The following is a 141,666-nucleotide window of genomic DNA, read 5'->3' as shown; positions in this document are numbered from 1 at the left end:
CTGGTGGTTTCCAAAGGGACTGGCCAGGTGGCCCCCTGGTGAGGGATAGAAAGGCTGTCCTGGGCGAGGGTGGCACACATTTAAGCTGGAGAGGGACAGCCTTCCTAGCACCCCTGTCTCATATTACTCTTCTGCTCCCACACCTGTGGCTCCCCCTTACAGGATCAACTCCAGACACCGAAGCTCTAAGCTCGGCAGTCAAGGCTCCCTCAAGCCTCTCCACCAATGGCAGCATCCATCCCAGCCAGGCTCCTGTCTTGACTCCAAACATTCCAGGCCTGACTGAAGTCTTTGTCTGGGCAACCATCACTGCACTCACTGTCTCAGCTCCAATGGTCAGCCCAGTTTATTTTAGTGCTAATTGTGACAGAATCTGACAGCTCCTCCAATTCTAATCACTTATATCCAGAAAGCGAAAAGACAACTCACAGAATGGGAGAAATTATGTGCAAATCACAAATCTGATATGGGATCTGTACCCAGAATGTATAAAGAATGCTTCAAGTTAAGTTCACTTCAGTCGCTCAGTCACGTCCGACTCTTGGCGACCCCATGAATCGCAGCACACCAGGACTCCCTGTCCATCACCAACTCCCGGAGTTCACTCAGACTCACATCCATGGAGTCAGTGATGCCATCCAGCCATCTCATCCTCTGTCGTCCCCTTCTCCTCCTGCCCCCAAATCCCTCCCAGCATAAGAGTCTTTTCTAATGAGTCAACTCTTCGCATGACAATCCAACAATAAAAAGACAAGCTAGTTTTTAAGTGGGTAAAGTATTCGAGTGGACAGTTCTCCAGAGAAGACATACAAATGGCCAATAAGCACGTGAAAAGATGCTCAACACCTTTAGTCATTAGGGGAATGTAAGCCAAAACCACAGTGAGATAGCACTTCACATCCACTAGGATGGCTAGAGTCAAAAAGAGGGTAGTGAGTGTTGGTGAGGATGCAGAGAAACTGGAGTGCTCATACATTGCTGATGGGAATGTAAAATGAGGCAGCTGCTTTGGAAAACAGCCTGGCAGCTTCTCAAAATGTGAAATGTAGAGTCACCATGACCTGGCAATTCCACCCCTAGGTATAGGAAAAGTGAAAACATTCACCCACATTATATCTCATCCACAAATGTTCAGAGCAGCATTATTCATAACAGCCCCAAGTGAATGCAACTCAAATGTCCATGCATGGGTGAATGGATCAATGTATATGGTTTATCCATGCACGGGAATACTATTCAGCCTCAAAAAGAATGACAAACAACATGCATGAACCTTAGCAGTATGACGTCGAGTAAGAGAAGCCAATCACAAAAGACCACATAGTGTAAGTTCTCTCTACGTGGAATGTCTAAAGCAGGCAAATGGCTTGAGACAGAAAGTAAATCAGCGGTAGCTTAGGGCTGTGAGTTGAGCAAAATGGGTAGTTGGAGGGAATGGAGTTTCTTTTCGGGGTTGATGAAAATATTCTGGGTTTGGAAGTCTTGGTGGTTGCAGAATCTCTGAATATATTACAAATGCATACACTTTTCAGGGGTCAACTGTATGGTATATGGATTGTACATCAATGACGCAGTTACACGTTAAAAAGCAGATGGACCTTTAGCTGCTTTGTTAAGTTCTCTGCAGATGACATGCCCCACTCCTGCCCCACCGCCTGCAAGCCCCCACGGCCTTGCTCTCAGTCACTCCACAGTGGCGTCTGGTGAGGCCCAGCGTGCGGTAAGTGCTCAGAGAGACGCGGCTGCTGTCTGTGCCGTTCCTCCCCAGGCAGCAGTCATGGCCCTGCCATCTGCCTGCCAGGACCCCTGACACACACCCATCATTCGCACATGTCCTTTCACTCCAGTGACCTGTGCAGCCACCCAGATCCTCTCAAAGGGGATCCGTCCTGACCCCTGGTGGGGCAGTAAGCCCTTCCCAGGTCAGGCCCTTCCCAGGCAGCCAGGCTCAGTGACCCAGTAACACTGGTGCATAAAGTTCAACCCTCTCGGCCCAGCTGGATATAGCACCGAGGGCCACGTCAGCCCAGGAGCTCCTGGGGGGACCAGCCAAGATGCCTTCCTCCCCATGGTGCTGACCCAGGCCCCCCAAACTCCTGCAGGTCAGCTCCCTCGCAGAGCTGGCTTCATGCTACTGGTGTCTGTGAGTGGACATCAGGGATGCTGCTTGACCCCCTACAGTGCACAGGACAGCCCTGTCCAAGAGGATGGGCCAGCCCTAACGTCCACGGCCCTGAGCCTGAGAACCTGAGAAGCCCTGACAGTGCAGGAGGGTTACACTTTTATATATGTGCGTCTGTGTATGCACACTTAACAACAGACTCCTATGACTGTGGAAGACAAATAACCCTGTTTCTTCAACAAATAGACTGTAATGAAACAGAGAGGGAAAGGGAGAGACAGGACAGCGGCAGACAGACAGATGGGGAGGAGGGAGAGAGAGGCAGAGAAAAAAACAGAAAGAAATGGAGAAACCGATATATTCAATTAGGAGTTTGGGGGACTTCCCTGGTGGTCCAGTGGTTAAGAATCCACCAGGCAATGCAGGGAATAAGGGTTTGATCCCTGGCGGGGGAACTAAGACCCATGTGCCATGGAGCATCTAAGCTTGTGTGCTGCAGCTACTAAGCCCGTGCAGCACACTGCACACTGCGACAAAAGAGCCCACACATGCAGCAAAGATCCCGCATGCCACAGCTGAGGCCCGAGAGACTGAATAAGTAAACTAAATGGTACTTAAAAATTAGGGGGGTTTGGGATTAACATACACAAGCTACTATATATAAAACAGATAATCAGCAAGGACCTATGTATAGCATAGGAAACTCTACTCAATATTCTGTAATCACCTATAAGGAAAAATAATCTGAAAAAGAAGGGCTGAATGTACACATACCACTGAATCACTCGGTTGTGTATCTGAAACCAACACGACATCATAAACCAACTATGTGCCAATATAAAACAAGAGGTGTCAAAGACTCTGTATGTAATTCCTTACAGTGTGGACCTTATTTGTGTCCTGATGCAAATCCACCCTGGGGTCAGGCAGCCGGGGGACAATGTTCAGAATGGAACTAAACCATGCACCTCTTCATCCCCCAGATAGAGAGTCTAAGCAGCATTCGCTCTGCTTTCCCTGGGAAAGGCCCACGGCAGATGACAGGCTGGTGCTGAGCTAAATGGACTCATTAATGCGCACGTTATAGTTATGGGGTGACAACGATGAGCCTCGTAAATACCGGTGGGCCTAATTCCTATAATCTGTGTTTCTCCTTCCATTTCGTCCACTTCTCCAAACACTGCCTTTTATGACCAAGGGGCCACATCATCAACCAGCCTCAACTGCTGTTCTGAAAGCCTCCTCTGCAGTGAGGAACTCAACTGCTTTAAATACTTTAGTTATTGTTTTTCAGCTAGGTTGTTCATGCAATAGCTTTAATAGTCAAACATATCATGCATTTCCTCTTTTAATTAAAAAAGATCCTGTTCCTAGGGACTTCCCTGGTGGTTCAGTGGTTAAGAATCCACCTGCCAATCAAGGGACACGGGTCTGGGAAGATCCCACATGCTGTGGGGCAACTAAACCCGCACATCACAAGCAGTGAAGCCTGTGCGCCCTGGAGCCCTGCAGAAGCCGCTGCAGTAAGAAGCCCACTCACTGCAACTACAGTAGCCCTGCTCGCCTCAACTAGAGAAAGCCTGCACAGCAACGAAGACCCAGCGCGGACGTAAATAAATACTTTTTTAAAAAAAGATCCTGTTCCTAGTACACACCAAAAGAGAACATGATGCCAACACCTGGGTCTGGATGATATTCCTTCCAGAGGTGGGAGATGGGGCCAGGTTAGACTGATACCGGCAGGACACCCCAGGCTACCATAAAGCGCCAGTGCAGGAGGCACAAACGAGCCATGGGAACGCCAGGACCCATAACATGGAACTATCTCCCAAAGCCTAATTTGACCTCTCTCAGTCAACTCATCTGTCACACAGCCAGACGAGAGCAGGGCTGGGACCTGAACTTGGATCTCTAACTCCTGAGCCCACCACACCATGCGTGCCACATGCCACCTCCCAGGTGAGGCCTGTTAGACTCGGCTGCTCGATGACTGATTTTCACAGGACAAAGCAGCTGAGTTAGAACTAACTCTTCTGGACCTGTCTCCCCAACACCAACACTACCAGTAGCCACTGGGATTACTCAAAACCACAGAATTGATGATGACACTGAGACTTAAACCCTTCCTTGGCCCTGGGTCCTCAAAACAGAATCTTCTGCCCTCTGTGACCTCAAGACTGGTCACAGCCCAGCCCTGATTGGCTCCTCATCCTCATCTTACTCTGGAGAACCCTGACCTGCTGGAGTCCTCAAACGTGCCTGCTTCCTCTCATCTCCAGCCCTCTGCACAGGCTGCTCCCACTGCCCGGAACAGTACTTTCCTCCTGCCCACCCCCCTTTCCCCTAGCTTTTACTCCTCTTTCCATTTTCAGCTTAAATGTCTCCTCCTCCAGGAAGCCCTCCTGACTGTTCCAAGGCTGGTTCGAATGCCCCTCATGAACAACTCCTGCAGCCCTCAGAGCTGCCTCTATACTTTATGTTTTTTACTCTGTTGTGTAAATGTTTGTTTAACTGTTCCCCTTCTTAACTAGGCCCTTATGGGGGGACCCTTTGACTTTTCCAGGTTTACCCTGTTATTTTCTACCTTCACGTCACTATCACCTCTGCCTAAATGATTACAATGGACTCCTCCTTGCTCTCTGCCTCCCGCTGTATGCTCCTCCACCTTAAAAGTGGTCTTCCTTTCCTCAAACATAAGCTAGACCATGACACTTCCCTGCTGAAGCTCATGGAATGACTCAGAACAAAGCCCAAAGTCCTAGCCAGTCTTCAGGGACCCAGTTATCAGGCCCCATACCCCCAATGTCCTCTTATTCCTCTCTCCTTCTTTCTCCCTTCCTCCCTCTGTTCAAGCCCTACCCGCTTCCATTCAGATCCTAGAACCAAGCTGTTGCTGCCCCAGGGCCTTTGCATGTGTTGCTCCTGATGCCTGAAGCATTCTTCCCTCTCCTCCCAAGAGTGGACCCTCTCTTTCTGCCCAGCCCAGGTTGGAGGAGCCCCAGCTCTGAAGCAGGTCAACCTAGGATCCATGGGCTTCAGTGCCTTTATAGATCCACCTTCCTAACTGTAATCATTTGCATTGGTTTTATTTCTAACATTCCACTAAAATAAAAGAGGCAGGAACATTCTATCTTGCATACTCTTATAATCTAGATACCTGGCACATGCCTTGATGTCCAGATGGATTCTGTCAATATTTGTGAAATAAATGAACAATAAGAGAGACACAAGGAACATTCCCGGCCAAGCCATGGGGATGTTGAGAGCCTCAGCAACACCTCAGGGATTCTCCGAGCTTAGAAGAGACCAGGGACTAGCATCCCCTGGCCCCTGCCCACTAAAGACACTCAACCTCCCCTGATGAGGCTTTTCATTAGAGAAGAGTTGGACACTTTCAAACAAAATAAACATGTCATAATAAATAAATTAAATGGCCAGGTATTGGTACGGGTTTGAGCAGGTGGCTGTTGGAAGGAGCCACAGATAGAGGGACAGATGCACAGACTGAGGGCCAGGAAAGCAAGGGGCTGCCTGATGCCCAGCCAGGCAGGCTGGTGGGTTCATGGCTGCCTCTGAAAGGGCTCCTTAGGACCTTGGTCTAGTTCACAAGCTGCCAAGCTCTGTGCAGTCCTTTCTGCACCTGAGTTCACCTCAGAAGCAAGCATCTGTGATCCATGAGCACCAGGGAAGCTCTGGGCCTGCAGTTGGAGGCTGAAGGGTCATTTCTCTCTTTTAAAGGCTGGAGGGGAAGGGGACGCAGCACATGACACAGAGAGGCAGGCAAGAGCACAACAGCTCCTCCCCGGATCCCATTATCTTTAAGCAGAAAGACTAGGTTTGTCCAAAATGATGTTATTCAGTCTCTTGCTTGCTTCCTGCTATTTCAAAGGTGCTTCTTGAGGATGTGCTCTTGGAGTGGGAAGAGGAAAAAGTCATTTCAAGGGGAGGAGACAAGAAAAAAGGAAGAAAGGAAGGAAAGGTGAAGAAGAAAGGGAGGGAGGGCGGGACAGAGGGAAGAAAGAAAAAGAAAAACAGAAAAGAAAAAAAAAAGAAAGGGGAGAATTAACAACTCAACCCCTAACCAGAGGAGCCCCACTGCCCTGGCACCTGAAGCCACCCACCCCCAGAGGCCTTTTGCTGGACCTGGCAGGCCAGGCTTGCTGGTGGGACCCCACCCTGGGCCCAGGCCATCCCCTCCCTCCTGGACAAGGCTGGTTACACAACCCCTCTGTGGAAGCGGTCCAGGAAGCCAGTCACATGGGGTAGCTTCACAGGAGGGGCTGGGAGGAAGGCGCTTCCCAGACCCAGGCTGTCGCCACTGCTGCCTGCCCTGCCCCCCTCAGCTTGGCCTGGGAGCCAGCTCTTCAGCCCACTGGCTCAGCCAGACTGATCCAAGAGTGTTCCCAGATGTGCGCTGCGGGTAATAAAAAGGCAAACGGTTCCTGTCAGCAGCAGGAAACTCCAGGGGGGCGACCCCCAGCAGCCAGCAGGGCAGATGTCTGCAACGTGTGCTCTGGCGGCAGGGAAGGGAGGCCTGAGGCACCAGGACAGCCACCCAGGACCCACACAGTGGGTGTCAGTGTACCCCTTCTCCTTGGACACACAGCAGAAGGGGTCCCATGCATTCCCCTTGCTGGCCCTGTCCACCTAGCTCCATCTCACCCTGCTTCACCCCACCTTGGACTTAGCCTGAGTGTAGACATCTGGGGTTTGGGTTTTTCCCATAGCCCCACACCCTGCCCCATGAAACTGCAGAACTGCATCCCTGACTTAGGGAAGTGGATTCTCCCGCACCAACCCTGAGGTTCTGGGGGAAGGTGTCAATCACAGTATTTTGCTCTTGTCCCTTGGCAACATGCAAGAGTAAGTGACCCAGTCCAGGCCAGTCACAGCTTCACATTCTCCTAGCCTCTGTGACTGGTGCAAGGGTGGGCATGTGACCTAACCAGAACCAATCAAAGTCCTCCCTGAGACTTTTCTAGGAGGATGAGGTGTAGGGAAACACCACTCTGAGTGTGGACCTTGTGGGGAGTGGAGCTAGAAGGATGTTCAGGTGGTCTGACCATCCACCATCCAGACAAAGAGATGAGATCCAGGCTTACAGGGACAGAAGGGGAGGACTGATCATACTTGATGACCCACTGACCTTGAGCTCTAGAGCAACAGGAAATCGGAGTCACTGGAGGGGTCAGCAGTGCTGCAGCTGGGCAGGGTGGGGAGACCATGCCCAGAGAGGCCACTTTTGCCTTCAGATGCAGGTTGAGACCAATTAAACCAACGGGGCCAGGTCAGACCCCGGCCAAGTGGCTGAGATGACTCTGGGCAAGGGAGGGGTTATATCAGGGCAAGCCTGATTGGCCAGAGTGGGACAGGAAGTAGGGCCAAACCAAAGCCAGGTCCTGGAGGAAATGGCAAATTATTTCCCTCAACCTACAAACTGAACTTTTGAGATAGTCTGAGCCTTCTTCCTTTTTCCTAATATGTATAAGCACCAAGAAGCACACTAATTTCATCTTGATAGGTCAACTACTCCTCACAACCACCCGTGACATAGGAATTATGTTGTGCTTGCTTTCCAGATGAAGAGACTAAGGGTCAGAGTGGTAATGTCCAAGTCATGTCCAAGAACGTGACTGCTCACAAGGGCCAGGGGTCTCTCTCTGGCAGCACAGGGCTTTACTAGTGATCTGAGGGACCATATCCACACCTGAGGAGCCAGACCTCTCTCATAACTGCCCACCCTCCCACCCCAGCCTTGTGGCTTGAGTGTGTTCCCTGCCACTATCTGCCTCCATCTTTCTTCTGACAGCCAGGTTCTGAGGAGACATCTGTCCTCCAGGCGTAGGAGGACACCCACACAAACCCCCACCATGGTCTGTCCTGGAGAAACCTCAGAAGGAAGAAACACGACCCCTTCTGGTCTCCCCCTCCCCCGCAAGAATTGCTGTTTGAGCAAAGTCCATTCAGCTTTCTCGTCTATTCAGGGTGTTCTGCTGGATGTTACTGGAGCCAGGAATGCAGGGGTGGCATGAGGGGGAATGTTCTCTCTGATTCCGACATAGTCCTGGGTATCTTCACCAGTGTGAGAATTTCAGATGCAGCCTGAGTGAACAGGCTGAAGTCCTGGGGTCTGTAGAGCCTCTGCAGGGCAGACCAGCAGAGTGGTTGGACACTCCCCATATGGAAGCAGACATGCCTGAACTCAAACCTCAACCATCTCTCACAAACTTAACTGTATGACCTTGTCAAGTCCCTCAACTCCTGAGAGCATCATGTCCCCACCTGTGAGTTGAGGTAATGACCCATTACACAGGTGAGCACTGCTGTCTCAAGACCCATCCTCAGCGAGCGTGACGCATGAGTCCCCCACACAGAGCCAGAGCTGACACACCCACACCTCTGTCACCTGCTTGGGGCTGAGGACTCCAGCTCCATGCCCCAAGGGAACAGCCTGGAATGGTTGGGGGTGGTGGCAGGGAGAAACTGGAGCAGCATGGCCAGCAGGGTGGGCCGGGAAGAGAAGAGGCAGCCACAGGAAAGGTGTGGCCGGAACCCCTGGAGCCAGCAGCTGGAAGGAAGGAGTCGCCAGGTGGGCCCCACCCTCGGCAGTCAGTGCCGGGTGGGCAGAAGGCCAGGGCCCTTGGCAGGACCAGTCCAGCCTCCGGAGACCCCGGGATGTCCTTCGAGACTGAGGGCCAAGCATTGTCCCTGATTATAAGAGGCTCTGGCTGGCGGTTTTCACACGGCTCACTGTGTCCCAGGGCCTGTGGGAACTGGCTTCTTTCCCTTGGTTCAGTGGGGTTTCAGACTGGCCCCTCCGTCTGCCACCATCCCTGAGCTCAGCACTGTACGGGATGCAGACAAGGAGGGAGGGGAGAGGCTTGGACTTAGCTTTCATTCACACAGTCATTCATTCAGGCTGCCTTAAGTAGCCCACTGCGTGCCAGGCCTTGTGCTAGGAACGGGGAGAGAGTGGTACAAACTGGACTGAATCCCTATACCTCTCTCCCTTCTATTCCTTCCTTTCTGATTCATCAGAGTTCTTTGTCATTAATGGTTAGAAGCTGGGATGAGGCCAAATTGCAAGCCAACTAAGCCACGGGATGAGCCGGAGTACCCAGGCTGTGGAGAGGCAGACTCAAGTTCAAGTCTGCTTGCTCATCAGGGCTGCTGTGTTCGGATATTTAGTATGTGCACTGCATAAGGTGTCGTACCCAAGGGGATGCTATTCACACTGTAAACATCTTGATTATTTAAAAACATTTTTGAATTTTTATTATAGCTTTATTGATATGAAAGATGGGCTATTTGCACATCAATTATGCCTATTTTTTTGTCAGATGGCAACAAATGGACACATGATAACAAAATTGACCCCTTCCCTTTTTTATTCCTAATGATTGTTATGAAAAAACTGAATTCCTATTTTTCTTATGTTAAACAGTTTATAGAGAATGCCTTTATATTTGGCATCCTGTTGTTAAACAGAGAAGAGCAAAACTTAAAATTATCTATTGGGGAAGAGGTGGTTCTTCCTAATGAGCCTGGGCTAGATCATTTGCCTCTCTGAGCTTCAGTTTCCACATTTGTCTTATGGGCCTGATGGCCAGTTCCTTGCAAGGATGTGTGCAGGGAAGCCTATGGAACACAGTGGGTGCCCAGCAAGCTGTATTTGTGGTCATTCCCCCCCCAACATGCAGCCCTCCTGGAAACTCACTCTGAAAAGTGAAGGCACCTTGATGCCTCAGTTTACCCTCCTCCCAGCCCCAAGAAGCAAAGGCAGCTGGCCCCAGGACCAGCGCCGGGGGAGGGTGTTCTGCCTTTACAGACAGTCTCGTTCCCTCCTGGGCTGAAACGCTTGCCCCTGAGTTTCTCCAAATTTGGTCCTCCCCAGACTCTCGACCCTGTTTCCCGCCCCCACCCCCGCCACCGCCCCTCTGTGCTGGCCGCCACTGCTGGGGGCCCTCCCTTGAGCCCCCAGAAGCCGCCCACAGAGGAAATCCTCTTCCTTCTTACAGGCTGGAAACTACAGAATGTTTCTTTTGGAATTTTTTGGCTTTCACATAGCAGAATGTTCTAGCCTCATCAGCCACAGGCTCCCTTTCCCTGCTGGCCGGCAATTCTTCTGCCAAAGACGTGCTTGGATCTTACCTCCCCTTACACCACCCCCTTCGCCTATGTTTGCTGCAAGCCAAACAAAATATGCCAAGGAGCCCAGAAGAACCAACCGGAAATGACCCAAACACGCCTACGACTGATCCTTTCCAAAACTAGAGAGGCCAGGGTAGCAGGAACATGACAGCTGCGGCCCCCGACATGACACAGGGCGGGAGGACAGGGGGAAATCAGAAGGGCCAGATCGGATTCTGCCGTGGCCTTTGAAAAGAAAAATCCAGTTCTTTATTCATTTAGCTTCCAACCCTCCCCTCTTGGCAGCAGAATAATTAAATATTCATGCATTTTCTCCTTCCCCTAAGAAAGTGATAAGTCAGATTTCTGCACACACACAGAAAAAGTGCCCCAAGGCAAGGGGCTGGAGCCAAATTTCAGTTGAAGACAAAGCCTCCACTTCAATTTACGAATGAAAACACCCTTCACCTTTGCTGCTGTGAATTTCTTAGATACACATGGTCAAGACAATCTGAGAATTATGAGGCTCCAGGACCAATTAGGGCTGTTTGTGTTGACGTAAAGTCTGGGGGAGTTTTTTTTCTTCCCTTTGCAAGTATTTATGATACTGACAGATGCAACAGGAAAAAAAAAAAATTCCCGAATGAGAATAAGCTTTGTGGGACAACGAGGATAAGGATTCAAGGTGAAGAGCAGCCCAGGGCTTTGTTTAAGCCACCAGATCTATGCGTGCTGCCACGTGACGTGAAGGTGGGGACACAGCCACTGCCACGGGTGCCAACACCCCCCAGGCGCACTGCAGAGGGGTGGTTGAAGCTGCACAGCAAACCTGCAGGCAAGGTGTTCCTACCATTTCGCAGGTGAGGAAACTGAGGTCCTAAGCAGCCAAGCGTTTTCTGAAGGTGGCAACGCCAGGGGTGGGGTTTGAACACTGGCTCTCCCAGCGGCAGAGATGACCATGCAGTCTGGAATTCAGTCTATTTAGGTCCTACTACTGTGTGCAAAGCGCTCTGGGGTGAGGGGAGATGCAGTTGTGGGTCCTGCTCCAGAGGGGCCAGTGGGAGGCAAAGGCTGGCGATCTTGGGACTCTGTCCCAAAACAAACCTCTTCTGGGTACCAGCAAAGTCGGAAAAAGAGGGTGAAGGGGTGAAGGCTCCCATCAGACTTTGTGACTGACTTGGCCTCCCAGGGAATGTTGTCTCCCCACCGCCTCTCACAAAACTGCCTGGAGAGGAGCGCACAGGCACAACCCAGCACCTACTCTGTGCATGGGCACGTGCGGTGGCATAATAGGGTCTCCTCCTTTCCTGGACAAGCAAGCCATTGAACCCTCTGACCTCAGTGCACAAGGAGAAAAGCCTCGGGGAGGGGGATCTGAAGGACTCCCTGAGATGAGGCAGCACAGGATCCCATGGGTTTATGCACCCAGAGGCTTGGGTTCAGATCCAGCCTCTCTCATTCACTGTGTGACCTCAGGCCTGCAACTATTCCTAGCTAACCCTCTGCATCTCAGTTTCTTCATCTGGAAAATGGGATAGTAACAGTGCCCACTTGTGGGGCCGCTGTGAAGGTTAAAGGTTTCTAGTTTGTTAGTACATACATGTTTGTGCAGTTTTCTGTATCGTGCTTCGTAATGTGAAGACTGCATGTGACAGGGGAAGAGGGAAGAGGCATTGCACACAAACTCCTTTAGCACAGTCTGGGCATACAGTAAATGGTTAGGAAATGTAAGGGCTATTATTGTTATTATTCTATCTTGTAGGTCAGTGGGAGCCATGGAGAGTCTCAGAGTTGTGGTGGGGTGGTCCTCACTTAGCAAAGTTCTGCTTTAGGCATATAAGAAGTAAAGATACAGGAGCCAGGACCGTGGGTCCAGGTGGTCCTTGGTGTGTGTGAGGAAAAGCTGCCCGCTGAGTGGCAGAGCCCTGTGCCAGGGCACTCGGCGTGCAGGACACAGCCAGGTCCTCTCCAGAGTGAACCTGCCCAACAGCCCCCAGCAGCGAGGAAAGAAAGGGCTGGTTAGTGGAGGGGGTCCACCTCTGAGTGTCTTTGCCTCTTGGGCCAGCACCCGCCCCCTCCGCAGTGCAGGCAGTCCACACAGCAGATGGAAAGGCTCCCCAGCTGGCATGTGTGTGGGTGGGTGGAAAGGGGGCGGAGCAGCCACTTCCTGTGCCCCAATCCCAGCTTACTCGCTCCCTGACCACATTTTTCCACCTCACTTTTTTCCTTCTAAGATCTAGATTGTTTTTTGTGAATGGAATGTAACTGGAGAGCTGGAGAGGAAAGTCCCGGGAGGCCCTGCAGATGGAGAAGGACCCCTCACTGTGAAAGGCTCCCTGGTGGCCCGGGCAGCCGGTGAGATGGACGGGGCCAGGTGGGGAAGGTCACGGCGCCAGCAAGGCCGAAACAGGAGAGGCCAGGACTCGCCCCCGCCCCCCTGCTCCCCTACCAGGCCAGAGGCCCCTCCAGCCCTGTTTTCTGGGTTTTGTGCTGATCAGACCCCAGCGGAGGACCACCCACGGAGAATCTGACCTCTGCTAGGATGGGGCACCTGGGGGCTGTGGCCTCTTCTATGAGGGGTCTGGTGACTTCTAGGGGCCCATCTTGCAGTCTCGGTCCAGCCTCCAGCACTGAGTAGCCCTCATTCATTTATTCACTCATTCTTCAAGAAATATGAATTACATGCTTAGCACATGCCAGGCATTGCACTAGGCACTGGTACTGCTCTGAAGAGGACAGCTAGGCCCCTGCCGGCATGCACTAAGGGGGAAATACAACCAGCACAGGACTGTGAACCAGAGAGCTTCAACAATTTGCACAAGAACAGAAACAGCAAGGTTGGACATAGGTCCCGTTGACACCTGGCGCAAGCATCTAACCGCTGTGCTGCCCCAGGCTAAGGCCCCTCTACGCCTGGGGAGGCTTGGGGTGGTGGAGAATCCCCTGCTCCACCCAGCAGTCAGGCAGGGCCTGCTCTACAACAAGGCCAGGCTCCTGCCAGAGTTATACCGCTCCCAGCAGAGCTGTGAAAGGAGCGGAGTTCTCTGCAATCATGAAACTTCCCAAGGCCCTTGCCTTTATACAGTGAGGAGAACAACTCTCACCCAAGGGTGAGTGTGAAGATTGAACAAAGTTTATCATAGAAAATGAGCTCAGTACAGTTTCTGGTATATTGCAAATGTTCAATAAATGCTGCTTACACAGTGAACAACCTCCAATAGTACCTGGCAGTACCCTCGCTATTACCTTTCACTAAAAGGCTATATATACATTTAAATGGAGAGGGTCCAACAAGAGCTGGCTTTGAGGGGCAGAAAGATTTGAATGGTATTTTGACCTCCGAAGAAAAGCAAAGATGTGACTGCCTTAGACACCTCCACAGCTTCTGATATGACTGACTTTTCTGAGCACTCACTGTGCTCAAAATGTTCCGGCAACTTCTATGGACCACCCAGGCCACAGAGATAACCCCTAGCAAGAAGCAGGGGGCCACAACTCTGTGGGCTGCAACATTCTGGAAAGCTAAAAAGGGATGATGACTATCTTACATACTTTCGAGGACTTACAAGGGGGGAGATCCTTGAAAGATTGAAAGCCCTCACTTCCCAGCCCTTCTCTCTGCTTTTTTTTTTTTAATGTTGAGATATAATTCATATACCATAAAATTCACAATTTTAAAGTGTGCAATTCAGCAGTTGTTTTTTTTTTTTTTAACATACTCACGAGGGCATATAATCATCAGCACTGTGTAACTGCAAAACACCTTCCAAAGAAACCGTATATCCTTTAGTGCCACCCCCTCTGATCTCCCTCCCTCCAGCCCTGGCAATTGTTGATCTACTTTCTGTCTCTGTGAATGTCTCTGTTCTTGACATTTCATACAAGAGGACTCATACAATATGTGGGTCTTTTGTGACTTGGCTTCTTTCACTTAGTAGGATGTTTTCAAAGTTTACCTGTGTCATAGCCTGTGCTTCATCCCTTTTCATGGGAGAGTAACATCCCAGTGCCCAGACAGACCACGTTTTGTTTACTCATTCATCTACTGATGGATATTTGAGTTGTTTCCACTGTGGGGCTATTGTGAAAGTGCTGCTGTGAACATTCGCGGACACATTTTTGTGCGGGCTTTTCCATTTGTCTTGGGTAGATACCTAGGAGTGGAATGCCTGGGTCACATGGTCACTCTATGTTTAACCTTTTGAGGAGCTGCCAGGCCATCCCTCCAAGCAGCTGCACCAGCAATGCGTGCGAGTTCTGATTTCTCTGCATCCTCATCAACACTTGTGACTGTCCATCTTTTTGACTGCAGCCATCCAGGGGGCGGTGGGGGGCGGGGGCAGGTGATGTGGGTTCTTTCTGCTCTTAACTCTCTCTCCTGCCAGATATTCTGAACATAGTCTTTACCACCCACAAAAGTGCCAAGTTGCTCAGTTGTGCCCAACTCTTTGCAACCCCATGGACTGTAGCACACCAGGCTCCTCTGTCCATGAGATTTTCCAGGCAAGGATACTGGAGTGGGTTGCCATTTCCTTCTCCAGGGAATCTTCCCAACCCAGGGATCAAACTCAGCTCTCCTGCACTGCAGACAGATCTTTACTGACTGAGCTACAAAGGAAGCCCCCAAAAGTGCCAAGCTCTTGTTTAAATGGAGGCTCCCTCTAGACTGAGATACCAGGAACCTGGGGCACACACCTGTCCTGTCCACCGTGGTCCTCCAGGGTTTAGTCCAGAACAGCTGCTGAATAAGAATCGTCTTGAATGAACGGATGGCTTTATGACCATCCTAAGCACCCACATGGGAACATGGATCCTAATCGCATACTTCTCTGAGTTCTAAAGACCTTTGATCATTCAGAAGTCCAAGGAACCAAACCCAAACTGGTGTTCTATGGAAATTTCCAAGTTCTCATCAGGTTCTCCTCTGACATCGTATGGTCACTGAAGGCCCCACTGGAGTAGACGGCATCCTCAAAGTTACTGCCCTGAGAGGAACTTGGTCTCAGGCCACATTCCCCGCCCCACCTCCAATCTGAAGTTCTGCTCCTGAGAAGCACCCATCCCCCGAGTCTTGGCCTCTGCAGTGTCCATCCCAGCCAAACGTGGCAGATGTGCAATGCTGCCTTGGGAGGGAGGAAGCACAGGAACTCAGCACTTATTGTTCAGAGAAAAATGTTCTACAGAGGCAAGGAGGACACTGAGTTGTCCTTGTGGAATCAGGGCACCCAAAGAGAACTCACCCTCCAGTGCCTTGTACAGACGTGGTACAGCTTCACTGAAGCCTCAAGACAGTAGAGTTGATCTTGGCTGTCTTCCCACTTTGCTGGCTCATGTTCCCCCTCCTCCCGTCCCAAGCCCAGCCAGGTCCCTGCTCCAGGTCTGAGAACAGAAGTGGCCATCACGTCCTGGGAAGTCACCCCCACCACACCCTTTCAAAGGGCTATCTTACTGTTCCTATTTTACAGATGAGGAAAATTTTACAGATGTGGGGCAGGTCAGACCTGGGCCACAGTCTCAGGGCTGGGAGGTGGAGGAGCTGGGATTCAGACCGAGCAGTTTGGCTGAGGTCATCCCCAAAAGGTAGACCTAGGTCATAGGGAGCTCAAAACAGAAACAAAACAGGGATCTGAGCACTTAGCACCTGTAAGTGTGAAGGGGCAGCTGGCACCTCGCCTGAGGCCATCTGTGTGTATATACGCAACATACATCCGCGTGTATATACGCAACGTACATCCGCGTGTATATACGCAACGTACATCCGCGTGTATATACGCAATGTACATCTGTGTGTGTATACGCAATGTACATCCGTGTGTGTATACGCAATGTACATACGTGTGCATGTGTGCTGTAGTATTCTTTCCTTGAACAAAATGCTGTGAAAGGGAGATCTCAGTTTTCTGGGCTTTTGATAAATGTTTCTGGCTGTGCCAAATAAAAAGGTGTCTTATCTGCATTCATTTACCCTAGATTATTATTTTTTAATTGTCCTGATTGGTGAAATCAAGATGCTATATGGATAGAAGGCACAGACTTTGGCATCCAACTCTGATTTCCCTGGGCACAGAACACAAGCCCTTCTATGCCTCAGTTTCCTCATTTGGAGAGCTGGAATAAAGGTGCCCACATCACATGTCCTAGAAAACTGTATCCCTGCAGCCACAAACATCCTTTCCCCTTCTCCCTCACTGACCCTGATGGCTCACCTGCCTCCCAGGTGACACTGCCCTTCCCCTTCAAAGTCTGGGGCCTGTGGACACTGGGACAGGCTGGACAGGAAGAAATTCAAGCTGCACACTATTCACAATCACTAAGACATGAAAACAACATTAAGTGTCCATCAACAGAGGAATGGATAAAGAAGATGTGATACCTATATACAGTAGAGTATTACTCAGCCATAAAAAGAACAAGATAATGCCATTTGCAGTAACGTGGATGGACCTAGAGATGCTCATACTAAGTGAACTAAGTCAGAAAAAGAAAGACGAACACCATACGATATCGTTCACATGTGGGCTCTAAAACGTGGCACAAATGAACTCACCTATGAAACAGAACGACAACAACAACACGAAACAGAAACCGTCTCACAGACACAAGAGAACAGGCTCGTAGCTGCCAGGGCAGAGCAAGGTGAAGGAGAGATGGACTGGGAGTCGGGGTTAGTTCCTGCGAAAGTCGCTCAGGCGTGTCCAACTCTTTGCGACCCCATGGACTATCCAGCCCATGGAATCTCCAGGCCAGAATACTGGAATGGGTAGCCTTTCCCGTCTCCAGGGGATCATCCCAACCCAGGGATCGAACCCAGGTCTCCGCATTGCAGGCGGATTCTTTACCAGCTGAGCCTCACGGGAAGCCCTTGGGGTTAGTAGATGCAAACTATTATATATGCGATGGATAAACAACAAGGTCCTGCTGTAAGCACAGGGAACTCTATTCAGTGTCTTGTGATAAACCATAACAGAAAAGAATATGAAAAAGAATGTATACATATATATATGTATGTATATATGTAACTGAGTGTGCCGTACAGTAGAAATTAACACAACATTGTAAATCAACCATACTTTCACAAATAAAGGGAAAAAAGGATTCAAATTACAGATCAGAAAGCACGAAAGGGTCACCATGCCTTACTGTCCCCATCCTCTGTGAGTGTATGAGATAGACCAGATGGCGGTTTTCAGCTCTTACACATCATAGATTGATAATTCTACCTTTTCCCTAATTTCAGGAACCAGCAGAGGGACTGCCAACTCTTTGTCTTGTCAAGAAAGGACAAATTTTAAAGTACCACTTACAACCACTGGCATTTTGTACCAAACAAGAGACATGTTGGCACCAAAAGCAAAGGAAATCAACAGTCTTGGAAGTTTTTTAAAATGGGATCGTCCCCACTTTGTAAGTATGTTTCTGCATCTCCCATGTCCCTTCCTATTTGCTTTGGACTCCAAATGCTAACCAGGCCTGCTTTGGCATGTGTTCAGCCTTCGGGGACCACTGGCTGGACCCCACAGTGGTGGTGTCCTACACACAGCTGGTGGCTGTTGTGGAGATGTGGCTGAAAAAATTTGGGGACCATTTGGCACTCACTTCCCACTGGCTGGAGCATGCCCTAGTGATTCCATCCTGCTGAGGAAATCAGCCTCAAACTGATGGGCCAAAAGTCCCTGAAAAATATATAAAATAGATAACAAGGACCTACTGTACCGCACAGTGAAATCTACTCAATATTCTACAATAACCTATATGGGGAAAAAAATCTGAAAAAGACTGAACATGTATATATTATAACTGGATTTATAACTGAATAACTGTACACTATGATGTACACCTGAAACTAACAAAACTATATTGTAAATCAACTATATTCTGATAAAATTAAATGCACACACGTACACACACATGAAAACCAAAAGTCCCTGTACAGGGCTCCATCCATCCTGAGGGTGCTCTGAGCTCCCAGGAAGGCTGGGCTGCATGTCAGAAATCCTACTTCACCTGCTGGCTATTGGTTCCCTGACCTGGCTGTGCTCCCCCTGGAATGTCCACTCGGCAAACGCAGGGCTACTGCTCCTTGACGTGGCTCCAGTGCCTAAGAGACGACTGGGCACAGAGTAGCCACTTAATAAACATTTGTTCAGTCGCTGACTGAGTTCAGTACACATACTCTCGTGAAATAGTATACAGCCATTAAAACAAGGTCAGTGACTGGCAAACAGTAACAGAGTCTGAACCTGGATGGCGGGGACACAAACTATACTGTCCTATTTTTTTCCACTGCTGTGTATATTTCAAATCTTTCCTAATAAAAAGCTGGAACAAATACCCCCAAAATTATACCCATGCAGAGTTTATAAGAAACAACATGGACAGGCCTGTGATATGTAGAAATTATGAAATCATACAAATTATTTAGCAAAGAATTATAAGGAAACGTGCCCCAATGCAACTAATGGAAATTTCTGGATGTGGGTTACTGCCTTTTCCTCCGCACTTTCTACCTATGTTTCAGAATTTTGTATAATTAAAGAGGAAAAGCTTTGCAAGAAATATAAATAAGATGCATCTCAGGGTTTTCTTTTCCCACCACTCTTCCCTTTCTCTCTTCTCCTGGGGAGTTGCTAATTGCTCCCAAATTGTCTTCTCTTTGCCTAGGAAGGAACAAGGCTTTCCTGTTCTGGAAATGTTTGTGCTGCCAGGAGTCCAGAAGATGAAAGAAAATGGAGAGAGGCCCCTTTACATGGAGCTGGGGCTGGGCTCCCAGGAACCATGGGTTCCCAGGACAGTGCCGAGCTGTGGGCTGAAGGCATCTCAGAAAGCTATACAGGTCAGAGGGCAGGCTGTTCTGGCATATGGAACTGATGACAAGGCAGAAGAGTTAAGGGGATGCTGGGTCCTACCCTCCAATTATACAGATAGGAACACAAGATCTAGAGAGGGGAAGTGACCTGTCCAAGGTCACACAGCATCCAGCAGCCAAGGCAGGACTTGATCCCACAACTTCTGAGTTTTCCTCCCAGACCCCCTCCCCATCCTCCAGGGCCCTCTCCCAGGAGTGCTCCTGAACTTTTCTGTTTGGTGGACCCACACAACAACTACTCCAACCCCTCCCAACATCCTGCATCACCAGGTTTCAAAATCACTCCTGGCTTTCCAAGGGAAACATAGTTTGGTTTTGGTTCTTTCTTTTCTCCCACTCATATAAGGAAATCTGAGAGCCCTTTCTAATTGTTTGGTCAAGACTGCAGACAGGCAACGAGGCATGCCACAAATAATATCCTGAGCCTGGGGAATCCAAGGCCACCACTGGCCTGGGGAAAGATGGGACACCAGGCCTGTCCCTGGTGCTTGCTCAGCACATGAGTCCCGAGTTCTTGGAACACAGCGGGGTGTTTGCCAAGCTTCCCAGATCCCTGATGTGGGGCCTTGTCAGGGAAGACTGAGGGAGTCTATACCAAGCCCCCGGAGGCTGGGGCTTTAGTGGTTGCAAGTGCAGACTGAGTCTATGCAGACTTGGCACCTGTGGGCCCTCCCAGAAGTGGGGCCCTGCAGTCTAGCCTCTCTTGCAGCTAGGTGTGGTCGTGTGACTAAGTTCTGGTCAGTGGGATATGATCACAAAGTGATGTGCTCAACTTAAGTAAAGACAGGGGCATGGCCTTCTTTGCTCCTCCCTTCTTGCTGATTAGACAGTAGATGTGATGACCAGAGTTCCAGCAGCCATTTTGGAGCCTGAGGTGACTCTAGGAATAGCAAGAACAAGATAGGAGAAATCTAGGCCCTGACATTGTGGAGTACCCCACGTGGGAAATGAATCTCCATCTTCCTTTTTTTTTCTTTTGCCACACTGTATGGCTTGTGGCCCTCAGCACTGAAAGCTTGGAGTCCTAACCACTGGACCACCAGGAAATTCCCAATTTCCATATTCCTAAAGCCACAATTATTTGGCGTTTCCTTTGATTTGTGGACAATACTATTCTTAAGTAATGTACCATTTTTTGGCTGGGAAGTGAGTTGCGGTCATTTGCAGAGGGTCTATGTGTAAGAGGCTCAAGGAAGCTCTGTGATGAAACTGATAATTATTGTGTGTAAGAATAATCGCTGACATTTATCAGTGTGTGTGTGTGTGTGTGTGTAAAACACTCAGCCCAGTGCCTGGCTCACAGGAAGAACCCAATAAACGTTAGTAACTGTACTGTCACTGTAGGTGATGAAACCATGTACCCTGGCGCACAGGACACAAAGCTGTCCGGGGAGGCAGCATCTGAACTGGGCTCTATAGATGGGACTCAGGAAAGCAGAGACTGGTGAGCAGTGATGTCACCAGGCGCTGGGGCCATGACACGATTTGGATTGTATTACAGATATAATTTCACATAATGCCTGCAGAGGGCTTCCCTGGTGGCTCAGCGGTAAATGCAGAAGCCACAGGAGACGTGGGTTTGATCCCTAGGTTGGGAAGCTCCCCTGGAGGAGGACACGGCAACCACTCCAGTATTCTTGCCTGGAGAATCCCACAGGCAGAGGAACCTGGCAGGCTACAGTCCATAGGGTCGAAAAGAATTGGACATGACTGAAGCAACTTAGCACAGCATGGCACGGCAATGCCCACAGAACCAAGTGGAGTAGGTGCGTGCCACCCGCATTACATGGTGAGGTAGCTGAGCCTGGGGAGGACAGGTGGCCCCCACCGAGGTTACCCGGCAGAGCCGAGTTGGGCTCTGCATTCTGGCACTGTCTGTGGTTGTCCCCACTGAGGGTCTGTAGGCTGAGAACCAAGGCTCAGGCAATGGGAAGGACAGGAACAGAGGCTGCCCGGGAGAGTGCTGGGGTCCAGTCCAGAGCTTAGGCCCTGCGCCCAGGAGAGGGAAGTGTGAGAAAGGCCAGTATGTGTGGAAGGCAGGGTCAGTCAGCACCCCCATGAATCCTCTGTACCCCCAGGGTTCACACTGGCTCTGTGTCCTCTGTGATCAGCCCCAGAGGGCGGATGAAAGGCCAGGATTTGAATTAAAAAGGAGTTTCCTGGGACTGCCGTAACCAAATGACCCCAAACAGCACACGTTTATTATCTCATGTTTTGGAGGCCAGGAGTCGGATTGGGAGCAGAATCTGGGGGGTGAGGGGTGAGCAGGATAAGTCCCGCCCTGCCCCCAACGCCTCCCATTGTGTGAACTTGGGACGCTGTTTGGCTCTTGACTGCTCTCTGCCATTCTGAGGCCTGGCACAGTTCAGGAACCTTTCCCATCTCCCCGTCTAGCTGTAGCCCTCCCAGCTGGCCTGATGCCCCCAGTGCCAGCCTGGCCAGGATGGAGCCATTTTCGGGGCAGGGGTCATCCCATTGCTTTCACCAAGCAGGACCCAGTGGGGCCCTCCCTGATCCCAGTCCCCCTGGGGCCTCCAGGCACATCCCCCAAGCTGGGTTCAAAGTCAGGAGAAACGCCAGTCTGGCAGGGCTACAAAGTCACTGCCACTGTGGGGTCTGCAGCAGCCCTGACTGAGCGCTCCTTTCCAAGTTTACATACCCACCTGCTGGCTTCGTGAACCCTGTGAAATGCCAGCTTGGTGTGACACGTTGGCTAAGAAAAAATTATTATTCAATCTTGAGCAGCACTAAAAGTGTCAGGGATTAGATCTGGGAAGGCAGAGCTCCCTGGAGGCAGGTGTAGTCAGACCTCTCATGGGAATGGGGCACTGGCAGCCACCCCCATCCCACCCAGGGCTACTGCGGCCAGACATCAAAGATCCCTCCCCAGCACCATCTCATGTCCTCCCTGAGGTTACCCTGTGAGGCTGGATGACGACTTACCCCACTGCCCAGATGAGGCTCAACAGAGTCCTGGCCTGCCTGGGGCCCAGCTCGGAGGAAAGGGCCTGGACTTGGCCCCTGGTCACAAGCTCCAGGAGACAGGGACCCATCTGCCTGTGTAGAGATGTGTCTCTATCCAGCCACCCAGGGCCAGGGGGCAGAGACACTAAGCAAATGCCCGATGAGGGATGGAAGATGACTGAACCCAGATCCTGGGCTCACCAGGCCCTAAAGAGGCACAGATGGTGAGAGCCGGCGTCATGTGGGGAAACAGCAGAGGGAAAAGACTCAGCTATGAAGACAGTCTCATAAAATGGGGCAGGGCTGTCTCTCAGTCCTCATGTCCAGGTGTGAGACCTGCATCCAACCCCACAGAGCTATGTGCCCCAAAGTAACTGCCCCCCACATCCAAAAGAAACATCAGAATTGGGCCAGCTAAGGACAGAGAGTGACCCTGGACTGGACCCTGGAGCAAGAGAAAATGATCTGTTTGCTTACGTACCAAAATGACATTTCAGGGACAAGTATGAAATCTGAATACAGTCTGCAGATTAGATAATAGAAGGAAAGAACATGTAACAGTGCAAATGGTCTGGTTTCAAGATTTGTCTGTGGCTGTGTGTGAGGCTGGTCCTGCTCTTAGGAAACATATAGCGAGTATTTGGGTAAAGGGGCATCGGGTCTGCAACTTGCTCTCAAGTGGTTCAGAAAATAAAACAGAGAGAGGGAGGGAGGGATGGAGGAAGAGAAGAGAATGATAAGGCAAACTCAGTAAAACGTTAACAACTGGAGAAATCAGGTGAAGGAATTCTTGTACTATTTTTGTACATCAGGAATTATTTCTGTTACAAACAGAAAGTCCATATCCTAAAAGGAAAACACCTGGGGTGCCATTCTCAACTCAACGAGAGCAAACAGACTCAGCAGGAATTGCAACACACCCCGAATCAGCAGGAAAACCAGCCACCAGTGACTTTGGTGGGACAGCTGGGGAAACATGATGATGCAGAGTGTTGGTTGCCAGCACCGCATCCCACTTTCCTGGGTGTGAAGGTCACACGAGCTCTTGCAAGACGACGTATTTGCTCTCTGGAGGTGCACACTGCATTTGGGGGCAAAGGGTCAGGATGTCTAGAACCGGCTCTCATGCGGCTGAGGATACAGCAGAGAGAGTGAGAGCGTCGTGGGCTCTCAGCGAGGGGCACACAGGGTTCGTGCCATTTTTCTCAAGGACACAGATATGTTTGCCCCTGCAGCCAAAGGCAATGAAGGAGTCTGTGCCCCAGCTTCTGCCGCCCAGTCTCTTAGCTTTTCTCTCTCTGGCCACAAGATGTCTCTGTTTGGCCCTTTCTAGAAGGCAGTTTCCGTTCTTTAAAGTTCATAAACGACCCGTTGCCCTTTCTCTCTGACCTGCGGCTCCTTCTCCCATCCTGCCTGAAGGCATGTTCTTCCTCTGCTGCGTTTCCTGAGGTCACAGCCCACTCTGCCCACCACGGGGGAATTCCTCATTAGGGGGTCTCTGCTGCCCTCTGGTGGTGTTGCTGAAAATATTGATCCCCCCCATCTTCCAGGAGCCCCAGAAACCTGAAATGGCTTTGTAGCCGGTCCTGCTCTCCTGGTCCTAAAAGAGCTGGGGGCTCCACAGAAACAGAATCAATCGAATGTATGAGGAGACTTATTTTCAGGAACTGGTTCACATGATGTGGGGGCTGGCAAGTCTGAAAACCACAGGGCAGGTTGGAAACTCAGGCAGAAGCTAATGCTGCCGGTTTGAGGCAGATTTCTCCATCTCCAAGAAAGCTCACTTCGCTCTTAGGGTCATCCAGTGACTGGGTGAAGCCTCCCCTCCGCCCCCTAGTCTCCTAGGGTCAGGTCATTTACCTAAGGGCTGTGATGCCCACCACATACGCCAAGGCCTTCCCAGCAACCCATGCATGTGTGCTGGAGGAAACCACAGGACGCTAGGGCCCAGTCAAGAAGACACAGAAGCCCGGCCATCACAGTCAGCTAACTGCAAAGGCTGCATTTTAAAGTGAAATGTCATGCCTCAAGTATGTTGTCCTGCTGATTCCCAACTCCCACTTTAAAAAACAAACAAACAAAAAAACCCCACCCTTTTGAGTGTGTGAGTCAATCAATGCAGGGCTCAGAGTAGGACGGGCCCAGGGCTGCCCCACAGGTATTGGTGTTATTGTTGTGACAGGAATTACCTCCATGAGTTGTTCATGAAGCTGGAAACAGACGAGCAGAGGGAAGGAAGGAGGGAGAGGGATGGGTAGAGACAGCGTACGTCAGGGAGAGAAAGAGGCCCAGGGATGGAAATGAAGCTCTTCTCTAAACGTGCAGGGAGCGAGGGATGCCAGGCCTGGCTTGTGGCCACACCCCTCCAGGCTCGGCTCACTGTCACAGGGCTGTCTTCCCTGTGTGTGCCTCTGCTTCCTCTTCTTCTAAGACCCCAGTCATGGGACCACAGCCATCTTGCTTTGCTCCAGGAGGGCTCACTCAGCTAACAACAGCTGCAAAGACCCTTCTTCCTAATAAGGTCACTCTCTGAGGTTCTGGGTGGACATGCATTTGGGGGGACATTATTCAGTACCATGCAGCCCCCACAAGAGATGGAGCCAACAGCGTGTCAGCACAAGGAGGATGTGACCCCCCACATACACCCCAGCATGATACAGGCAAGACTCGCACAGTGACCAGCAGAGGCTCAGGGCAGCGCTGGTCAGAGGCACCACCTGGGGAAGTCGGGGAGGTGACTTGCTCCAGAAAGGAATAAGCCGAGGTACGTGAATGCATCGCTCAGGACCCACGGGGAGCTCTCGGCTCCCATGCAGAGAGACAGCTGGAGTGATAAAGGGACCATACAGGGATGCAGGGGAGGGCAGGTACCAGCACAGGACCAGCCACAGTAGCGCTGTCACCACCAGGGCCGGCAGACTCAGGCGACTGCCCTGGGGGCTGCCTGCCCTGTCCCTTTACTGCTGCACCAGGGACTCAGTTCTCCTAACAACAAGGCAAGGAAAGAGGGCCCTGATCCAGTTTCACAGGGGAGAAGACTGCTGCCCAGTGAGGTCAGGTGACTTGCCCCAGGCCACACAGCAGGGCTGGGGGCTGGGATCTGAATCTGTGTTTAGCTGACTCTAAAGTCCTCGCTTTCAAGGTGTGGAGAAAAGGGAACCCTCGTACACTGCTGAGAGGAATGTAAACTGGTGCAGATACCATGGAGAATAGTATAGAGGTTTCTTAAAAACTAAAAACAGAGCTACCATATGACCCTGCAATCCCACTCCTGGGCATATATCTGGAGAAAACTATGATTCAAACATATACATGTACCACAGTGTTCATAGCAGCACTATTAACAATAACCAAGACATGGAAGCAACATTAGTGTTCATCAACAGATGAATGGATAAAGATGATGTGGTATACACACACACACACACACACACACACACACACACACACACTGGAATATTACTCAGCCATAAAAAAGAATGAAATCATGCCACTTGCAGCAACATGAATGGATCTAAAGACCATCATACTAAGTGAAGTAAACCAGACAGAGAAAGACAAATACCATATGACGTCACTTATATGTGAACTCTAAAATATGGCACAAAAGAGCTTATTTACAAAACAGAAACAGAGTCATAGGCATAGAAAACAAACTTATGGTGACTGAAAGGGAAAAGAGGGGAGGGGTAAATTAGGAGTTTGGGATTAACATATAGACATCACTTTATTTCTGAGTGCCAAAGAATTGATGGCTTTTGAACTGTAGTGTTGGAGAAGACTCTTGAGAGTCTCTTGGACAGATCCAACTAGTCCATCCTAAAGGAAATCAGTCCTGAATGTTCATTGGAAGGACTGATGCTGAAGCTGAAACTCCAATACTTTGGCCAACTGATGCAAAGAACTGACTCATTGGAAAAGACCCTGATGCTGGAAAAGAGTGAAGGCGGGAGAAGGGGATGACAGAGGATGAAACGGTTGGATGGCATCACCGACTTGATGGACATGAATTTCAGTAAGCTCCGGGAGTTGGTGATGGACAGGGAAGCCTGGCGTGCTGCAGTCCATGGGGTCGCCAAGAGTCAGACACGACTAAGCAACTGAACTGAAAGCTGAATCACTCTGCAATACACCAGAAACTAACATACCATTGTAAATCTACTATGTTTCAATAAAAATGAAGTCCTTACTTTCATATACATTTTTTAAAAGATCACTCTTCATTATGAAGACCTCCAGGCATATACAAGTGAAGACTTGGGCAGTGGGTCCCCCATGGTAAGAGTTACCAACATTCTGCTTTTCTGCCTTCACCTCTTCCCATCCAATCTCTTATCATTGTTGTGGTTGTTAGCGTCATAATTCTTTAGGTAAGAATGGCAACCCACTCCAGTACTCTTGCCTGGAAAATCCCATGGATGGAGGAGCCTGGTGGGCTGCAGTCCATGGGGTCGCTAAGAGTCAGACACGACTGAGCGACTTCCCTTTCACTTTTCACTTTTTCACGCATTGGAGAAGGAAATGGCAACCCACTCCTGTGTTCTTGCCTGGAGAATCCCAGGGACGGGGGAGCCTGGTGTGCTGTCTATGGGGTCGCACAGAGTCGGACACGACTGAAGTGACTTAGCAGCAGCAGCAGCAGATGTACTGAAATGCACAAATCTAACAATTAGCAAAATGTATTTTACTTAGTACAACTTAATGTGTGCTGCTGTATCTGTTTCCTTTTGTGTTATCTTTGTTTTCTTACTTTCCTAACAGTAAAAGTAAGTTCTTATAAAACTAAAAAGTAAGTTGATAACAAGGGGGAAACAAGCAGCAAAAATGAGAATTAACACATTTAAGACATACTTATACCTCCCCTCCACTCAGCAACAAGTCCTCAGGACCCCCACATTCCCTCTGTGCTTTTTCACACACCTCTCCTGAGTAGCCAGGTCTCTCAGGAGCCTGGGAGGGCTGGGCGGCCTTCTCGTGGGAGGTGTCCCAGCAACAGGACCCATGAACACAGCTAGGCCCAGGGCTGCATCCCAGGCCAGCAGCTCTAAACCCAGTCCCTGCACCTCTGGGGGAGCCCTCACACTTCCAGGTCCATAAGAACCTCTGTATTCACCACAGCAGGGGCCTCTCTGGGACCCTACCTGGACCAGTGCACGGCAGGGTGAGGCCTCCTAACCCTGCCTGGGGAGGCTGGTCCCAGGAGAGGTTGCCCTGGTGACCAGCAGAGGCTCCTCCCAGGGTTACTGTGGGCAGCCACGTTGCCCAGCAACCAAGTGGCAGCGTCCCTTGAGACAGGACCACAGCTGCGCCCAGCCCTGTGCGACTTCTCCCAGGCCTGGGGGACCCCTGGGGCCCTGCCCTTATTCCCCAAGACCAGGACAGCTGCTGCCTCTGATCACAATGAACATCATTCTCTCCAGGTAAGCAGCTCCATGCTGGCCCCAGCTGAGAGGGAGGGGGGCGGCCAGGTTCTCAGGGCCAAATTAACTGAGACAGATGAGGCTGCCTGGACTGCTGAGGGGGTGGTGATAAGGATGCTGTCCTGCCCGCACCACACCCACCTCAAGGTCAAGGGACCATGGGGGCTTCCAGACTCGGGCCTCCATCTACTTCTCCAGCATTTTTGCCCACAGACCTGGGGTAGCTAAATTTACATGGTCCACTCCAACTTCTCTAGCTCATCTCTACCTAGGAAACCCCTTTATGCTTCAAAACCCACCAGGCATCATCCCTTCTGTGGAACTGTTCCCAACCCCACTGCCTGCAGCCTGATTCAATCACTGCTTTCTCAACTGCCTGTCCCTTAGCCAGCTGTTCCCACACCTGGATCCTCTGGGGATTGCAAACTCTGGACCACCTGATGTGTTTATTTACAAATGTAACCCCTGGGCCCCACTCACAGGGAGTCTAGGTCACAAGCCTGGGGGAGGGTGGGCTGGGATTCTGCAGGCTTAACTTGGGCCCTAGGTGATTCTGATTGAGGGGTCGAAGGACTCCACCTGGAGGGACAGAGAATGCAGCTGGCTGTGTGACCTGGAGCAAGGTGCTTCACCTCTCTGGCCTCCATGTACCTTGCTTGCAGGATCATGCACATGATGGGTACTGCACCAATTAGGGTTTCTGGGGAGGACAAAAAGCCCTCCTCCCAGCTTCCAGCCTTAGAGATACCATTAGAGGAATGCTCGGCTGGGAGGTTTGGTCAGAGGCGGCTAGGGCAGCAACCACCTGGGATGAGGGATGAGGACAGGGTGCAGTGGGGTGAGAGGGAGGTGAGTGAGGCTGTGCCACTCAGCTGTCTCAGGAAGACAAAATCCAGCAGGTCCTCACTCACTCCGCACTTCTTCATGGAACACCTTTGATGGGCAGGCTGCTGGCTAGCAGCACATAAAAAATGAGTCAGCAAGCCCTCGCCCCCCACCCCTCTGCACAACAGGAAGTGATAAGTACTGGAAAATGGTGCACCACAAGGACAAACAAGGTCCAGGGCTGGGAGAGGCAGGAGGGACCCAAGGCAGAGCACAGGGTCTTTAGGGCCGTGAAACTTCTCTATGATGCTGCGATAGTTGGAGACAGGGCATCGAGCATTTGTCAAAACCTATGACATATACCATATACCACACCAAGAGGGAACCTTCAGGTAAATGAGGGACTTTAGTTAATATGGATGTATTGCCATGGGTTCGTCTTTTGTAACAAAGGTCCTGCAGAAAGGAAGGCTGTTAATAATAGGGGAAACCACGTGCTAGGGAACGGTTTGTGGGAACACTCTGTACTTTCCACTGTTTTTCTGTAAACCTAAAACTATTTCCCCCCCAAAAAAGTTTATTAATTCCAAAAATAAAAAGCTTTATGATGCAGAGAAGGCAGAGAATTTCAACAGCTCAGGAAAAAGACAGAATCAGGGAATTTCATAGAAGAGAGGTCACTGCCCCTCAGGATGGCTGGAATACAGACCAACTCTACCGGGAAGATAAACCCCCTCTAAAGGATCTCACGGTGCGAAAGGCCAAGTTAGGAGCCAAACCCACGCTTGCATGCCTGCCTGGCCACTGACCAGTCCCATGGCCCCTCTGGCCTCTGGCATCTGCCTTGCTGGCCTGACCCAGAGACTGTGGGTATTATCTTGGGGAGCAGGCACCTGGGCCAGGCCTGCCACTGAGGAGGAGGGCCGTGGGTGGGCGATCCCTGTGTCACCTGTGTGGGTGTGACCTGGCTGGGTGTCACTGCCCAGAACGGCCCCTCAGGCCCCTGCCTCCCCAGGGACAGCCAGGTGCGGGTGATGGAGGACACAGTGACCAATGCTGAGAAGTCCTTCGGCCAGTTCTGCTCACTGCTGGCCGCCTACACCCGCAAGACAGCCCGGCTGCGTGACAAGGCCGACCAGCTGGTCAAACAGCTCATCGACTTCGCCAATACAGAGAACCCAGAGATGCGGGCCACCCTGAGGAACTTCGCTGAGGACTTGGCCAAAGTGCAAGATTATAGGCAAGCTGAGGTGAGCAGGTAGCTCCGGAGGAGCCACTTCCCAGGGTGGGGGGCAGTCTGAGGGTTGGCACAGCCTGGTGGGGTTCACAGTTAGTGGATGCATCTCCTGCAAAGACAGCCCCAGAGGAGCCAGGGTGAAATCTTAGTTTATAGAACTGAGAGCCTGGAGGCTTGTGCAAGACAAGAAAGATGCAGGGAGTCAGGAAAAGAATTAACAATGGAAACTCCATGTGGTGTATATACAACGGAACACTACTCATCCATTAAAAACACCAATAACGCCATCTGCAGTAACACGGATGGACCTTGAGATTATCATACTAAGTGAAATCAGAAAGATAAAGGTAAGTGTCATAAGATACCACTTATATGTGGGATCTAATATATGACACAAATAAACACCTATGATAAAGACTCACAGATACAGAGGACAGACTTGTGGTTGCCAAGGGGGAAGACGTGGGAGAGGCATGGATTGGGAATTTGGGATTAGCAGAGGCAAACTATTACATATAGGATAGATAAACAACAAGGTCCTACTGTAGAGCACAGGGAACTATACTCGATATCTTGGGATAAACCATAACGGAAAAGAATGTGTAACTGAGTCACTCTGCTGTAGAGCAAAAATTAACAATATTGTAAATCAATGTTTAGGGATGGACTAGGAGTTTGGGTGGAGAAGGCAATGGCCCCCACTCCAGTACTCTTGCCTGGAAAATCCCATGGGCGGAGGAGCCTGGAAGGCTGCAGTCCATGGGGTAGCCAAGAGTCGGACACGACTGAGCGACTTCACTTTCGCTTTTCACTTCCATGCATTGGAGAAGGAAATGGCAACCCACTCCAGTGTTCTTGCCTGGAGAATCCCAGGGACGGGGGAGTCTGGTGGGCTGCCGTCTATGGGGTCGCACAGAGTCGAACACGACTGAAGTGACTTAGCAGCAGCAGTAGCAGGAGTTTGGGATTAAAAGTAAAATGAAATAAAATAAAAATAATAATCTCCAGCCAGCCCAAAAAAAATCCCCTCTGCTATGGTAGAGAAGACTAAAACAGCTTTTCTATCGAATAAGCATTAAACCAGAAGACAATGCATGTTGCAGGTGATCAGATAAGTGATGGCAAAAACAGAGAAACCTTACTCCCCACCAAGTGCACTCTCTGGAGATAGGAGATGACTGTCCTCAGGGAGGGGATGCCCTGAGAACAGGGAAGGGGACAGTGCCTCTGTCACAGAGGACTTCCTAATTCCACCCGGTGATTAGGGGGCCAACTGGGCTGGCCAATCACCTTTATCCAGAGCAAACTAAAACCTCTTTCTAACAAACAGGTAGGTACAGCCTGGAGCCAGGTGCCAGGCAAACTTCCTGGAGACACTGTCCTCCTGATGTTTACAGTTCAGAGATGACTGGCCTGGCCTGGTTATAAAACCAGCCAGAGGCTTCTTTAGCTTTTAAAAGGTTTACATCCATCTCAAAGGGACAGAGAAAGGATCTGTAACTGCCAAGTTTTTCCAAAGAAATGCTGTACAGAAAGGGAGGGGAAAATGTTCCTTTCCCTTTTGGCATTTGGGGAAATTATTATTTTTTTTTAGATTTGCATTTAGAAGAGCCACAAGCCTTGATGGAGGAGGAGGAAGGGGTTGGGTAGGGATTCCAGATCCCCTGGCCCATCTGTCAAGCCAGACTCAGATCTTATTAGAAAGGCATATTTGGGGGCAATGCCCTGGATGTGCTGAGTCAGAACCTCTGGAGAGGGGGTGGCTGGTGATCAGGGTTATAAGAAAAGCCCTTGGAGGGACCCCTATGCCTGCTTAGTGTGACATCCACAGGGTAAGCACTTAATCCATGCCAGCTTTAACTGGACTGTTACTATTACTGATAATGTTCACTTAAGTGTCAAGTGTTGGGCTTGCACACAGACACTGACCCAGGGGCGTGAAGTGTCCCCTCACCCACCCTGCCAGTCCCTGGGGCTTCCCAGCGCGGTCCACTCTGGGTTCTCTGCTAGTTTGTGTTCCAGGTGACTCTGTCAGCCTCCCTGGTGACAACTTAAGGCAGTCTGGAGAAATAAAATGCACTGCGTCTCACCCAGTTGCTAAGAAACCCTGGGCGGGTACACTCCTTACACCCATTTTACAGGCCAGGAAACGGGCTCATCAAGAGGAAATGTGTGACTGTGCTCTTGGGAGGCACAGCTCTGAGCCCAGGCTGGTGCTTGAAACCCCAAGGCTGGGGGATGGCCCAATGTACAGTCCTGGGTATGCAGTCAGAGCACTATAAATGCAGGCCAGGGACCGCACAGCCTCTCAGCATCTCTCTGGCTCCACCTGTTCTGACTGTGTGTGTGTTTACGTGCCCCCAGGTAGAGAGGCTGGAAACCAAGGTCGTCAACCCCCTGAAGCTCTATGGGGTGCAAATAAAGCAGACCCGGGTGAGCAAGGGCAAGGCGCTGCGGGGTGGGCCCCCACTCCCTGCGGGGTGGGCCACAGGGAGGGAGACACTGGCTGGGCTGGGGCCTCGGGAAACCACCCTCCTCTTCCTTAGGCTGAGATCAAGAAATTCAAAAGTGTCCGGAACAATGAAATCAAACAACTGGAAAAACTGGAGAAACTGAGGCAGAAATCCCCTTCGGATAGACAGACCATCGTATCCCTCCCGAGGCAGGGGCTGGGGGTGGGGGTTCGGGGCAGTATGTCACTGCACCCTCTGGGTGGGGGCTGCGTGGGCCACCCCAGGGGATGCTGGTTAACCTGGATCCCTAACAAAACCATTCTCAGTCTCAGGTGAGCGTCACAAATCTGTGTGAGGAAGGCAAGCTCACATGCAGGTAATGAATAGACTCACAAAATGGCAAGGTGAGCTCTACCTGGACAGGTGTGTGCAGGGCCCTGGGCTCAGGATGGGAGGATCAGAGGTGTTGGGAAAGCCATTGGTTGGGACTTGGGAGACCTGGGTTCTGTCCCATCAGCAATGCTATTCAGGCAAGTCGAGGAGTCACTCCTCACCACAGCCTGCTTCCTTGGGGTTACCTACTTACTGCTTGTAGAAGGCAGGCACTTGTAGATGAGAAAACGGAGAAAAGTGACTTGCCCAAGGTCACAGAGAGCTAAGGGGCCAACCCCAACTCACCTCTGTGTGTTCCTTCACGTGCCAGGCCTGCCATGGAGTCAGGCCATAGAGATTAAATCAAAGCAACCAATAAAGTAATCAACTAAGATCGTTCCACATATAGGAATTAATTATCAGCAAATGTGGAGTTCCTACGGAGAAGGCAATGGCACCCCACTCCAGTACTCTTGCCTGGAGAATCCCATGGATGGAGGAGCCTGGTAGGCTGCAGTCCATAGGGTCGCGAAGAGTCGGACACGACTGAGCGACTTCACTTTCATGCATTGGAGAAGGAGGTGGCGACCCACTCCAGTGTTCTTGCCTGGAGAATCCCAGGGACAGGGAAGCCTGGTGGGCTGCCGTCTATGGGGTCGCACAGAGTCGGACACGACTGAAGCGACTTAGCAGCAGCAGCAGCAGTGGAGTACCTAACAGGTTATAGTTAGAGTAATAGCTCAGCTGCACCCACTCTTTCATTCTTGGAACAATCCTGCAAAGCAAGCCTTATTACTGACCCATGTTTGCAGGCAAGTACATTGAGACTCTGGGAGGTTAAGCCACTTGACTGAGGTCACACAGCTAAGTGGGTCTGTCCAAGTGGCAGCTGCCCCTTTTGCTGTGGTCCTACTTGGCCATTCCTTCGATGACCAAATTGGCAAGAGGTGCCCATTACACAGGACAGCTGGCCCAAAAGTAGGGCAAAGGAACAGAGAATGATCCAGAATGGAGTCCCCATGACACTTTCTATCTCTGGGGCCAGGCAGAGACCAGCGTGCAGAGGGCCTCAGTGGATGCCAGCCGCACCTCCCACCAGCTGGAGGAGACAGTGGACACCTTCCAGAAGCAGAAGCTAAAGGACATTCAGGTAGGGGTGATCGGTCCCTGGTCAGAAGTCCTCGGGCTGTTTCATGTGTGAAGTTTGGTGTGTTTGCTCATGTATGTCTGTGCATTTGTGTTTGCACCTGTGTGAGTACACATGTGTTCCCTGTGACAGTGTGTGTGTGACCTTGTGCCCGCCCAATTCTCAGGGCCCTGACTCCCAGAACAGTAAATCCTGGCTTCATCCTGCCGTGGGCGGTAAGAGGCCGGCTGCTTGGGCAGCTGTCCTGCACAGCTGTCTGCCCGGAAGCCAGCACTGGCAGCCCTGCCTCTCACACCCGGCTGGCTCCCTGCCTGCCAGGAGAATTGGGCAGTCTGTCTCTTCCAGGCCTCTGCCTTTCCACACAGGGCCCTCAGGGCTCACCCTGACTGCCTCCTTTCCTCCGTAAAGCCCCAGTCACACATAGCATTCCTCCTTCCACCGAGACCCCACCCAGAAAGGTCCAGCACCCCAGCTCTTACCAGAGGCCCCAGGGAGTCAGGATCTTTAAGGGCAAGATGGTCACAGAGGCCCCTGCACCCACTCTTGGCCCCTCCTTTAATCCATTTTCCAAATTGCAGCCATAGGAATCTCACAAAAGGCAGCTCTGATTGGTCACTGGTACGGGTTTAACACCGTTCTGTGCTTCCCTTGTTCCAAGAAGAAAAGCTGAAATCTTCCCAAGGTCCCAAAAACCCCATTCCAGACGTCCAGCCTCATCTTGGACACACCACTCCAAGCCCACCTGCACCAAGGCCTTTCATAACTCAGGGCCTTTGCACAGGCTGTGTCCTCCACCGAGGAGCTCTGGCATTACTCTGCATCGAGCCCACACCTCCTTGTCCTTCAGAGAAACTCACCTGCACCCTAGACCTGGTCCGATCAACTGTTAACACACACCGATCCCCCCCTGGCCTGGGCGGGGGGCAGCACAGTTATCCCTGAGGCTGCGTTCATTGTATCTTTAATTCACTGGTGAACCTAACACATGTTGAATACGCACTATGTGCCAGGCACTATGCTTGAGGCTGGGACACCACAGCCAGCCAAGAGGGGCCCTGTCCTGACAGGGATGACACGTTGGGGGAGACAGATCATGCGGAGCCCTGATGGGGTGGTGGAAATGTCTGGGAGAACTTGCCATTCCATGCCTGCCTCCCATACAGGCAGGAGCCCTGCCTGCCAGGGCCCCTCCTGGGTCCCGGGCACCACCAGCTCCAGGGCAGGGCACTCGGCGAGTACTCGTAAACGTTTGGGAAATGAATGAAAGAACGAACGAATGAAGCGAGTGAAGCACTAATGAGGACTGCTCAAGCATGCGCGTTGCAGGCAGAACCTAAAACCATCAGCACGCCGCTTTTCAATACCTGATGCGGCCGCGGCCGGCGCAAGCGCACACGTTTCTCCACGGTCAGAGGCCAGCACAACGCGCGGGGCGACGCGGGCGTCCTTCACATCTGGGGGATTCCATCTGTAAGACACTTCCCCGAACCAACAAATTTTCCAGAACTGGAAATAATCAATACCATTCTGTCGGTTTTACGTCACACTTCTAATGAAATATTTACAAATGAACTCTGACGCCGAGAGAACAGAAGCCCCGCTTCCAAGCAGGGGGGTTCGCTTACCCGAGCGGGCGTCAGAAATCTCCTGGAGGGCTCCTTAAAACGCTGCCGACGGGCCGTCTCGGGGTCGCAGCCAGTGGGCCCCGGTGGACCGGGAATCTGCATCCCTGACAGGCCCCCAGGTGGGGCCGGCGTCGACGAGGCGCCCACGGGTCGAGGGCCGCGGCCCTGACAGAACCTCTCACAGGTCTCTGTGACTGGGACCACTCCTGTCCCTCCCGTGCTGACGAAGAAACTGAGGTTTGAGAGGGAACGTCATTCCCTCGGGGCCAAGCGCCAGTGAAGGGCAGGAGGAGGCCTCGCCTGACCGCCAGCACTGCCTCCGGCAGGGCACGAGGGAAGGAGGCGGGAAGCAGGGATTTCCAGCCCGCTCTTTGCCTCCCCAGGCCTTTCTTCTCCCAGGTGGCTTTGTGGCCCCCGCTGGCCCTCTGCCTTCTCCCAGGTGGCTTTGCGGCTTTCTCTGGCCCGCCTCCCCCAGGTGCTTCCCCTGTGACCGGAAGAGGAGAGTTCCCAAACTGCAGAGTTCCTGCCTATACCAAGCATGTGCCCTGATGATGCTTCCCTCACAGTGGGAACTTGTACTGAACACAGCACGTAGGAGGGGCCTGACACACAGTAGGTGCCTCCTCTCGGGTCTGCTGCACAGTAGGTGCTTGTGCTGGGTTCATGGCACAGCAGAAACCCCCACTGGCGCCTGAGACACAATAAGAGACTGTGCTGGATATGACATGTAGTAGGAGCTTATCTGGGCCCTGCACAGAGGAGGAGCCCCCACCAGAGCCAGCAACGCAGCAGGAGCTCTGTGAGAGTTTACTGAGCCAAGCTGAACCATCTGATCTAGAGAAGCAAAACTCTTTATCACTAATAACATGTTGACAAAGTGGGGCATCAGGTTGTGGGGCCAGTGGGCCTGGCAGTGTCTTACCAGCAGCACCCCCTCCCCATCCTGTAAGGCCCACTTCCAGTCTGTGGGTGACAGAGGCTGCAAGTTTGTAGCTGTCAATTTGCAAACACCAATCCTTGGAGATAGAGAAACAAGGGCCGAGTGAGGAAGCCCAGCTGGACGAGAGCTGAGAAAACGACACCCGTCAGAAAGTTCACAAGACCTCACACCTTTCTTGAACAACCCCTGTGCAATTTTTGAACCATGGGAATGCATTAACAGTTCAAACAAAAATAATTAGAAATAATGTATTGAAATTCCCCACCTAGGACTTGTCCCCTGGTTGGTCCACATCTGAGGTGAGCCCAGAACAGCCCCTCTGACAGTGTTACTTACGTGATCTGGGTTTCTCTCCCCACAGAAGATTTTTTCTGACTTTGTGACCATTGAGATGGTCTTCCATGCCAAAGCAGTGGAGGTGTATTCCAGTGCCTTCCAGACTCTGGAGAGCTATGACCTGGAGAAAGACCTGGAGGTGGGTCACAGACACCCCATCTCCTATTTATGGGGTGGGGCTGAATTGGGGGTTGTTTTTGTCTTTTTTTTATTGAAGTATAGTTGATTTACAATGTTGTGCCAATCTCTGCTGTACAGCAAAGTGACTCAGATGTACACACACATACGTTCTTTTTTAAAAATACTCTTTTCCCTTTTGGTTTATCCCAGGAGATTGGATACAGTTCCCAGTGCTATCAGTAGGGCCTTGTTGTTTATCTATGCTATATATAATAATCTGCCTCTGCTAACCCCAGACTCCCCATTCATCCCTCCCCCCTCCCACTCTCCCTTGGCAACCAGTCTGATCTCTATGTCTGTGAGTCTGTTTCTGTTTTGTGGATAGGTTCATTTGCGCCATATTTTAGATTCCACAAAGAAGTGATATCATATGGTATTTGTCTTTCTCTTTCTGGTTTACTTCACTTGGTATGATAATCTCTAGTTGCATCCATGTTGCCGCAAATGGCATTATTTAGTTCTTTTGTGGCCGAGTAGTTGGTTTTGTCTTGATAGAATCAGTTTTTGTTGGCAACATTTTGTAATTTCTCGAACTTTGAAGGCTTGTTTTAATGAACTCTTTTAAATATCTGCCCCTGGGCACAGAACCAGAGGTGGAAAATTTCCCCAACACCATCTTTATGGACTATTCGTATCACCATCACCTGGGTGCTTAAAAACAAATGAAACAACAACAGCAAAAAGCATCTCCAGGCTGATGCCTGCTGTGCTTTGCATGCAGACTAAGTGCTTATGGTCCTTATCTGATGTAATTAAGATCTAACATTAGCCTTCTGAGTTATCTACAACGTCCCGTGCCATGCCTCGTGGTCAAAGCAGCGCAGCGATTGTCTTCCACGATTATCTTCTGTGGTTCTAGGGTTGGCGGGTTCAGCTGGGTTGTCATCACTTGGGTCTTTCTGCCACTCTGTAGCTGGGGCTGGAGTGGTTTCAAAGGCTTTCTGGCTCATGTGTGGCTGTCATCTGGGTCCAGGACATGATTCACAAAGTTCAGGGCAAAATGAAGACACTGGCCCTTTGTTCAGTAATCATTAAGACTTCCAAGATAGCTGAGTCCTTCCGAGCTGGGAACCTTGGAATAGTGCATGAGCTGTACCCCTACAAGGCCTACCCTGTGTGGTCTGCAGTGGGGTCTGCGACCAAATAACTTCCCATGGCCCCTCCATAGGCCATAGGCTTCCTCACATCATGGTGGCTGATCCAAGGGTGAGTATCAGAGACAGAGCCAAGTGGATACTGTGTCGCTTTTATGACAGGTCTGCCACATTCTGTTTCTTAGAAGTGTGTCACTAAGGCCATATTCAAGGGGAGGAAAATTGTAGTCCAGCTCCTGATGGGAGAAGTCAAAGAATTTGTGGATGAGCTTTAAAACCATCATAGGAGGGTCAGTGAAGATTGGCCTGGCTCTGATGCCTTCACTCATCTCTATTTTGGTGATGGGGGGAGTGTGATCTCTAATCTTCCTGTGGGACTATGGACTTGTTACATAGCCTCTCTGAGCCTCAGTTTTCCCATCTGTAAAATGTGATGATAATACCCACTAATACCAGTCTGCTGCAGATCATATGGCTCCCAGATGGACCTGGTGCAGGTGGACGTCCTAGCAGTGACCTCTGCACCAGCCTTTTGGTTCTGCCGTCTTTCCTTCCCGCTCCCACCACTTTGTTCCCTGACCAGATCCAACCCTCCTGACAGGATTTTAGAGCCAAGATGCATGGAGTGTATGGGCGTTACGATGCTCGGCCACCACTCATGGATACCACCCTGTCCCCAGCTCTCCCATGGTCTCTTGCCCAGGTGAGTACTGGGTGGGGTGTGAAACCTGTGACAAGGTGAAGTGACTAGAGACCAGAGGCCGGCTGAGAATTCAGGTCTGAGAAGGAGGTGCTGCTTGCGGGGGTGGGAGGGTGGCCCTGAGTCTGACCTGGACCATCCTGAAGCAAACTCAGGGAACCACAGTGCAGGGACAAGGGGTGTCTCATGCTTTCTGAATAATTCTCTCCAAAGGCAGTGGAGGAAGTATGGTCCCAAGCCAGACTGCCTGGGTCCAAATGCACTGCTCCCAAGCTGTGTGACCCTGGGAAAGTTCCTTAACCTCTCTGTGCCTTAGATCCCTCACTTGCAAAGTGGGGCTAATGATAGTAACCCCTCAGAGGGTTGTGGTATTAGGTGAATACATCTACCTGAAGCACTTAGTAAATAATACTTGTCACCATTATTATTATTACTGCTATTGTTGCTGTGATGATGATTTTATTATTGTTGTTACTGTTATTCTTATTAAGAATGCTCAGAGCACCATACGGAGCCAGAGAAAAGAAGCAATGAGTGAGGATGACTCTGCTGAGGAGGACCCCGTGGAGGACCTCAGGGGACAGGCACAGAGGCTCCATCAATAGGACAAGAACTCCCCAGTCGGGAGATGGGGCTCACACTGGACCCTCACAGGCTCTGCCGTGTGCAAGTCACATGTTTTCTGAGTCCTGGTTTCCTCATCTGTACGACAGGGATCATATCCCTTGGCTCACAGGCTGCCCTGGGGACCAAGGTGCCCAGCAGGTGCTCAGTAAACATGGCTGCCTCTCACCCTAACTTGTACTGGGTCTCATTTCCTGTCTTATGACCAGGGCTCCAGCGTGTTTAAGCCTGTGTTAATGTTGAGAGTTTGGTGTTACCGAACCAAACTCAGGTTCACTTGCCTGTGTGCGGTAAAGTCACTTTACTGACACCAGGCGGTGGTGAAGGAAAGTGAAGTACTTACTGCAGGTGCTTGGCAGAGTCCTGGGCAGCTGGTGCTCAAAAGACCTGAACTCCCCATGGCTTTCAGAGGAGAGTTTTTAAAGACAAAGGGAGGGAGGGTGGCTGTGGGCTGTGTAACCTTGGGACCAGGGACATATCACCAAAGTAGAGGGTGGGGTGAGGTCCACAGACTCGGCTGGCTACCTGCCAGAGCCCTCCGGGTATGTACATTTGGGGAGAAGACCCCTCATAGTGCAGGGGGGTCATCTGAGCACTGGATCACTCAGGGCTTAGCATACCTCCTGCTGCCTCCTGGAGACCTCTGCTGGGGAGAGGACATCCTGCAGTCTCTCGGGAGAGACGCTTGGCTCTGCTGATTCGATTCCCCATAGGGGTATCACAAGCGCCTTGTCAGCAAAGTGGGAAAAATAAACCTTCCTTGTGGGTGTGAAGAAAAGGGTGGGAATGTAAGCTGGTGCACCCACTGTGGCAAACAATTTGGAGTGCCTCAAAAAACTAAAAGTAAAGCTACCAAAAGATCCAGCAATCCCACTCCTGGGCATATACCCAGACAAAACTCTACTTCAAAAAGATATATGTGGGGACCCCCTGGTGGTACAGTGGTTAAGAATCCGCCTGCCAATGCAAGGGACATGGGTTCAATCCCTGGAATATTCCAGATGCCACGAAGCAACTAAGCCTGTGCTCCACAACTGCGGAGCTGACGCTCTAGCATCCAAGCTCCACAACAGGAGAAGCCACTGCAGTAAGAAGCCCACACACCTCAGGGAGGAGTAGCCCCCTCTTTACCGCAGGACTCTTTACCACACACTGCAGCTAGAGAAGTGCTGCGCACAGCGACTAAGACCCAGCATGACCAAAAAACGCAGAAGGTACACGCATCCCTACCCCAGCAGGACTGCTCGCAGCAGCCAAGTCAAGGAAACACTCTAAAGGTCCGTCGACAGAGAAATGGATAAAGATGTGGTACACATATCATCGATTGTATTATATATATCATCACATTTTACACAGTGGAATATTATTCAGCCGTAACAAGGAATGAAATGCCATTTGTATGGCAATATGGATGGAACTAGAAGTTATCATACTATGTGAAGTGAAGTCAGACAAAGACAAACATCATATGATATCACATATGTGGGATCTAAAATATGATACAGATGAACTTATTTTATACATATATGTATAACTGACTTACCTTGCTATATGCCTGAAACACATTGCAAATTAACTATATTTCAATTAAAGTTTAATTTAATAAAAAAACTAAAACCCTCCTCATGAGATCACCACAGGATTAACATCCTCACTAGTGACTTTTATTACCCCAAATCCAGCTTCAGGACACCTCCTTGGGGAAGCCCACCTTGATACCCACTCCAAAAATAACCAAAACATTCTGTATTTCCTGCATTACATGATTTATAAAATATCTTATCAGTTGTATATAACATCACACTTTACATGTTATCTCATACTTTTATATTCTGTGTGTGCACGTGCACACACAGACACACACACACACACAAATGCACCTTTTTTAACTTCAGCTGTCTCAACCCCACTTAGAGTTCCTGAAGGAAAATGACTTTGCTTGTTCATCTTGTGGTCCTGGAGCCTGGTGGTACCTGGTACATGGTGTGAGCTCATTAAAGGTAAATTGATGGCATAAGGGGCCTCTCCCCTCCCCTTCTGGCCCCAGTATGCCCGGAAAAGACCAATCATTCCTAATTCCAGAGTTGGGCATTGGACAAGCTTCATGGGCTCTCTCCTATGAGAATAAAATTCCTAGCTTCCCTCCTTTGGGCCCAGGAGGTGGGAGGAGGGGTGAGCAAGGGCAGGAGCATAACTTTCAGGGTCTCTTATAATCAAAGAGAAAGTTGACCACTTCACCAAACATGCCTGTTGAACCGAGCTGTAAGAACCGACACGAAGGTGTCCTGCTGCTGTCAGGCAGGAGCGGTACCCATAGCCCTTCAGCCCCAGAGGCAAACAGTGAGGCAGCTGGGGCTCAAAGGCAAGACCAATGCCAGCTGGAAGCGGGTGGAGGCATCCCGGGGGCCGAGGCTCCTCTATTCACTCACGCACGCCTGGCGGCAACGCAGTGAACACTGCTTCCGCCCATTACCCTTCCCACAAGACACACACACGTCTGTATGATACTCAGCTGCTCGACCTAAATGGGGAGAACGACTATTTGACCCCAGAAAAAAGTGTTTTCTTCTGAAAAGCCACTGCTGTCAGTGACAAGATTGCAAATTCCATTTTTAAAAGGTGCTCATGGGTATGTGAGAACAAAAATTCAACATCAACAGACTGACTTCCTTTTTAGAGATAATTTATTTCAGTTTCCACCTTTTGACAATCTGAGGTGCAATATATGGACTTTTTTTTTTCTTCACAGGAAACAGCTTTGATTTTAGCGCTGTTTTCAGAGCTCAATCTTGAAACTTTCTCCACCTGAAAATACAGTTTGTAGAACGCAACCTCATGGGATATAAAACTGTGAAACCATACATATAACACACTCGAATCACTGACCCTGATTTCTGGGTCACTAAGGGCAATGTGTGGAAGTGGCCAATGGGATGTTTGGGTCCAAGACCAACGGGCGGGAGAGAAACAGGGAAAGCACGCGGGAGACCCTTCTGCAGCCCAGAGGCCATGGTTAGGGCCACGAAGCTCTCTCACCTACACATTTTAAGGCGAAGGGCCTGCCATCTGAGTGTGAGCATCTCCTTCGGTTGGCCTGTCCTTCTCAAGGTGCCCACGGGACTCCCAAGCCTCCAGCACAGGGACAGACCAGGGCCCTCATGTGGGGCCCGTGCATTGGAACAAAGCCCATTGAGCACTTCTGTTTCCACAAGCGTATCATCCTGGACCAAGGAGAGGACAGATGTAGCCCCGCTAAGGCTCCAAGGGGCATCACCAGGAGCCCTCCTCCGAGCTCAGCACACCACTCAGGAAGGTGATGAGAGACAGCACCCTGGTCTGACCCTGCAGGACATGTCAGGATGCAGGTCACCCCTCCTGCACAGAGATCCTGTGAGAAGTGATGGGAACACAGAAAACCCAGACCATTCTAACTAAGAACTCTACAACAGGAGCAGGGCCCCCTTGAATCCTGGGGACACAGCCAAGGGGAGGGTCCTCTCCCCAGCTTTCCACTCGTCTCAAGCTCAGACCGATCAGCCGACTTGGGGACACAGGCCAGAGCCAGGCCACCTAGGGACAAGGCAGACCGTGTCTGAGGCGCTTGCTTGGGGAGGGACAGCGGGGAGACAGCAGCAGAACAGGCCTGGGGAGCCATGAGGAGCATCTTGACGCTCCTGGATAGGTACCGCTGGATGGGAACCATCTGGAAATGCTCCCCATGTCTGCTCTCTGGATAACCCTCACAGCCCTGCTCCTGGCCACATGGCCACAGGGAGGTACTGTGGTGCGGCTCAAGGGAATTAAAGGGCTCTGGATGGGGGAACAAGAACAACCCTGGGGCAGTGGACCCCCAAACCCGCAGCTCTGTCCCTGGCTGAAGAAGTGAGTAGCCAATGGGGTGACCAGCCTGGGATGGCCCAGCTGCTGCCCCCTCCCCCGAGGCTGCTGCAGGGCCCTTCCCCTTCCCCTTCCTTCCCAGTCTCCCCACTCCTCTGGCAAATGACTCCGCCCCCTGGCTTCCCAGCTGTCTCAAGTTGTAGGTAATTTGGCCACACAGCTTATCTGACCACACACACGGGCCTGCCGGATGCTCCCTAACTGAAAAGCCAATCAGTCAGGGTGCAGTGAAACCCAGGAAGGTCAGGCTCAAAGCTGCGGCCCTGACTTCTGGTTGTGGTCACCTGGGTTCAACAAAACCTCTGACAAACTCCTTTGTGGTGTGAACACATCTTTTTCTCACATCAGGAGACTGGGATACAGTGCTCTGGCTGATAAATTAACCCACTTAAAACAGCCTGCAGAAAAACACACCTCAAGGCTGCCACCTTCTCTCCACGGCAATGGACGTCACCATCTAACTGGGGAGGGACAGGTGAGCACGGGCTCCGGGAAGGAGAAAGAGGTCAGGCGGCGTCTCGAACTCCATCCTTGGGTCTCCATCCTTGACCCAGCGTGGGTTCACCTGTGACCTTGACCCTCCGAGGTGTCACTGGAGCACAAATCTCAGAAATTGAACTCTCTTTCTAGTCCTTCTTTTGGTAATTTAAGAGCTCCTTGGCCTGGTTGGTTTTTTTTTTTTTTTGGCAATAGGAAAATCACGGTCTACTTCATTTCACTGTACAAATAACTTACAGTATAAGAACTTGGTTCTCCTGCCTTTGGTTAAACATGCACGCACAGCAGATACAATCTGAATGTTAGCATGTCCCTCTTAAACACCTATCAATATTGCTAGAACTCTTAACAAAGGCTGAAGACACAACAAAGCCACATCTCAACAGCATCCTGTTTGCAAAGCAGGGTACTTTTCACTTGGGAGAATCAGCTATTTGGGCTCATTGCATTCACAGAGCCCTGAAGGGCAGACAGCAGGAGACCCGCCATGTCATTGCTAACGCAGGCCTTTGAAGCTCTGGCTTGGAACACTGAACATGCTGGGATGGGAAACTCTCCTGTGGATGTGACCCGATGCTTCCTGCCCTGAGCCTAAGTTTACAGGAAGTCCCTGAGTGTACAGGAAGGGCCAGGAGAGCACTTTCAGCAGAGCCTCCTGGGCATGTGGCGGGTGAGACTTCTGCACACGCTGGCACCTCTAAGCACCCGCCTGGGGCTATCTGTTCTGGCCGGGCCTCACAGGGAAGATCAAGACAAAGAGAGGAAGTGTCAGCGAGGCAAGCAGCCGGCTTCTGCTAGGGACACTGTGCCTCCTCCGGGTGATACTGGCCAGACACCCTGAGGTGACATGCTCAGACAAAGACAGTCACCAAGAGGAGACAGCAGAGTAGCCTCCCAGTCACCTTGACGTCGGCCACTCCGTGAGGCCTGTGGTCTCTGGTGGTGTCCCTTCATGGGGCTTAGTGTTTCAGGCAGCAGTTTTGGGGTCAGACTTACTCTCAGGAGTGAGATCTATTAATATATGAAGGGGAAGGGAAAAGACCCAAAGCCACCCTTGTTTCTACCTTCAACTGCTATTGCAAGAGACCTATACGGAAAAAAGAAAAAGGTCTCAGGATCATCCTGAAGTGAAAGTGCTTGGAAAAGCCTGGAGAAGTCAAAGCTGCATTTCCTTCCTGGTTTGCGTGGGTCCTCCTGCCCCACCCGGGATAAAGAGCCCTCCACTCCCCAGAACCCCTGGAAAGACCCAGAAGCTACTGTCTTCCTCCAGAAATCAGAGTGAATCACACTTCCACACAAATCTTATATATACAAGGATAAGACTTTTGGGCACCTTAGAATAAAATGTTAATGCATTTCAACTAACCACTAAGAAAAAACTAAGAAAGCCAATGACACACAGTGGAGAGATGGCCCGTCGAGGGCCTCAGACAAGCTGGTCACTGGGCATGGCCCTGACTTCAATGGGGGTGCGGCACAGAGCATCAGGGGATTGTTGAACGTCTTAGGAGGGGCAGCATCACCCCAGGAGGCATTTGAGGAGGGCCTGCACACTCATGAGCTGGATGTTATTTCTCTGAACTGCATTCAGGAAAGACATATCTGATCACTGGGCCGGTTTCCAGCTGGCGTGACCTACCCCCACACAGGACAGGCAAACCAGCCACACGACTGTGCTTTGTTTAGTGATGTGGCCAGAGAGACTGCCAGCATACACACACAGACACGCACACACGGGTGTGCATGCCATCATGAACACAGCAGGGCTCCTGGAGCCCAAGCCCCCACTCCCTGACTCCTGGCAGGACATCTCACACCAGTGCACTCGAGTCCTGCGTGTTTCCCATCGACTCTCTTAAGATCACCAGGACGTGCGTTGCTCAGCTCAACTAACACTCACTCTTCTCTGCAACGTTCCAGGGAGGCATCCCCCATGAGGGGACCTGAGATGTGCTGCCTGGAGGGCGGAGTCTCAGACATGTTTGTCATGTTACAGGAGGTGGAGCGAGAACGCGGGATGGACGGCCAGGGCAGGAAGGACAGAGCCCCGCCGGCCTTGCAAGGCCAGCGCCCTGGAGCCGGGCTGGCCAGGGCAGCCAGCATGCTGGAGGCTTGCTGCCAGACTGCAGTCCCTCGGGCTAGGTGGCTGTGCCTGGACAGACCTGCAGGGAGGACCCCTGGTTCCCAGCACCTGCGACGGTGAGGGGGGTGTCTGCAGAGTCCTCGGGAAAGCAGCCTGAGGGCTCAGGCAGCGGAAGGTGCAGACTTCCCAGGTGGCTGGGGTGGAGGGCCTGACCCTGCGAATCACACAGTCCCCACCAGAAGCCACCTGAGCCACGATGCCTGTAACTGACACAGATTTTTCTGTCTTTTAAAAATAAAGAGCAGCACTGTTTGCTTAGAAAGGGCAGATGTCTTGAAGCTGCTGAAGAAAATTCTCTTTTCTGGGCTTCATCATGGAACAGATGGCCCCAGGGAGTGAGTGGTGGAAGTCTCTCTGCCCCAGAAGCAAGCGGTCAGCTGACCAAGAACATCTCAGACGCTTCACACAGACACCTGAGGGCCACGTAGGTCCAACACAGCCACTTGGAGCATGACGTCCCCGGAAGCCCACACCCCGACTGTGGCTGGGCCTTCTGCAGCCAAGAAAGCCGTCCACTGCCTCGGTCTCTCTCCCGCCCTGAAACAGAGGGTGTCTCTCTCCTCCTGGAGCTTCCTGTCACACGGAAAGGGCACCCAGTACCAGCCCAGACTGACACTGAGAGGCCGTCCCCTCTCTGCTTGGCTGTGGAAGGAACCCAGTCCCGCCCTGCAGGGAGGGGCCCAGATCCTCACTCCCAATTGCCCCGTGTCACTGGCGTGGGACTGACGTATGCCAGCTCACATCTGCCCTTCCCTACCTTCCCACACTCCCCGTCTTCTCAGCAGGAGGCTGTGATGGACACGTGCCCACCTGGGACCCAGCATCCTTCCTTCTGTGCCCCCTCAGTCCCAGGTCGCAGGCCTGCCACTCGAGGGTATGGACAGTCACCTCGGTTTTAGCTGTGTAATCCCAGGGGCACTTTGGCACGCAGGTGGGGAGCAGACACAGGCAGAGGGAGGCGGGGAGGATGGGCAACCAGATTCTTCTAACCGCTACTTCTAGGGCGGCGTAGGTGCTGCCGATGTCATGCAGGGGGGGTAACAGCCAGCTGCAGTCCTCTGGGGGAGTCTTGGGCCACCTCCTGTGGCCTACTCGGCAGCCATCTGCTCGATGTGGTCGCTCAGCAGCTTGTACTGCTCTGCAAGAGAAAACAACATTATTCCTTATGAGGGAGAGGGCGACACAGACAGGCAGGGTCTTCTCACAGGCACGGTGAGTGCAAGCTTCCGCAGGTGTGCCCACGGCCTGGAGGTGGGCTCCTGGGAACCAGGCTGCATCTTCCCACAGAAATGACGCTACAGAGGGTGGGCCAGTAGGCCCAGCAGCCTGGTGTGGGCGGAGGAACGTGTCACAGGAGCCAGGCTTGGGTCCTGGGGGGCCATGTGGTAGGGGCATGGTGCTCTGCCCTGTGCTGGGTGACAGGGCTGGTGACAGCACCGTGAGGCTGTCCAGGGCACCTCCTGAGGCCGCCTGTCCTTGGCCCTCTTTGACTTGGTGCAGGGTGGAGTTTTGGACAATACTGGTCTAGCCAAATACATGTCTAAGTGGAAGGCTTTTCGGGGGACAAGGAAGAGGCATTTGGTACCCATCATGTGGGATGATGCAGAAAGGCCAGCTGTTTATTAGGGAAGTTGGCATCAGCAGTGCATCTCCTTTCATTACAGAAGTCAGAGATTCTAGAAAAACCAACCTCAGGACCTCCGCCCCTCCCCGCCCCCAGACCTCCCAGGGCAGTGTGGTTCAAGAAATCAAGGTAGGTCATACGCTGGTCACTTAGAAGGAGGGCAACTCAGGGCCAGAGTCTGTCCATTTTCTAGGTCAGAGTCTGAGTGCCAAGTTACATCTTTACTTGGACCCTGTCATTAAGCACTGACTGGGCAGAACCCTCCCCCGCCCCCCACCAACTCCTACTTAGCAGAACTGTGTTTCCAAACAGAAGGACAAGTGTCCCACGCACTTAGGCAGGCAGGAACATTTAACGTCCCATTTCTAAGTAAAGTAGGGATAATTCTCTGATTGGGACGGGGATCCCACGTGCAGCCCACTTGGCTCCTGAACCCCCAGCTCCGCCGGCCTGGCCGGCACTCACCCTCGTCCAGGTTGCCGATCACCGCCTGCTTCTTCAGAAAGTCATTGCACAGCTTCTTGTTCAGCCCGAACGCCAGCATGTTGTGCGTAAACGTGCTGGGGGAACATGGCCATGAGCTGGCACCCCTCCCACCTCCCGGGGTGGCGGGGGGCGAGGGGGAGGGAAGGGAGCTGGGGCCCAATAAGCAGCCTGCCAGGAATCATTAGAAAGAAGGAAAAACCGCCTCCTCAGCTAGCCAGCTTCGCTCACCGTGAAACGGTGTGGAGGCCAAATGGAGTGAATAGTGTGCTTCTGAGACATTTAAGAACTCATGGTGGTAACAACCCTGAGTCAGGGGCATGTGACATCATAAGGGTGGCACTCCCCCAGTGGAGCCCCCGCCAGGAGCATCTTACCCGGTGGCCCCTCCTTACTGAGTCTGGGCCTCAGTATCAGCACCCAGCCCCGCCTGCCCTGCTTTCTCGTCCCGGGGTGGTAGCACTCACCCCAGCTGCCCGAAGGTGATGTTCTCGTTGAACCGCAGGCTGTCGTCCCGCTCCTCCTGGGTCATGTGGCACCACCGCTCCCTGCAAGCACAGGAGGGGCAGCGGGGGGCTTCAGGCCCGCGTCCCTGCCGCTCGGCCCTCCCCTGCTCTGACCTACAGGTGCTGGCCTCCCTGACACAGAGGGGACTCCTGGGCCAAAGAGCTGTTGGTGCTGCTTCTAGGAAGCCTACCTGAGTAGGGGGGAGCGATATATACACACTCATCACCTTGTCCTGGCGGAGATGAGACCCAGGGCCCTGAGACAGTGTGCACTTAGCGGTCACCTAGAACATTTGCTAGGAAATGAGAATCCCGTCCCCCACCTTTTTGAAGGTTCAAGGACAAAGGAGGCCACAGCTCATGTTACAGGCGGGGACAACTGCAGAGGCCAGGGCCCCATCGGTATCTGAGAAAAGTGGGAGTCAAGAACCCAGCAAGGAGGCCCTGGGGCTCCCCTCCCACTGTCTCCAGGCCTCCAGCTCTCCGGCGGGGTCCATAGCCTCTGACCACATGCCGCCTGCCAGGCTGGCCCAGCTCTGCCACTCACTCTGCTCCTGGCTTCCTCGTGGCCAAGGCCCGCCCTGCATGGCCGCCCCAGGGCCGGTGACTGCTATCCTGTGACCTCAGTGAAGATGGCGCAAAGCCTCTATGCAAAGATGGGAAACTCTACAAGGAGGGACCATGGTGCAGGAGCATAGGGTCAGGGGTCAGGGCTCAGTCAGGGAGGGTGCTCTTCTGAGCCTAAGGAGCTGTGTCCACGAGAGAGAGCCCAGGCCACCTGACCCCGCAGGGCATCGGCCCCTCCCCTTACAGCAGAGCATCGCTAGTCTCCATGGGAAGTCAGCACCCCCCATCCCCTAGGCATGACAGCCCCATGGCCATCTGGGAAATGAGTAGATGCCTACTTCCCCTTAAGAATTACACTCTGGACAAGGAGTCTGATTAAAACAGGGTTGAGAGAAAAAAAGATAAAAGGGAGAGAAGAGGGAGTATGAGGAGGGTCAGGGTGATGGAAAAGCCAAAGGAAGTGGAACAGAACCAAGAACATCAACTCTTGACTCCTCTCCCTCTTCAGGCCGAGGGAGGCCACTGGTGCTGCTGCAGCTGAGTGGGAACCACAGGACACCAAGGCGCAGCAGAGGCAGGAGGAGGTGTCACTCCAGTCTCCTCAGGCTCGCAGAACAGCCACGAAGACACCTGGAAGGCGCTTCCAGGCACTATACTAATCCCATTCCACGCTCCTTCCCATCCCCTTTCCCCTGGTGGACACCCTTAGGACTGTCCAGGCATTAAATCCCCACACCACCACCTGGCTCGCTGGGTACAGTTGCACAGGTCGTGCACTGTACAACCCCATCCCATGTGGAAGTGGCTCCCTTGCAGTTGTGCAGCACAGTAGTCCTGACAGTAGATGCAGAGGTGACTTTTTTTGCTGTGGTGAGGACTAGAGTTGGGACATTTAATCTGATCTCTGACAAAATAGGCAGAAGGTCAATCAGGGGATGCCTACAATCAAATCAATTCTTTAAAACTGAGTCCGACGTCCAATATTGGTGGAAGTCTAATACCACAAGAGAGCAGGTCATGTGTCTAAAATGCCACAGTGAGAATCTGGGTGTGACGAGCAGGTTACAGAACAGGAGGCCTCCTGAGAACAGAGAGGATGCCGATGGCATTGTCAGCCGACTTTGCCAGAGAGAAATCACGCTGGAGACACAAGGTTGCCCAAGGACCCAGAGCTGAACTCTGGTCCCCCAGTCTCAGGGCGTCCCGGGGGGCAGGTCTAGGAGGTGCATGGCCAGACCACACCTGCCACAGGTGAGGAGGCCTGTGAGGCTGAGACTCACTTGCCCTCACGAGGCTCAGAGGCCACGATGCTCTGACCCTCTCAGACCTCGGCTACGGTGCTGGGAATCCTTGCTCCGGGAAGGCTGGCTAATCACCCTATCCCTTAGAGAGACTGTGGGAACGCGGGGGCTTTTTATGAACGGAGGTAGCTGCTGTGCTTAAGTGCTCCTTTTAAAGCCATAATAAGGCTGTGTTGGAAAAAAAAAAAAAAAGACAAGATTTCACATAGAACAATAAGCACTAAAAATACATCACTGATTAAAGGAAGCATGCTTTGGGAAATTTCCACCAAATTTAAAAAAAGCACTGTTATCAGAAATTATATTTTGAATAGGCAGGCCTTTAACTCTAAAAATATCTTAGGAAGAAATCTAACACATATCAAGTTCAAACAAAGTCAGAGCCCATCGTGGGCTCGCAGGAAGCAGCCAGTCCTCGACATTTGCCTTCAGAGGCCCCTTGACACGCACAGGCCCCACATCACTCAGTGGCCGGGGGCACGGAGCAGCTGTCCTTTCTCTGGGACCCTCAGACTCGTCCAAGTGGGCGAGGGTCTGCCAGAGCCCACACGCCTCTGGACATGACTATAGAGACAGGTCCTCTGGCCGCATTGGCAGCTCCAGCCAGGATCAATAACCAAGTGGGCAACAAGTGACCCCGAGGGTGTGGTTTCAGGGTCTGCTTGGAGAGCCAGAGCGGCCTGTGGAGGCTGGCTCACTCACGGTCAGAGCTGACCTTCTAGACCTCACTGTCCTCTCCTCTCAGGACACACACCAGGCCTTGCAGGGTTCTTGGGGGTTGTGTCTGCCTCCTGTCCATTTCAAGGTCTCTATCGTGGGCGAGCTCCCCACCATCACCAGCCTGTCCCAGCTGCCGGGCCCGCCAGCTGAGAGTCCCAGCTGCACCTGGGTGCCCTCCCCCAGTGGCCCTAGAAGGGGCCCCGCACTGTCCAGGGACAGGCACGTGGACACACACCTCTTCTTCTCCTCCTCTCCAGCATCCCCTCTGGAGCGGCAGCAGAAATAGGTAAACAGAGGAACATGTCAAACTCATGCAAGATATGTGGATGGAAAAAGAGAGCAAGCGCGGAAGGAGGGTTATCACAGCAGAGACGGAGATGGAGATGGGGTTCCGGGCAGGTGGGAGGCGCTGGCCGAGATGTCGGAGAGCAAAGCAACATGAGATCCCCCTCGCCTACAGGCGTTTCCTGCGTCTGCGTCTCCCAGCAGAGCAGAGAATTCTGTCTAGAATCCTAAGGAACGGTCCAGGACCTCTCCCGCCACGTGCTTCCCTGCTTACCAGGATACACAGCCACAGCAGGCCATCCCGCCCCCATGGAGGTTTACTGACTCTCCCCCCAAAAGAAAGATTTCACTCAAGATCCCCTAAGTGCCAGTGGACTGAAGTATTAACCAGCAGGCTCTGCCCTCTCTCCTGCCGGGAGAAAGGTTCTGAGGTCTCCCCAGTGTTCGAGAAGAAAGGGGTTCATCTTATTAATGAGAAGAGATGCAGAGACTTCAAAGTCCTATGACTGGAGGGGCAGATAACGTGACCCAGGCCTGAGAGGCTGCTGCCCCTTCCCTGCCCTATTGCTGCACACAGCAGGCACCAACCTTGGCTCGCTGAGCCCCAATGTACACTCCTCGCTGCTGATGGTTTACAAAGTGGGGACTCCAAAGGGGCCCCGGGGAAGCTGCAGCCCAGAGGAGGCAGCTGAAAGTAGCGACTGCCTTCCCCAGACATGAATCCTGCAGCCAGGGTCCCAGCTCAGGAGCCTGGGTTCTTACAGAGAAAATCAGAGTGGGTCCAAGGGAGCCCCAGGGGCTTCGTTCAGTGGGAGTTTGCATTTCTGAGGAGGGTCAGGCCAAGTCATGCCAGAGCCCCAGGAGGAGAAGCGCTCATGCAAGCTGGGCCCCCCAACCCGGAAGCTGTGCGCTCAGGACCCTTCAGGCAGCTTGCAGGGCACCGGAGCCAGAAGGGTTCAAGGAAGAAACACAAGACGCGAGGACTCAGCCATTCCGTCCCTCTGCTGTCCTCTTCAGAAACGGGACCAAAAAGCCTCTCCCTGGTCCTCTTCCCTGAGGCAAGGCAGGCCTGGACTTGGCTCCTACCTGGTCGTGGGAGACCGCTTTCTCCTCTCACAGTGGACGGCATCGAAAAAAGCTGCATTCCAGAACCTCAGCGTGTGCCTGCAAGACAGACAAGATGGGAACGCAGTGGGTCTCAGGCCTACGTTGTTGTTCAGTTGCTAAGTCATGTCCGAGTCTTTGCGACCATGGACTGCACATGCCAGGCTCCTCTGTCCTCCACTATCCCCTGGAGTTTGCTCAAATTCATGTCCATTGAGTCACTGATGCTTTCTAAGCATCTCATCCTCTGTCGCCCCTTCTCCTTCTGCCTTCAGTCTTTCCCAGCATCAGGGCCTTTTCCAATGAGTCGGCTCTTAGCATCACGTGGCCAAAGTATTGGAGATTCAGTTTCAGCATCAGTCCTTCCAATGAATATTCAGTGTTGATTTTCTTTAGGATGGACTGGTTGGATCTCCTTGCAGTCTGAGGGACTCTCAAGAATCTTCTCCAGCACCACAATTTGAAAGCATCAATTCTTCAGTGCTCAGCCTTCTTTACGGTCCAACTCTCACATCCATACATGACTACTGGAAAAACCATAGCTCTGACTATATGAATCTTTGTCAGAAAATCAACATCTCTGCTTTTTAGCATGCTGTCTAGGTTTGTCATAGCTTTCCTTCCAAGGAACAAGTGACTTTTATTTTCATGGCTGCAGTTACCATCCGCTGTGATTTTGGAGTCCAGGAAAATAAAATCTGTCACTGTTCCCACTTTTTCCCCTTCTATTAGCCATGAAGTGATGGGACTGGATGCCGTGATCTTAGGTTTTTTAACACTGAGTTTTAAGCTAGCTTTTTCACTCTCCTCTTTCACCCTCATCAAAAGGTTCTGTAGTTTCCTCTTTAGTTCCACATGGACCGTAAAGGCGTATGTGCCTTCATCCTCAGTGGAGCTGGTTTCCTGGGCCTCGGCAGTGTGTCCTGGGGTCATCTGCGTGTCTCCCAGGACCTATAATCTGGGAAGGCGGAACCTTCACCTGTAGGACACGGATGAAACCACTTCCCCTTCTCAGTCTCCCCTGAGGCTCCCAACAGGAAGCAGAGGCCTCAAGGAGACTTGCTCTTCTAGAGCAGCGTCTACTAACGGAAATGGGAACCTGGCAGGGACAGGCCATGCGCAGAGAGCAGACACGCTTATAGGGTCGCACAAGACAGAACCATTCTTCCCAAAGATCAGAGTCGGCAAACCTATGGCACATGGGCCAAACTCAGGCCTCTGTGTCTGTGTAAATCAAGTTTTAAGGGCTCACAGCCATGATCACCCACTTACATCCTGTCCATGGCAGCTTTTGCACTATAGAGGCAGAGTGGAGTGGTTGCTGGCAAAGCCTAAAAGATTTATCACCCAGCCCTCCACAGAAAAGTGTGCTGAGCCCTGAAGCAGAAGGTAAGACAGTAGCCCAGCTGAGCCCAAAGGGGCCCGAGTTAAATCATGGACGTGGGCCCCAGGCTGGTGGGCTTCTCCCTGCTGCCACCCGAGCCTGGCCCTGCAGCCCGGGGCCACAGGCTTCCGGACAGCTGCAGCCCAGCTCTGGCCGGCCACATGTCTCCCACACCCTGGCCTGTTGTGCCAAGCTCTCATGCCGCTAGACTGTAATCCTCACGGGAGGGCAGCGTCTGACACCCTTCGGGTTCCAGAAGCTAATCTGCCTCCAACTTGTGAGTAAATAAAATAAAACACGTGGACAGAGAGGCTTTGGAGGGATGAGGGTGTGCTCACAGCACAGGGTGGGGTGTCCCCTGACCATGGGTCTCCCACTCCGTGGCCTTCGAGTGCGTACGTTATTTATATAGGTAAAACAGCTGGCTGCTGCTGCTGCTAAGTCGCTTCAGTAGTGTCTGACTCTGTGTGACCCCACAGACAGCAGCCCACCAGGCTCCTCTGTCCCTGGGATTCTCCAGGCAAAAATACTGGAGTGGGTTGCCATTTCCCTCTCCTAAAACAGCTGGACTAGGACATAATTCACATACCAGAAAACCCACACTCTTAAAGTCTACAGCTCAGGGGCTTGGGCTGTGGTCTATTCATGGACTTGTGCAACTGTGCAACTATTACCACTATCTGTTTCTGGGACATTTCATCATCTCATTCCCTGCTTCCCCCGGATCCTGGCAACCACCAATCCACTCTGTCTCCAGGGCTTTGCCTCCTGGACACTTTATGTAAATACACTGCGTGGTCCTTTGGGTCTGGCTTTGGTCATTTGGCAGAATGTTTTCCAGGTCCACCCACACTGTGGCGGGTGTGGGCGCCCCATTGCTTTACGTAGCTGAGTAACAGCCCACAGTTTGTGCATCTGCATGGACGGACATCAGGTTGTTCCCACCTCTGGGCTCCTATGAACAGCGTGTCATGAACGTATGTGCACAGATTTTGCCTGAGTACCTGTTTTCAATTCTTTTGCTCATCTACCCAGGAGTAGAATTACTGGGTCATGGGGTAGAACTCTGTTTAACCTCTGAGGAACTGCCAGGTCGTCTTCCACAGTGGCTGCTGCCTCGGACAGTCCCACCAGCAGTGTATGAGGTTCTAATTTCCCCGCATCCCCGCCAACACTCGCTATTGTTATTTCTAATGGGGACGCAGGCGCTGGCAGCTGCTGCCCTCCAGGTGGAGGGTGGCCTTACCAGATAGGCTGCTGCTTCAGGTGTGTGTACAGGTAGATCTTCTCTCCTTTCCTCTCCTCCTCCGGGCTGCACACAGTCACTGTGGGACGGGGAGGGAGACTTGAGCAGGGCAAACCGCCCCAGCAGCCCTCCCGGCAGGCCCCATGTGCCCCCAGAGTCACACAAACACGCAGGGGAAATTCCAGGGCCCAAACTGAGGCCCACATCAGTAACGGCATGCTCGGGCCTGGCCCTGAGGACTCAGTCCAGGGAGGGTCCCAGGAACGGCTCCCCCACCCTGGAAACGGTCCTTGACGTCCCTGGGATGAGAAGTTGGTCCCTAGAGAAGTGGTTTTTCCGTGGAAATTCAGTAAGAAATTACAGGCTGGAGCAGGAGCAACTGGAGAATCACACAGGACAGTGTCTCCTGCCATGGGGAGCTCGAGCCCCAGATGTGTGGTCACCTGCCCGGAGGGTTGCTGGTTCGCTGTGGACTGAACTAAGGCCCCGAGCGGCTGCAGTGGTGCCACCCGGGCGTCCACAGCCCTGGGGCCCAGGGAGGCACTCACCGGTCTTCCGCGGCTTCTCCTGGGGTCTGCCCTCTTCCTCCCTTGGGGAGAGAAACCACAGAAGTGACAAAACAACCCCCAACCCCCGGTTTCCCAAAGAACCCTTCAAGATTGCTTAAACAGGATTATGTACATGTGTACACTTGGGTGGTTTTCTGAAAGCATGTGCATGAAATCAATGCTACGTTCACCAATCGTTAGTCTTTTAGAACTGAGATGTGGAAAACTCTGGAGGGCGGGGAAACAGCTGCGCTTCCCAAGAGTGGCTCTCAGGCCCCAACAACAGCCGAGGAGGCTGAGGTGCTTCTACCACCAGGCCAGGGAGCAGCCTCCTGGTCACACTCGTGGTCAGGGAGGGGCGCACACGGGGCACACTCACTCGCTCCTCCTGGCTGGGGGCCCCTTGGGCTTGGTCTCCAGCCCGAAGAAGCCCTTGACATTCTCTGTCTTGGCCGATGTGTTCTTCAGCAGCCGCTCGGCAATGTCCTTCTTTTCTGCCAACCAGCTGTTGGCTGACTTCAGGTAGGAGTCGATGCTCCCAGTCGGCTTCTCCTTGGACTCTGTGGGGAGCGGGTGCGGTTTACCTGGAGGTGGGAGAGTAGAGATGAGAACCGACTGGAACCACAGAGGCTGGGTTCGCCGCCTCTGCCATCGCTGGACATGCTGATGGGAAGCAAGGGGCTCAGGGATGCCCTCGAGAAAGCACAGGGCCTGGGCCCCTGTGCTCTCAGATGGCCCCTAAGCACCTACTGTGTCCAGGTCAGCCAGGTGTCACCAGGGATGAAAGAGGAAACAGGCAGGGACCCAGCCCCGAAGAAGCACTGAGTCCAAAAGGCGGGTGTGCAGCGCACATAGGTAGAGGGTAGCACACAGAGTGTGCTGCGTGGCCGGGCTGGGCCTGAAACAGGAGGGTGTTGGGCACGGGAGATGGTAGAGGAGGGCAGCCAGGAGAAAGGAGGAATGTCCTTCCCCAAGGCCGCGTACCGACCAAGGTCCAGGCAGCCCCATAGGCCCAGGTTGCTCTCTCAGGCCAAAGGGCCCCAAGCTGAGGAGTCAAGCCAGCAGCTATAGCAGCGCAGAGGGTGGGGAGAGGGTGGGCAGTGCATAGCTGTCAAGGGGAGGACGGAGTTGAGACACAAGGAAGGGGATGCTAGAGTGAACCCACGGTGCCAGTGCTGCCCTGACCCAGCTCCAGCCCCTGGAGCTCCCAGAAGCCCTCTCCTTGAGGAGGCCTGAACAAGTGTCTGTGGTTGCAGCTCAAGGAGCTTACCAGGGGAGCCCTCCAGCTGCGATGCACTGGGAGGCCCCAGGGCCACGAGCCAGCACAGGTCAACCTGCCCTCTGCTCAGAGGCAGCTCCAGCCCACAACCCAGCTGCTCCTCTTCACCCTTGTCACAGCTGACCCTGCATTCACGTTCACCCGGAACATGAGACCTGCACATCCTCACACCAGCCATCCGGCATCCACCCTGAAACATCCTGCCCCGTGTGTCCACCTTCTCGTTTCCTCACAGCTGGACCCTCAGCCTCCCGACCCATGCTGTGGGCCCTTCTCCTCCTGTTCCAGGAGCCTCCCTCTTCCTCGTCCCTATCCTAACACCAGCTCCCTTTGTTTTCTGGACACCCCGCAGCTTTGCCTTAAGAAATCCCCACCTGGGGACTTCCCTGGAGTTCCAGTGATAAAGATTCTGTGCTTCCACTGCAGGGGCTGTGGGTTCGATCCCTGGTCAGGGAAGTAAGATCCCACATGCTACGCAGTGCAGCCAAAAAGTAAAAACTAAGTAAAAAAGAAATCTCCACTCGATGGGCGTTGGAAGGTGAGGGTCTGCCCTCCCCGTGAGCCGCGCTGGGGCCTCACCGATGTGGTAGTAGGTGAAGCACATGGTCATGAGGTTCTTGGCGGGCCCGAAGTCGTCCATCTGGTGACACCTGAAATGAGAAGAGCGGTAACTGGCTAACGGGTCCTCCCACCCGCTTCCCTCTGCACCTTCCTGAGAGGACCAGCATACTCACAGGCACGTCTGTTACCTCACCCACCTGATGCTCTGGAGAAGCCACAGAAAGAGCTCCCCGAGTCCAGGGACACGGCCTGGGAGAAGGTCTGATTCTGGGTGGGAAGGCCCTCGCCATCCAGCTACCAGGCCTCTTTCACTGTCAAGGTGGGACAGCCAGGGCCCAGGAAGCTCGACCCCGCCCCAAAGGGCAGCCCCAGAACTGGAGGCTGGGCCTCGCATCTCAGGCCTATATCTGCGTCTGGCCCTACTTCTCGGGAAGGAGCATGGGCTTGGGTGATACGCAGACGTGGGCAGCACCAGGACCACCTGGAGAGCGTGTTAGGATGTGGATTGCTGGGTCCACCCTGGAGTCTCTGGGTCATCAGGTTTCACGCAGGGCCCAAGAACATGCATTTCTAACAAACTGCCTTGGGAGGCTGATGTTCTGAGGCTCCTGGCCCAGAGACAGCACTTTGAGAATGACTAGGAATATGAATACCTACCTACCCTATACCACTTGCTGAAAATCAAAGTAATCAATTACATACCAGAGCCTGCACTAGGCTAGAAGATGTCCTACAAATGTAAAGGACTGTACTTACTATATTGAGAGTATGAGATACACATGGATCCATTCAACTTAGCAAACAAAAAAAGGGGAAAAAACTTCAAAAACAGGACCTGCCTGCCCCTGGCAATCTGTAGTTGCAAAGCTATAAGGATGTCCACTGCTGCTGCTGCTAAGTCGCTTCAGTCGTGTCCAACTCTGTGCGACCCCATAGATGGCAGCCCACCAGGCTCCCCCGTCCCTGGGATTCTCCAGGCAAGAACACTGGAGTGGGCTGCCATTTCCTTCTCCAATGCATGAAAGTGAAAAGCGAAAGTGAAGTCACTCAGTCATGTCTGACTCTTAACGACCCCATGGACTGCAGCCTACCAGGCTCCTCCATCCATGGGATTTTCCAGGCAAAAGTACTGGAGTGGGGTGCCATTGCCTTCTCTGGATGTCTACTGCAGTACCATGAATTAGAGAAGAAAAGGAGGAATCAGCTAAAGCCCGTTAACAGGGCAGGTGCTGAGTAAATCTTGGTATAGTCATGCATTCATATATTACAACACCTCATAGCCATGACAGATGCAGCACTGGAATGCAAACGCACGGGACTGCATTTTTAGAAGAAGTATATCCTTGCTGGTGCGTGCATTATTAAGAGTGGGGTTATCACTAGGAGATGGACCAGAAGTGAGAGAGCCGTTCCGTTTCCTCTTAGGCTTCTGTGTCTTTCCATTCTGTCCCTTCATGCACTTTCTTTCCTGTTTAGTTTTTCACTTCAGATAAGCATTACTTCAAAAAAGAAAATCAACAGACATTATCTAAATAGTGGGATGCTACTACTACTACTAAGTCACTTCAGTCGTGTCCGACTCTGTGCGACCCCATAGATGGCAGCCCACCAGGCTCCCCCGTCCCGGGGATTCTCCAGGCAAGAACACTGGAGTGGGTTGCCATTTCCTTCTCCAATGCATGAAAGTGAAAAGTGAAAGGGAACTCGCTCAGTCATGTCTGACTCTTCGCGACCCCATGGACTGCAGCCTACCAGGCTCCTCTGTCCATGGGATTTTCCAGGCAAGAGTACTGGAGTGGGTTGCTGTTGCCTTTTCTGAAACAATAGGATGAGGGCCACTTTATCATTTAACATAAAAATAATCCAATAAATCTAAAAAGCTACATTTCTATAAATATTTTTTGCAACCATAAAAAAATATATGCTCACAAACAAAGTCATGGAAGGAGTCTGTGTTTAAAATTTAACTCCCCCAACCACCCAGTGTACTTATTTAAGGAATAATTGAAAGAAAAATGGAGAATCAGATAAGCATGTTATCATACAGGGCATACCATATTATGACACTATCTATAAAAAGTATACATTCATGAAAGTTCCTATAGATACAAATGTCTGGAGGTTGAAGTGTCCTCAGGGCAGGAGAGTGTGCTGACCCCTGACCTCCTGGGGCTGCTCTGTGCAGCTCCCGACGCACCCCCAGAGAGTGTGGGCCCTCGACTCCCTCCACAAGGCCTCTCCACCCAGGCCAGCTCCCAGACCTGGATTCCTCCTGAGCACACCCAGAACTTAGCACATTCCGAGCAAGTGTAAGAAAAACAGGGGCTCCTTTCTTTTGGCAATTTTCCTCCAGTCCATGCCCTGTGTTCATGGGGAAGAGAAAAAGGTGGGGAGACACGGGAAAGTGGCTACAGCCTAAGCCACAGACCAGGACCTGCTCCAAGGCCACACTGAGTTGATGGGGGCAAGTGGGTTTAAATGACGGTCAGATCAGAGTCAGGGCTTCCCTCTGTCCCCAGTTTCCCATGCACCCACCCCATGATTAAAGTCACTGCTTAGTTACCCCCAGGCAGACATGGCTCCTCCCGTTCATACTGCGGAGGGCATGTCCAGGGCGTCTGAATCAGGTCAAGAGTCCTAGAGCCCCAGGCCTCAGGAGCAGGAGCCCCACGAGTCATCGGCCAGCCTCCACAGCCACACGTTGGCGGGGGGCTTCCTCCCCAGCCCACATGGTTCAGGACACCCTCTGAGACAAAAGGCCCCAGCAGTGCCTCACTAGGACTCCGGGCAGGTGACATTATCCAGCCATCTCATTAGTGGGTGGTGAGAGTGTACAGCATGTCACTATAGGAAGTCCAGAGAACCCCGATCTGGGCTGGAGGAGGGCAGGGAGGGCTGTGGAATCACAGCCTGTCTCCAGACAGGCAGGGGGGACTGACTCACACCCAGCTGTGGCCCTCTCCCCTCCTGCCGGTGGGGGGGACTGTGCACTCTCCCGCGAGATGCTGGTCACGACTCCTAGCAGAGGCTGGGGAGCGCCAGAGCAACTGAGCTCACGACGCATGTGTGGGGCCGGTACTCATGACTGGGGTCTCTTGGGCGGGGATAGAGGAAAGATGAGCAGTTAGGACGGAGGCTCTGAGCTGCAATATCACTTACTCAAACAGGACCACCGCGAAGGACTGCACCAGGCGGTAGAAGGTGGGCTCCGAGACGCACTTGGAGTTGCAGCGCTGTCCAGGAAGAGGGCAGACAGTCAGGCAGCCGCTGGCAGGGCTGTATTCAGCTCAGAGGGGCTGCAGGTTCACCACAGTGTCTCCAAGTGCCGGGCATCTCTAAATGCAGCCCTACTCGAGCCCTGCACGAGCCCTGCTCCACAAAAACCCGGACTCAGCGAAGGGCTGCCCTGCCCCCAGACTGCCCCACATCATTCCCTGTGTCTCTTTGTGAGATTTTAAAAGCTAGGAACTTCACCCGCTCCCCCACACATATGCAACCCCAAGGTGGCAAGGCTGGCTATTTTTTGGATGGGGGATTTATGGGCAGTTTTTCTACTTTTGCTTACCAGCATTTTCTAATTTTTCTTGTAAGAATAAATTAGTTGTGATAAAAAAATACTTTTTAAAAAATTTTATTATCAGAGCATAATTGCTTTGCAAAGTTATGTTAGTAAAAAGTACTTTAAAAACTAAGAACTTCATCCATTTTACAGGAAAAACAAAAAAAGAACCTGTTGGCTATTTATAAAACTTCTCATCTGAGCTAACACGGCTGTCATTGTCTTAAATACTTTATCTTTATGAAAACTGAATGTTGTGGGTTCTTTAATAAAAACACGCAGGGACACACAGCCTACGTGCTTGTCTTTAAAAAGACGAACATATCTGGAATTTCATGTGGCTGAGAGGCCAGGCTGCATCTTCCACTATTCTAAAAAGGCCTTTTCGAAACATTTCTAGATGAGTTTCACATGTTTTTCCTGTGGGGTTGTTTCTCCTGAGCAGGTGGGCTGCCCCACCCCACAGCCCTGTCACCCCCTTACCTGGGCGCTCACATACCGGGCAAACCATTCCCGGCCTTTCCCATTCTCACTGCTGCAGTACTCGCCAAACTTGGCTTTCTCCTCCTGGTCCAAGTCCTCCCTGCAGAAGAGGGCAGAGGGGAAAGACAGGAAAGCTTTAATCCTCTGGAACTAAAAGGACTACAGTCGGGGAAGAGGAAGGACAGGAAACCCTAAGTGCAGGCGACGCTGGACCCCGGATCCCCATCCTCGCCTCGGCTCCCCGATGGTACTGCACTCCATCAAGTGCAGAGGCACGTCCCAGCCTCTGGGCAACCCCGAGAGGAAATGGGGTTATTGCTGTTTCCAGGATGAGGAGCCTGGCTCAAGGATCAGACACAACTGGGGAACAGCAAGCAGAGCCCCATCTAGACTTCCTGGCTCCAAAGCCCATGAGACTGCCCGTCTCAGTGAGGTTTGGGCACTCACAAGGTCCACAAGCCTCTGACAGCTGGGCTCTCCAACTCACCCGACTTCCCCTCATCTTTAGAGCTGATGAGGTATGGAGCCACCCACTGGAGTTAAGAATTCCTAACCTGCTCAGTTTCAGTATGACATATGGAGCCCATGGTCTGATGCCCCTCCAGCCATCAGAGGGCCTCGTTGCTTATTCCACTCACTTCTGAAGGGCCAGTCTGCTCTCTGATGCTCCCCGGCTCTGTGTGTGAGGGGTGAAGATCGGAGAGGGGGCCTCAGGCCTGCGAGTCACCACCCCCAGGGTGGACAACATGCTCACCTGATCTAAACCACTTCTAATCACCTTAGTTGGTGAGGGGGGCAGTACTCTACCTCCAATCTAATGACTAAAATAGGGTAGCAGAAGGCTGAAGGTCAATTGGCTTTTACAATTTCGTTTATTTAAGGTTTCATAGAAAACATCTTGGCCTCATTGATCCCAAAATACCAACACCAGATGAAATGTGAGAATTTGCCAGGCATGTGCATGCAGCTTTGGAATGACTGCTCTTGACAAGGCATCTGACTCAGTTGTCCAGGTCCCATACTGCCCACAGACAGGCTGCCACAAATCGAACTGGCCTTCCTGGCAAGTCAGTGAGCTTCTGAGCTTTCTCCCCTTTTCATTAACTGGGTGTACTTGGAGAAAGCTGACTAATTTCAGTGTGAGTCAAACAAAATAAGTAGGAAGCCATCTACTGCTCTCCCAGAATGCACTCAAAATCACACATAAAAGCATTTGGGGGATGGACAATTATTAGGATGCTAATAAACTCTTTCCCTCTCCAATCGCAGAGAAAACTGAGCCACATCTGCAAGAGGTGGAAATCACCCTGCCAGTCAACCACTGAGGGGCTAAAGCACACAGGAAACAAATCCTGGCTGTGTGCGGTCAACAGGCAGAAATCCTTCTTACGCTGTAACGAAGCTGGAAAAGGGGCCCTTTGGCCAGAGCTCCTCAGGCCACAACATGTGCCCACCTCAGAGGCCTTGTTAAAATGCAGATTCTGACTCAGTGGGTCGGCTGGGGCCCAGGACTCTGCGTTTCTAACAATCCCATGGTGCTGATGCTGTGGGTCCTGAGGAGGGACCTTCAGCATTTCACGTGCTGCTGTGCAAAGATGTAAGACCAGCATCGCTGAGGCCAGAACTGACCCCGTGTTTCCCTTTCCCCTGCTGAGCTGGTAACAGCTGTGAAACAGATTCCCAGGTCCAGCCTCTACTTCCGTGCAGCTATCAATGCTCCTGGTTCAAACCGTCAGGAGCCACCAGAGCGAGGCAGGGGAAAGGTGCGAGGGCAAGTCCCCATCCTAGCAGCTCTGTCAGGGTTACCAAGAGGATTGGTACCTGAAACCTTCTGGCCTTGCAGCACCCCTAATTCACTGTCAGCTACAACACTTGGAAGGCATGCCCATGGGGGCTCACCTCAGATGCAGAGGAAGCAAAGCCAAGCCCTGAGCGGGGGGATCTTCCCAAGGGGGTCTGCAGGCAGCGGGTGGGGCTGAGCCCAGGAGGTGCCAGCCGCGGGTGAGGGCTGGGGCTTACCCTCCAGAGAAGATCTTCTCCACGTAGCCGCGCATGAACTCGCGGAGCTCCAGCGGCTCCTCGTCCTTGGCCGAGTCTGCGCTCTGGTTGGAGGAGAAGGACTCGTTGGAGGAGGAGCGGCGGTACTGGCCCCAGGACGGATGAGAGGGAGACTCGCCCATGTCGTTCTCGCTGTCCGCGGACTCCGTGGTCTCGCTCTCCGAGGCGCCCTCTCCTGGGGAGCTATCCCCATCCTGCAGCTTCGGGGGCGGCGCCTCCAGCGGCGAGGAGGCAGACGGCTGGGCCCCAAAGTCAATCAGCGAGCCCACAGGGACCTCGGGGGCCTCCATGGCTCAGGCCGGGGGCTGCGAACCAGGACGTCGGGTGGGGAGGCTGGGGTACGGGGCTCCCAGGTGCGTCAGCAGTAGCCCGAGGCTGAGCGGGAGCCCGCCGGACGCATGTGCGCTGCTTGGGAGCTGCTGGCCGCTGGGACCGACTCCTCCAGATGGCCCAGGGGGCCCTAAGGCATCTGTAATGGAAGCAGAGACACATCATCGTTCTCACCATGAGAGCTTCCCAACTTAGATGAAGGAATTAGGGCACTCCTGCCCCATCAGAAGAAGCTCCCAACTTCCAGAATTTGGGCCAGCTCTCTGCTGATGTCCTCTGCTGCTCCCTCACCATTAAACATCCGCCATACGATGGTCAAACAGCGAACAAACACACCAATCAGGCTTTCTCCAGACTAAGCAAGCAGACCTCAAGAGGGGCTGCTCCCGCTGGCCCGCTCCCCACTCCAGCTGACCAGGCCGAGGCCGATAAAACCAGAAATCACCCGCCACGGGCTGTCGCTAGATCAGCAGCCATGGAAGACGGTGTCCTCAGGTGCAGGCTACGCACATGGGCTCCTCACCTCCAAGGCCCGAGGCTCACCCTTCCCGGTCCCCTTCTCAGCTTTTGCCGACTTAAGACCCAGGGCCTCCCTGGCTGTCACACGTGGGGTCATCATGACCCCTCAAACCCTTCCATGGTTTCTAAGGGGCATTTGCCAACCAGACCCACCTCCTCCTCCCTGCCCGCTCCCTGCACCAGGGCCACCCTGGACAACGGCACCCACCTCCTGCTGCCCATCCTTCTGACCCTTAGGCTGAGTGGTCCTCTCCTTTCCCCTCCATCTTCCTCGCCCCACCGGGAATTCTATTCATCCCTCTAGACTTGGCTGAGTACCACCTCTTCACAGACCCTTTGCTCAAACCCTGTGCAATCTATTTACTGATTCCTGTGTGGCCACACTGGAACTTTACTGACACTCATTTAATAAGTCTCCTTGTTTGACAGATAGATATTAGTATTCCTGCTTACCCCACTAAAGTATAATCCCCTGAGGGGTGGACCATGCCTCAGCCACCTTTGTAGCAATACGCGAGCACCTGGCACAGTTCAGTTCAGTTCAGTCCCTCAGTCGTGTCCAACTCTGCAACCCCATGAACCTCAGCACGCCAGGCCTCCCTGTCCACCACCAACTCCTGGAGTCCACCCAAACACATGTCCATTGAGTCTGTGATGCCATCCAACCATCTCATCCTCTGTCGTCCCCTTCTCCTCCTGCCCTCAATCTTTCCCAGCATCAGGGTCTTTTCGAAAGAGTCAGCTCTTCACATCAGGTGGCCAAAGTACTGGAGTTTCAGCTTCAACATCAGTCCTTCCAATGAACACCCAGGACTAATCTCCTTTAGGATGGACTGGTTGGATCTCCTTGCAGTCCATGGGACTCTCACGAGTCTTCTCCAACACCACAGTTCAAAAGTATCAGTTCTTCATTGCTCAGCTTTCTTTATAGTCCAACTCTCACATCCATACATGACCACTGGAAAAATCATAGCCTTGACTAGACGGGCCTTTGTGGACAAAGTAATGTCTCTGCTTTTTACTATGCTGCCCGGGACAGAGTCCTAACTAAGTGTCCACTGTATGTTTGCTGGATGGATGACCAGACCTGACTGTGAACATGCGCCGGGAGTCGGGAAGCTGATGATGCAGGCAGAACTGGGATTAGGATCTCTGCTTCTAACCAGGTCTCCACCAGTCAGTTCAGGGGTCACCTGCCAGTTCTGGGGTGCCTCCCCAGTGACAAGAGAGGAGCCCTCTTGATATGAGTCCACCTTGATCCTGGGCCCCTGTCCCTGTCCTCTGCCTCTACAGATCCCAAATATCTAAGACAACACCTGGCAGAGAGGTGGCTTCCCGTACCGTACAACTAACGTATCTTGTGAGGCAATTCAGTATCAAAACTGCATTTACTGCCTCTTAAGAGCTTAATGTCCATGGATCGATTACGGGCTCCTCCAAATTCCCCAGCCCAGGATATTTTCATATGTCCTGAGTCAGAAGGATGGGATGGCTGCCTCCCTGTCAATACAGAGGCAACAGCCCCCTTCAGGAGAGTCCTACAAAGACTGCCTTGGTCCAAAAAAGAGATACAGCATGAATCCCAGCTCGAAAGAACTTTCTGGGCCAGAAGAACAACACAAAGTGTGCAGAGAGTCTGAGACTATGGAGCAGTGAGCTGGGGTCGGGCCAGCCCCAGGCACTTCGTGCCAGCAGGGTGGGTGAGCTGTGGCCTCTGCTCCCTGGGCCGGGGCCTGGTCAGAGACATCAAGGGCAGGGGAGGGCTCTAAGGTCCTTCGGACAACCATGCTCTCAGCTCTCCAGAGAAGAGAAGATCACGCCTATAACGACTCAACAGATGTTAAAAATGGAAAATCACACTACTAGGGAAAATGTGTGCAGCTACTATGATAAGAAAAATTGAGTTAATTATACTTATGTGAGAAATTCACCCAAATCCAATTTTTAAAAATCTATAACACTACTCAATTAGGCAAGGCATACAAAAGGAAGTTATTAAATTCTTAGACAATTCTTCAACCCATACTAATAACCACACATATAGACAGGCAAATCAAAACAATTAGGTACCAGCTTACACTACAACGTAAGCAAAAATTAGAAAACTATAAATTTTCAAAGCAGATGAGATTATAATAAAACTAATATTTTCAAACAATTCCAGCAACAGGGATAAAATTAATAAGACTTTAGAAAGCAATTTCAATAATTTTTAATTTTCTTTCCTCTGATCCAAGAATTCAAATGCTTGAAATTTATTCTAGGAAAGTAATTCCAAACAGAAAAAACAGTTATGTGGTCTGTAACAGTATTTATAATCCTCATAAATTAGGGGAGAAATCTAAATACAGTGAAGTGGCAAATAAAATCTAACAACTTGGTGCAATGGTAATCAGTGTATGATGCAATTAGAAGAATTCACTTTATACTCACATAAACAAATATTCTACAATCAACAAACGTTTACTAAATCCTATTGCATGCCAACCTCTGTTCTGGGTGCTAGAAATACTGAAGTGAATGAGTTTTAATTGTACTATAATTACAATCACGTCCACGTATGGAAAAGGACTGAAAAAGCAGACAGAAATGTATAATATGACAGTGCTGGCACTGAGAGCTCCCTTTTTTATTTTGCTATCATTAACCATGTAGTTTACAATGAATAAAAATTCAGAGGAAAAGGAAACAAGTATCTTGACACATTTCAGGATTCAGTCTGAAGGCTGCATCTTTTACCAAAGTAGAACCCGACAGCACAGAAGGGCAAGATCAGACCCTACTGTCACGGCTATTTCTGGTCAGGCCCGAGGCGCTTTCAGAGGCTGGTGGGAGCTCTCCTAGTGCCTTTCTAGCTTGGAAATTCGGGGCGTGCATGAGTCATTTTTTCCCAGAAGCCTCCTCGGTGGGCTCAGGAAGGAGGGGACAGGGTGAGGGGCCTGCCCTGCAGGAGAGGAAGCAGAGGTGCAGGAGGGTCCTGGGTGCCATGCAGGCACCACGGGCTGCAGGGTGCAGGCCCCTCTGCCCGGGAATCTCTTCTCTCAACCAAACCTGCTCCCAGGGCTGAGATGCAGATGAAGCAGCCGCTTATGCTGAGGGCCTTGGAAGTACCCCACCCCGTTCCTTCTGGAAGGGAACAGAATTATGGGCCTCCATCCAGGACAAGGTGACGGTCACTCTCAACACACCAGGATCACACACCTCACTCAACTCCTGTGATCTCCAGCTAGAGAATGCAGAGGAAGTGGGCCCAGGGGTACCGACCACACTGTCCCCAGGTAGGGCCAGCCAGGGGTTATCGCTAAGGTTTATGGGCCCAGTGGGATCAGACCTAAAGAACTTTCTCTCTCAAAGTGCTGAAATCCACTTCATGAAATCTTCTATTTTATTTCAAAATACCTCTGGGCTAAAGAAGACATGTCCTCAGGTTGTATTCAATCCCTCTGCTTTGTCCTGCCTACAAGAAGGACCCCAGACCCACTCCAGGGCCACAGGTCTGGGTTTTAAATCAGAGTGGAATCTCTGCAAATAACATTGATACTAAAAATGCCTTCTACAGACTTGCAGCCAAATGGACCTTCCTGCAACTGCATCCTCACAATTCGCCTCTTAGGCCCTAGAGCAGAAGCCTCTACCAACCGAGTGAACCAAACTAGACTAAAATCCTAAGTCAGCCTATGGCTCTAAGAGGAACCTTCTTCAGACTCGAGGTCAGAGAAGTGGATATCTGAGCCGAGATGGAAGACTCATAAGAACCCATAAGACTCTAGGGTCTTCTGAGCAGAAGACAGTGTCTTAGGGGAAGGAAGAGCCCACACAGGGGACCTAGGCAGCCATGACTTTGGAAAGTTCCAGACAAGGGAAGGCTAAGGAGGAAAGAGGTTGGTAGGGTGGAGGGGGCTGCAGATACCAGGACCCTGGGTTGGGTGCTCAGGGTGACTGGCAGGTAGCCATGGCAGCAGTGTAGAACAAGAGCAAGGGGGCCAGGGGAGGTGGGTGCGGTAGGCGCGTTCTTCCAGGAGCTTTCCTGACCTCATGCGCCCCCCCACCCCTGCGTCCCACTGTGGCAGGAACTCGGAAGCCTTCTGTGGCTGCAGACCACATCTTCTGGGGCTTTGCTCAAACCCTGATTTCCCCGCACTCAGGGCATCTGGAGCGAGCACTTCTCCAGCCGGCTGGCCCAGGGCAAGCACACAGGCTCCTGGGGGCAGGGGAGACTCCAGAACCTTCTGTAGCTCTCCCCTGCCATCCGTCTCAGGCAGCTCCCTCTCCTTCAGTGCCCCTGAGCCACCAGAGGTGTGGCATCTCCCACCAGAAGAGGCAGCAAGCCTTGCTGGACCGGCACCGAGGACACGCTGGCTCCTGCTCCCTCCATGCCGCCCGCCCCGCCTCTCACAGCATCAGGGACTCGAGGCTGGGGGGCGGGGAAGCAGTGGGCCCCCTGCACGTGGTTAGGGAGTGACCAGGCACGGAGTCCAAGCTCGGGTCAGTGTCGAGCCCAGGCTCTCTATCACTACGTGGTCCCTACAGGGGCCTCTCCGATGCTCTCCTGTGGGTCAGTCACCCTCCCAAATCTACACCATGGCCTAGAAGGTAGGCCCAGGGACACTCTTGTCAAATGCCCTCCCTGCCCCGGAGCAGAGAACCATGCAGGTCTTCACTGCACTTGCTAGATGGCTTCTCCCCTGCAGTCAGTCAAGCTTGCTTGAGGAGATTATTTCAGGGTTTCCCCTTTATCATAAAGATAAATTAGAGAAAGATCTGGAAACACAAGAGGAGGAAGAAAAAGCTGATCCCACCATGCCAACAAAACCCCACCTGCATCTGCACGGCTGCCCTCCTTGGTCTTGGTCAACAGGAAAACTCCTTTCCTACCACTGCAATGTCGAGAGAAATCCGGATGTGCGTCCTGCACCCAGCAGGGGCAACCCCTCCCGTGACAGCTGCAAACCTGCAGGTGACCCCAGTGAAGATGGTCTTGTCCAGTCCCCCGAGGGGTGTCTTATTTCAAACAGACCTCACGGAAGGTCAACTGACAGTCTGGGTTTGGCTGTAGGGACAAGGGGAGGGCAGACAGGCCCCTCCCTGAGGTTTCTGGTCTCTGGGGCTGTCTTGAGACAAGTGAGCTTGATCCATGATTAGACTACTGTTATCTCTTTCGGTTCAGCCATCAAGAGACTCAGTAATGAATGGTTTCCAGGAAAACTGCACCTCACTGGAATAGCTGGAGGAGAGGAGAGGGAGAAGAAATAGGGGACACCTTTCCCACGTGCTGCTGCATCCATCGCCCAGTAGAGGCTGCTGCAGCCACGATGGATGGTTCCACAGAGGCCCACTCCCCTCCCCGGGCACCCGTCTGTGCCCTGGCAGGGTCCCAGCAGCATGGAGCGTGGCAACCACTTCCACACCTGCCCAGCCTGCCACAAACAATCAGCCTCACAGCGCAGAGGTTCTTCCTGCACTCCATCAGCATCTGTTCCACGAGCGCCCTTCCCCCTCTACAGTCCCAGGTCACAGAGAGCCCCCTGGGCTGGCCTGGGGCTGTGGGGGTGAGGAGGAGCCTCAGCCTGGCTGCAGAAGCCAGCCCCCCAAGCCCCAACCAGACCTCAGCCATTACTGAGGCTTGTGAAAACCTGCTCCATGTTGCTCAGAACCTCTCCCACAGCAAGACGACAGCAGAGACCTTCGTCCACTTCTGCAGGGGCTGACCAGCTCAGCCCCCAGCTCCTGACAGATAAATCCGCTCAGAGATTTCTGGCTGGGTGATAACTGACATTGTCCTGGCATCAGGAAGAAATGTGGGGCCATTTGGGGCTTTGAGGCAACAGTCATTCCAATGAATGAATACATGTCAAATAAAAAGTGTCAGGGCTGTCCTTTTAGATGTCAGCTGTTCAGACAGATTTATGCCCAGTCGATGTGGATCGAAGATGACGTCAGGCCAGGGGGATCAAAGGAAACCATTACTGCAATTGGGCAATTAATGTAGTGGAGCTTCCTGGCAGCCAAAGCAAAAGAGGGAATTATGCTCAGTCATAAGATTCTTTCCATTCTGATAAATTCATTTGTAGATGAACCTTATCGAGATACCGAATTTAAAAATCAACTTAACAAGAAAATCCTTGTATGAAGAGTGCTGATTATTACATTGAAAGTCTCTAATAAGTTTCTGCAAAAGATACATGCCAAAGAGATGCCAAAACACGTTTTTAAAATGACTCTCCAGGACTCCCCCGGTAGTCCAGTGGTTAGAACTCCGTGCTTCCAATGTAGGGGATGGTGCAGGCTAGACCCCTGGACAGAAAAGTAAGATCCTGCATGCTGCACACATGGCCAAAAATAAATGAAATGACCCTCTAAAACCCAAAAGGTGTATGTTACATCCATTGGGAGCAGGTACCTGTCTGGCTGGAGCACGCTACGGGGTGAAGGTGAGCTCTCGGTGGTGGTTCCGGGATGGAGCATCACGAACCTGGAGACATCAGTTAATATGCCTGCGAGGGTCCCTCTCCCTCAAGTCCGATGTCACTTCAGGGTTTCTGGCCAGCCCCAGTCACCAACCATTCATGGCTGAACTCTCTGAAGAGCACTTGCACCAACATTCTGACTTGGTGATCAAAATAGGGCAATGAGAGCTGGAGGGGGGCAGGGCAGGGGCACCCTCAAGGCCCTGCTCCAGGCACCAGCTCAGGGTTTCCCATCGGGATGGGAGCCCACGCTGGTTACGGAGATGGGAGCTGAGCACCTGGTGATGACTCACAACCCACAGTGGGGAGTCTCCGAATCACATCTCTCACTGCTGAGGAAGCGGAGAAGATGGGTGGGGAGTGGGGAGGGGGACAAATATAACCGGGTTTCAAAAGGGAAGGCGGTGGACGCTGGGACAGAGTGAGAGCTGCATCAGGGAACACCCACAGGTCTAAGCAGGGTGGGTCTGTGAGCACAGGACCGTGAAGCAGCGAGGACGAAGTCAGAGCTGATGCCAAACTGAGCTCGCGCCGTGTGTGTGTGTGCGTTTCTTGCAGATTCATACACCAAGGCAATGCTGCGGGAACAGCACGTGGGCTCTAGCAAGGACCAGACAAATGCATTACAGCTTTGAGGACAAAACAGAAAAAGGTGGCCCAAACACTGTGTAAGTAGGTGGATTCACATTTCTTTGCATTTTAAGATCTCTGAGATCAGAGGTGGCTTAGCGCTGCTTCCAGCTAGGCCCATCAAGATACATTTGTCTCTGCTCGGAGATAAAATTGGTACCTCTTTTATTTTTTAAAATAGTTTTATTATTTATTTTTTTTGGCCCCGTACCACGCGGCATGCAGGATCTTAGTTCCCTGACCCCGAATTGAACCTGCACCCCTTGCATTGGCAGCTTGGAGACTTAACCACTGGACTGCGAGGGAAACCCCAGCCTCTGTCTTCGAATAACTCATAAATTATTAGTGAGGGAACCTGACATTCCAACCCAGAGTTTCACAAGTCCACGGTACGCGTGCCACGAGTCAAGGGGTTTGATGCTGATGAGAACAACAAACTCAAAACTGACCTTCGGCTGCACTGTCAGAAGCACCCGATCCAAAACACGAGAGATAGTTTCACTCAACTCTGCCTCTGCTGGTCAGGCAGCTCCTGGAACATTCTGTCCAATCCCACACCCCAGAAGGAGTTGGCAGCTCCTCTTGGGGCAGCAAATCAGAGTAAACATGTCTGGAGACCCAGGCCTCATGCTCCCCAGTCATAGGGCCCAGAGCAGCCCAGCAGGATACATCAGTTTGGAAAAAGTAATAAACTGGCAAAGTATTTTAATGTGATAAATGCTTGTAAGACTTGTGGAAAAGGAGAAAGCTATTGAGAATCTGGAGTGTGCTTAGTCGCTCAGTCGTGTCTGACTCTATGCGACCCCGTGGACCGTAGCCCACCAGGTTCCTCTGTCCATAGGGATTCTCCGGGCAAGAATACTGGAGTGGGTTGCCATGCCCTCCTTCAGCGGAATCTTCCCAACCCAGGGATTGAACCCGGGTCTACCTACATTGCAGGCGGATTCTTTACCATCTGAGCCACTAGGGAAGCCCAAGAATCTGGAGGGCAAGCCCAAAATGATAATAAAAACAAAATCCTAAAAAAAAAAAAAAAAAAATCCTACCTGATAACCGTGTCACGTGAGCAACAGTGAGAAATTCAAGGGGGATTTACTGAGGGGGCGAGTAACTTGGGAGAAGAGACAGCGGATTCAAATCTGGGAGGAGCGGCCGTGTGACCAAGCAATCAGACTGTCCTCTGTGGTTCCAGCAGGAAGAGCACATTCCCAGCAAGGCAGCTGTCTCCACCCCCAGAATGGACCCTCCAGAGTCTCCTTCTTGAAAAGGAAGTCGGAAGCAGAAGGTGTTAGTGGGAGAGGCCATGGGACCGTTAGGGTTTTGTGCCATTTCCAACCCGAGATAACACTTTATGACACTGAATGCAGGTTTTTCTCCATTGCAGCTGTTGTAATGGTTATATCCGAAAACAGTTCCTATTTTATGACCTCCAGGAAGAAGCAAAGGTCTAAAATATTCACAGTTCCCAGGAAAAAGAGATAAGGGGCCATCTGCTGGCTCCCTCACACCTGACCTTGGTGGGTCAATATTAAAACTGCCAGGATGGGCTAGGCACTGTGCTAAGGTGGGGAATAGGGTGGTAGAGGAGACAAGTTTCCTATAGTCTGGTGCAGGCTCCCTCCCTTGGTTCAGCAACACTGCAGAAGGCTCCAGGAATTCAACCAGCCGCAAGTGGATCAGGGAGGGAGAAAAAGGTATACGACGATTACAAACCAATGGCTCCTCCCCAATCTAAGTCTTTGAAATTTCTTAGTTTTTCCAAAGTTGCTCTAAGTCTCAACTCAAAAGTCATCTCTTATCAGTGCTTGGAAATACCTTTTGCACTTTACTGATGTCTAATTCATCCCAGGTAATTCCTCAATGAATTGGCGTTTGCTAACAATTCCCACCACTAACTTACTGGGTTGACTGCACTATAACCAAATGTTAGAACTTACAGGTACACCCTGTCCTTCCATGAGCACCTGCCCTTCTTTTTTGTTTTTTTTTTGGCCGCACCTCAAGGCAGTTGGGATTTTAGTTCCCTGACCAGGGATCAAACCCACACCCCTGCAGTGGAGTCCTAACCACTGGACCACCAGGGATGTCCCAGCTGCACTTCTTTAGTCAAAGGACACAGCTGACAACTCAGTGACAGCTGGGTTCCATCTGGATACAGATGGACTTGGTTTTCCATCCTTCTAGGCAATTTGGCAAAATAACTGCCTCCTACCCGAGCCCCTGGCACAGAGACAGCTGCACTTTTTTGAACCGAAATAGGCTCCATAAAAATATCTGATCCTTGGTCCTTCTAGAGCCCAAGGCAGGCGAGGGATGGAACTCAACAAACGTCCATCCTCTTTAAGCTCAGTGCTTTGCCCCGGCAGCCCAACGCAGGGCCAAGACAAAGAGCCGTGTGCACTGGCCACCTGTGCCTCCTCAGGAGGGTCAGCTCTGGGCAAGTCCTCCTGGACGCGGGCTCACCTGGAGGCCTCCTGGAGCCCTCGGCTTGATGCCGCGAGTGACTGTCACTGGTTGGCCATGACATCGTCATCTCTGGCTGGTGGTCAAGGTGCTCTGCCATCTGGAGCTGGTCAAGGCTGCTCATGCAGCTCTCCAATGGTCACACGCAGAGGGGACGCTGCTCTCATTCAAAAGCAACCCCACACAAGCATGAGGTTGTTGGTTTCTTCAAGACAGAACTTTCCCATAATCAGTCTATTTCCCTCTCTCTCTCTCCCCTCATCCCTCCCTGTCTTCCTCTCTTTCTGACACACGTGGCCTTTGCTAACACTTTCTTCATTTCCTTATACACACCACCCACCTTCCTCTGGCTAAATCTCTTGGCACATCCAACCCCGGCTCTGCAACGTGGAGAAATCTGAAAATTGTGGTTGTGTCACGCTGGTGTTCTCTCTAGGTCATCTGTGGTCTTTTGAAATCCTCCCTGGTGTTGAAATACATTTAACAATATTTTTAAAGCCTATCTAATTTATCCAAAGAAAATAGCCCCCAAAACCTCTATGCAGCAAGCTTCACAACAGCAAAAGGAAAGTGAAAGTAAACTAAACGATCAACAAGAAAGTCGTGTCAATTTTTCTATTAATTCTGGCACTTCACTGAAATATGACAGAAAATAATGACAACATGGCACTGTGAAAATGCTTATGTTAAATGAAAATGAAGCAGAAAATGAAAAACCAAGATGTAATACTCAACTATATAAAAATAATACAGAACAATGTCACAGCTATCCCGTCTGCCTCACACTGTTCTTATAAGGATCAAATGAACTAATAAAGCAAACCAGAAAAGAAAAAAAAGTCAAATGGCTAAAGTACCGTATGAATTCTGAATGGTATTTGTATTAGGCACGTGAAGAGTGTTCAGTACATGAACTGACAGGGCAATGGGGACTTTGAAGATCTGATCAGTATCAGAGACCCTGGAGAAAACGGCCACTTCCAAAGTTCTGCCCTATGATTTTCAAATGCTCTTTGCTTTCATTTGTGTCAACAAGTGTAGACAGAAATTCAGTAACAGTCATTGGTATTAATGGTCCTCTCATTCAGAAAATCTTTTAAGAAAGCAAGAGTTATTCTTGCAATAAAGGCTTTGCTTTACTTGAGTGAGACAGGGAGGAAGGGAGAGGATGGGGGGTAGGGAGAGAGAGAAGAATCTACTTTAAGAGATTAATTCTTTATCAAGCCCAGGTCAGGTTCTGTAGCATGAAGCTATACACATTGGTGACCACCTGGATACAAATACTTCAATACGCTAAAGATTCTCAACTCTCAGAGAGATCTTTCCCAGCTTCTCTGTGTACACATTTCCTAATACCCCAAACGGAGAGGAATACAGCTCAGGTGTCTATAGTCAAACCATCCCTTCAACCCAGCAACCTGATGAGTGTGCAAGGCCAGATGTGTGACGACGGGGCGAGGGGAGCTCAAGGGTTCCTTCCACCCGTCCTCTATGTGATGCTGCACATCAGGTTTTCCAAATCTTTCAACTTTTATCCTTTCATTTTCCTCCTTCCCCACATGAACCACAGTTCTCCTGTACCAGCTTCATCCTGACTTCCTGTCTCTGTTTAACCCAGATTTCTTCACTGAATGCCTCTCAAACAGCCGTCTTCCAGCTTCCTGATGGTTCTGAGTGAGCAGAGTAATTAAGCACACACTCCATCCCATCTCACCCACTGAATGTGGCTATAAAACCTGGGCAGGATGGACAGGGCAGCTATATGAGGGCTCTGAAAAGCAAACAGTAGCAGGCTGAGGAGGGAAGATGACCAGAATTTGAAGTCCCGCCAAAGAGTCTTGCCTCCTCCCAACTCCAGGACCCCAGCCTGAACTGCATACAACCCAGTACCCAGAAAGAGGCCTCAGCAGAGCTCCAGAAGCTGGGTGCTGGTGTGGGGAGCAGGGAGGGGGTTGCCTAATTCTCAGAGGCAGTGGGCCCAAACCCAGGGCTTTTCCTCTCCCGTGCTTCTGTCTTCTTGGTGTTCTCATGTCCCGGTCCCCAGCAACCCCCCAGCTGCAGAGGGGTCCACAGGTGCCTAAAGCTTTGAGGCAGGAAGCTTCCTTTCCAACTAGAGGAGTCGAAGGAGGTGAAAACCCCACTGGACTTTTCTCTCTTGGTCATCCTCTTGCTTAGTTATGGATGTGAGCTAAGTCCCAGGAAGAGCGTAGCAGAGCAGGAGAAATAAGGCCCCTCCTTCCAGGATGAAAAGCCAAAGAAAGAGGCCTCTGGAACTGCAAAGGGCTGGGGAGACAGTGGAGCGGGAGACGCTCAGGAGAACAACCCCATAAAGCGGGGTAGGCACGCTCCCGGGATCAGCCCTGAGCTCAGCATGTGCAGATACAGGCCTGAGCGGCACACTGTGGCCTCAGAGCACCGAGCCTCGGGAGAGAACGCGGAGCCACGCTGGGGACACACGGCAGAGCTGAAGAGCATCATGAAGGCTTGGAAAACACAACTGGTGCGGAGACCCGCAGAGGGCTGGCAGGGGTCCAGAATCTGAGCTCAAATGAGTCTAGTGCTTGCTACAGCAAAGATGGCAGCATTCTCCACAGGATTTAAATAAGACCCAGAGTCTCATAACGCAATATTCATATATTCAGGATCAACCCAGAATTGCTCAGTATACAAAGAACCAGGAAAATCCTCAGCTCACATGGGAAAGGATCAGTTGATACCAGTGCCAAGATGACAAAGTATTAGAATTAATTAAGACTTCAAAGTCATTATTATAAAGCATACTCAAAGGAGTAAGGAGGAACGTTCTTGAAATACAGGTAAAGACAAAAAGTCTCAGCAAAGAAAGAGAAGAAGTGAAGTGGAATCAAATGAAAATTTTAGAAGTATGAAACACTGTAACTGAAGAATCTTAAACCACTAGAAAGGCGCAACAGTAGGCTGAATATGATAAAGGAAAGAGACGGTGACCATGAAGACAGGTCAATAAAAATGATCTAATCTGAACAACAGAGAGGGAAAAAAAAGGTTTTTTTAAAAGTGAGTAGAGCCTTGGGGACTTGTGGAGCAAAACTGAAGGGTCTAACATCTGTGTCATTAGAGTCCCAGAAGAAGAGGAGAAAGAAGACAGTGCAAAAAATATACCTGTTGGCCGTGCCCTCCGCAGTGTGACGTTGCTGGGTGATAGACACACAGACAGTGAATCAGGACAGAGTCCAGAAACAGCCCCACACAAGGAGAGCCAACTGAGCTTTGACAAAGATCCAGAAGCCACTCCATGGAGCGAGGACAGCCATTTCAACAACAAATGGTGTTGGAACAACTGGACATCCATGAGCAAAGAAATAAGTAAACAGATAAACCCTGACCTGAAACCTTCACACCGTATTAAAATTATCTCAAATGGATCACAAACCAAATGTAAAGCTTTAAAAAGTTTTCAACTAAAACAATGTGAAGAGTTCCAAGATATGACATTTGAAAGCACAGTCCACAAAAGGAAAAGTTTATATACTAGACTCCATAAAAATTAAAAATTTTTCTCTGTTAAAAACACTGTTAAAAGAAAAGACAAGCTAGAGACTAGGAGAAAATATTTGCAAAACACATATGCAATGAGGGACTTGTATTCAGAAAACAGAAAGAACTCTCAAAACCTAACAGTAAGAAAACAAGCCAACCTAACAAGGAGCAAAAGAACAGACATTTCACCAGAGGGGATACAGAAGGTAAGTAAGTATATGAAAAGGTATGTGACATCATTAGTCATGAGGGAAAGGCAGATTAAAACCATAGTGAGCCACCAATTGGGGTTTCCCTGGTAGCTCAGCTGGTAAAGAATCCACCTGCAATGCAAGAAACTCCAGTTCAATCCCTGGGTTGGGAAGATCCCCTGGAAAAGGGATAGGCTACCCACTCCAGTATTCTTGCCTGGAGAATCCCATAAGGGATTCCTCCTCCCCAGAGGAGCCTGGAGGGCCACAGTCCATGGGGTGGCAAAGAGTCAGACATGACTGAAGCAACTTAGCACACAGCAACCAATTACATACCTGCTAAAATGGCTAAAGTAAAAAATATTAGTCGTATCAAGTGTTGACAAGAATGCTGAGCAACTGGAACTCTAATATACATTGTTGGTAGGAATGCAAAAACGTTTGCCAGCTGTTTTGGTTTTGCTTTTTAAGTAAACTTTGAAATTTTAGGGTAGTTTTAGATTTACAAAAAAGCTTCCTCAGTGGCTCAGATGTAAAGAATCAGTCTGCAATGCAGGAGATGTGGATTCAACCCCTGGGTTGGGACGATCCCCTGGAGAAGGGAATGGCAACTTACTCCGGTATTCTTGCCGGGAGAATTCCACGGACAGAGGAGCCTGGTGGGCTACAGTCCGTGGGGTCGCACAGAGACAGGCATGACTGAGCAACTAACACTTTCACTTTTCTCACTTTACTGTAGACCCACCATATACCCCACATCGCTTTCCCTATTGTTAGCATCTTGTATTAGTTAGGTATATGTTATTATTCATGAATCAGTATTAATCCATTCTCATTAACTGAAATATGTACTTTATTCATATTTGCTCCATCTCTTCCTAATGCCCTTTTCCTGTTCCAGGATCCCACATGACACTGTCATCCTGTCTCCTCAGGCTACAACAGTTTCTCAGATTCTCCTTGTTTTTGAAAACCACATTTCTGAGGTGTATTTGTGTGTATTTTGTAGAATGTGCCTAGTGGAGATCTGGCTGGTATTTTTCTCGTGGTTAGACTGGGGTTATGGGTGTTGGGGAGGAAGACCCCAGAGAGAAGGCACCATTTCTATCATATCATTTCAAAGGCACATACTATCAACATGACTCCTCCCGGGTGACCTTGATCATCAGGCTGAGGTCACACTTACCAGGCTTCTCCACTGACAGTGCTCTTTTGTTTATCTCCCTTTCCAAACTGTGCTCTTTGGAAGGCTGTTGCTGTGGCCAGGCCCCCTTTAAGGAACGGGGAGTTATGCTCCAAGCCCTTCAGGGTGGAGGATATACAGACATCATTTGGAATTCTTCAGGATGGGAGATTTGGGAAGTTTCTTATAAACATACTTGTCACACACACCCACTCCTAGATACGTACTTAAGAGAAATGAAAACTCAGGGTCATACAAAAATCTGTACACAAACATTTCTAGCAACTGTATTCATAACTGTCCCAAACTGAAAATACCCCAGATGTCCTTCTCCGGGTGCATGACTAAACAAACTGTGGGGTACGTATGAGTCGACCTCTCAGCAATAAAACCCCACCACACGTAACAGCTTGGTGAACCTCAACTGCGTGATGCTGAGTGGAAAACACTGTCCTTGGAATTTCACCTACACCCTGACTCCACTTATAAGACGTGCTCCAAAAGATGGGGGTCAGGGGCTGCCAGGAGTTAGGGATGGGGTGCAACAAACAACAAAAGGAAACGTGGGGGTGACGGAGAAAGTGTTTTGTCTCTTAACTGAATTCGTGGTTACACAAATCTGTACGTATTTTAAAATACACAGGACCGTACTCCAAAAAAGTCAGTTTTACTATTTGTTGTTTAGTCGGTCAGTCATGTCCAACTCTTTGCAGACCCATGCGCTGCAGCACGCCAGGCTTCCCTATCTTCCACTCTCTCCCAGAGTCGGCCCAAACTAAATTTTACTATATGTTAATTTAAAAAAAAGAGGTGGAAGCAGCGAGCCAAGTGCCTAGAACAGGGGCTAATAAGTAAATAGTAGTTCCCTTCTCTTTTAAAAGTGGGGCCCTAGAGACCCCAGACCCCACAGCGCTATGGCTGACGTTCATCCAGCCTAGTGCACGACCTAGATTTCTTGGTTTGACCGGTACCTGTGTCCACATTTCTCCCAGGTGTCCATTTGGAACCACACACCCTTCCTGAAAAACAGGTCTGGACCTGAATCCTTGGAGAACAGGGTCAAACAAATCAGTCCTTTCCATCCCCGTGCCAGCCAAGCTTATGGGACACCACCTGCCTACATGTGGGCCACCCTTCCTCTGCAGGCAGACAGGGTCAGACACGTGAGACAAGAGGTGGAGAACTGGGCGGGGCCTCGATCCCAGAGTCCCTCATTTTTCCGTGATTTCTCATCCTTTGTCTACATGGAGGAAGGGGCTAAGTAGGAAGAAAGCACTCCGGATCAAGTCCGTTTGGTTTTAAAACAAAACAGGTAGGGCAATGCTAGTAGAATGGCTGCACATCACAGGTGTGGGTACGCACAGGAGACACACAGAAGAAAGGGTTAGTGAGAGAAACACAGAGACGACCTTCCCTGGGTTCTCTACAGGAAGCGCAGATAGCCAAAGGCCAAAGTAATGACAGTCAAGTTAAGAGCAACTCGCGGAGGCAGTGCGAGTGCCTTGCCCACTGGCCTCCCCAGGGCTGCGCACGGCTCCCCACCACAGGGCAGCGTCTCCTTTCCGACTCCCTCCCTCAGCCGCCGGCCACTGGAGGATAAGCCTCACCCGAGGCGGGTCCAGTCACGGGCCTGAGACAAGTACAAAAGCCCAAGCTGGACATAAGGATCAGGGTCAGCCACCTGGAGGAGCTCCATTAAGCCTAGTGAGCTGACCACTGGTCTGAGAAGGTCAACAGAGCCTGCAGAGGCTGGAAAACAGGCCCCCTGTGCCCCCAACACATGGGGCAGGGTTCAGTCCCCTCCTCTGCAGTAACAGTGACTTGGGATCACTGAATCTTTGAAATGGGACTCAATTTCAAGAGCCCCCTGCAACTGTCTTAAAATAGTCATGGGCCCTCTGCTTAAGAACCAAATGAAAGGATCCGCTCCGCAGAGAGAACACTCATTTTACTGTAAAAGCCCGAGCAGCTCTGGGAGGACTCCAGCCCCTCTTTACCCACCCTTTCCTGCCGAGGAAACATCGGGGAACACATCTGTCTGTCAGAGATCATGCCCGTGGCTAGGGATGGACCCCCTTCTCAGTGGAAGGAGGTGCTGGGAGAGTTGGGGGTCTCATGCTTCTGCACACAGAAAATGCAGTCAAAGCTCCCCTCTGGGACCAGAGGGAAAGCCTGGGCTGGGTGACACAGGAGACCCTCCCTGGGGACTCAGGGCTCCTGACTTGCACCCCAGGCTCCAGGTCACCTCTTCCCTTCAAGTTCACACTATGGACTCAGCTTCCTCACGACTGACTGAACAAAGGCTGAGCTGCAGAGGCTGAATCAAGTGTCCATGCGGAGAAAAGACATGACTTCTTTCTGAGCTGCTGTGGTTTTCAGGAAACAAGAGATGGGGAAATGCTCATGCCTTTCTAAAAACATGTAGGTCCACAGAAGGCATCTGAGGCAGTTGAAGTCAGTCACACAGGGCAGAACCACCCAAGAAAGATGAGACCAGCTCTGTAGGGCAGCATTTGCTCCTGGAAGCAACGTGGCCGCCAGGGAGCGGGCCATGCTCTCCAGGCTCGGCCACGCCTGGAGCTCTGCCAGCCATCAGCCCATCCCTCCAACCAAGGCCCAGAGTTCAAGAGAACTGGGGCGATGCCTCTGGGTCCCCTGCCAAGATGAGACAGGAGACCTGTCTCCAGGCCGCCACCTCCACAGCTGGTTTTGCTCACTCCTTCCTGGAGTGACTGGCTCATTTCCCTATTCCGTGTGTGTGTGTTGGGGGGGCGGGTGTTAGTCGTTCAATCATGTCCAGCCATGGACTGTCAGTCCACCAGGCTCCTCTGTCTATGGGATCTCCCCAGCAAGAATACTGGAATAGGTAGCCATTCCCTTCTCCAAGGGACCTTCCCAATCCAGGGATCCAACCTGGGTCTCCTTCATTACAAGCGGATTCCTTGTACTGTCTGAACCACCACCCACTGCTGCCCCCTTACTGAGCAAATGTGTCTTCCTAAAACTCCAGTCCAGACTCTCGTGTTAACAGAAGAGATCCCTTGCGCTCTTTAGACTGAGTATTCCTGAAAACATGACATGGAGGAGACTGTCATCCCATCAAGAAGACCAGACCTACGCTGGTTGTTCCAGTGACCAGAGAGACAGAAACAATGATAGAGACAGACAGATGGACACAAAGAGGGAGACAATGGGGTGAGACAACGGTCCAGCGCTGCGGGACCTAATGACAGCATCACCGATTCTATGAAGAAGTCTGAGATGTGAAACCAGAGTCTTTTATCAAACCTTTTCAAGATTCTTATACTACTCATGATAGAAGCTACACACAATTACATTTTTCTAAAAATTTTCTCCCCTTGCAAATTTGAATTTGCATAAAAGGATGGCATTTGCAGACATCGCAAAACAGATACTGCTCCCACCTCTCAGTAAGCACCGGAGACCTCTGGCCACACCTGAGCACTGCCGTGGCTGCTGGTGTGACATGCCCTCCAGAAGGACTATTGCTTTGGCCAGCAACAACGGCACGAAAAAGCCAAGGTGGTTTGGATTGTCCTTTTCCATAATGCTGTGACTATTATTTAGCACTTTTTAATAATTAACTGATAATTACAATCAACACTCAGTGTATGCTCATCACACACCAGGCCCCAGGCTAGCACTCTATGTGGAGAACCTGCTTTAATTCTCCTGTAATACAGGAGCTAGGTTATTACTATTCCCATTTTATGGCTGAAGACACTTCAAGGCTTAGAGAAGCTGCCTAAAGAGCTTTTTAGATAAGTATTTTAAACTAACTGTCTAAGGCCACAGAGCTAAGAAAGTCTAGATAAGGCCCAGCAGAGTCTGGGTCCACGACCTTGCTATGAGGCAAGGAGGTAGCTGCTCACTGAGAGACAGCTAAGCATGCTCCCGGCAGCTGTCAGCGACCGGAGTGGATTACTGTTCCCTCCCGGAGAAGATAAGCTATAGGTCTTCCTGTTTGGAAGTGATGCAGGCAATGTCAGATTTAGCAGTGTGACATTTTTTACAAAGCATTTAAAGAAGTTGTTTAATTCCTACTTTAGTAGAGACTGGCAAACACACAGGGCTTAGAGCTTTTCACCCACAAATGCTAGGTTTTCCTATTAGTTACTTGGGGCCTTAATTGAAAAAAAAAAAAAAAAACTGAACGATTTTAAAATAATAATAAAAGAACAAAAGGAGATGTTGGGCTTCCTTGGTGGCTCAGATGGTAAAGAATCTGCCTGCAATGTACAAGACCCTGGTTTGATCTCTGGGTCAGGAAGATCCCCTGGAGAAGGGCATGGCAACACACTCCAGTATTCTTTCCTGGGAAATCCCATGGACAGAGGAGCCTGGAGGGCAACAGTCCATGGGGTCGAAGAGTTGGACAAGATTAAGCAACTAACACTTGCAAAGGAGCAAGAACAAAACAATTATGCATAAGTGATTCCAGATTTTATTTTACTCGAATAAAACCCCAAAGCGTTAGTGTCAGATGAGACTTTAGATTTCTAGAAGACAGTGGGGGCTGGCACAGACGGGATGGGGAGGGGCTTCTCTCCATCTCCAGTGGTTAAAGCAACATGCTTCCAAAGCAGGGGTCCTGGGTTCAATCCCTGGTTGGTGAACTAAGATCCCACATGCCACTCAGCACGGGCAAAAGATTTTTAAAAAAAAATTTTTTTTAATTAAAAAAAAAGGGATGGGGAGGCTGACAGAAAGCTCAGGGGAAAGGTGCAGACTCACGGAAGCAGCTCTAAGATGGGAAATGGTGACATAGGGAAGGGACAGGGTGTCAGCAAAGCCGCACAGCGGTGCACACGCAGCTGCGTCTGGAGCCCACACTTCTGCCCACAACAGTGCCAACTGAGTGAAACCGAGAACTAGGGAGAGGAGGGAGCACTCCTGCCCCGGGGCTGGTTTGACATCTCTCTGCTCAGTGCCGAGTCCTGCAACTTTCATCGTCGAAGGCCAAGGACACAGCCGCTGCCTCTCATCTCAGATGGAGGCAGTGCCAGCGTGACAGATGAAACGTGTTATCCTGTAGAGTTCAGGTCATGTGTGTGACCATTTATTAAGTCCTTACCAAGTCATGGGAATTGCGATTAAGACACAAAGATGAATAGTATATGGGCCTTCCTTTCCCAGACACCATCTAAGAAGAGACAGACCTAAGTGAATGATTATAGCAAGGGGGGCCAGCGCTGTCATTCCAGGATGCAGGCGTGAATGGGAGACCAGAAGCAGAAGCAGGCGATACTGCCTGGGCAAGACCTGGACTGCACTGTTCAGGTGAGATCTGGTGGGAGCCTGCCAGCCAGGCAAGGGGAGACACTGCAGAGAAAACAGCACGGGGACTTCCGACAGTCTAGTGGTCAGGGGGTGTGGTTCTACCCCTGGTCAGGGAACTGAGATCCTGCATACTGTGAGGTGTGGCCAAAAAGAAAAGAGAAAGAAAAAAGAAAACAGCAAGAAGCAGCAGGCAAGAGACAGTAATAATCCCCAACACACACGCACGTGCACACATACACGCGTGCACACACACACAGAAGTTCAGACTTACTCAGACCTAGTCAGAGGACTGAGGATGAGAAAGATCATCAAGTGTAGCACAACACCACTTAATGTTTGCAAGTATTCTCTAAAAGTGTAAACCTGAAACTTATCATCAATCCCTTTTCTACCCACAGTAGTATGGGAGCTGAACTCTCTGATTTTGGGGGGCGTTCATATTTAACAAGAATTGAAACAGGTGTGACTCTGCAGAGCAGTCCTGCTTATGAGTGTAAGTACATGTCTGTTTGTTTGCTTGAAAATGTAGATGGCAGATGTTGACTTCAAGGTAGGTGGCAAGAAATGGGCTTCCGCTCTGCTTTGCTGCAAAGGTTTCCAAACAGCTTCCACGGGCGTAAAGCACACGGATCCACAGCTCTCAGCACGGTCTTCTCCAGACGTCTGCCCTGCAGAATTCTAATTTGTGCTGCAAATGTGGAGCGGCATTTTTTTTCTTCTCAAAGGCTTTAGCTGGAGGCAGTGCCTGTTTGGTCTGCCCTTGTAGGAAAAGAAATGCTAAGTAGGGGTGGGTTTACATGAAAGGGAGACAAGGGAATGAAAAGATGGGGCCGGCATAGAACCTGTCAAGTTTCTGGAGACTAATAACCTCCTTGACGTTACCAGAGGCAACTCAGAAACGCAGCCAACAGGAAGCCACGCTGATCGACAGCAGGGCTCCAGCAGCACGCATGCTGGATAATTCTCGGCAGTGGGGGCTGTTCTGCGGGCTTGGCAGCATCCCTGGCCTCCACCCACGGATGCCTGAAGCACCATCCAGCTGTGATGAGAAGGTCCCTAGATGTTGTCCCCAGTTGAAATGCCTGATCTAGATTAACTCTGAGCACTAACACCACCACAGAGCCTCAATCCTGTTCACTGCTTCCTTTTGAAAATCTTTTTCTTGGTAGTATCACCGTCACCCTGCAAATAAGCTCAGTAAAGAACTATCGCGATGGGCCTGTGACATACCCAAGTCCTGATATGAGGCAGTTAGGGACTTACGAGAAACAGGAAGCCTTGTGCATGAAGTTCCCCTGATTAAAGGAGGCTCTAAATGGCAGTGACAACTATTCAGTTGCCTCTGGGATGTGAAGAGGAAGAAGTGGTTCGTTTGTTCGATCATGTGTATGTTTGATCACTCAGCAAACATTCTTGAGCATCACAGGGTGCCAGGTGCTATGCCAAGTGGACAAGGCAAACAAGCCCAGGCGTCCAGGAGCATGTGCTCAAATCAGAGAACAGAGGTAAATAGGAGGCAGCATGCTCCCCATCGCAAGAGCAGTGATGAATGAAACAAAATGAAACAAAAGCACAAGCTGGACAGGGCTGCAGCCACTGTCCCTGCGTGGTCACTGAGCCAGGGAACGCGATTCACTCAAACTGAGATGTGCCAACCACGCAGACCCCAGACTAAGTGCTGGACGAGAATGTAATTGTCTTGCTAACAATTTTTATATTGATTAGATATGTCAATGATCATGTCCTGGGCATACTGGATTAAATAAAATCTACTATTAAAGTTAACTGGGACTGTTTCATTGACTTGTTTGTGCAGCTGCTAGAAACTGAAGCCCATATGTGTGGCTCACCCTGCCCTTCTATTCCTTCAGCCTGAGGAATCCCCACTGCCCACCAGCAGCCCGGCCCCAGCAAATGGCAAGTTCACAGGCTCTGTGGTGGGAATGAACTTGGCCTGGTTGAGGCTGGTGGGGTTGCCACCTGCTAGGCAGGGGCTTGGGAGCCAAGTTAAGGAGTTTGGGTTTCACCCCAGGAGCACTGGGAGAGGCCTGGAGGGTTTGCCTCAGGGGAATGCCACAATCTGATTTTAACTGTGCCAAGATGCTGTGCTCTGGTGACTGTGCAGAGATGGGACAGGTGAGGACAGAGGAGGACCACTGGGCGGGAGGGGTCAATCCCTGGGACCCCTCAGGTTTTGGCCCCTTGGGGTGACCTGAGAAATGGAAGTCCGAGATTCTGCTTCCTTCATGGGGCACAAGGGTCTTACTAAATTCCCTATACGTTACATTTGATTATGTGGACAACCTTTACTCCACGACAACAGGAAAATGAAATTTTTTCATCATCCAGAGCAGGCCTCGGGCTCCTGAGAGTGATCCTGTTGCTTCTCGAAGTCCAGCATAACCTGCCTCTCTCCAGAGAGGGAAGTGGACCAGTTTCCCTCTGTGAACTGGTTTCCTATTTCCTGTGCATCGCCACACGAATTAAGCTTTTCACTGTCCGATCTCACTGAATTCTTTGACTTCATTCTTAGCACTTACTAAGGCAATGGCACCCCACTCCAGTACTCTTGCTTGGAAAATCCCATGGATGGAGGAGCCTGGTAGGCTGCAGTCCATGGGGTGGCTAAGAGTCAGACACAACTGAGTGACTTCACTTTCACTTTTCACTTTCATGCATTGGAGAAGGAAATGGCAGCCCACTCCAGTGTTCTTGCCTGGAGAATCCCAGGGATGGGGGAGCCTGGTGGGCTGCCATCTATGGGGTCGCACAGAGTCGGACACGACTGAAGTGACTTAGCATACAGTTCAGTTTAGCTTTCTTCTCTTGTGAGGGTTTCCCCCCGACACACTTTTCCTGGGTTCTATTTTTGCATCTTAGCTTCCCTGTTTCACCCTCAAAGCCCCTCACTCAAGGATGTCAGCTAAACAGTAACCCTCCAAGCTCACTAACTCTGGCATTTTCTGTTGGTGCTGCTCTTTCTAGATTCTCCTTTTCCCCTGCCTGTTGGTCATCACTGCCACCAGTGAGTCATCGGCTCTGAGTCATGCCTGGCTGGGCTGCAAAGGCCTCAGAGCACACCTGTTTGTGCAAGGCTGGCCCTTGGGAACACGGCCCGCACCCAGCACGAGCTTCCATACATGGATTCAGTAACGAGGAGAAAAAACAATTGCCTTGACTCTCTTTTTTTCCCTTCCAGATTTACCATTTCTTTCAGCTTTTGGTGGAGATGATTCCCACACTGCAATGCATCTTGATCATTCACTTTGCATCTTCAGAGGCAGAAGGAAGTTTCCAGAATGAGCCCAGAAGGCCCCAAGGATGAGAGGCTTTTCTTCCATGACGTCCCTCCTCTGTCATGGGACACGAAGTGTCACCCCATGTGCCACGCTGGGACCACACCGCCTTTTGAGAGCTATGAAGGTACCACCAAACTGTGCGTAAAACACGGAGGATGGGCCCCACTCCAGACCAGGAAACGGGAGAGATGAACTGCAAACACAGCCTAGTACTTGGACCAGACCTACATGAACCTGAGAGCCAGCGCTGCTCACAGGCTGTGACGGGAGGCACATAGGCCTCCTCGCCAGGGCTAACCCTAAAGTTCAAGGCACCGGATCCGAACCCACAAATACAAGCTCTGCTCCCACACTCCTCCCTGAAGGCCCCATGCTCTACCATTACAGATTCCTATTTTTCTAAGCATCTCCCTTCTAAATATAAAACTCTTGGCAGAGGTGTTGCCATCAGCTCTTAGCACCTGGGAACAGACCAGCCTAACAGGTCCCCACAGCAAGGGTTCTGAAAAGGCAAGAGGCATGAAAAGTCAGGATGGGAGTGCAGTGTGTGGGATGACATGGGGTGGGGTGGGGGTGGCACTTGGGGACATTAAAGGACTTCCAGTCTCTGCAAAGAGACACAGAAATGGGCAGAGATGGTGCCCCTGGGAAGGAGACGGGAAGCCAGGGGAGGAGAGGTAGAGACAGAAATCACTTTTCCCTGGACATCCTCCCATATCATTTGAGTTTTGTACCACCTGCATGAATTACCCAGCCAACAAAAAATTAAATAGGGAAGAAGTGGGTATTGGGTATCTGGCTGAGATGAAGCCAGCAATAAAAAGACCTCTGAAGGCGAAGGGACAGGTTACACTGGCTGCTCTGCTCACAGGCTGCCCTGCTCTCATGACCCTCAACCCCACTCTCCACCTACCAGGCCCAAATCACAAGTTTTTCTAGCAACTCCTGCATGGCTCTTTTTCTGAACCTTTTTCAGGGTCAAAATCTGAGACACTGAAACTCAGAATTCTCAAAAGCCTTACTTAAAAGCCCCTCAGAATCACTGGGAAAGTCCCACAAAGGAAAAATGTGACTGCTCTGATGTTGTGGCCTCCGGCTCCGACCGGCTATGCGAGGCCTGACATGGGAACATCGTGTCCAGTGGCACCGTTTATCTCGCCATCAGGGAGCCAACCCTTCGTCACAAGGACGGGGACAGAAGTGTGTCCCCAAGGGAGCAGTCATCCCCCCAGGGCCTCTGGAGCTGTCAGGGAAACTCTGCATCCTGCCCCAGGCTGGAGCCACCAGGGAGACCTGGCCACCAGCGGTTATGGGGAGAGGCCACCGGCTCTGCAGTCAGTCGGGAGGTTCGTGCGGTCCTGGATGACCCTGCGCAAGTCACTCTATGAATCAGACCCTCCCTCTCCTCGCCCGGGACCCACCTAGAGCACAAGCTGTAAGTTGTAAGGATCACAAATACTTTAGGCATAAACATCCAAATCCATGTCATTAGCCCAAAAAATAATCCGGCCCCCTCCTACCAGTTTTACCCCTTAAAATGTTACTGGATCTCGAAGTTAGAAGGTGTTATGCTTTGAGCATCCCATGAACTGAACCATGGAAAGAGATGCTGAGGGACCTCCCTGGTGGTCCAGTGGCTAAGACTCTGTGTTCCCAACGCAGGGGACCTGGGTTCTAGATCCCACATGCCACAACTAAATATCCTGCATGCCGAAACTAAGACCTGGTGCAGCCAACTAAATAAACATTTTTTTTTTAATCATAAAGTCATAATGGAATAGGTTGGGCCCCAAATCCAATTTGACTGGTGTCCTTATAAAAAGAGACAGGGAGACACACACAGAGGGAAGATACTGTGAAAACACATATACATACACACAGACACACAGAAAGAAGGTCATGTGACCACAGAGGCAGGGATGGGGGTCATGCAGCTGCAAGACAAGGAACAGAAAGGGTGGCTGGAAACCCCCAGAGGCTGAGAGAAGGGCAGGAACAGACCCCAAGAAGGAACCAGCCCTGCTGACACCTTGATTTTGCACGTCTTGTCTCCTGATCTGTAAGAAAATAATTATCTCTTCCCTAAAATCCCCCAGTTTGTGGTACTTTGGTACAGCAGCCCTAGGAGACTCATAAACTGATCTGGTTTTACTGTCTGTCTAAAGCTTAAAATTCTCTGGCCTGACAGTCAGCTGACCAGCCTACGGATGGCTGTCTCTAGTAAGAGAAGACTAACTTATTATCTACCAATGCAGCAATCCCTCTTATCTTTGACAAGGTCTGTTATAAAAATCATTCATTTAGCAAATATTTACTGAGCACCTACTACGTGTCAGGCACTCTTTGGGGCTCTGTTGATGCGATGTTAAACGGGGAGCCGACACTAAAAGCACGTACACATATGGCCATTTCTGATACCAATGATGAAAGTAAAACAATACGACATGAGCAAAGTGTGTTGGGGACCAGGATGAAATTATTTAAATTGTTAGGGGAGCTTCCACTAAGCTTGTGACACTGGACCAGTGACCTGAATGACAAGGAGTCAGCCACAGGAGAATCTGGCTGGAGGAACAGCCAGTGCAGAGGCCCTGAGACAGAGCAAGTTAGACCCAGTCAAGGCCCAGAAAGAAGGAGGGACTTTTGTTGAGGGAGGGAGTGGCAACTGATGAAGCTGGAGCAACAAGGAAGGTCAGTCAGTCCTTGCATAGTGGGCCCAGGTAAGAAGCTTGCATCTGATCCCAAGACTACTGAGATGTCACTGGGGAGAGACATGATTTGATTCAAAGTTGTTTTTGTTTTAAATCACTTTGGGACTTCCCTCTTGGTACAGTGGCTAAGAATCTGCCTGCCAATTTAGGGGACACAGGTTCAATCCTTGGTCTAGGAAGATTCCATATGTTGCTGAGCAACGGAGCCTGCAAGCCACAACTACTGAGCCCATGCTCCTCAACACGAGAACTTTCACCTTTGTCCTTTGAGATCTACACAGCCACTGATGCACCCCAGACTGCCTTGACTTTTTAAAAATTGTTTTGCACCACTGACCTGCTGAAACACACTCAGATAACCTCCTCTGGTGTCCTTTTTCAGATCTAGATGCTCAGAGCTAGAAAATGGGATTCAAGCTTATTCTTCCCTAATGAGAACAGCTGTGCCCTCTTTAAAGAGGAAAGGGAAAAAAAAAAAAAAAAAAACACATCACCATAACGCAAACAATGCCATGTATAAAAAAAACTGGATAAAACAAACAAAAGTACTGGGTCAACTCCTCAGGTTTCACAACCACTGCATTTTTCTTCTGGGTGGAGGACAAGGAAAACGATTATGGCAAGTGTCCCTAGAATTGCCTTGGTCTGTTGCATCACGTGGCTGAAGACACCTAGACTATTAGGAAACTCTGAGCGCTTGAGCAAAACACACTCCCTGCAATCATACTTCCCACTAGGTTTCTCAAGGACCTATAAACAAATCTGAGTACACGCAGACGCTCAAGCCTGGGGTAGAAGGAAGTGGTGGAGAGCGTCTATGCTCGAGAGCCATGCTGCCTTAGCAAGCAGGGAAAGCGGTGGGGGACAGGGATGCTGGGAATCCCGCGGGCCCTGGGATGTGTGTGTCACCGGCCCGCATCCTGCATCCTGCTCAGCGGAGCGGTGATGGGCCACTGCATCTGGTGTCAGACAGCTAGGCTTAACACTGCTTTGCTCCTACTAGCTAAGTGACCATGGGCAAGCCATTTAGCCTTAGTTTCCTCATCTGTGACATTTATGAAGATCAGTTAAGATTCTGTGTGTGAGAGCCCTTTGCAAATTACTCTGTGGTGTAAAAGTGAGGGGTTATCATTGGCAATAAGGATTTTTACTCCTCCCTTTGCATGTCATATGGGTTGACTTTCCCTGACTTTCTCTCTTCCTAGGCTGCTTTTGATGTTTCTTTTCACTTGATTATTTCCTTTTGAGAGAAGGGAAGAGAGACAAAAGCAGGTAGCATGATGACTCATTTCACCTTAAACCCTTCCGAAAAACTGTCCTAAAAAATGTGCTCTCAGAGCCATTTTGTTGCTGCTCAGTCGTGTCTGACTCTTTGCGACCCCATGGGTACCCTGCCAGGCTCCTCTGTCCATGAGGTTCTCCAGGCAAGAATACTGGAGTGGGTTGCCATTTCCTTCTCCAGGGGATCTTCCTGGACCAAGGATCAAACCTATGTCTTCTGCATTGGCAGGCAGATTCCTTACCAATGAGCCACCTAAGAAGCCCCTCAGAGCCATTTGGGGCCATCCTAAAGCAATTTACCTCCAAAGAACCAAAGCTATTGTCATGCAAAAAGGACCATGTCTAATATCTGTGGATATTCTGCACTGTCTGGAAATCTGTAGCAAATAATTCAAGGTTTGTGATTTACTCAGGTTGCTGAGTAGTTTTTCACTGGCCTTAGTTGCTGTGTTCTCAAATAATACAAACTATCTTCACATTAACCCACACAAGCCATACAAAAGACAAAGACGGAAGAAAATCACAGGAATGTATTCCAGAACCAAATGAGAAGTTAGAGATAATCTGCTCAGTAAAGTGCATATTCCTGACTCCTCAGCCATCTTCATCTCTTTAATGGAAAAAGAACCTCATGAGTCAACTTTCTCATTGTGAGCTGATCTCAATAGCCAGCCGATCGCCCTGTGCTTCAAATGCGTAAGCAGTCCTATTTCTGCACCAAGTGGAAATAAAAGCCAGTGACAGCCCAAGGGAGAGAAGGAACAAGGGAAAACACACACTTCCAAACAGAACCACGGAAAGATGGAAAAAAGCGCTCAAGCGTAATACAACTGAATTTTTTTTCTTTGCTTAATTCGGTGTTAAGCATCTTGGTTGCCCTGGTTTAGGTTGAGGGAGGGGGTGCCTTGAATCAAATGAGCTCCAAACCTCAGCTTTAGGTGACAATGGTCTGGAGAGTCGCCTGCTCCCTGACAGCTGTCAGCTTGCCTCTATCATTTACTCACCCCAGCGAGTCAAGCTGCACGTCAAGCTTCTCACCTGTGCCAGCTCAGAGGTGAGTTCCTGCCCAGTCTGCAGGCTGGCACCCTGGCCTCACACTTAACCAGAGTCACAGAAGCTGCCCAGTCCCTACTGACAAGTCCTCTTCCTCCTCCCAAACTCAATCAACCTACAACCCAGAGAAGCCCAGACCCCAAGCAAGGCGAAACTCCCACCCAGCTCCAGAAAATCCCCCATCCTGTCCTTTCCAAGACCCTGGTCCCTGTGCCAGGCCACCCTGAACCAGCTGCTCTACACGGCCCCATGGCAAAGCTCCTCTTGCTCCCGACCACCGCGGGGACGAGGGGGTCCCGGGGAGGCGGGTCGAGCCCTTCTCCTGTGCCCCCACACCGCCCCCGCTGCCACCTCAGAAGCAGAGGGGCAGCAAACTTAAAGCCCAGCACGCAGCACAACTCACCGAGTCTTCCCCATCCCGGTTCGAGGAAGCCCCTCCCCAGCACGCTCGTCCAGGAGTCGGGGGGGTTCCTCCCCCAAAACTGGGGAGCCGGCTCCATTCCTAGGCCACCTGGCGACACCGTCAGCCGCCAGGGATGGGGACACCTTTTCCAGCCCCTCCACCCCCCAGGGAGCGCCCTGCTCCCCATAAGGTGGGCTCTTGGCCCCCTCCTCCCGTTTCCTCACCTCAGCGCGAGCCGAGGCCGACCCCGCAGAGCCCCGGTCCCCACCCGACCACCCCTCACCCGCCGGTCCGCGGGCGCTCCGGCTGTCGCCCCTCGGAGAGCGAGTCCCCGCGCCGCCCACAGAGCCTGGCACGCCGTTCCCCTCACGGGCGCCAACGGGCCCCCCGCCCCTCTCACCGCGGCGGGGGTTGGCCGGCCGGGCGGGCCCGGGAGCTAGCGCGCGGGCGGGCGCCTTTGGGCTCGGCGGTGTGGCCACTGCACCGGCCCCGGAGCCGTGTCCTTCTGAGGCCTGCCCGCGCGAGCTGTCAGTCAGCAGCCCGGCCCCGCCCCCCCACCCCCCACCCCGGACTGCGCAGCCGCGGTGCGGCCCGGAAGCAGCGTCACGTGCTGGGGTGGGGCCGCTACCCGCGCCTGAAGCTCCGAGGCTCTCGGGCCCCTCCGGCCCCGGCTCGCTCCGGGCTGGGGCCGCCTTTCGGATGCAGGCGTCGTCCCCCGCCCCTGGGAGCACTCTAGGGGACTTCTAACAGAAGGTCGCTGCAACCCCGTTTCCTGGATCTGCTCAAAAAACTAGGGTGTTCTCCCGGGCCGAGCAGAGCTGTGGGGTGGGGGGTGGGTGCAGGCCGTTCTGTGGACAGATGAGTGAATTACTTGGTGATTCTGGAGGTGGGGGAGCCCAGGAAGGGAGTATAACCTGATTCGGGTTGCTACCCCGCCCTGGTGTCCGCACCTTTAAGACAAGGATCCCCTTATGCCATTTCCTGCTCGTCTGTTTCAGTTAGGCTGAAGCCTTGACTTTAAGGAACGTACTTGTGAAACCAGTCAGGCAAGGATGTATGGAACGGAAGGGCACTGTGAGGCCGATTGATTTTTTTTGAAAGGGGGCATCTTAAAAAGCTGATGGATTCCACTTTCTTGAACTCCTACGCGCATCAGCATCTTTTCACCAGATACAGTAAACACAATTTTCGAGCTGTCTGGCTTGGGTTTCTTCCACATCTCTTCAAAAGAACAAACCAAAACCACAAAAGGTAAAAAATATGTGTGCTTCGGACACTTATTTTTTTAAAAAGCTTTTTATTTTATATTGGAATATAGCTGTTTAACAATGTTGTGACAGTTTTGGGTGGACAGCAAAGCGACTCAGTCATACATATACATGTATCTGGGATTTTTCAGTTCAAGAGCAAGCATAGGAATGTAAATGGACACCCCCCCTCCCAAAAATCTTGGGGTTATGGCAAGCTTGGTTCTAACACCTAGGGAAACAGACTGTGAATTCTGACACTGCAAATTCTCTGAAGACAGTTCCAGAGCTACACTGCAGGGCTATAGAGCGCCTTTGGGTGGGTAACTAAGCTGTGTCCAACTCTTTTCAACCCCGTGGACTGCAGCCCTCCAGGCTCCTCTGTCCATGGGATTTCCCTGGCAAGAATACTCGAATGGGTCACCATTTCCTTCTCCAGGGTATCTTTCTGACCCAGGGATCGAACCTGCATCTCCTGCATTGGCAGGCAGATTCTTTACCACTGAGCCACCAGGGAAGCCCTAAAAAGCTCTGCCTTTAAATAAATGCCCTGGCATCTGAACTAGGGCAGAATGTCAACCTCAGAAAACTGGGACAGGGGTTGTTCTCTGAAGTCTTAGGAGTTAGGCAGGAGGAACTGGAGTTCTGCCACTTAGAAGAAAAGACACCTGTGGATTGACGATCAAGTGTCTTTCTTGTGCCCCACACGTGGAGCTGCTGGTCCCTGGCAAAGTGGACTGTTCAGACTTGCTTGGGAAAGTTGAAGGGACCAACGGGAAGGAAAGAGCTGGGAGCTGCGATTCTACAAGAGGCATGGGGCCTTCAGCACCGCAGCTGCTTCTGGTCCATTTCTGATTTGCATGACCAGCTCCGTGTAGTCATCATTTGTGAGAAACCAGATCTCTGGGTATTTTAAGCTTCATGTGAATTCAGAGAAGTGTAAGTTATGTGGGCACTACAGATGCGGGGGGCGGATCCCGAAGGCTACAAGAGCATCACGAAGACTGTATGGAATAGAGGAGGATCATATCTGTGGCTGGAGGAAGTCCTCCTTTGGTTCAGTGAGTGAACCCAGCACCAGGAGTAGACTCTTTCAGCCTTGTCCTCACTGTGGTGATACCAACTATTCAGGAAAATTGGAAAATGAGGGTTCATTCAGGGTCAGACTCCATTTGGGGGAAATATCATTTATCTTCAAGAAGATTCACCTATTTCTCCAAACTTCATAAAAGATCTTCTGAACTTGCCAGAAGGTTGGAGAGAAGCACATGACATGGCCATTTTACTTAAAAAGGGGAAGAAAGTAAATTCTGCAAACCACAGACCAGTGAACTAGACATTGGGCCTGGGAAACATTCAGGACAGATGACTCATGAAAAACATCTGTGACCCCGCAGAAGAGGAAGCACCAGTGGCAAAGATCAAGTCATGCTGGGTTAACCATGAGATTTCAAGATATGAAATCTATACTGGTAATTCGAGGAAATACGATAGAACTAGTATATTTGGACCTGGAATGTGTATTTACCAGAATGTAAATGTGTAAGTGACAAAAGGCCAGGCAAACTGGTTTTTCAAAAAAAGAGGGCATATAGGGACTTCCCTGGTGGTCCAGTGGTTAAGACAGCTTCCACTGCAGGGGGTGCGGGTTTGACTCCAGGTGGGGGAACTGGGGTCCTGCATCCCTCAAGGCACAACCAAAAAAAAGAGTGGTGATCATAGGAATACAGTGGCTTACATGACTGAAAAGTTCTGGGGTTGGCCCAGCAGGATCCAGGGGCCAAGTGATGTCATCAGAACTTGGTCTCGTCTCTCTTGCCTTCTTGCCTGCTTCCCTTTGAGGTGGGCTTCATTCTCAGATCAGGTGCTTTTTTTCAGGTGTTTTTCCTTAGTATCTTTTTTTTTTATCATTGCTTTACAATGCTGTGTTAGTTTCTGCTGCATAACAAAATGAATCAGCCATGTGTATACACCTTTCTTCCTGTAGAGGGTGCTTCAGGAGTAGGAGGCTATGAGCTCCTCTCCCACTTGTATGACCCTCAGCACACTCCTTAAACTCAGTGGGCCTGTTTCTTCATCTGAACAAGGGGCCAACCGTGACATGTTCATTCGTTCATTTGCTGTGTATTGCACTGTTGCAGGAATGGGAGAGAAGGAGGAATTTTTGATAATGTGCCGGGGAGGAAGACATGCTGAAGGGCAGGAGAGGGCCAGCTTGGGATTCCAGGGAACGCAGAGCCCAAGGCACAGGCCTGCTGCCCTCGAGGGCTCTACCTGCAGCTGGAGGTGAGGTGACCCAGTGAAAAGGAATTCAGGAATGTGTCACACCACTTTGGGTTTAGACTTCCTGGGCCTTGTTCAGCACCTTGGGTTGGAGAGCTTCAGCCTTCTGGCTTCCCTGATCTGGCTGATGCATTCAACATCACAATCTCAGTGGAAAAAATAAGAAACCACCCAAACTCCCTTCTGAAGAAATTTCTGATTTTTCCACTGTACAGACCTTGGAAGTCTCTTTCTCTCCCACTGTTAAAATACCAGCATACAAATCATAAATGTACAAGGCTGAATTTTTACCAAGTGAGCACCCATACAACCAGCACCCAGCTCAAGAAATAGAATATTACTAGGCCCCAGCATCCCTACTACCGTGGTAATCACAGCCCTGCCGTGTCTTCCTATACCAAAGGTCAGTTTTGCCCGATTTTGAACTTTTACTCAACATCCTATTTGTGAGATTTACTTGTGTGTAGTGTGCACTTTCATTCTGTAGAGTCTTGTATTTCACTGTATAGGTAGACTACTATCTGTTCATTCTGGCTCCACACTGCAAACAACCTGAATATCCATGAACAATGCTGTACTGTGTATTGTGGGAACATCCTATCACAAGTCTTCCGATCTGTCTTCAGCAGGTACTCCTAACGGTCCTGCGGGGTGGTTTAACAATCACATTCCTGCCCCCGGCAGTGAAGTGGATGGAAGCCCCAGTTTCTCTGCATGCTCACCAGCACTTGGTGTTTTTTTCATGTTAGCCATTCTAGTGGGTGTGTAAATAGTATTTCATTGTGGTTGAAGTTTGCATTTCCCTGATGACTAATGAAAATGAGCATTTTTTCATGTTTGGATTTTCTTCTGTGAAGCACCTGTTCAAGTGTTTTGCCAATTGTTCCATTGGGTTGTCTCATTTATTTTAAATTTTTATGTATTTAAAAATGGATACCTGGTTTACAAACTTAACAAGTTACAAACCTATTCCTTGTACATTTTCCCAGGGATTGTATATACAAACATATATATGCCCCAGATCTTCTTTTTCAAATACAGTTTTACACCGTAGTTAGCTGGTGATGGACAGGGAAGCCTGGCGTGCTGCAGTCCATGGGATCGCAAAGAGTCGGACACGACTGAGCAACTCAACTGAACTGAACTGACACCATAGAGTTAATATACCTCAGATATCACTGCACAGTATTCCATTCGTATGTATAACATACTCTACTTCATATACCGACAGCATATAGGGCGATGCATTTTTATGCTTCTACAAACATTCTACTATAAATACTGAAGTGCAAACATCTTTGTGTGCATGAGGGACTCTATCTGGAGGATAAATTGCTAAGTTGGGTCAAAGGGTAAATACAATTAAATTGTTTTGATTCATACCTCTATCTTGCTCTGCTAAGAGCTGAATAAAGTGACAACTGTACCAATTTGGTCTTCCTGCCAACACACAGAATCGCCAAACTTTAATGTTCATCAACTGACTAGGTGAAAAATGGGAGCTCTTGATACTCTTAAATCTGGATTCATTCCTTTTACTTTGAATGAGGCTGAGCATCTTTTCATGTGGTTGAACGGAGGCTCCACTTTAAAAGAACTATTTCGTGGGATGAGTGGTTAGCTGCACACTAGCTCCTGATGGATACACAGAACTGATCCTGGAGCTGAGATGTCCTCATTCCTGTGAGGACATCCAAGGGTAGGTGTTTGGTTCCGTGGGCCTTATGAAATAAAAGAGAGACCCAAAAAAAGTGTGTTGAACCACTGTCTCAAAATAGGAAGAAACCTTGGAAATCAAGTCTAATCTTGTATTTTTTTAGAGAGTAAAAAAAAAAGCCGAGGCTTAGAGAAGGGAAATGACTTGCAGAAGACCACATACCAAGTCTGTTGAGAAAGATGAAAATCCTTGATAAGAGTTGAATTGTTTTTGTCAACTGCTGTCATCCTGTTAGATATTTTAATGAATGATTTCATCATGCTACTTCCTTTAGCAACAGGGCAATTTTCAAGTTACAGTAAACAAGCCCGTACAGGTGTGGGGGCTGAGGAGAATTACAAGTCTTTTTGTGAAAGACTTTGAAATGGGTCACAAAGTCAGCGTGTGTCTTCAACGGGCAACTAGGTATTGTCCTGCACACCCTTGGATTATCTGGGTCTATGGATCTTTTTCTTTGCTTTAAGCTATTTCTAACTCCATAGGTTTGTTTTTTTTTTTGGCAGCATCAGGTCTTGGCTGCAGCCCTAGGGATCTTTCCTTGTGGTGAAGGGACTCAGTAGCTGTGGCATGTGCAGGCTTAACTGCCTCCCAGCACACGGGATCTTAGTTCCCAGGCCAAGGATCGAACCCATGTCCCCTGCACTGGAAGGCGGATTCTTAACCACTGGACCATGAGGGAAGTTCCATTCTATAGGTTTAAATTTTATTTATTTATTTGGCTGTACTGGGTATTAGTTGGCAACACTTGGGATCTTTAGTTGCAGTGTGTGGGATCTAGTTCCCTGACCAGGGATCAAACCTGGGTATCCTGCACTGGAAGTGTGCACTCCCAGCCACTGGAGCCAACAGGGGTGTCCCAACGCTATAGATTCGAGAATAGACAGCAAGGCCAGTGATTCTGTTACCAAGGCTGTTGCCCCAGAATCTTACCCTTGCCCCTCCTTCAGATGAAATGTGTGTTTTTTTCTTTAATTTACTTAGTTTAAATTTTTGGCTGTACCATGTAGCATGCAGGATCTTAGTCCCCGACTAGGGATCAAATCTGTACCTCCTACAGTGAAAGCTCAGAGCCCTAACCACTGGGACCACCACAGAACTCCAAAACCAATTATTCTTATCTAAGGAAATCCCATGGACAGAGGAGTCTGGTGGGTTACAGTCCATGGGGTTGCAAAGAGTTGGACATGACTGAGCGAATGAGCACCCACAAGCATGCAAGTTTCAGGAGGAAGATGCAAAGAGAAAAAGTAACAAGAACTGATGAGAACAAACTAGGCCAAAGAGTGGGGAAGATGTGGCTTCCAGTGGACCTTGAGTCTCATTATCAGCTCACTGTAATATATTAGCACAGGCTAAATGACACACTCATCAGCGCCAGGACAGCTGACAACTGCCAGGACAGCAACTGAAAAAGCCCATAAAGCACTGCAAAGGAGAGGCGCAACAGTTCTGGGTCCAAACCACACCCCAGTTCTCCAGTAAGTCATGAATATTCTTTCCCCTCCTGCCAATTCCTTCCTTTTAACCTTGACCTTCTAATATATTTGGTGGCTCCACCAGATTTGGGTTGAGAGCTGATTTGCAAACTAGGTTCCCCCTTTCCATTCTTTGGCTATTGAATATAGCTTGTGTGATTCCACTCTCAGCACCAGTTTCAGGAAAAAGACAAGAGGTCTCCATGCAAGTCCAGCTGACCTGCTTGGTAACAATTCCTGCCCACTGATACCTGACATTTAAATGAACCTTGTCTGGCAGAAGATCAACTGACTTCCCTACTATAGAAGCCAGTTTTGATTTGGTTCAATTAAGCAAATTCTTTTTTATTTTAATTTTTGGGCCACACTGGGATGTGGGATCTTAGTTCCCCAACCAGGGACTGAACTCGTGGCCCCTGCATTGGGATGCAGAGTCTTAACCACTGGCAGCATTCCTGACTGCCTACATGTACCTGTCTTTTGGATTCATCTTTGAACCACTTTTATCATTCATCGTACCTACTTTTCCCCTCATAAATTAGTGAGTTAAATCTTTGACATGTGTATGAGACATAAATCTTTGGCATATTTGTATGAGAGTCATGATTTAACTTCCAAAATTTCTCAGATCTGTTTTGTTGTGTTTATTAACTTTTTTTTAAAGATACTTCTGTGGGGAAGGATAAATTAGGTTGGGATTAACATATACACACTGCTATATATAAAACAAATAACCAACAAGGACATACTGTATAGGACAAGGAACTATACTCAATATTTTGTAATAACCTATAAGGGGAAAGAGTCTGAAAAAGAACATATACACATATATGTATAATTCAATCACTGGGCTGTATACCTGAAACTATATTGTAAATCAACCATCAGATCAGATCAGATCAGATCAGTCACTCAGTCGTGTCCGACTCTTTGCAACCCCATGAATCACAGCACGCCAGGCCTCCCTGTCCATCACCAACTCCCGGAGTTCACTCAGACTCACGTCCATCGAGTCAGTGATGCCATCCAGCCATCTCATCCTCTGTCGTCCCCTTCTCCTGCCCCCAATCCCTCCCAGCATCAGTCTTCTCCAATGAGTCAACTCTTCGCATGAGGTGGCCAAAGTACTGGAGTTTCAGCTTTAGCGTCATTCCTTCCAAAGAAATCCCAGGGCTGATCTCCTTCAGAATGGACTGGTTGGATCTCCTTGCAGTCAAGGGACTCTCAAGAGTCTTCTCCAACACCACAGTTCAAAAGCATCAATTCTTCAGCGCTCAGCCTTCTTCACAGTCCAACTCTAACATCCATACATGACCACAGGAAAAACCATAGCCTTGACTAGACGAACCTTTGTTGGCAAAGTAATGTCTCTGCTTTTGAACATGCTATCTAGGTTGGTCATAACTTTCCTTCCAAGGAGTAAGCGTCTTTTAATTTCTTTAATATAAAAGAAGATATCTTTTAACGTTGTTCATAGCAAGTGTATCTTAAGCATAGCAGCCACTTGCAGTCTCGACATTATCCAAAGACAGTCATCCTTTCTTTCAGCCTATACAAAAGGAATTGCCCACAGATTGGAAGCCTACCTCTCTTTTCTTCCTTGTGGAAATAAATAAGCCAGGAGATTAGGAAGGCTTCCCTGATATCTCATCGGTAAAGAATCTGCCTGCAATACAAAAGACACAAAAGACTCTGGTTCAATCCCTGGGTCAGAAAGATCCCTGGAGGAGGAAATGGCAACCCACTCCAGTATCCTTGCCCGAAAAACCCCATTGACAGAGGGTTGACAGTCCAAAGGGTCACAGAGTCGGATACAACTGAGTGAATAAGCACAGGAGACTCAATGAGGATTGACTGAATGTATGAAAGTGAAAGTCGCTTAGTCGTGTCCGACTCTTTGCGACCCCATGGACTATACAGTCCATGGAATTCTCCAGGCCGGAATACTGGAGTGGGTAGCTTTTCCCTTCTCCAGGGGATCTTCCCAACCCAGAGATCGAACCCAGGTCTCCTGCATTGCAGGCGGATTCTTTACCAGCTGAGCCACAAGGAATGTATAGCACCATATTAAATGCACAGGCACAGTAACAAAAATCTTAAACTTTCAAAAGTTGGAATTCAATGACTAATGCACCTTTTACTTCCAAAAGCTTAGCTATATAAGCATATCTGGGAGCAAGAATGGTAAACTGTGAGAAGGTGGCTTGCAGACAGTGAGATTTCTATCCTTCATCCTCAATGAGTTTTTATCAATCTTACAAGTTAGTGGGTACTTAAAGAATTTAACAACAAACACTAACTGAGCGCCTACTCCCCAGCCCTGAGGAAATTGTTCCCAGTATAGGAAATACCCGTCCCCCGCGCCCCCCGCCCACCTCCGCCAACCACCACACACACAAAGCTAACCACGTTTCTACCTTCGACAAACTTAGGACTCAGCGTCTGGAAGGGGTCGCTGGGACGCTGTAGTGTCCACGCCGCCTAGAGGCCGTTAATCGGGAATCACGCATACAGCGGCGCTTCCCCTTCCCCCAACGCGTTTTCCGGCCCAGGCGTCCCCCTGGCGCTTCTCCACTAACCCGTGATCGGATTTCTCATCCCCGCGCGCCGCACGCACAGCTCGCACCTCTCGCTGGCTTCACCCGCGCCGCCGCGGGCCCCTGGACAGGCGGGTCCGAAAGCCTGTGGCAGCCCGTAACCCCCATCCTTTCTCTTCCCCAGACTTCAGCTTGCACGGATCGCTCTATTTTAGAAAGCGGACCTTGAGACTAAGGAGGGCTACCTTTCCCTGGGAACAGCCAGTTTTTAGGACCCGCGGTCCCAGAGTCACAGAAACCCCGCCCCCGCCCCCGCCCCCGCCGCGGCGCGGCCGGATCTGCGCAAGCGCGGCGCCGCCGACCCCGCGCGGTTCACTTCCGGGAGCCGAGCCTCCGCGCTTCCCGGGCCGGCCTCCTGGTCTCGTGTACCCCTGGGCGGCCGACCCCCTCCGACCGGCCCGGCGGGACCGGGCCGAGCCGCGGGGCCCGCCGTGGCCCGGCCATGAGCGCGGCCGCATGATGCGTCCCTGCCTCGGCCGCTGCAGTCGCCGCCGCCGCCGCCGTCGCCGCCGATCGGGAGGAGCCGCAGCGCCGGGCGACCCCGCCCGGGCCTCGGGTGAGCGCGGCGGGCCGGGTCGGGCGGGCTGCTGGCACCTGGCTCTCCCGGCCGCTCCGGGGCCCCCCGTCCGCCAGTCTCGGGCCCCTTGCTCCGTCCTGCTCCACCGCGCCGCGCCGCACCTGCGACCTTCCCGAGCGCCTCTCGGGGGCACCTCTGTGCCGGCGCTTGACTCCTTCCTCTGCCAGGTGTCTCCTTGTCACTCCTTGGTGCACCTCTCGGGGTAGGGCCCGAATTGCAGCCCCAGCTTGTTGCCTGACCTTGGGCGTGACACTCAGCTCTCCCAGGCACAGTTCCCTCCTTTTGATAGCTAATAAGGGGGTTGTTAGGGCCTGAAGACACAGTAGCTATAAACCCTTTGTAAGCTGTAAAGAGTAGTTTATGGGTAAGCATTACAATGGGCCTTCTTAAACATCGCCTATGGCTTCTCAAATGCGCCGGTTTTTCACTCCTTTATACGTTTTTAGCTTTTCTTGTTCTTTGCCCAGCTCCCTCCTCTTCTCTTTCTCTGCCCAGGATCTTTTCGGGGGTTACCTACCAGGCCATCTGGGACAGTCAGGTCAGCCTTCAGGGCAATGTTGAATCTTGCTGCAGCCAGAATCATCTCTCCTGAGGAGTCATTGCTGCTGGAACTAAGTCTCTCTTCGCTGTTGGATGCAGACACTTTATTGGCTTGTGGGTAACTGGTTTTGTGAGTGTAAAAACTGTCCATATAGCTGCTCTGTAGCTTCTTTGGCTGACCAGGTCCTGTAAAGTGCAGTCCAATCAGTGCTACAGTGTTTAACATTTGTAGTCTGCTTAGCATTTTTACTTAATGCACATAGATTTATCTGTTTTACTGCTACTGTCTCAAATCTCGGTCTAGAAAGCTATAACCCGGTCCGCCAGTCTCGGGCCCCTTGCTCGAGGGTCTAGAAATCTTGGTCAACATATATTCCTTCTTAGACTATTCACCTCAAAGACGGTGAATTGAATCTTCTGATACTTTTATAACTTTAATTTTTTTCAAAATCAGACCTAGTTTTTTGATACTGTCTTACAACTTTTATGAAACTGAAGGCAACTTTTAAAAGTCACCTTGTTAAATTTGCTTGTTAGTAAGTTGGGATCGGAGAAGGCAATGGCACCCCACTCCAGTACTCTTGCCTGGAAAATCCCATGGATGGAGGAGCCTGGAAGGCTGCAGTCCATGGGGTCACTGAGGGTCGGACACGATTGAGCGACTTCACTTTGACTTTTCACTTTCATGCATTAGAGAAGGAAATGGCAACCCACTCCAGTGTTATTGCCTGGAGAATCCCAGGGACAGGGGAGCCTGATGGGCTCCCGTCTGTGGGGTTGCACAGAGTCGGACACAACTGAAGTGACTTAGCAGAAGTTGGGATACTTGATTAAAGAGAAAGTCTCTGGGGGTATTTGAAAAATGGGATGGAACACACATGGTAAATCACATCTCTTGAACACTCTGGTAAAAATGTAAGGGTCGGAGTGATGGACACTTTGGATTGTGTACTTTCCGGAGTGAAGCTGGTAGGTTGACTTTTGAGTTGTGAGGTGGAGGAGAATGAGACTAAATGAAGGTAATTTGCTAAAGAATTCATAAAACAACAGCTGGAACTCTGTGCACACATCTCATGTCAAAGTCAAGTGAGTAGACATGTATACAGAAGTTTTGTTTTTTTTTTTTAAACCAGTGACTCAGAGCCTGCCTTGATTACAGTGAGTAAATTGGGAAATACTGGCATGACTAGAATGACCTCAGTGAGAGAGAAAGTACTGAAAGGAACTCTGTATAAGAACTGTCTTGAGCCAGTCAAACGTCTGGACATGTCTTTCCACTTTTACTGAAACTGTTCCCTGCAGGCTTGGACCCTTTGGTGACATAGTAATATCATCTTCGTTAATTTGAGGAACTGGACCAAACAGTAAGTTCACATATGAAGTTAATGCTTGGGATGAATTGAGTAGTAGTTTTCCTGACGATTCCAGACCTTCCCTGCTCCAGACCATGCTGAACAGCTCTAAGGATAGTTTTCTTGAAGCAGCTTTTTGGGGGTCAGTCAGTTCAGTCGCTCAGTCGTGTCTGACTCTTTGCAGCCCCATGGACTGCAGCACTCGGGCTTCCCTGTCCATCACCAACTCCTGGAGCCTACTCAAACTCATGTCCATTGAGTCTGTGATGATATCTTACCAGCTCATCCTCTGTCGTCCCCTTCTCCCGCCTTCAATCTTTGCCAGCATCAGTGTCTTTTTGGGGGGTATGTTTCTTTAAAGTAATATTTTATTTAATTTTTTGGCCACACCATGAGGCTTGTGAGAACGTAGTTCCCTGAATCAGGAATTGAACCCATGCTCTAAGCAGTGAAAGCACAGTCCTAACCACTGAACCGCCAGTGAATTCCCCAAAGTAATGGTTTAATTATAAAATTAATACATACTTGTTAAAAAAAAAAAATCAAACACTAGAGCAGAGCATGAAATACAGATTCCCAAACACTTACTCTTGCTCCCTTTTGTCCCCAAAGCCAGTGTCACGTTAACAACTTGTGTGTGACCCTTCAGCTTAGCACCGAACAAGAGAGCCACCTGCAGAGCTGGCCAGCTACAAAGTCGAGAGGGAACAGTTTCATGTGTCTGTACTTTGCTGTGCCTGTTCTGGGATGGCATTTCATCAGTCACTTGCCTCTGATTTTTTTTCTCTTTCACCCACTTCTTTGCCTCTGTCTATAGACATGTTCTTGTCTCGATTACTGCTTGATTGCATTCTTGAAAAAGCACCAGTAGAATTTTATTAATTGTCTGATAAAATCCAGACTCCTCATGGAGCCATAATGCCGTATATTGGTACAGCACCTCATACTTTTGAAAACAACTTTGTTATCCTGCAGTGTTTTATGTGTCTTGGGTGCTTGGTAAATGTTTGATGAATGAATGATCTTGCTGGGCAGAGTGGGAGTCTTCTACACGGAGGAGACAGCAGGAGCAGAAGCACGGGGCCGGGGGTGGGGGGGTCCATGGACACAGCAGGGAAACAGCAGGAGGGCTGGGCGAAGAGCTGGGAGAGGCCCGGGAGCCAGAGTCAGTGGAGCCCTGAATGCCATGGCCCCAAGGTTTGGCCCCTGTGTCGGTTAGGATTCTGCAGAGGGACAGCCAAAGGTGAGGGAGCCTAAGCCTGGGTTGTGGGAAGGTGGGCAGGGAAAGGGCCGAGCGGTAACGGAAGTGTCAGCAGCTCCTAGGAGGAGTGACGGGGAGGAGGACTTGGGTCTCGGGAGGAGGACTTGGGTCTCGAGGGAAAGGTGCATAGTAAATCTTGGGTGTGCAGGGAGCATTATCAGTTAATGGGAGGAGAGGCCCGCTCTGTTAGGCCGGCGGTTTAGGTCGTTGTGGGAGAGGGCACAGAGCGTGTGCAGCCCCGGTAATTAGCAGGAGCAGTCAGGACAGAGAGGCTTCCAGCTTCTCTTGAGACAGGCTTTTACAGCGTTATCTTGGTTGAAATGCTTTTAATTCTTAGCGTTCTGTATTTCCAAAACTCACTCTGTTACAGAATGTATTTTCTAAAACCAAGTGCTCTGGGAGGCTGTGTGTTTTAATGGAAGAACATGGGCTTTGGAGTCAAAACTCCGAAGTTTTTTTTTTTCTTAAACAGACTCCCACTTGACTGACAGGCTGTGGCTGTGGTATGGGGATAAAGGTGGGAGCTTTGGTATTTTGTCCATGTGGCTTCGAGGCTGCTTCATGCAGCCTATGCACTCCTGGTGACACACCCAGAATAAACCCTGCTACTGGGGGTCTCTCCCTCTGCCCCCCCACTTCCTAAGTTGTCCACATTACCCGCACCCCGCCCACCTTCTGACCCCACCCCAGGCTCCCACTTTTGACCCTTTTCCCTATTCCTTTCATGTTTCTGTGGGCTTCATTTTTGCTTTCTCATCTCACTCAACAGGTATTTGCAGAGTTCAGGGTGTGCCGGGGGTATGAGTAGAACATTCCATTGAGGTGATAACAGCTGAACAAGACAGCCGGGGTGGAAGGGAGGTGAGAGGTGAGGTCCACAGGCCCCAGGTGGTAAGGCTGTGCAGCCACACGGGAGGCCTGGGGGTTTTGTTCTAACTGTAGAGGCAGCCGCTGGCTGGTTTTGATAGACCCAGGAGTGGCAGGGTCTGACTTATCTCTGTTAAAACTGGCTCCAGATGCTGATTGGGGAATGGGTTAGGGGCCAGGGAGTAGGTTGGGGGGTGCTCAGAGGCCACGAGGATATAACAGTGCTGGATCATGCAGCCCAAGTGAGGGCTCCTGAGCCTTGATCGGGCTAGGCAGGCTGGTGGAAGGTGGCTCACATCTAGGCAAGTTTTGAAAGTCAAGCCCACAGGACCTGCTCATGGGTGAAGTGTGGGGAGCTGGGGGAGGAAAGTGAAGTGAAGGGTGTGTCCTGATTTTTGACTTTGGCAACTAGATGGTGGGGCAGGTGCCGTTTATCAAGATGACAAGGTGGGATCCCAACAGTCTGGTGGGTGGAGGGGTTTCTGCTTTGACCTGACTGTGGTCTTGTTGAGTAACCAGTCAGAGACACTCAACAGCACATTCTTCGTTTGCGGGTTTCCCACATGCGTCTTCTCTAACTTCACGGAACTGAGCTCTTGGACATCATCTGGAGAGCACACAGCCAACGAGGAAACCCCAAGACCCCGCCTGAGCACCCCAACGCTGAGGCGTCTGTGGAGAAGGGCCTGCCGGGAGTCTGGGAGTGGCTGGCAGGGAAGGGAGGGAGCCAGAGTCGCCCCCCCCTCCACCGAGAGCCTTGGCTCCCTCGGTTTTCTCGGTTTGTCCTCTTTTGTTTTAGTATGAGAGGCCTTCTGAGAGAGGTTGCGTGAGTTTACTGTTCACAGGATGGCTGATGTGGCAGCATACCTCTGAGACTTGGCTTCGGTCCGTTGTTTTTTTTCCCTCAAACGTTAATACTCCGTTCTTCAGCTTCAGTAATTTGAGAAGAAAATAGCGGTTCATATGGCATATATTATTGGTCTGGTTTGAAAGCCCGAACTAAATCTTTCATGATTGCAAATGGGTGGGAAGAACAGTAAGAGCATAATGGCAGTTGCGGTGAATGCACGGGGCCGGGTGATCTGCACGCTCCCCTCCTCACCAGCTTCAGCGAGCAGCCGTGTCTGTCGTGTCCCCGCCTCACCCGGGCCTGTGCCGCTTCACTTACACCGGGCTGCAGGCGTGCTGCCCTTCTCCTACGCCTCCCCTGCCTCGGAGCAGCCCATTTGCGGGGCCACGTGTGACATCTTCCCGTTATCCCCAGTTTCAGCACCTCCTTGGAGTTCTTAAAATTCTCCCTGGAAGCTTATTTTTTGGTCATAATTATTTCTCTTACATCACAGTAAGTTGAGAAAATAACAGGAAATCCAGAGGATGAATTTTAGACCAAATGATGGAAAATGTGCCAGGGCGGATCATTAAAGAGGATAAGTCACACACACACGTGCCCCTGCTGAGCCAGCCTCAGGCCCACCTGGCTCCCGAGCCCACCCTCCAGGCCTGTGTGTGCTGACTGCTCCAGCCATCGTGTGCCTGCCCCCATCTACTCCCTCCTGGCCCTGCTCTGGGTCCTGGCAGTCCCTCCTGGTTGCTTGCCTTCCTCCTTCCATCCAGTCATACTTTGTCAGAGATGGCTCTAAAACATCTGTTTACCAAAGCCCCAGTGTTTCCCTTTGCAGCAGAACAAAGTGTGGAATTCCAGATGCCCTAGCCTGGCCTTTGGGTGCTTCACAGGCAGCCCCAGCCTCCTTCCCTGCCTCCCTTACGCTGGGGGTGGGGGGGGGGTGGTGGTGCTGCAGCCCGTGGGTTCCCTTTCCTGCCTCCCCGCCTCTTGCACCATTGCCTTCCTAGTGGACATCTTTCTGTTCTCTGGACAGGATGAGCTGTTGTCAGCTCTTTGCGTCATCACCCTCTGCCTGTCACTGGGGGGAAACACCGAGACACCACTTAGCAGGCTGGTTCCCATTTCTGGTGTGTGAGCCCTTGTGGGCCGGGGACCTGTCTGTGGTCGAGCATCCTGCGGGCCTTGCGTGGAGTCCGCATCTTGGGGGCCCACCCCCACGTCTGAATGCTGCAGATCTCGGGCGCCGCGTCTGTGCCCAAGGCAGAGATTTGCTTACTGCTCTTGTTTATAGGTCAGCAGTGGGTGTCTGAGGAGTAGAACAATGCTGAGTGTAAAAGCAGCGCGTTAATGTAAACATGAACACCAGACTCTAGGGTAGACATTCCTGTTCCCACAGTAGCAACCGATCACCAAAGAATACTGATGTGTTTTGCTTACTTGTTTTCAGTTTGCTTATGAGACGCGTTTCCCGTTTATAGGCATGAGAAAACATTAGGGGAAGAGATTAACAAGACACCTGCCCACAGATACTGTTAAGGGTAAAATGAGACAGGGCCTGGCTCAGAAGGCGGTGTCTGCAGGGAGAGCGCCTAGAACGCGCTGTTTCCACACCCTTCACACCTGCACAGGCACCTATGCTGGGCATTTGTCTCTTCATTTTTTAGTTGAGGAATAATTCATGTAAAATGAAACAGACAATTTTAAGTGTATACTTTTTTATTTTAAAACATGTATTCGGCTGTGCTGAGTCTTCGATGCGGCATGCAGGATCTAGTTCCCTGACCAGGGACTGACCCCGGGCCCCCTATCTTAGGAGTGGCATCCTAGCCACTGGACCACCAGGGAAGCCCCTTACTGTCCTTTAACAGTTTGTTGAGTTTTGTCCTGACACCGCGGGTGTCTGTGTGGCCTGCTGCCCTGTCCACGTAGGGGACTTTGCGTCAGATCAGAAAGCTGCCTTGGGGTCTCCGTCCTTCCCCATTCTGCGTTCTTTCAGAGTACATTAGCTTGGCTTGGTTAGAGGGCCGTGGAGATTGACTCCTACTGAATACATTCTTCTGTGTCTGGCTTCTCTCACTTAGCCACATTGTTGCATGTATCTAACCTCCCCCCGTTTTCTAGAATGAGTTGTATGAATAACCATGGTTTGCTTGTTCATCTCCTGGTGAGGGATTTGGGTTTTCTGGTTTGGTGGGTAAGATGAACGGAGCAGCTGTGGAGCGGCTGTGAACAGTTCTGTACATGTTTTGTGTTCACACTCGTGCGTGTATGCTCAGCCACTCAGTTGTGTCCGACTCTGCAAACCCATGGACTGTGGCCCACCAGGCTCCTCTCTCTCTGGGATTTCCCAGGCAAGAATACTGGAGTGGGTTGCCATTTTCTTCTCCAGGGGATTGTCCTGAACCAGGAATCAAACCGGCATCTCCTGCATTGGCAGGCGGATTCTTTACCGCTGAGCCACCTGGGAAGCCCGGGTCCCATTCACCTTGAGGTGAATGCCTAGAAGTGGAATTTCTGAGTCACAGGGCGGATGTTGGTTCAACTCGGAGAAAGTGCCAGACCACTGTCCAAAGTGGTTGCTGTGTTGGTTACTTTTTAAAATTTATGAAAGTAACTGGGGATTTGGCCTCATTGTAGAGATTCTGCTTAAGCCCGAGGCCTGGGATGCATTGACCTGTGTTTTGCAGAGTCAGTTTTCTTTTAAAACAGTGCTAACATAAGCTCATTTGAAGATCCTCAGAATGAATGTGAATGAAAAGTGGAAAATATTACTAAGCATAATTAGGCATTACTGGTTCAGCATGTTATTCAGCATTTAAAGTTGCTGGCTACTGCATAGACATTTGAATAAAGTTACTATACGTAAATGCCATATTTTAAAAGTCACCTCTGGGCTTCCCTGGTGACTCAGTGGTTAAAGAATCCGCCTGCCAATGCAGGAGACATGGGTTCGATCCCTGATCTGGGAAGATCCCTCATGCCGTGCAGCAGCTAAGCCCGAGCACCACCACTCCTGAGCCTGTGCTCTGGAGCTGGGGAGCCGCAACTGCCGAGGCCCACATGCAGTAGAGCCCTTGTCCCGCAACTAGAGAAGCTGCAGCAATGGCAATCCCACGCACCCCAACTGGAGAGTACGCCCTGCTTTCTGCAACCAGAGAAAACCTGCACAGCGATGAAGACCCAGCCCAGCGAGAAATAAAGACTTAAAATTATAACATAAATGCAGTTTTCAAAAAGAAAGTCACCTACTTTAGTTTAAGCAGCTTGTGGTTCACGGCCGCATTTGTTACTAAAAGAGTTCCGAAGGGACTCCGTCACAGGTGCACCAGAGAACCTTGGTGTGCGGGCCAGCGCTGGCCGTGGGCAGGAGGTTGTCCAGCTCAGCGTGGAGGGCGAGCAGGGGAGCCTGACCTCAGAGCCGGCGCAGCAGAAGGGGGCACGTGTGGCCAGGAAGCGGCGAGCAGCCCCCGGTTCCTGGGGGCTCAGAGCCCGTCCTGTGGAGACCACCAGGGGAGCTTAGCCTGCCTGGTCCCCAGTTCCACCAGTGCCCCGTCGCCTCACCGCCCTCCTCGCCAGCCCTCTGGCACCTCTGTTGTCTTGGTTTCAGACAGCAGACACCAGCCGAGGGTTTGCCCAGCAGAGCGGTGTTTCGTTGGTAGGACACTGGATGCACACGGAGTGGACCGGCCCTGAGGCGCCGGGGCGGGTGCAGCGGTAGAGCCGTGCTAGGGAAGGACGCCTTGGTTGGGGGCTGCGTTCGCCAGACATCCCGTTGTTTGGAAGTTGGTCCTCTGATTCCTGTTCTCTCCTGTGGTCTTTCTTTTTTCCAGTTTGTTTTTTAGTTGATCTACAGTTCTGTGTCAGTTGCAGGTGTACAGCAAAGTGAGTCGGTTATTGTATGTATATGTATGCGTGCGCATGTGTGCCTTCTTTTCCAGATTCTTTGCCATTACCATTCTTAAAAGGTGTCAAATGCAGCTCCCTGTGCTATAAAGCAGGTCCTCGTTGCTTGTCTAGTTTCTATACGGTAGCGTGTATCTGTTCATCTCAAACTCCTATTTTCCTTGGCTCTTTTCTGTTTAGTTCTCCTTTCTGGGAGGCTTCCCACTCTCTCTCCCAATCCTGTTTTTAAGAATTTAAAATCCTATCATATTTCTATTTTTCAGTAAGTAGGGGTCCTCAGAACGCTCCTCTTTGTCTCAAACACAGTCTCGTATTTCTTTGGTTGTCCTCCCTGTGCACTGTACCTGCTCTCAACTCCTGTTTCCCTCTGGCTTCTTTCTGGGGCTCTCTCTCTCATGAGACCTGGCTGGGGCTTCCTCCAAAGTATCTGACTGTCGGCTGTTCGCTCACATTTAAGCCCGAGACCTGCCAGGCCGCGTGGCAGGGGCCGTGCCCGTGGTCAGCCGTCCTCTGGCGGCCCTGCTCCTGGGGAAGCCTGGCAGCAGTCTGGCCTCTCTGGGGGAACGCCCCTACCTCGTGCTGTCAGCCGGCTTTTCTTCTCGGGCCAGACGAGTGCTTCCCAGAAGGCTGTGTCTCCTCGCCCACCTGCCGGTGCCCAGTGGGAGACACCCCCAGGATGCTCCTCGCGCCCCACCTGCCCCTCGCGCACTGTGCCCCCTCCCCCGGGGCCCTGGTGCACCCCTCACCTCTCACTCCGGTCTTCGCTGCAGTTCCTTGGCTGTGCCTGGTAAAACGGTGACCTGTTGAAATGCAGGTTGACTAGATTTGGTCTGGATTATCCCCAGGGCTCTTTCTCAAGGGATTTTGGCTTACAGGTTTTATTTAAAACCGGGGCTAAAGTAACAGGGGGATAAAATGGACAGGTTTATAATTTTCAGGATTCTGTCAATTTACTAGTAATGAAAACCTACAGGAGTCATGATTTCATAGTTAAAGATAGTTCTGAATGCCAGAACAAGCAACTTTTCTAATTAGATTTTATCTTTCAGATCCTGTCACATAGGACAGTATGCACCTTAAGATCCTGAAGAAAAGGCACAAGATGTTCAAGTAATGTCTAGTAATAATTTGTGAGGTAAGTGTCTCCTTAGGTATATAATCACTGTTTCCTCTCTAATTGCTCACACTAACTTGTACCCTGTTGATGGTTAATGGTCACCTCCTGTCAGTGGTTTGCTGACCACCTACTCTTAAGAGGAGAGTGTGTCCCGGAGCAAGATCCCGATTATTAGCAGGAGTTACAAGACGAGGGGGAGAAGGCAGTGGCATCCCACTCCAGTACTCTTGCCTGGAAAATCCCATGGACGGAGGAGCCTGGTAGGCTGCAGTCCATGGGGTCGCGAAGAGTCAGACATGACTGAGCAACTTCCCTTTCACTTTTCACTTTCATGCATTGGAGAAGGAAATGGCAGCCCACTCCAGTGTTCTTGCCTGGAGAATCCCAGGGACGGGGGAGCCTGGTGGGCTGCCATCTATGGGGTCGCACAGAGTCGGACACGACTGAAGTGACTTAGCAGCACAAGACGAGGGTAGGTCTCCTGTCTACATGACTAGAAAGGTTTTGCTTGGATGGCTGTCCCTTAAACAACGGAGATCTCCAGTGTTGCTCCTGGTGTTCTGGGAAGCGAGGCTCGATTTAACACGAGGAGAAACAGGTTCAGGGCTGTAAACAAAATCCCATTAAACTAGCCATGGAAGTAGAAAACCGACAATGTGACATCTGCTTGACTATCGGTCAGCACACTGCTTTGGGGTCTCTCTCAGGCAACCTGAATACAGAGCATCCCGCGGAAGACGGTGTAGAGTGAGGCCGCGCCCTCGCCCTGGGGTCGCGGCACCAGTTGCTGCACTGTTTGCTGTCACGTTCCCAGTGCCTGTAGCTGAGTGAGCGTGAGGGAGCAGTTTCTTCACTTCCTCCCCTCCTTTCCTGCACTGATGCGGCGTAGGTGCTGTGACTCAGCAGAAGGCGCCTGCGCTTGGTCACAGAGAGCCCAGTGTGTGCAGCCCAGCCCCCCACATTCGTGGACTGCTTTCTTGAAAATCTTGAAGTAACTGTGGGCTATCAGACTATCTGATGGGCGGGTTTTACACACCTGGCTCTGAGGCACACAGCAGGACCCTGACGTGCTTCTGTGATGATCCCAGCCCACCCCTCCGGCTCCCCTGAGTCAGTGTGCGCGCTCCCCTCCGGCTCCCCTGAGTCGAGCTGCCATCGGTGCCCCTATTTCTGGACCAGACAACCGGGCTCTGACAGAAGGCTCCTCCATCTCCGGACGCACGGCCCTGCGCCCTGCCCAGCACCCAGGTGCCACTTCTCACAGCCTGCATCCTGCCTGAGGAGCAGCCATGCAGCAGAGGCAGTCTGGCCAGAGGGCTTTCTCAGCCTTGGTGGACTGGTATGACCCACTAGGAAGCTGTGTGGAGATCACCAGGCCACTCAGCAGATCTGAGAGAGGGACCAGCTTCACGCTGTTGCATCTGGTTGTAAGTGAGATGAGAGGAGGTTATGGGGTAAAGCAGCAGCAGAATGCTTACGAGGAAAAGTGCAAGTTTGTCTTTAGTCTCTGACCCTACATGTTCTCATCTCTCAGGGAATTTCCCAGTTAACGGGGGAGGGTTGTCAAAAGAACAGGCCAGTGAGTGAGGGAAACTGTCGAAAGAACGAGAGAGGAAGGGCATTCTAGGAACAGCATAAAGGAAAGATGGAGATTAAATGGGAGCCTGCCTTGGAAGCATGCTCACCCACCGTCAAAGAGTTAGGATGCGGGGAAAGGGAGAGCCCATGCAGAGCGAGAGGAGAACCATCGGGCGAGAGCCCTGAGCCGCGTCGGGGGCCAGCGTGGACGCCAGCAGCAGGAGTCACCTGTTCGCCAGCCTCTCTGCCGCTGACCCACACGGGCAGTGGGGCTGCCCAGGCCTCGTCCCCTCGGGCTCGGAGCCTGGCCCTCGCCCTGCGTCGTCCTGCTGAGGCGTGGCTGGGCAGCCTCGGTGACCGTGTGTCCCCTCACCCCTTCCCGCAGGGAAACCATGCCATCCTCAGGACACCGGCTGCGGGACGTCGAACACCACCCTCTGCTGACCGAGAATGACAGCTACGACTCTGCGGCCTCCTCTCCCGCCGAGGCCGACGCGGCCGACAGAGTGTGGTTCATCCGCGACGGCTGTGGCATGATCTGTGCCGTGCTGACCTGGCTACTGGTTGTGTACGCAGACTTCGTGGTCACGTTCGTCATGCTGCTGCCCTCCAAGGACTTCTGGTACTCCGTGGTCAACGGGGTGGTCTTCAACTGCCTGGCGGTGCTCGCCCTGTCGTCTCACCTGCGGACCATGCTCACTGACCCCGTGAGTGCCCGCCCTCACAGGGCTTTCCTGCCAGTCTGGGCTGGGGAGACACCAGCAGCTGTGGCTGGAGGGCCTCACACTCTGTGGCCTTGGGGTTCAAGTTCTTGGGCACAGGCTAGCGGCCTGGTCTGTAGCATCTCTGGAGCACACACAGCACCCAGATGGAAGTGCTACTGGGGTCTATTCAGGGAGCACAGGTTAGAGGTCGGGCGCCAGGAGAGGCTGCAGGGAAGCTGTCAGGAGGGCTGTGCCCCGGGGAGCGCCCAGGCTGCACTGGGGTAGGACGCAGGGCTGGGGCCATGGTTCTGGGGACATAGCAACAGAAAAACATGCCCTGCAAATGGCTGGAATACGAACGTGAGCTTGAGGAACGTGCCTCAGGTATCCAGGAGGTTTCTTTGGTGGGGTGAGGAGCGTAGGTCACCAGTTGCAGGGACCTGGGGGAGTCATCGGGCAGCCCCAAGGGGGACCAAGGCAGCTGCCCAGGGCTCTGAGCCGCAAAAAGGACCAGAAAATGCGTTCATTTCCTCGCCGTCTGGTCACCACGTGTCGCCTGATGTGTCCCCCCCTCGGGTTGCACATCTGTCCTCTGAGCACGTAGGAGTGCTCTTAAGTGGGTGGGGGGTGGGGGTCGCTCGCTTACTGTAGGGCAGCGAGTACGTGTCCGTGAGAACTACGGTGCGGCGCTCCTAAACCTGGTCCCTTTCTTCTTACGGGACCTGGGACCCTCCCCCTATCACTTCCTTCCGGGGATAGGGCGGTCTGCCCGGCTCCTGGGCACCTTGGAGCCCAGTGGTCCTCAGTCTTCACATGCGCGTGCTGGGCTTTGCAGATGTGGTGTCGGCCCAGCCGCGCAGAGCTGGGCTCGGCCCCTGCGTCCCCGGCAGCTTTCTCTGACTGTCTTTACTCCTGCTGACGGCGGTGCCCTGCCGTCTCCCCCACCCTTCCTGTCCCCACACGCCTGCTCTCCCCTCCCTAGTGGGGCTTCTTCTCCAGAAACGTATTTCTGTGTGAAGGACAAGCCCCATGGGGCACAGAAACAAGACCCAGGCTTGTTCCCAGTCCACACAGCCATGGCGTCCAGAATGGTCTCCCAGACATGATCTTCACTGCCTGTGTCCACTGCCCAGAGAGCAGACCCTCCGCCCTGCAGCCTGTGGCCCATGGCCACCCAGCACACAGGCCCTCTGCAGCTCCCCGTGCTGGGGGCTCGCGTGGATGCCCTGTGAGAGCCCCGCTGCCACTCCCACCCCTGGGGCCGGACACCTGGGGGCCAGGGGCCCAGGGCCACACTCCCCAGGCTCGTCTGTTATAGGTCTGCAGGGAAGCATTCATTATGTAACTTTAAAACACGAGATAAAGTCCTTTTTCAGACTGTTTTGTTCAGCCACCCCCTGTGCAGCTGATAGGAAACCTGTGGGTGCTTATCAGGGACACCCTGCCCAGGAGTGTGGGCAGAGCCGGCTGCCCAGGGTGGAGGGGGAGTGGCTGAGCAAACACAGCCAGCCTCTGGCGTGTCCTGCATGAAGTTGGAAAAATCCAGGTGACTCGCCAAATTATGAAGGATAATGTGCTATTTGAGTTCATTTTATAGCTTGTTTAATTTTCATGAAAACAAAACTTCTGGTCCTATGTTATGTGAGTAATAGCTGTTCTTCACAGTGATATAAGTGGCAAGGACAGCATTATAAATAACACCTAAGTCTAATTCCTAAATTTACTGGGGTTTTTTTCTTTCTAAAACTTCCTTCCTCCCAGCTAAAATACATTGTCATTAAACCGTAGGGGGCGGTACCCAAAGGAAACGCTACTAAAGAGTACATGGAGAGCCTGCAGCTGAAGCCCGGAGAGGTGATCTACAAGTGCCCCAAGTGCTGCTGCATCAAGCCTGAGCGCGCCCACCACTGCAGGCACGGCGGCTCCGCCCGGGGGGGCGCGGGCCCCGGGGCGGGGGGGAGGGGGGGCCTGAGCGCGCCCACCAACTGCAGGCACGGCGGCTCCGCCCGGGGGGGCGCGGGCCCCGGGGCGGGGGAGGGGGGCCTGAGCGCCCACCGCTGACAGCAGAGAACCCGTTTCCAGGCAGCCTGAATACCCACCACTGGAGGGACCCCCATCCTTAGGGCAGCCTGAGCAACCCCCCGCCAGGGCCACTTCGAAAGGACATCCTGAGCACCCACCTTCCCTGGGGCAGGATCTCCCGGGTGACCTCTTAGCAGAGCTGTTTTCAATGGGTGGGGTTTCCTCAGCACAGAATAGTGAAAAGCTAACTTCTGCTTTTCAGCATTTGCAAAAGATGTATTCGGAAAATGGACCATCACTGCCCGTGGGTGAACAACTGTGTCGGAGAAAAGAATCAGAGATTTTTTGTGCTCTTCACTGTGAGTAAAGATACTACTCCTGTAGTGACTTGTGTTGAGTCTTAATTCTTTATATACTGTCTTACCTGGAGCGAGGGTATGTTTATTCTGACATCAGACCTGCAGTCCCTTCTCTGGGGTTCAGATTACAACTGTGTTGTTGCTGGTGGGGAGGCACCCAGCAGTGAGTGTGGGTTGCCCGTTGCTCCAGGTGTTCGCTGTGACTTAACTCTCTCCTGGATACCTTGACCCACCGTTGTCACTAAAACGTGTTTCCCTGTGGTCGATTAGTCTGCGAGATTACGGTCCTTGGTCCCGAGTGACCCCAGGGAGGCATGTCACCTGCTCCCCTCACTGCTACTGCCCACCTCGCACACCCTCACTGCGCCTGAGACGCAGCAGTGGACGCAGGGGTCCTGGCACCGTGCTGACCAGTGTCTCCCTGCAGATGTACATCGCTCTGGCATCCGTGCACGCGCTGGTCCTCTGCGGGCTGCAGTTCATCGCCTGCGTCCGAGGACAGTGGACAGGTAGGCCTGGGGGGGTGGCTTCTCTTGCTCGTGCTGCGGTGGGTGGAGAGGGAGGAAGGGGCCTCCGGTTTCAGAGGAAATCCTCAGTTCCATTTGTATCCTGCAGACCTTTGAGACTGGGTCAAAATTCGTATTGTCCCCTCAGGCCTGGTGTGTGCTCTGGCCACTGGACAGGCATCATTCAGGGCCATCGGATGAGGCAGGACGAGCCATGCAGCATGGACTCGTGTGTGCGTCCTGCTCACAAGTGTAGGCACAGGCAACTCCCATCTTTCCTGGCTTTAGTTGTGTTTTAATACACAGTTCTGTACACGAATACAGTCTCAACAGAAACCTGGGGAAATTACGGGGTATTTCAGATCTGCTGACCAGGCCGTGGTGGTGTGAATGCTGGCCTGGTAGGCCGCCCTCTGCCCCGGGTGGACAGCACGTGCGCCTGTGAATGAAACAAGCTCACTTCTCTGTGGACAGTGGCGCAGAGGGGCCCTTCCGCGAGCTGGACCCGCGCCTGAGGCTTGGGACGCTGGGGGTGCTCCGCCGTGCCGTCACACGCCCCTCTCGTTCGCAGAGTGCAGTGACTTCTCCCCTCCCGTCACTGTCATCCTGCTAATCTTCCTGTGCCTTGAGGGTCTGCTGTTTTTCACTTTCACCGCGGTGATGTTCGGCACCCAGATCCACTCCATATGCAATGACGAGACGGTACGCCCCTCCTCCACTGGGTGTTTCTGGCCTCAGTGCACAGGCGTGGGTGGGCAGTGGGCGCAAGGCCCGGTGTTCCCCAGCGGGTGGGCGGGGTGCCCCGGTGGACCGTGACAGCATCACTGCCTGTGTCCCTCTCTCCGGGCACAGCTCGGGGCTCAAAGGTCCCTTTGATTTGAAAGTCAACAGAGCCAGGCAGGTGGAGCCAGCAAACGCCCCATTTCTCGAAGACCCTGCCCTCGGCAGCTGAGTGAGTCGCAGGGACTGGATCGCCTTCATGCCTTTCAGCTGAAGGCCTCGAGCAGGCACTTGACACGTATTTGTAAGACCCGGAAAGAAGATTGGTGCCTGGACTGGAGGACCGGCCCCCTTCGCGGCCCTGGGGCTGCCTGAGCTTTGCACACCCACCTGGAGGCCGCTGCCCAGCCGTGTCTGACGTGGTCTGGCCGGCGGCTGCAGCCCGGCCGTGTGCACAGGGGCCCGCAGGACCGGCACCAGGACGTGTGGTTCGGGTGGTGCCTCCCCCGTGGCGACCACTCACCTGCCCTTCCTGCTCATACCTGCCCAGGGTTTTCCCAGTGCTGCCGCCCACTTGCTTTTCTTCCTCCCAGGAGATCGAGAGGCTGAAGAGCGAGAAGCCAACGTGGGAGCGGCGGCTGCGGTGGGAAGGGATGAAGTCCGTCTTCGGAGGCCCCCCCTCGCTGCTCTGGATGAACCCCTTCGTCGGCTTCCGGTTCAGGCGACTGCAGACAAGACCCAGGAAAGGGGCCCCAGAGTTCTCAGTGTGAGGCCCTCTCGTCACTCCAAAACTTGTCCACGGACTTAATTTATCTGGGGTTGGAAAGGGTATCAACAGCTCCCCTGTGACCCCAAGGGCGAGTGGCCCAGCGGCCTGCAGCGAGCGGGGCTTCACACGTTCACAGTCACAGACGGCAGGTTCCCCACGAGTGACGTCACTGTCCAGTAATGGAGGGATGTGGCCGCATGGAGAAGCCAGATGTTCCCTCCCTGCAGTCAGGAGTCTGTCAGCACGCTCAGCGTTTTCTAGGAAGCTGTGTGGGCCGTCACATGGGTTGTTGGAATCCTACGTGCTGAGCTGCTTGCCTCAGTCATGAAGAAAAGCCAGTCCAGTGGACAGAACGCCACGGTTGGTGGCCCTGGGACTCTTCAGGCCCCCTCGGTCCAGGAGGGGTCTGGACGCAGGAGCCCGTGGGGGCTACGGAGCAGCAGGGCCGTACGCTCACTCCTGGCCTGGGGCCGGTGGGCCCTGACCCCATGAGCAAGTCCTCGCGTGTCAGTGTGTGTGCGTGCACGTGTGTTTTAAAGTGGGCCGTGTTGTTCAGGCGACGTATCATGGGGGTGTGCTGCAAACAAGCTATTTTTTAGAAACCAATGTTTCAGGGAAGAGGGGCGAGCTGTGCGGGGTCCCCTCCCGTGGGGTTTACATGAATGTATTGCATACTGGAGAGTATCAAGATCCAAAGAACAGTCATTCCTGTGTGGTCCTCTGTTGCCCTCCTTCCTGTTTTCAGTTTAACAATCTGGAGTGTGTTGACAGGGCTTTGGAACCGCACTGTGTGGTTCCAGCTGGATCAGCGGCGCGTCCCAGCCCCTCTGTGGCCCCAGGCTTGCGCAGCTGACCCTGCGGGAGGTGGGTGAGGCCCTGAAAAGGGGAGGGGACCTGGAGGCAGGAGCCCTTTGGACCTGGCCTGCAGACAGTATTCAGGATGGCAACAACTGGTTTGATTTTTTAAATTTGTACCTTTTTTGGGTATCATTTTGTTTGTTTCTCTACCCATGTCACAAGTGATAAAATAGGACCCTTGGTGCAGAGCTTAAAATTATGCCAGAAAGCAAACAGCTCCCCACCCTGGGGATTCGCCTTAAACTTGCCTGGTCTGTCCATGTTTTATGGGATTCCACCATCTCTGACACAGTCTGGGGTCCCGAGCCCCCTTCCACGCTGAGAAGAGTGGGCGTCTCCCGCCTGGTCTCCACGCCTCTCTGCTCACCCATGAGCCATTTTGCTTTTGTTTGAATTAACCCATCCTCTATCCTGATCAGGGCTGGCGCAGAACCACAGAGGGCCTACCCTGACAACAGACGGAGCCGAGGGGCACGGGCTGCAGGGTGGAGGCGAGGTGGCTTGGTCACTGCAGAAAAGGAGGGTCGGGGGGGCTGAGACACAGCCGAGGACAAACAGGAGACAGGAGTTCCCGAGATTGTTCTGCACACTCATTTGCACATCTGTCATTGGGGTTGGATGTGTGTACTGAGCTTCAGTGTGAGGCTTTTAATATGTATATCCTGGTTATCAATAAAAATTATCGAAGTGGTTGAATCCTGTGAGACTTGGCAAATATGTGCAAATCAAGTATACTTGACTTTTCAACCTCTTCTTTCAATGTAACTTTTTTAAGAAATAAAGTCACCAACTGACGTTGTCCAGCAGTCTGTCCAGTGGCCGGTTCTTGGTGGGCTGTAGGCATGTTTCCGTGCTCAGCTTCAGCGCCTGAGACACGTGACTCAGCACCGAGGTCACACTCACACAGGTCGCCGTTTCCACATTTTTCATTTTACTCTCAGTCGATGCACCTCGTCTCACTTAGCTTTGCCCTAAAGCTTCCTTAATTTTTTAGTGTGCTTGGAAATAAAAACAGTTTTAAAAATCCCTTAAGTGCTTGCTGGGATTCACCAGTGAAGCCATCTATTCCTGGACTTTTACTTGTTGGGAGGCTTTTGATCACTGACTCCAATCTCCACATTAGTTATAGCTCTGTGCAGATTTGGTAAAACTAGAAAGACTATACGTTATAACCGACGCCAGAGGAAGATCACGAGAGACCACTGTGAGCAACTATGGCCAGCAAGCTGGATAACTAAAAGAGGGGGATCGATTCCCAGGATCAGAAACCTACTGAGACAGGCACCAAGAAACAGCAGCCACTGGAAGACGCCAGCAGAGGTGGGCGCCACGGTGTGCTTGGGGAAGCGTGGCCAGTCATCACTCTGGTCATCACCGCTCTGGGGGACGCAGAGGCAATGGCACATACTTTGTTTTGAGGAATTTGTGGGGGCAACTTGAGACCTCAAATCGCTGAAGAAGCAATGTTGAAATCAAATGAAGCATCTGGGTTTAATTTTGCTTCTTCCGTTGCATCTCCTCGTTCTGTCACCCTTGAGGACGCCGTGTGGAACAAGTCAGGAAAGGAGACGGGAGTCCCCTTCAGAGTCGGCGCCTGGCTGAGGGCTCTGGTGAGGCCGCGCAGGGCGGGTGGCCCTTGCGGGTCTGCCGTCTCGGAACAGCTCTGCTACTTCCCCCACCCCGGCCAGCCCAAAGAGGGGTCACCCTGCCCGGAGGCCAGCGGCAGGTCTGTCTGAAGGCCTGGAGGCATCATCGGATCACCAGGTGCTGCTGGGCCCACTCTGAAGGGGACGTGGCCCTCCGGGTGCAGAAGCTCTGACTTGCTCGCAATACAGGCGCAGCAGCCCTGAAGGCCTCTCCCTGACAGGCCCGGCATGGGATGGCCAAGCTCCACACGCCGTCCACCAGGTCCACCAGGAAACTCAGACTCAGGCAGCAACCTTTCCTCCAACACACCAGCACCATCCCCAGGCTGGGAGAACTTAATTGAGTTCCAAGAAAAGCCCCAAATAGATAAATAATGGTCATGATTGCCAAGATGTGATTTTGACATTTCCAGTTTCCAAAGTGCCTTCCTCTGTGACCAGATCACATGTTCCCTATGATCTTCTAGGCTGGTAACAGTGCACCCATTTTATAGACCAACAGACTTTCCGAGGTTCTCACAGGGAGGAAGAAAGGAACGAGTCCACATGGACGTTCAGAATAAAAGCACTTTTTTCTAACCTAGATCCGTCTGTTTTTACTTTTTAAAATACTGAGTTCAGGGACTTTCCAGTGGCTAAGACTCCGCACTCCCAATGCAGGGGCTCAGGTTCGATCCCTGGTCAGGGAACTGATCCCGTATGCCACATCCACAACTAAAGATTTCCATGTGCCACGGCTAAGATCTGGCGCAGTCAAGTACATACAGGTATTTTAAACATTTAAAAAAGCACTGAGTTTAAAAACAGTAATAGTAATAACTTCTTGAATAAGAAGGAACCGAAAACAATAAATTAAACCTTCACTGATCCGAGGTAGCACAGGGCTGGGGACAATGCTGAAAGCAAAGAAGGGTCAGCCCTCAACGTGGCGTTGGCATCGCGTCCACCAGAGGGCCCCATTGGACAGCAAATGCACCCACACTGCACAGTGCTGAGGCCACAAAAATCCCTGCACCATTGTCTCAGCCAGCCAGCCAGTCCACAAGTATTTACTGAGTACCTACTATGTGCCGGCAAGGCCTCTGCCCTCAGTAAACACAAACACAAGAAACTGAATGTGTCATTATATCCTGTGATTCGTGCTAAAAAACAGAGCAGCAGGGAGAGGGAGCGTTAGTGTCAGTGTGATGGAGAGTGAGCATTTGGGGAAGGGCTGGGGCCGGGAAAGGTGTGGTGCTCAACTCTGAATTGCAGCTGGTTAAAATCAGAGAACTCGGGGTGGAAGAGCCGGTGAAAGTCGCGTGTCAGCCTGCTGGGCTCAGGGAAGAGGCTGAGGGGTTAACACGTGTGCAGACGCCGAGGTCATCCCCTGGGTGGAGCGGAGGTTCATCTTAAGCAGATTTCTTAGACACGGGCCAACCACCTTCCCCAAAGTCCAGGAGCGAAGCTCTGAAGACAGGGTCTTCAGAGACATTTCCATCCTGGGTGGATTGTTAGGGGGCCTCAGTGGGAGCAGGGTTGGCCGCTGCTGTGGGAAGCTAGCCCAGCGTGGTGCAGGGGCGGGGGTTTAAGTGGCTGGGAGGGGTCTGCACATGGCCTTTCTCTGGCCTCGGCCTGGGTGATAGTCTGCTATCTGGTACCAGAGGAGAGTCGCTCACTGGGTGGCTTCGCAGGCTGGCTGGCACACACGGGGTTCTGTGTCCCAGAAAACTCAGTGACCAAGCAGCCTCCGTGAGGGTTACGTTGTGGGCAGATCTGGCTTCAGCCTGCGTGGCTGTGAGACATGGTTGAAAGACATCCCTGCCACCTCCCAACTATGTGACCTGCACCCAGTGCCTTCACCTTTCTGGCCTCAGTTTCCTCATCTTTAAAACGATGCAACAACATTTCCTGCCTCATGCAGCCTTTGGGAGGATTAGAAAGGAGGGACCATAGAGGGCTGACCAGGAGGGCTGGTGCATAGTAGGCACGCCAGAAACGGGGGTAACTGTGACGGCCTATCCACTGAAGGGCTCTGCAGCCAAGCAGGACCTCAAGCCAGACCTGCTGTGCAGGGGCAGGCAGACCTGACGTGCGGGGGCAGGCAGGTTCTTCGTCCATCGTGTCTGCCCTTTCTTGGTTTGTTTGGACTAACATGGAGTCCTCAGTTAAGATCCTGCAAGATTTTTTTTTTAACCAAATAAAAACATAACCAACTAAACAAAACCAAGTCCATTTATAACAAAGTCCCACCAGGGCAAACATTTGCAATCTCCCCAGAAAGCATTTTATCCACGGCAGGGAGGCCTGTGGAATTTTAAGAGGCTGCAGCTTGTGTCTTTGAAAACCACCAGCATCTTCGTGTTTGTCTAGGACTCTCTCCCCGCCGGGGTACTTTTCCATCTGCCCTCATTTCCCAGCAGAGCCTGAGGCCTGTGGGCAGCCAGCAAGGCGCTCTGCACTCCGAGTGATGCTCTGGAGCAGAGGCTGCAGGCTGGTGGCCGTGACCTGGATCCAGCCCCCACGGGTGGCTCAGATACCACGGTCAGTTGCTAACATCTGCAAATCAGGAGATTTCACCTAGAAATGCAGAGTCACAGCCGCCTGGGCCCCATTCTTCCTGGCCAGGTGCCTGGTGCCAGGGCAGCTGTCCCCACACACACAATCGTCAGGACAGCATTTGAATTCTTTTCAAAGGATTTATGGGGGCAAAATTCACATAACATAAAACTGACTATTTTAGGGCATAACCCTCCCAGACTTCAGACAATCCTACAAAGCTACAGTCATCAAAATAGCATGGTATTGGCACAAAAACAGACATATGGATCAATGGAGCACAACAGAGCGCCCATAAATAAACCCACACACCTAAGGTCAATTAATCTTTGACAAAGGAGGCAAGAATATACAATAGGAACGACAGTCTCTTCAGCAAGCGGTGGTGCTGGGAAGGCTGGACAGCTGCGTATAAAGCAATGAAGCTGGAACACACCCTCTCACCACGCACAAAAATAAACTCCAAGTGACTTAAAGACTTAACATGAGATGGGACACAAAACTCCTAGGAGAAAACACAGGCAGAACACGCTCTACTGTAAACTGTACAAATGTTTTACTAGGTCAGTCTCCCAAGGCAATAGAAATAAAATAAAAAATAAATAGGACCGGATCAAACTGACAAGCTTTGGCACAGCGGAGGAAACCATAAACAACCTACAGAAGGGAGACAGTATCCGCCAACAGCGCGACTGGTAAGGACGCAATCGCCAGAACACATAAACAGCTCGCACAGCTCAATAACAAAGAAACAAAAATTCAATTGAAAAATGAGCAGAAGACTAAATAGATATTTCTGCAAAGAAGAAATACAAATGGCCACAGAACACACGAAAAGATGCTCAACGCTGTTAGTTATCAGAGAAATGCAAATCAAATCTACACTAAAGTACCACGCTTCACACCAGTCAGGACAGCCATGATGCAAAAGATGACAAAGAACAAGAGCTAGAGAGGCTGTGGAGATGAGGGAACCCTCCTGCACTGTTCGTGGACATGTGAGTTGGTGCAGCCACTATGGAAAACGTATGGAGGTTCCTCAAAAAACTAAAAACAGGATTACCAAATGATCCAGCAGTCCAATTCTGGGCATATATCCAGACAGAACTATAATTCAAACAGATACAGGCACCCAAAGTTCACAGCAGCAGTATTCACAATAGACAAATCACGGAAACAACCCAAAGGCTCACTGACAGAGGAGTGGATAGAGAAGAGGTCGCACAGAAAACACGATGGAAGATTGCGCAGTCGTGAAAAAGAACAAAACAACGCCATCTGCAGCAGTGTGGATGCAACTAGAGATTATCATACAAGTGAAGAAAGCCAGACAGAGACAAACAGCCATGTAACATATGTGGAATCTAAAACAGGATATAAATGAACCTATGAAACAGAAAGGGACTTGCAAACATAGAGGAGACTTGTGGTTGCCAAGGGGTTGGGGCCGAGGGCGGTGGAGCGGGAATTTGGGATTAGTGGTAACACTCTATCATATACGGAATGGATGGATGAAAAGATCCTATTGTATAGCACAGGGAACTATATTCAGTGTCCTGTGATAAACCATCATGGGAAAGAACATAAAAAAAGAACGTGTATGCTCGTACAACTGAATCACTTTGACGTACAGCAGACATTAATACAACATTGTAAATCAACACTTCAGTAAAAGAAAAGAAAAACAGCTGACCACATTCAAGTGAACAGTTCAGTGGCACTGGGCACACTCACACTGCTGTGTGACCACTGCCTCTTCCTAGCTCCAAAGCGCTTCCATCATCCCCCAGGACACCCAGCATCACCCACCCGCCTTCCCCAGCCCCTGGCGACCACTCATCTTTGTCTACAGACTTGCCTATTCTGGATGCTTCCTGCGGATGGAACCACACATTACCTGGCTTCTTTCACTCGGCGCATCTTTGAGGTTCACACGTGGGTCAGCACACGCTTGTATGCAAATTGCAAGCGTCCACTTCCATGTCACACGGCAGCCCCGAGGTGGGGCAGGGCGGGCATTCACTCCTGCCTTGTGTGTCTGCTCTGGGCCTGTCCCCTCTTCCTCCTGCCCTGCTGGCTTCTACAACCCATGGGCCACTCAGATTAGCAGCTACATGCTCCCAGGAGCAGGGTCTCAGGTAGGCAGCTGCTGAGTGATTTGGCAGTCCCTGCCCTGGGTGTTCCCTACGTATACTCACACACTGACACATACACACATATGCAGCGTAACAGCCCCATCCTGCGGCTTGGCACTTTGCTGCTTTTCACTTAATATATCCTGGAGGTTGTTCCATCTCCTCTTGTTCTCGGCTGCATACCACTCCACTGCGTGGTTCTGGTTCCTCACAGAGCGAGGGCCCACGCCTCTGAGCCCACATAGGGACAGCCCTGCCAACACTCAGACACCCAGTCTGGCCCCTGCAGCCTGGCAAGGGAAGTCTGAGATGCCCTGTCTGCTTTCTTGGTCTCAAATCTCCTTGGGCCAACACTTGATGTACCTTTATTTTCCAACACCTGACGTAGCATTTGTACTCCACAGACGTGTCACAGATGCTTGTTAATCACACAAATGAAAAAAGAAACTACTTTCCACGCATTGTTTAAGGTCTGGCTCAGATACCACTTCTTCCAGGAAGCCTTCCCTAGTCACCCCTCTCTGAGCCCACAGGCCCTGTACTCCCATCACAGTACTTACGCCCACCATCTGCGACTGTCAACATCTACCCCATCAGCTATGATTTCTCTGGGTATTGCCAGGAGTTGGACGGACACGCAGCACAGAGCAGTGAACGGACACCAGTGCTGTCAGCGTCGGGTCTCGAGCACGCCTAGTGGGCTCAGGTTCCTCCAGGCCCAGGGAGGTGGGAGGCAGGTGCAATCACACCCACTTGACAGATGGGGAAGGTGAGGCTTGGAGAGGCTCAGCATCTTACCTGAGGCCACCCAGTTTCCCACTGGGGGAGGGGCTGGTGACCCCACCTCTCCAGCTCTCCCCCACCCCAAACTTTGCTCCCACCCTCCTTAGGGCTGAAGGGGACCCACAGAGCAGAGCATGCTCTGGATCTTGGGGGGCAGGAGGAGGTTCAGGGGAAGTCTGGGGGGGCAGGAGGTGGGCAGTGTCTCTAGCACCCTGGTACTCTCAGGACCCCAGCAGGGAGGTAAGGACGGCAGGGGAGGAAGAGGTGATCCGCGGGGGAGTTCCACGTGAGCACACGTGTCAGCCCCAGGGCCCTTTGACAACGCTGGGAAAGAGGCAGTCACGGAAGACGATGCCTATCAGCGCCCCTTCCCCACCACACCCCAGAGCAAAGGGCTGGCCTGCCTCCGGTGGCTGGGACCACCATGCTGGTTGGGCCACAAAGTTCATAGTACACTCTGCCCTCTCTCACCTCTGCTGTGGGAGAGTAGGAGGGAGAAAAGAACACATTCGCTGAGGGGAAAGCACAGAAGATATTAGGAAGCTTCATCTCAGGGAGACATGATGGAGGTCGGGGAGCTCACGGCAGTGAGGTGCACGCACGGCCACATCTCCGCCGGGTCCCCACCAGATAAACAGCACTTTGTCTTTGCTCATTCAGCTCCCTCCTGCCCTGCTTCCTGCTGAGAGCTGTGCCTTTCTCAGGTGGGTTCCACGCTGCAAGCAGAGTTGGGGAATAGGGAGAAGGAAACAGGCCCCACAGAGGCTGGATCCCCCTTTACTGTAGAGACTTGAGATCTGGACAAGACCATGAGAAAACAAGCAGAACTGGGCACTTCCCTGGAGGTCCAGTGGTTGAGAATCCACCATTCAATGCAGGGAGACAAGGGTTCCCTGGTCAGGGAACTAAGATCCCACAGGCCGTGGGGCAACTGAACCCACATGTCACAACCAGAGGAGCCCATGCACACAACAAGAGCTCCTGCCTGCCTCAACTAAGACCAAACGCAGCCAAAAATAAGTAAATGTGTGCATATATAAAAGAAAACAATCGAAACTGCAGATGAAGCTCATTTCCATGACAAAAGCCAAGCAGAGGGAGTGAGTGGCAACTCTGAGATCTGAGGTTGGCAGCAGGGCTGTGGTGGATGGCAGGGGAGGGATTCTGGATGGAGTCACTGCAGGATGCAAAAGACACAGGGAGGAGAGAGAATTTTGAGAAATCGTGGGCTCCCCTGGTGGCTCAGTGGTAAAGAGTCTGCCTGCCAATGCAGTAGACACGGGTTTGATTCCTGGATCCAGAAGATCCCCTGGAAAAGGAAATGGCAATCCACGCCTTACCTGGAAAACCCCATGACAGAGGAGGCTGGTGGGCTACAGTCCACAGGGTCGCAAAGAATCGGACACAACTGAGCAACACATACACACACACACACACACACACACAGCCCACACAACTGTGGGCTAAGGAGTGGATTCCTCCTGACGTTTGAGAGAAATGCAAGTGAAGATGTGGGTTCCTTCTGAATCCTTTTTGGTGGCTGGACCACACCCCTCTATGATGTTCTCTGGACTGGGCCACCTGGAACCTCGGTTCTTATTAGGGTTCCATCCGCAAAGCCCTTTTCACAACAAGGAAATGATCTAATCCCCATCAAGAGAGAGAGGCAAGGGCTGTCGTCACCCCACATCAAAGATGAGGAAACTGAGGCACAAAAAGGTCATGTGAATTGCCCAAGGTCACAGCACTAAAAAGGGGCCGAGTCAGGACAAATCCTCAACGTTTTCCTGACTCCGAATCCTTAACCTCTTTTCTCTCTCCAGCTCTGCCCCGGGAGAAGGATCCTATGACACTGAATCGTCTCTTTTTCAGGGTTTAATATTTCGGGCCAGATCTGAGTGAGGTTTGCTGTTTCCTCCAAAATTTGGCCTGACCTCAGGGCACCGCTGCCCGGACACTGGCAGGAGGGCCCTGTTGGCAGCTGTGGGCTGGTGGGCAAGCTGCTCTTGGCACGACACAGTGGAAACTCAGACAACTCAAAAACTCTATTTATCTTTGTGGTCAAAACACACAGGGCAATTTTATAGATGTCAAATAGGACGACGGCCAGTGTGGGCACAGATGGAGAGTGGGCACTGCTGCTCTGTGTCAGCTTTAAACCCGTACGACCTTCGGGCGAGCAGTCTGGCACCATGAATCCCATGTCTTAAAAACTAGAAGCCTTTGACCCAGCAAGTCCACTTCTAGGAACACAGCCCAAGGAAACAGTCTACTGGACACTACAGTGTTCTCACTGCCACCGGGACCGACCTCAGACTGGGCTCCTACGGGGTCAGGAGCTCACGCTGACAGCCTGACTGGAGCTGGCTCACTAGAGCAGTTGTTCCTCCCCGGCTGGTTCTGCTCCCCCTATAAATGCAAGAGCATTTTGACTACATTGAAAATGAGCGTCTAATCAGGCATACATATTTCTATGTATTTCATGGCTTGGCTTCAATTCTGAAAGCAACACAGCTTTCAGTCCAGAGGGGACATCAGGGGTCTTCTAGTGCAACATTGCCCGAAGTGGGAGGTGAAAGGGTGGGTGGAGTGGGTGCCTGTGTGCTTGGATAAGCTCGGGGAGATGGGCACGTGCTTCCTCGCGGGCTTCTCAGAGCCTTTTGCTTGATGGTGGGCACTGCAGTTTGCATGAGACAGAGGCAGCAGCAGCAGACTCCTGGAACAAACGGCTACGCCCTGGGTGATGGCGAACGACAGCGGTACCCTGCCTCGCACCTCTGGAGGCCAAAGGTCTGAAGCCGAGGGGTCAGCGGGGCCGGGCTCTCTCTGAAGGCTCTCAGGGGGAGCCTTCCTGCCTCTTCCGCCTTTGGGTGGACACAGGTGTCCTTGGCTTGTGGCTGCATCTTTCCCACCCCTGCCTTTGTCTTCACATGTGTCTTCACTCAGTGTGTATCTGTTCAGTTCAGTCGCTCAGTCGTGTCCGACTCCTTGCGAGCCCATGGGACCGCAGCACGCCAGACTTCCCTTTCCTTCACCAGCTCCCGGAGTTTCCTCAAACTCATGTCCATTGAATCAGCGATGCCTTCCAACTATCTCATCCTCTGTCGTCCCCTTCTCCTCCTGCCCTCAATCTTTCCCAGCATCAGGATCTTTTCCAGTGAGTCGGCTCTTCGCACCAGGTGGCCAAAGTATTAGAGTTTCAACTTCAGCATCAGTCCTTCCAATGAATATTCAGGACTGATTTCCTTTAGGATGGACTGGTTGGATCTCCTTGCAGTCCAAGGGACTCTCAAGAGTCTTCTCCAACACCACAGTTCAAAAGCATCAATTCTTCAGCGCTCAGCTTTCTTTATAGTCCGGCTCTCGCATCTATACATGACCACTGGAAAAACCCTGACTAGACCATGTGTCTCACTGGGCCTAAATTCCCCTTTTCTTCGAAGGACCCCAGCCACCTGACTCCAGTCTGACTTCATTCTAACTTCATCATGTCTGCAAAGACCCTAATACAGTCACACTCATAGGTCCACGTGGATATGAATCTGGGGGGGTGCTCTTCTCCAAAGCATTGATGGAAGCTTCGGGGAGGGGGTTGCCGAGGAGCCGACTGGTGTCAAGATCTCCCAGCATCCCTCAACCTGCTGTGCTGGGAGAATGGGGGTGAGGGTGGGCTCAGGGTGAGAGCAAGTGAGACCACTGTGCCATCCAGACAAGAGGAGATGGCAGCTCGGAGCCAGTGCAGGTGGTGAAGCGGGTGGCCTGGGGCGTCCCTTTGAAGGTGGAGCAAAAGGTAACTCTGCATTTGGACGTGAAATGGGAGAAAATGAGGCATCAAGGGGGAGCTCCAGGTTTTAGCCAGAGACACCAGGACAGCAGAGTTGCCATCAGTGCAAAGCAAAGAGCCAACTGGTTTCCCGCACACTCGGGCAGACTGACGTGGACTAGGACGGAGGGACTGGCCCTTCCGGGGGAGCATGGACCTGGGTGCAGAACCGCCCCTGCCCCGCCCCATGACCGTCAGTCCTCTCTGTGTTTCCAGGAGCAAGTCCACGCCCGCCGTGTGTGCACTGGCCTCAACACCTCCCGCCAGAGCCACCTCCTGACGCTCCGGCCCCACTCCCTCTCCCACTTTCTGTGCACCCACCACCTCCCTGTCAACACGGGAGGCTGCAGACCTTGGGGCCTCGGTGTCTGCCAAGGCTCACAGGTGGTCTTGTGGTTCTGGGGGAGGGGCAGGACCCTGCCCACACCCACCAGCCCCAAGGGGCCTTCCCAGCAGCTGGGGTGCGCCCAGAGTGTCCTAGGGAGGGGTGGGCTGGCCCTTCCCGGGAGGGGGCACCACCGTGGGCACTGCCAGCAGACAACAGGGGCTGCCCAGTGCAGGAGAGGTCCCTTAGGTGGGGACTCTTGTGGCTTTCGGTGACTGTGCGTCTCAGGCTGGGCTGACCAGCTGGCCTCGGAGAATCCTGCGGGCACAACCTCAGAACTGGAGTCCGCTTCTGTTTCATCGGGGCCAAGGGTGGTTCACACTCATGAAAAAGGGTCTTGCTGCCGGCCGCACCACAGAGTCACTTCTCAGGTTTGCCACAAAGCAGGTTAGGGAGCCACAGTCCACTGTCCTAATTTGAGCTCTGAAATGTCTGTGGACCTCTCCCTTTTGCCGGGAATTCAAAGGACCTGGTCCAACATCTGGGCAAAAAGGAGGCTGGCCCAAATTCCAGGCAACCGCCTGGCCTGGGCAGCAGAAGACGTGGCGATGAACTGTGACAAATTCCTCAGGCAAGGGGTAGAGCCCTCGGAGCCTCCGTTTTCCCGTCTGTAAAGTGGGATGTCGCTCCCGTATGTTCCGAGGGTGGGATGGCCCCACGGCCTCCAGGCCTGGCTCGGTGGAGAAGCCTGGGCGAGGGTGGAGGCCCTCCTGCCTCCACTGTAGCCCTTCCTGCCTCAGCCAAAACAATTCTGGTCACTCTTCCAAGTAAAAGCTCCCCACCAGGATGTGCAAAACCCACTGGCCAGTGGTTCGGGATCTCATGGCTCTGATTCCGGTCTAGGGCCCTTTGGGTTGCTGTAAGAGTCAGCTAGGACCTGACTGACCACCTTCCTTTCTAGCTGTGCTTCTCTCCTATCAGTCATGTGCGGCTGGGTAAGCTGCCAGTCACAGGGCCCCACCACCGGGCATACATGTGATTCAGGCCTGGCCAATCAAAGAACTCCTGCCCTCCAGCCACAGGGATAGGACTAAGCCTTAGTCATGTGATTAAGGCTGGCCAATCAAGATTCTTCCCTGGACTACCAATATTCTGAAACAGGAAAAGAGATGCGATCCCTTTTCTTTTTTCATCAAGCTAGAGGACCTAAGCCTGAATTCACATCAGCACCCTCTTTCTCACTGCTGGGAGAAAACCTGTTTACTCTCAGAGAAAATGAGGTCCTTATTTTCAATGGGGAAAGTCAAGAAAGTTCACTTGGCAGCAAAGTTTCTGGAGAGGATCTTTAAGTTTCTCAGGGGTTAATGTAAGTAAGAACTTTGCTTTTATTTATTTATTTAGTGGTGTCCTTCCCTGAAAAACCAAAGAGTTTGCAGCATCCAGACAGCACTTGAGACAGTTCAAGGGATACAGAGAGGGCAGGCAGGAAGAGCGAGCATAGAGCTGAGCCAGTTTTAAAGGGACTTGGCAACTGGCCAAAAAATAGTCACGCTCTAACCCTCTTGACGGAAAAGGCAATGGCAACCCACTCTAGTACTATTGCCTGGAAAATCCCATGGACGGAGGAGCCTGGTAGGCTGCAGTCCATGGGGTCGCTAAGAGTTGGATATGACTGAGCGACTTCTTTCACTTTCCACTTTCACACATTGGAGAAGGAAATGGCAACCCACTCCAGTGTTCTTGCCCGGAGAATCCCAGGGACGGGGGAGCCTGGTGGGCTGCCGTCTATGGGGTCACACAGAGTCGGACATGACTGAAGTGACTTAGCAGCAGCAGCAACCCTCTTGATGGCAGGGAAGACTCTGAGGGTTTAGATGACCCTCCAAAATCACACACAGGGTGTTTGAAGCACTCTTTTAACTCCAGAACCCACGTCCCCAGACTTGTGAATTTCGTAGAAATTTAGAAAAAATTTTTGAGAACTAAAAAGGATCAATAAAGTTCCACAGCCATCTCTGACCAGCATCCCTTCATAAAATGATAACTTAACTCCCAGCAATGGAGGAAGGACACGAGCTGTGAGCAAAGGTCAGTCCTCTTGTTTGAATTTTGTTCGGTTTGGAAGGACACTTGGTGATTTTCTCACGTTTCCTCAAAGCACCGACTACTGGGAAACAGACATGAGCAGGCAGTGCGTGTGCAAGTACCCTGGGGCTGCTGTAACAGCACCACAAACTAGACGACTTTGAAACAGCAGAAATGGGGCTTCCCTGGTGGCTCGGTGATAAGGAATCTGACTGCCAAAGCAGGAGGCACAGGTCCGATCCTGATCCAAGAAGATCCCAGGTGCCTCGGAGCAAATAAGCCTGTGCACAGCAACTACTGAGCCTGTGCTCTCGAGCCCGGAGCTGCAACTGTGGAGACCACACGCCGCAACTGCTGCAGCCCGAGTGCCCCAGGGCCGGCGCCCCACGATGAGAGAAGCCCCTGCAGTGAGAAGCCTGTGCACCTCGACTAGAGAGTGGCCCCTCTCCCTGCAACCAGAGGAAAGCCTGCCCAGCAGTGATGGCCCAGCACAGCCAAAAGTAAGTAAAACTAGTAAAATCAAACAAAAAACTCAGCAGAAATGTATAGTCCAGAGCCCTCAAGTCTAAAGTCCAGGTGGCAGAGACTTCCCTGGTGATCCACTGTCGAAGATTCTGTGCTCCCAACCAATGAAGAGGCCCTAGGTTTGATTCCTGATCAGGGAACTAGATCCCACATGCCGCAACTAAGACCCAGCACAGTCAAACAACAAAGAAACAAAAATTTTTAATTTAAAAAAGTTTAAAAATATCAAAGGCGTCCACAGGGCCAAGGGCTCTCTGAGGGCTCCAGGGAGGATTCTGTGGCTTGTAGAAGAGCCACTCCCATCTCTGCCTCCATCTTACATGGCCTCTCCCAGGTGGTCTGTGTCTAAATTCCCTTCGTCTGACTGAATAATGGGGTGAAGCACTGGCTTAAGATGAGAATAAACTTATATTCTGAGTCATTAACAACAGTAGGGAAGAAAGTGTTTGAGCCAGCTTCAAGTGGGGTTGTAAAGATGAGTTTTGCTTTGGATATGTTATGTTTGCAATGACTGTAATACAAGTATTTGTGATTATATCCTGTAAACAATCATGAATGTTAAACCTGGACATATTTGCTCTTAAGGGCTGTAGAGATATTTGAAGAAAATAATAAAAATGAACTGCTTTAAAAATAAAGAAGTCAATAAATTTCCCTCTTCTTATAAGGACACCAGGCATTAGATTGCTGCTGCTGCTGCTAAGTCGCTTCAGTCGTGTCCGACTCTGTGCAACCCCATAGATGGCAGCCCACCAAGCTCCCCCGTCCCTGGGATTCTCCAGGCAAGAACACTGGAATGGGTTGCCATTTCCTTCTCCAATGCATGAAAGTGAAAAGTGAAAGGGAAGTCGCTCAGTCGTGTCTGACTCTTCGAGACCCCATGGACTGCAGCCCACCAGGCTCCTCCATCCATGGGATTTTCCAAGCAAGAGTACTGGAGTGGGGTGCCATTGCCTTCTCCGAGTCATTAGATTAGGGCCATCCTAATCCAGTAAGAACCCGTCTTAACTTGATGATATCTGCAAAGACCCTATTTCTAAACATAAGGTCACATTCACAGGTTCTGAGGGGCAGGACTGGCATAGATCTTTCTAAGGGACATCATTCAAGCTGGCTGAGCAGGCCAGCATTACAGGGTGCCTCCACCCTCGAGGCCCTTCCCATGCTGACAGCAAAGTGTAAGAAAGATGGATCTGAGGGACGGTGCCCTCCCAGCTTGGGGAGAAGGGTTGGACCGCCAGGGACAGCTGGGGACCCCTGGGCGGACCCAGCTTCCCTCACATGTTTCCGTTCCAAGGAGTAACTGTCTGGAGGGCAGCCAGTTGGCAGCTGGCAAAGCCAGGCTAAGACACGGACCTTCAGTGCTGGGCCAGGGCTGGACTGTTACCTGGGCATGTCCCTGGGGAAGAAGCTCAAAGCCTCAGCCCCAGGCCAGGAAACAGGCCCCGCCAAGGGGCAGATTCACAGCAGAGGGATCCACGCCTTGGCCTTTCGGATGGCAGGAGGGCTTGACTCTGCTGCGAGGGCCCTTCTTTGTCCCCCTAGGATGCATGCAGAGACATGGCAGCAGCCACCAACCTGGCCTGACCTCGGTCCTCTGGATGCAGACCAGAGTTTGCTCACAGGCTCCCTGGAGGCTGACGCTGCATGGGCGACTTGAGTCAACCGGAACTACACGCTTCCGAGAGAGGGGTGGTAACCAGCCTGAGGTCACACAGAGATCATTCAGTGCCAGCGTGAGAGAGACCTGCCTCCCAGTTCTGCCAATGTGAGCCTTTTACCCACTGAGGTGGTTCTATCAGGGGAGGCTTTCGCCCCTGGGAACCAGGGTTGACTTTATAATGGTTTTACAGTATCGTCAGGAAGAAAGTGTCACCCACTTCAAAGCCAGGCCTGCTGGACACTTGATCTTTGGAAAAGGAGAGAGAGAGAAGCAGCTCTGACTAAACACCTACTGTGCACCAGGTGCTTCACGATCCCATCCCCCATCTTGCCTGTGAGCAGCAGGAGGCGTGGGGTGGCTGGAGCCATCCAGGGGCTCCTGTCCCCTCTCGCACCATCTCAGCATGCCAGTTGACCTCGCTGAGGCTCAGTTTACTCATCTGTAAAGCAAGATCACAAGCTCAGCGTCACAGGTGCTCACAAGGATTAGGGATCCCATCCCAGGAACGGGCACATAGTAGGTGCTCAAGAAAGGTGACGTTCGCTAATTATTAGAGAATGTGGATCCAAACAACAGTGATTTCTCACACCAGTCAGAATAGCCATCATTAAAAAGTCTACAAAGAGGACTTGCCCTGGTGGCGCAGTGGATAAGGATCTGTCTGCCAACGCAGGGAACATGGGTTTGATCCCTGGGCTAGGAAGATTTCATATGCCGAGGAGCAACTCACCCACGCTCTAGAGCCTGTGCCCCACACCAAGAGAAGGCACCGCCATGAGACGCCCGAGCACTGGAGCCAAGAGTAGCCCCTGTTCGCTGCAGCTAGAGAAAAGCCCGCACACAGCAACAAAGACCCAGTACAACTAAAAAAAGTCTACAGACAACAAATGCTGGAGAGGGCGTGGAGGAAAGGGAACCCTCCTACACTGCAGGTGAGACTGTGGACTGGTGCAGCCACCATGGAAAACAGCTGGAGGTTTCTCAAAAACCTAAAAGCAGAGCCGCCATGTTATCCAGCAGTCCCCTCCTGGGCGTATGTCTGGGGAAACTGTAACTGGGAAAGACCAGGCACCCCTATGTTCACTATTTGCATCAGCCAAGACATGAAAGCAGTCTATGTGTCCATCACCAGACGAACGGATAAAGAAGGTGTGGTACAGGTATAAGATGGAAACATCACTCAACTGTAAGTAAGATTCACGACGAAATAATGCCGATGCAGTGACACGTTTGGACACAGAGACTATCACAGAAAGGGAGGCAGCCAGAGACAGATATCACGCGGTGTCACTCACATGCGGAATTGGAAATACGACACAAGTGACCTTATCTACAAAACAGACACAGAGAGAACAGACTTGCGTTTGCCAAGGGGAAGGGGAGGTGGGAGAGGGGTGGCGTGGGGGTGTGGGGCTAACAGATGCAAACGGTTACACAGAGAATGGATAAACAGGTCCCACTGTATAGCATAGGGAACTACATTCACTATCCTGTGATAAAGCTTAATGGAAAAGAACATGAACAAGAATGTATGCAGATGTGTAACGGAAGCACTTTGCTATACAGTAGAAATTAACACGGCACTAAATCAACTATACTTCAATAACTTAAAAAAACACACAAAGAAAGGTGGCGTTTTAACTTTCCACTGCTAATGGAATACTTTTCTGCAAACTTTACCACTTCAACAGCACATGCTCAGTGTCTGCTGTCTGGGGTCAGAAACTTTTAACCCGGTCTCACTGGGTCAAACCGAGGTGTCAGTGGGGCCCCTGAGGTTCTGGGGACAAACTGTCCTTGCCCCTTTCAGCATCCAGCAGCGGCCCCTCTTTCTTGGCTCATGGCACTATCTCCATCACCAAAGCCAGAGACCCTGCGTCTCGGACCCACCTCCATTGCCTCCTCTTTCTCTGACCACAGCTGGGAAAGGGACTCTGATTTCAAGGACCTGTGATTCCACGGGGCCCACTGGGATCACCCCAGGACCATCCCTCATGACAAGGCCCTTCACTCAATCACGCCTGCCAAGTCCCTTCTGCCATGCCAGGTCACACACACGCAGGTTCCAGGAACCAGGCGAGGGCGTCTTGGCTGGGGTCGGGGCGGGCAGGGGGCGGGCGGTACTCTGCTGACCACAGGTGAGCCGAGTTGAACTCCATCGAGCAAGGGAAACCTGGGCTGGTCCTGGCAGTTCTTCCTGAAAGAAGAGGATTCCACTACACCCGGCTCACTCAAGGGCCATTTCCCACCCCTGCTGTTTTTGACTCTCTTCAAAGAAGCTCTGTCTAGCCAAGGAGACGGGGTCAGGGCTGCCAAACCTTTGCTTCAAAATAAACCTACTTGGAAATTTCCACCGGACCAGGCCCTTCCCCCTCCCAGACCTGCCCGAAATCCCAGACCAAGCAGGGCATCTTACAGAAGGACCATCAGACTCCAAGTTCTCCTGAGAAGGTGTCTGTTGTTGTTTGGGTGTTTTCTTTTCTTTGGTTTGTGTGTTTTCCCTGTCAAACTAAACAGCACCCAGCACACTGTCACGCAGGAATGATGAACTGGTTAGGACATTACCCTTGACTTAGGAGAGGGTTTTACAGTTGTAATCGTCACAAGGATCTTATCTGTTCCCCCACCCAGCTTGTATCCTCCAGGGTCCCTCCTTGCAGCCTTCAAAGAGCACACAGCTATTTCACAAGCTCCACACATTTACAGGGAGCGTATTTTATGCCGACACAGAGGCAGGCACATATGTCCCACTTGTCTAACACCCAGCATCTTTTGGTTTGAATGGATTCGCGCAGGAAGTCACTCTCAGGATTAGATGTTTCGCATGAAGACGCATACTTGTTTTGGATTTCCAACAGGTTCACATGTCAGCTCATGGATTCCCACCCCAACAATTCTGGGGTCCCTGATTTCCTGACGAGGAAACAGGGTGGGAGAGAGAGGGGACATGGGCCCTGTCACTTAGCTGGTAAGTGGCAGGGCTGGGTTTGAGGCTGGGTCCTCGGACTTCAGATCATCCCAGCTGACTGTGGCCACACTCACTTCTCTTGTGATACTGTGACAGAATAAGAAATACGTGCATGGTCTTCGTCCTGGTTCCTGGGACAAGAGCTCCTAGAACCCGTGTAATCTGCCGACAGAGAGATAGGAGTGTCCTTGGCTACTCCTAACAAAACCCTCTCAACCGTGCCTGAGTTTATGCTAATGAGATGACTCTTGGTGCCCCCAGAGAGCTTCACGTGGGGGCTGGTTGTGGGGGGAACCAACCATCTGATTAGAGGGCTGGAACTTGCAGCCCCATCCCCAACCTCCAGGGAGGTGACTGGGGAAAGACCGGTGGCGAATGATTTACTCAGCCCTGTCTATATAATGGAACCTCCATGAAAACCCTTCTGGGTGGGTGAACACATCCATGTGTCCAGAGGGTGTGCAACAAAGATCAACAAAGATCAGACCTGAAACTCCATGGGGACAGAAGGTCTGAGCCCATTCCAGACCTTCTACTATGTACACTTTTCCATCAGTATCCTTTACAGTAAATGTAAAGGATTCATATTTACAATAATAATAAATGTAAGGAGGGAATTCCCTGGTAGTCCAGCCATTAAGACGCCATGCTTTCACTGCTGAGGGCTCAGGTTCAATCCCAGATCAGGGAACTAAGATCCCAGAAGCCACGTGGTTTGGCTAAAAAAAAGTAAACATAAGGAAAGTATTTTCCTGAGTTCTAAGAGCCATCATAGCAAGCTATTGAATGGAGGAGGGGACTTATTGATTTGTAGCCAAACCATAAAGAAGTGGGTGTCACCTGGGGACTCACCACTTGTGACTGGCATTTGAAGTGGAGGCAGTCTTCTGGGACTGAGCCCTTCACCTGTGGGGTCTGCTCTGACTCCAGGCAGTTAAGTGTTAGAACTGAATTAAGTTGTAGGACACCCACTTGATGTCCATAGAGAATGAGAAAATTGCTTGTTGTGAAAAATCTACATATTTGGTGTCAGGAGTGTTACACATGAAACACAGACCTTCAGTTCAGTTCAGTTCAGTCGTTCAGTCGTGTCCAACTCTTTGCGACCCCATGAATCACAGCACGCCAGGCCTCCCTGTCCATCACCAACTCCCGGAGTTCACTCAAACTCATGTCCATCGAGTCGGTGATGCCAGCCAGCCATCTCATCCTCTGTTGTCCCCTTCTCCTCCTGCCCCCAATCCCTCCCAGCATCAGAGTCTTTTCCAATGAGTCAACTCTTCACATCAGGTGGCCAAAGTATTGGAGTTTCAGCTTTAGTATCAGTCCTTCCAAAGAACACCCAGGACTGATCTCCTTTAGGATGGACTGGGTGGATCTCCTTGCAGTCCAAGGGACTCTCAAGAGTCTTCTCAAACACCACACCTTAGCAGTAACTATATTCATTCATACATTAACTCATTCAATGTTTAACAAGTTGCTTAAGTCAACTCTGCACTGTGGTAAGTGATGAACAAGAAAGGCGCATCCTGAACTCACAGAGACGGGATGCACAACCTCCAGATCACGGTCTCTCCACCCGCTGAGCCCAGGGCTGTGTGATTTACTGACAGAAACAGCAGAGTCTAATTCAAGTGTGTAGGGTGGGGTCATCGCACTGGTAACTTAAAATTTCCCTTTCAAATTTAGTTATATAACAGGCTGAATAATGACCCCCCCATCGTATCAGGTCCTGATCCATGGAACCTATAAATGTTACCTTCTATGGTAAAGACCTGCAAATGTAACTAAGGATCCTGAGATGAGATAAGTATCCTGAGTTATCTGGTGGGTTTAAATGCACACTGGTGGTCCAGTGGCTAAGACTCCATTCTCACAATGCTGGGGGTGGGGATGGGGGTGGGGGCTGGGTTCGACTCCTAGTCGGGGAACTAGATCCCACAGGCCACAATTAAGCGGTCGAGTTCACATACTGAAATTAAAGATCTCGCACGCGGCAACAAAGATCAGAGATCCCGAGTCCTGCAACTAAGACTTGGCACAGCCAAATAAATAAATAACTATTTGAAAAAACAATGAAAACAAAAAGCAAACGCTATCACATGTATCCTTATAAGCGAGGCCAAGGAGGATCTGACAACCACAAAGCCTACGGCAGAGTGGTGGGAGGAGCAGAGACACGGGTGTGGCCACAAGGCTGCCAGAAGCTAGGGGAGACAGGGGCCCTCCCGGAAGCCTCCTGGGGGCACGCAGTCCTGAAGCACCTGAGCTTGAGCTTCTGGGTCCCAGAACTGTGAGAGGATACAGTCCTGATTTGTTTTTTGCTTTGTTTTTTAATCACCAAGTCTATGGTAATTTATTACAGCTGTCACAGGAAATGAGCTCAAGGCATAACCTTCACAAATCCGAAGTGCACAGCACGATGAACTGCCGCACCCACACAGCACGCGTCACCCTGCAGACCAAGACAGACGTTCCCAGCACCCCAGGGGTCGGGCACTACCCTCCACCCTCCCTAGGAGCAAGCCCTCTGCCCGCCTCTGCCAGGAAAGTCTGGTCTTCCCTGCTCTCGAACTTCACATACAAGGGATCGTACGGCACAGACTCTTGTGTGAGGTGTCCTTTGCGGAACTTAGTGCAGTGCATGCATGCTGATGGCTTTTTCTCTCTTCCTTTTCCTACTATAGGACTCTAACCTGTCTGTCTAGTATCCTATGGATGGACACCTCGGCTGTCCCCGCCTTCAGCTATCAATAAGCTGACAGGAACGTAGTTCCACGGTTTTGTGGACGTGCCTCCTGTCTCATTCCCGTACCTAGGAGTGGCCCTGCAGGGTTTGGTTTAGTCGTTTTCTGTAATTTCCAGGTGATTCAAATGTGTAAATCAGGTGTGAGAACCACTCTCCAGGCCAGTGGCTCTTGACCAGGAACAGTTTTGCCTCCAAGGGACATTTGGCAAATCGGAACATCTCGGCTGGTCACAACTCAGAGCTATGCTAATGGTATCTCGTAGAGCGAGGCTGGGCTGCTGGTCAACCCCCTGCAGTACATAGGGCACACCCTACCCACCCACCCACCCACACAACAGGGATTATCCAGAGCCCATGGTCAAGAGACCTGAGGGTGAGAAATTAGACTATAGTCATTCACTCAAGACCACACGTATGAATAACCCACCTGCAGGCCACGGGCAGCTCCCAGAGTCTGGCCCTGCTCAGAGGGTGGGAAGGGTGATGATGGTGAGACCCA

General features: G+C 51.4%; 3 protein-coding genes and 1 long non-coding RNA gene across 10 annotated transcripts; 3 read left to right on the top strand and 1 right to left on the bottom strand.

The window, feature by feature from the left end:
- The first annotated feature begins 27,344 nt into the window (after positions 1-27,344).
- On the top strand, positions 27,345-39,203 carry CIBAR2 (CBY1 interacting BAR domain containing 2). The gene is made up of 9 exons (XM_019980259.2): positions 27,345-27,502; positions 29,343-29,577; positions 31,929-31,997; positions 32,111-32,212; positions 32,344-32,349; positions 33,435-33,539; positions 36,463-36,576; positions 38,313-38,414; positions 38,903-39,203. The coding sequence occupies exons 1-9, from the start codon at positions 27,483-27,485 to the stop codon at positions 39,014-39,016; spliced, it is 867 nt and encodes a 288-aa protein (XP_019835818.2). The 5' UTR covers positions 27,345-27,482; the 3' UTR covers positions 39,017-39,203.
- A 2,498-nt stretch (positions 39,204-41,701) lies between these two features.
- Positions 41,702-102,204, bottom strand: KIAA0513 (KIAA0513 ortholog). Of its 6 annotated transcripts, none has more exons than XM_070770399.1 (13): positions 101,933-102,204; positions 63,243-63,750; positions 61,224-61,323; positions 60,341-60,414; positions 57,200-57,270; positions 55,721-55,925; positions 55,342-55,382; positions 54,794-54,872; positions 52,146-52,223; positions 51,010-51,039; positions 48,148-48,228; positions 47,663-47,757; positions 41,702-46,711 (listed from the first exon to the last, which is right to left on the bottom strand). In XM_070770399.1, the coding sequence occupies exons 2-13, from the start codon at positions 63,569-63,571 to the stop codon at positions 46,662-46,664; spliced, it is 1,233 nt and encodes a 410-aa protein (XP_070626500.1). In that variant the 5' UTR covers positions 63,572-63,750; positions 101,933-102,204; the 3' UTR covers positions 41,702-46,661. The 6 variants fall into 6 exon arrangements, with proteins under 6 accessions (XP_070626500.1, XP_070626499.1, XP_070626501.1 ...); XM_070770398.1 differs by lacking the exon at positions 101,933-102,204 and adding an exon at positions 93,032-93,181; XM_070770400.1 differs by lacking the exon at positions 101,933-102,204 and adding an exon at positions 92,915-93,010.
- Positions 93,252-96,354, top strand: LOC139177043 (uncharacterized). The gene is made up of 2 exons (XR_011561425.1): positions 93,252-93,882; positions 96,020-96,354. It is a non-coding gene; the product is annotated as an uncharacterized lncRNA (long non-coding RNA).
- Positions 102,205-102,264: 60 nt separating the features above from the next.
- On the top strand, positions 102,265-120,733 carry ZDHHC7 (zinc finger DHHC-type palmitoyltransferase 7). Of its 2 annotated transcripts, XM_070770404.1 has the most exons (9): positions 102,265-102,506; positions 103,023-103,181; positions 112,344-112,429; positions 114,375-114,696; positions 116,482-116,606; positions 116,978-117,074; positions 117,502-117,583; positions 118,152-118,282; positions 118,894-120,733. In XM_070770404.1, exons 4-9 carry the CDS (start codon positions 114,382-114,384, stop codon positions 119,068-119,070), a joined length of 927 nt encoding a protein of 308 aa, XP_070626505.1. In that variant the 5' UTR covers positions 102,265-102,506; positions 103,023-103,181; positions 112,344-112,429; positions 114,375-114,381; the 3' UTR covers positions 119,071-120,733. The 2 variants fall into 2 exon arrangements, with proteins under 2 accessions (XP_070626505.1, XP_070626504.1); XM_070770403.1 differs by lacking the exon at positions 103,023-103,181.
- The last annotated feature ends 20,933 nt before the right edge of the window (positions 120,734-141,666 follow it).

This window comes from Bos indicus, chromosome 18 (genome assembly GCF_029378745.1).
Source record: "Bos indicus isolate NIAB-ARS_2022 breed Sahiwal x Tharparkar chromosome 18, NIAB-ARS_B.indTharparkar_mat_pri_1.0, whole genome shotgun sequence".
Taxonomy (NCBI): Eukaryota; Metazoa; Chordata; class Mammalia; order Artiodactyla; family Bovidae; genus Bos; species Bos indicus.
Note: the sequence above shows the minus strand (reverse complement) of the source record. Positions and strands in the feature narration are given on the sequence as shown.

Coding starts and splice junctions, on each gene's coding strand:
- ZDHHC7 (XM_070770403.1), top strand. CDS start 114,382: ATGCCATCCTCAGGACACCGGCTGCGGGACGTCGAACACCACCCTCTG. Junction 116,607..116,977: donor GAGCGCGCCCACCACTGCAG/GCACGGCGGCTC, acceptor TCTGCTTTTCAG/CATTTGCAAAAGATGTATTC. Junction 117,075..117,501: donor GATTTTTTGTGCTCTTCACT/GTGAGTAAAGAT, acceptor GTCTCCCTGCAG/ATGTACATCGCTCTGGCATC.
- KIAA0513 (XM_070770399.1), bottom strand. CDS start 63,571: ATGGAGGCCCCCGAGGTCCCTGTGGGCTCGCTGATTGACTTTGGGGCC. Junction 55,383..55,720: donor CCCCCAGCCAGGAGGAGCGA/GTGAGTGTGCCC, acceptor TCTCTCCCCAAG/GGAGGAAGAGGGCAGACCCC. Junction 51,040..52,145: donor AAGCGGTCTCCCACGACCAG/GTAGGAGCCAAG, acceptor CTGCCGCTCCAG/AGGGGATGCTGGAGAGGAGG.
- CIBAR2 (XM_019980259.2), top strand. CDS start 27,483: ATGAACATCATTCTCTCCAG. Junction 29,578..31,928: donor AAGATTATAGGCAAGCTGAG/GTGAGCAGGTAG, acceptor ACGTGCCCCCAG/GTAGAGAGGCTGGAAACCAA. Junction 36,577..38,312: donor ACCTGGAGAAAGACCTGGAG/GTGGGTCACAGA, acceptor CCCTCCTGACAG/GATTTTAGAGCCAAGATGCA.